Source organism: Aotus nancymaae, unplaced genomic scaffold, assembly GCF_030222135.1.
Source record: "Aotus nancymaae isolate 86718 unplaced genomic scaffold, 86718_ANA_hifiasm-v0.15.2.pri h1tg000029l, whole genome shotgun sequence".
NCBI classification, from domain to species: domain Eukaryota; kingdom Metazoa; phylum Chordata; class Mammalia; order Primates; family Aotidae; genus Aotus; species Aotus nancymaae.
In genome coordinates this window covers 36616604-36757864 of record NW_026988442.1, presented here as the reverse complement: position 1 = coordinate 36757864, position 141261 = coordinate 36616604, and the positions used below count along the sequence as shown (strand labels likewise).

Genomic DNA, 141261 nt, shown 5'->3' with positions numbered 1-141261 from the left:
AAGATTCTGGATCCTTTCCACTTTCTTTCTCCTTATACTTTTCTGTTGTCTCTATTTTTTGCCATGAGCATGTATTGCTTTTATAATTGGGGGCGGGAGGAGATGTCAAAAACAATTTAGCTATTTTCATTTTGAAAAATGTGCAACTTGCTTTCTGTACTTCAAGATAAATCATGGGCACCTCTCTAGATCCACAGATAGAAACCAAACCCTTTTTGATTACTGCTGCACAATATTCTGGAGCTTGGAGATATTGCTATTTATTCGACCAACTCCCTAGTAATGGATCACCAAGTTGGGCAAGGCTGGTTTTGGGGATGGTTTGCCCATTTATTGAGACATGGGGATGCTTCAGAGGTGAGCAGGGAGTGAGCAGGGAGAGAGAAGATGGGTGGACAGTAAACCTGGTCCAGTAGGAAGCTACTTATTCAGTGGCAGTCTTCGCCCCAGGAACCTGTGTTTTAACAAGCCCTCCAGCTGATTCCAAGGCACACTCAGGCTTGAGAACCACTGACTTTGATAACTGCTTGACAACTGTCTGTCTCTTCCATTACAACAGTGCTCTTCCCCAGGTGCACATTCAAATCACTTGGTGTATTCACTATTCCCCAGACTTAGCAGCTTCAACCAATGAGCATTTGTTATCTCACTGTTTCTGTGGGTCAGGAAATTTGGAGCGGCTCAGTTGGGTGGAGCTGGCTCAGAGTCTCCCCTGACATCGCAGTCAAGATGGCAGCCAGGGCTGTGGCCACTGAAGGCCTGACCAGATGGAGGATCTGCTTCCAAGAGGACCCACTTGTGTGGCTGTTGGCTGAAGGCCTCAGCTGCTCACTGGATGTTGGCAGCAGGCTGTAGGTCCCGTCATAGGCATGTTCCTGGCCTTCGTTCCTTGCCTCTCCGTAGGCTACTTGAGTGCTCTTGCAAGATGTCATCTCGTTCCCTCAGAGCAAGTGATCCAAGAGAGAGCAAGATGGAAGTCCCAGTGCCTTTTATGACTTAAGTAAGTCTCAGAAGACATACACCATCACTTCCACCATATTCTACTCTTTAGAAGTGAGCACAAAGTCCAGCTCACACTCAGAGGGGTGGCGGTGGGGGGGATTCAGTTTTACCTCTTAAAGGGAGGAGTATCACAGAACCTATGGATTTATTTCAAGACCATCACTGTTGGGGTAGCCTAATAAATATCAACACCTCCAATTCCACTGTAAGTCCTATGGACCAGTAGCATCAGGGAGTTGCTCAGAAATGCAGAACCTCAGGCCCCGCCCTACACCTGCTGAATCCACACCTGATTTTGAACAAGATGCCCCCGGTGGTTCATGAGCTCACTGAAGTCGGAAAATGGCTACTCCAGATGGATGAAGGGCACCTATGAGGCAGGCCTGGACCTCAGTATCTCGGAGTCCCACAGGCCAGTTCCATTGATCAGCCACCACCAGACTTAGCCCTCGACACCTGGTGTTTACTGCTGTGTCCTTGTGCGGAGGGAGGGCCTGGCACACAGGAAGCGCTTGTACTGCTGTGTCCTTGTGCAGAGGGAGGGCCTGGCACACAGGAAGCGCTTGGCATGTAGTTACTTTTACTGCCCACCTTTACCAACACCAAAAATAACACCAAGTTTGAAATGTGTTTATTTCTGTTGTGAAGAAAACTCACCCAGCACATTGTCCGCCAGTGTTTCTACTTCTCATTGGCTTCGCCTGCTGCTGGGGTCTAATGATAGCCATGAAACTCACCAATGGCGAGACCCTGGGCGGTGCCCAAGAACTTGTGGGGCTCTTGTGCCTTCTGAGTGCTCCCTGTCCCTGAGCTGAGCGTTCTTCCTGAATTGTCATAATTGACAAACCATCTTAGGAGACATGCACCGTTACTCTCTCCAGCTTCCAGATGGGACAACAGAGACACAGAGGCAAACCCTGCCCAAGTGGGGCAGAGAGGTCTGGCTCAGAAGCCCATGCTCTTAAAGAGGCCTTGAAGGATGGAGAGGTAACATTTGGTGTCCACTCAGAAAAGGAAATGATATCCCTGGCATTAGTAACTGCATGGGCGAAAATGCAGTGTTGGGAGATAAAAACTGTGTGTCGGACAGACTTTGAGGTGTCCCTATGATCCCTAGCTCCTGGTGGCCATACTCATATAATCCCTACCCCTGGACTGTGGGTGGGATTTGTGACTTGCTGCAAACCTCCAGAACACAGCAAAGCTGATGGGTGTCATTCTTGTGATGATGTGATGTCATGAGACACCCCTCCCGATCCGCCAGCACTCACTCTGGAATTTTACTCTCCTTATTAGCTCAGAAAAAGCAAACTGCCATGAGTCCTCGAGCCACGAAGGAATAAATTCTGCCATCAGCCTGCAGGAGCTTAGAAGCTGATTCCCTTCCAGTCCCACATCTTGATTTCAGATAAGACCACTGCCCCAGTCAATACCTGGATTTCAGCCTGGGGAGCGCCTGAAGCAGAGAGCTCAGCCACGCCACCCCCAGACTCCCAACCCACAGAAGCTGCAGAATGATCTACGCGTGTTGTTTTAAGCTGCCGAGTTTATGATAATTTGTTACAGGACAATAGATAACTAATTCGAGCTCATTAGTTTATTCCTCCAACTCAGCTCCACTGATAGAAATGCACCAGATTCAGCAAATAAAAATACAGGATGCCCAGTTAAGTTCGTATGTTAGTTAAGCAGTGAACCATTTTTAGTGTAAGTATGTCCCATACGATATTTGGCACATATTTATGGTAATAAATTATTCATTATTTATTAGCAATTCAAATGTAACTCAGTGTCCTGTATTTTATCTGGCCACCCTATGTTGGACCTTATGGAAAAAATGTTCTCAGAGGTCAGAAGGCTGAGCATATCCCAGCTTTCTGCTGAAAAGGTCTTGGGCAGCAAACCCAGGGGGCTCCCAGGAAACAACTTTCCAGGGTCAAGTTGGTAAAGACACAGCCAATTCCCAAGTGGTTCTTTTGTAACCCCAAATGTTCAGCACCATGTTGCTGTCTCTAAATCGAAGCTTTCCAACATCTCAGGTCTCCTGGGCCAGAACATACCCCAAACCCTCCAAGACTTCCAGCAGAGAACAGCGGAGGGCTGGACCCACTTCTCCGTGCTCTCCTGTCTAATGGGAACAAGCCCAGTCCTGTGGGAGAGCTTGGTCGAGGGTCTGTGACTCTGCAGTTCTTGGCACTCCGTTATAAAGATAAGTAAGATACAGTCTTATCCCTCAAGGGGATTGTGGCCCAGCAGGGGACACAGAGGCAGAAGATAGGAAAAAAGGAAGGAATATATGGAAGGAAGAAAGCATGGAGGGAGGAAGGGAAGGAATGAGAGAAGGAAGAGGAGGGATTAGACAGAAATGACACCACCTGCTCAGCACCATGTTAAGATGAAGTACAAGAGTTTGTGGGAGGAGCACAGACACCCAGCCTGGATGATAGGCAGAGGCTTCCTGGAGGAAGGGATGGGTAAACTGAGGCCTTCAGGAAGAGAAGGACTTATCTAGGTTATTTATGAGGCAATATTCCATGCAGCAGGGCAATGTTCAAAAAAGCTTAGAGAAGAGAAAGGGAGAAACAAGAGACAAAGGGACATCTGTGCGGGCACTGTTAAGTGCTGCCCATGTGGGTCAGTGTGGCCAGAGGGCTGAGAGCAAGGGCATTTCAGCAGGATCCGAAATCACCCAGATACCACGGCTCAGAGCCCATAGCCTGTGTGAGGCTTGCTGGAGAGGGGCTTGTTCCAAGAGCAACAGGAAAACACTCTGTTGGATGCTTTTGCTACAGATGGGGCCTGTTCTACAGTTTAAGTAGAACACATGGGAATGGACAACTGGGAGGAGGGGAGAGGGATCAGCGCAGGTGCTTGGGTTTCTGCTGAGAGTGAGTAACACCAGAGAGGGAGCTGCTGTCGGGAGGAAGACACTGTGTTTCAGGTGCCCATAGGATCTTCAAACAAACGTGGCCGAGAGGGAGTTGGAACTGTGGGTCTGGAGTTCCAGGGTCGGTTTGGGCTGGAGAACAGTTTGGAGGAGTCATCAACCCACAGACATGCCAAGGCTACGGGACAGCTTGCCTACCAGCATCCATGTCCCTTCCAGTAAAAGCACCTCGATTTTCTTGGGACCTCACCACACCCCATCAACATGCTCAGTCCATGCGGTCCAGGTGGGTCTGACTGTTTATCCTGCTTCAGGGGCAGGGCGTGACCTAAGCTTGGCCAATCAGGGTGCTCCATCCCCACAGCCACAGTGGTTGGTTCAGGGATGAGCATGTGACACAAGCCAGGCCAATGAACACCAGCCCTGGGATTTTTGCTGTAATTATTACAAAGAAAGAGGCTTTGTCTGTGTGTCCCTAAGGAGATGGTGTGTGGGGGTGTCAGTAAGATGGGCCTGTTTGTTTACTGCAGGAGGACAGAGCCGCACATGGCCATGGCTAACACAGCTCTCCCCTCCTCCTCCCATGGTGTTCTCAGAACGTGACCTGCAGTTCCAAACAGTTTAAGAAGTAGAATGAATGGGAATAGAAAACCAAAAATATTCTCTGGGAGGAGGGGAGAGGGGATTAGTGCTAGTGCTCGGGGTTCACTGTAGAATATGCCACAAATCCAATGTCCTGAAATTAGAAGGAGCTGTCCAGAACCGCCCGGGCTGTATATATACTCATTCCTCCTAGATCAGGATGTCCCATGATGCTGGAACTCAACAATCCTAGTGTCACCCTGGGTGTGAAACCTGAGGGAGAGTGCTTTCCAGGTCTCTCTGCTGTGGTGCAAGGTGGGGCATGGACAGACGTAACGCCTTCCACCCCGGGCAGCTTTCCTGAGCTGTGAGCAGGTGACTTGCCAGGTCCTAGGTTTCTGCCTGTTCTTGCTGCCTGTCTGTGAGTGATGTCTGCTCTGCCTGACTTCTTGTAGAGTGTTCTGTCTCACCAGGCTCAACCCAGTGGTAAAGAACCTTTGCTTTTATCTTCTGCTGCTCAAGAATACCAGCTCTTTGAAGAAAAGGACTTTGGTTGTTTCATTCCCTGCTCGATCTCCAGCTTCCAAAAGACTGCTCAGCACATGGTAGGTGCTCACCATTTGTTGGATAAATAAATAAACAATGAGATCAGGCTGTGAAGTCAGGGGAACCTAGGCTGGGATTCTGCCCCCCACCCTCCTTCCAGCCACGTGAACTTGGGTGACCAAGTGATACGGTTTGACTGTGTCCCCACCCAAATCTCATCTTGAATTGTAGCTCCCATAATTCCCACGTGTTGTGGGAAGGACCCACAAGGAGATAACTGAATCATGGGGATGGTTTTCCCCATACTGCTGTCGTGGTAGTAAATAAGATTTATGAGATCTGATGGTTTTATAAGGGGAGATCCCTTTTGCTTTGTTCATTTTCTCTCTTGACACTGCCATCTAAGGAGTGCCTTTTGCCTTCAGCCATGATTGTGAGGCTTCCCCAGCCACGGGGCCCTGGGAGCCCATAAACCTCTTTTTCCTTATAAATTTCCCAGTCTCAGGAATGTCTTTATCAGCAGCATGAACATGGACTAATATACCAAGTTAATGGCACTTTGACTTTGTTTTTGCTTCTGGCTATGGGGCAATATGGATACCTACCTACAGGCTACTCACTCGGTAACGCAGGAGCCTGAGAGGGAGGAGAGGAAACCTGGTGTTTGGTTGAGTGGGAGGGGGTGGCAGGTGTGTGGGGGGGTTGGCAGGTGTGGGAGGGGGGTTGGCAGGTGTGGGAGGGGGTGGGCAGGTGTGGGAGGGGGGTTGGCAGGTGCGGGAGGGGGTTGGCAGGTGTGGGAGGGGGTTGGCAGGTGTGGGGGGGTTGGCGGGTATGGGAGGGGGTTGGCAGGTGTGGGGGGGTTGGCAGGTGTGGGGGGGTTTGGCAGGTGTGGGGGGGGTTGGCAGGTGTGGGAGGGGGTTGGCAGGTGTGGGAGGGGGTTGGCAGGTGTGGGGGGGTTTGGCAGGTGTGGGGGGGTTTGGCAGGTGTGGGGGGGTTTGGCAGGTGTGGGAGGGGGTTGGCAGGTGTGGGAGGGGGTTGGCAGGTGTGGGGTGGTTGGCAGGTGTGGGAGGGGGTTGGCAGGTGTGGGGGGGTTGGCAGGTGTGGGAGGGGGTTGAGTGGGCTGGGGAGGGGGCCCTCAGCCTCCCTGTCCTTGTCTGACGAAAAGCTCCCTTCCTGCAGGACTGCCAAGGAGAAGGAGAAGCACACGGGGCTTTAGCTGGGACCTTGAAAAGTGCATTTTAGGAGTGTCAGGTGGTTCTTTAAGACGCTGGGCTTGGGCCAGGCGCAGTAGCTCACGCCTGTAATCCCAGCACTTTGGGAGGCCAAGGTGGGCAGATCACAAGGTCAGGAGTTCGAGACCAGCCTGGCCAATATGGTGAAACCCCCTCACTACTAAAATACAAAAATTAGCCGGGCGTGGTGGCACGCACCTCTGGTTCCAGCTACTCAGGAGGCTGAGGCATAAGAATCACTTGAACCCAGGAGGCGGAGGTTGCAGTGAGCTGAGATCATGCCACTGCACTCCAGCCTGGGTGACAGAGCAAGACTCTGCCAAAAAAAAAAAAAAAATGCCTGGGCTTGCCATGGGCAGACCGAGGGTACTTCCCTCAGAGGAGCTTTCCTTATGCGTAAGTCAAGCACAGACCCTGTTCTGGAGTGACATCCCAAAGCGTGTCACTGTCTGGGCTGAAAGGGATGAGGTCACCTTTCCTGTGAACAGAAGCACAGCTACAAGGAGACAAAGCCCTGCTCACAAGGCAGCCCAAGACCCTCAAGCCCTCTGGAACCCCCTGCCTGGGCATGAATCCTGGTTTTGCCACTTAAAAGCTGTGTGACCTCAAACAAGTCACTTCTGTTTATGCTGTGGTTCCTTCACCTGCAGAGTCATGCCTGTTACTAGCACTAACCGCAGAGGGTTGCTATGAGAGTTGGCCCAGGAAGCCTGAGTAGAGTGCCCAGCACTGCAGGAGACCCTAGGAGGGCAATGAATGTGGGCCCAGCACCTTCCATGAGTCAGGCAGCACCTAGGAGCCACAGCCACAGCGGGGGACCAACAGCCAAGGCCCCTACTCCAGGACGGATGGGGGTGGGGAGGGAGTAGGCTGGGGGATGTAGAAACGTTTGAACAGGTAAATGAACAAGGTCATGCTGGACGACGCAGTGGCAGATAAGTGGAATATGTGAACAGAGAGAGACCAGGTACGTGAAAGCCAGGGCCATCTGCCAAAGCTGAAGGGAAAGAAGGCTTGTTCCTTGAGACGGGGAAGCAGGGAGGCCTGCGTATGTCCAGAGAAGGACGAGAGGGTTATGTCCACATCCTAATCTGCAGAACCTGTGAATATGCAACCTTACAAGGCAAACGGACCGGGCAGATGTAATGAAGCTAAGGACCTGTAGGTAGGAGATTATCCTGGACTGTCCAGGGCTCCAGTGCAAGCACAGAGGTCCTTATAAGAGAGCTGAAGGAGAGCCACAGTGAGAGAGGAGATTGGAGGTCGGAAGCCACAGAGGAAGGGGTCTGCAGCCAAGGAATTCAGGTGACCTCTAGAACTTGAAAAAGAGCAAAGACACAGATTTTCCCCTAGGGCCCCTCAAAGGTATGGGTCCTGCTGCCTGTTGTAGACTTCTGAGTTCCTGAACTTAAGATAACAGTTACATGTTGCTTTAAACCATGGAGTTCATGGCAGCCAGAAGAAACTCACCCAGGCAGTCAAGGGTGGAACGAGGAAAGGCCTCCTGGGCTTCAAGCCCACAAGAAGGCAGGGCAACAACATAACCCAAACTGCCGTTTTGAATGCTCACTCTGGCTTCCACGTGGAGGGATTGGGGGTGGTAAACAGGGACCTGTTCAAAGGCTGTTGAAGTCACCAAGGTGCAAATGGCAGTGTCTGGGGTGACGACAGCGGTGGACAGCTAGAGAGCAAATGGTCTTACAAGGAATATAAGAAGAAGAATATCTAGTAAAGCTGACCCTGTGCACACCCGAAGCCCTGGGAACCCCACTCCTGGGCACAGCCCAACAGAAATGAAAGCATGCACACAAACGATGCGGCGGCCACGTCCACAGGAGCATCATGTGAAATGGCTAACTACTGGAGACAGCCCAAATGTCCTCCAATAGGGGACCAGAGAAACAAACTTTGGTGTATTCACACAGTGGAATATTACTCGGCCATAAAAAGGAACACACTACCGGTGCACATAACACCGAGAATGAATCTCACAGTCATAATGCAGAGGGGAGGAAGCCAGGCACAGAAGAAGAACGTATTGCATGATCCACTCAGATGAAGCTCAAGAACCATCAGTTTGATCTGCACGTCAGAACCCAGAGTGGAATGGAAGGCAGGGACAGACAGGGGCTCAGGGGGATTCTGGGGTCTGCCTGTGTTTTGTTTCTTAATCTGGGTGCTATAGTTACATGGATGAGGGTTTGCACTTCATGAAAATTCACTCAACTGGTCACATCCGTTTTTTTCAGTACATATAATTTAATACACTCATGTCATTAGTCAAGATTAAATCAGTGTGCTTGCAATATCTGTCACCTTAAATATTTGTCTTTTCTTTATGCTAGAAACATTTGAATTATTCCCTTCTAGCTGTTTTGAAATATATAATATTGAACTCCAGTCCCCTTCTGATCCATCTAACACTAGATCTTATTTCTTCCATCAAACTGTATCACGAATGTTTTATCCACTTTGCCGTGCACATGTCATACTTCAATTCATAATTGCATTGTAAAACAGAGGTAGATTTATCAACAAATGAACGGATAAACAAACCGGGGTATATCCATGCCACAGAATACTACTCAGAAATAAAAAGCTATGAACTGCTGATACACACAACAACGTGCACACATCTCAAAATAATTATGTGAAGGAAGGAAGCCAGACCCAAAAAAGTACATACTGTATGATTCCATTTATATATAAAACTCGAGGAAATACAAAGTCATTTATAGTGACTGAGAAGATCAGTGTTTGCTTGGGGGAGAGGGGGCGGGAGAGAGAAAGCTCACCAGGAGTGACAGAGATATTCAGCATGTGGACCGTGTTGAGGGGTTCACGGTGCGTACGTCGATCAAAAGTTACCAAATGATACAGTTGATCGTATGCCAACGATGCCTCAATAGAGCTATTTTTAAAACAGAGGTAGAACTCCAAGATTTGCCAATGGATGGGATGGCGGGGTACGGGGAAGGAGGGAGGCATCAGAGGGACCCAGGAACTGGGGAGCTTGGGAAGGCAGGGCCCGGATCTGTGCTTGGGCACCACCGTTCCCAGTCCTTAGCACAGGACTAGGCACACGGAACTCTGTGCTGTGGATGCTGGTTCCCTGACCCAGTTTGACACTGTGTCCTCAGCCACGTCCCATGTTGAATTGTGATCGAGTGTCGGAGGTGGAACCCGGTGGGAGGTAACTGGGTCATGTGGGTGGCTTTCCCCCTTGCTGTTCTCACAAGAGCTGCTTGTTTGAAAGTGTGTAGCACTTCCCCCTTCATACCTGCTCTCCCTCCCGCTGCCACGTGAGGAAGGTGCCTGCTTCCCCTTTGCCATTCCACCATGATTGTAAGTTTCCTGAGGCCTCCCCAACTATGCGTCCTGTACAGTCTGCAAAACGTGAGTCAATTAAACCTCTTTTCTTCATAAATTACCAAGTCTCAGGTAGTTCTTTACAGCAACGTGAAAATGGACTAATATGCCCCGTGAGAAACGGTTTCTTTCTAAACGTGTACTTAGACGGCAGAGCCTCCCCTCTGCTGCCCATTCTTAGGGGGGTGTCTGTGTTTCCTTAGTCACCCATGGGAGATCCAAGTCAAAGAGCGGAAGAAAGTAGGGAGAAGAACAGGGAGGCTGAAAGAGGCTCAGGTGCACCACTGAGGCCCCCACAGCGTGTCCTGGCCTTCACTGAGCACATCACGTGCCTCTCCTCCCGTCTCAGCTGTGTTAGGGCGAGGACACTCTGACAAGGTCAGAACTAATATCATACCCATTGTACAGGTGAGGAAACTGAGGCATTGTAGTGAAAAACCACTGGGTTCTTCACTACAGGGAAGTGGAACCCACTAGCGCAGTGGTTCCCAACTGTGAGCAATGTTGCCCCCTTGTTAGGATTGGCAAATTTAGCAGATAAAATACGGGACATCCAGTTAAACTTGAATTTCAATAAACAATGAATTTTTTTTAGTATAAGCATGTACCAAATATTGCATAGGACATTCTCATGCTATACTTATGTGTGTGTTTGGGACATACTTATACTAAAACATAATTCCCTGTTGATCTGAAATTCAGATTTAACTGGGTGTCCTGTATCTTATCAGTCAACTCAAACCCCAGCAGACACGTGGTGATGCCTGGAGGCAATTTTGGTCATCGTAACAGGGGTTGAGGGGTAAGGGATGCGGGATCGGGGGGACCACCACTAGGACCAAGGAGGTAGCTGCCGGGGACACTACTGCAGGTCTGATTTCAGACAGCCCCCAGGACAGCGTTCCCTGGCTCCAAGTGCCAATAGTGCCAACACTGAGAAGCCATGACCCCGAGCTAGACCTCAGGCTTGACATATGGGATGTGTCACTGAATGGTGAAAAAGACGCAGGAGGGGGAGGCCTGGGCAGATCCTGCCTCACTCGTGAGCCACGGGAGGCTCACCAACGAGAGGAACAGCGAGCGGGTGCACATGAGAACAGGCACATGGTCCAATGCCCTGCACGCGTGTGCCTGACGCTTGCATTTGTCAAGAAAGTGTGTAAAATGATACACAGGCATCTAAAAATAAATAAATAACGAGAGAGGCCCAAATTAGCTGTCTGATGGTTTTAGCATGGAGATTTGGTACAGCTTGCTCCAAGCATCCTGGTTTCCTAGGATACGTTGGCCACGCATTAGCTGTCTCAGGCCAAAAATAAAAGATTTGTGAGAAGGAAGCCACAGGACGGTGCCACCGCCACTGCTGCGGTGCTCGTCACTTAAAAAAACAGATGCCCCAGCCTCCCAGGAGAGAGACAGACTTAACCCCTCTTCCTCCCATTGGCAGCAGAGCGCCAGGACTCAGAGAGTGGACTCTGGAGCCTGATGGGTCTGACTTCAAACCGTGGCCTGGTAGTAACCAGGCAGCTGTGGGCATGTGATTTAACCTCTTCAGCCTCAGAAAAGTTCTTCCGCAAAAGGAAAGACACTCCCCCCCATCATAGGGTGGCACAGAGTTTTTGGGCGCAGAGGGAACGTTCAATACCTGGGAGCTGCCTGTAACACCACCAGAATAGATGGGCATGACGGCCAGTGCCCAGCACATGGTATTGGGTGCCAGGAAACATGCAGAGATGCCGCTGGCCAGCAGAGGAGACGCAGCCCCGAGCCTACACCCTCCTGAGCCCACCTGCCGGGAGCAGAGGGAGACAGAGGACCTGAGACAGGCCGTGCTGGCTTACCTATGTCCCCGTGTCTGTTCCTGCCTGACCCCACGAGCCTGAGAGTCTGCAAGTTCGGGCTCAGGGATCTCTGGAAGGAGCCTGGTGCTGCCTCCTCGTGATGCTCTGACGCCCTATTCATGCTTGGGAGGTCCTGACAACTGAAAAGAGTAGTCCTAATTGACAGCCAGCACTTAGGGAGTGTTCTCAGCCCGGGCTGCCCATTAGAATCTTCTGGGAGCTCTTAACACCCTCCTGTCCCAGCTGCACTCCTGACCAATTAAGTCAGAATCTCTGAGGCAGAGGCCTGTGCATCAGGACTTTTAAAGCTCTCAGGTGATTCCAATGCACAGCCTAAGTTGAGACCAACTGGTCTAGATAAGGGGTTGGCAAACATTTTCTATTTTTTTTTTAGAGACAAGGCCTTGTTCTGTCACCCAGGCTGGAGTGCAGTACTGTAACCACAGCTCATTGTGGCCTCAAACTCCTGAACTTAAGCAGTCCTCCCACCTCAGCCTCCCAAGTAGTTGGGACTACAGGTGTGTACCACCACACCTGGCTATTTTATTTTTTTGTAAAGACGGAGTCTTGCTTTGTTGCCCAGGCTGGTCTTGAACTTCTGGTTTCAAGCGATCCTCCTATCTCGGCTTGCGAAAGCTCTGGGATTACAGGTGTGAGCCACTGTGCCCAGCCACAGACTTTTACTTAAAGGGCCAGAAAGTAAATATCTTAGGCTGTGTGGGCTGAAAGGTCTCTGTCACAACTAGTCACCTTTGGCCTTGTAGCTCAAAAGCCACCATAGACAATACGTGAACAAATGAGCCTGTTTGCATTCCCCAGAAACATTTATTCATGCGCACAGGACTTCAAATTGCATATAGATTTCAGGTACCGCAGAATATTATTCTTTTGTCTTTTTCCATCCATTTAAAAATGTAAAGGCCACTCATAGCTGGTGGGTAGTACATGCAGGCACCAGGCTGCATGTGGCCACCCTTGAGAACCATATTCAATTTTTGACTCAAGTTATGTTAATTAAGCATCTACTATGCACCAGGCACAGTGCACAGCACTGTGTATCCTGGGGATACAGCCAGAAGCGTATCAAAATCTCTTGACTTACAAAGCACGTGCATGCACTGTTGGAACTGTATTATCTCACCTCTTGACACCAGCAATTCTGTCATTTGCCTTTCCCAGAAGTGCCTGGCAGCTGCAACCCAAGAATGAACCCAGAGGAGAACTTGGATTCTGAAATTTGCTGTCTGAAGCTCCCCTCGCCTTCCAGATCGGTCCCTTCTCTCCCCACTGACTGTCTGCCCAACCCTGTGTGCAGGTGCCAGGAAGGGACTCACAGGGCCTGGGGCTTTGTCTCCTTCCTACGGGACGGGATGCAGAGCCCAGTGGCTGCTTGGTTTCTCGCACTGCTCCGAAGGCTTTCCTCCAAGACAGCGTTTTTATGTTTCCACCTATTTTACAGAGGAGCCAAATGAGCCCAGAGAAGTGAAGTGATGTGATTTGCCCAAGGACCTCAGCTAAGTGGGTCCTGGCTTTCAGGAAACCAGTCCCACTGAGGCAGCTGAGATGATCAAGTTTCAGGAATGAAGCTGTGATCAGACCCAGGGATCCTCCAAGCAACCACCCCCCACCCCCGACTTTGGCGGGACTTGCCACTTCAACCTTTGAAAGCCACCAGAGCACTTCACCCAGCCTGGAGGTCTTTTCCTCTGAGCCAGTCCCAGCGTTCCCTTATATCCCTACTTACTTTGAGTCCTGGGACGTTCCACTGACAAACCGTGCGTGCACAGCAACATCTCCTTTGGCTTTTGTTGTTGTTACCAGAAATCAAAGTCCTCTGCTTCTTCATTTATCACTGTAGTCTTCCACCCCGCAGGCTTTTTTTTTTTTTACAGCCAAACACACTTGCCTCTCCCCCTTCATTTCTCTTGTCTGGGTTGATTTTGACATTTCTAAGCCTGCCCTCAGGCACGGGGGACCTGGGGTTGCACTAAGGGCAAAACCTGTGTCTACTGTGTGCCAGGAAATGGGATTGGAATCGTGGCTTCATCCTTCATCTCAGTAATGTGCCAGGGCGGGTTCTTGTAATGCCCTGCTTTCCTGGTAAGTCTGAGAAAGGCGAAATCACCCACCTTTAGTTTGTGGAGCTGATTAGGTGGCAGAGCTTGTGATCACCCAGACCTGGACTCATGTTCTAGGTACCTGGATGCTGTGACCTTAGAAGTGGCTCCCACGTGTCCGGAATTCACCAACTGGACTGACTTTTCAGAAGGGGATGGACAAGAGACCACCACAGGTTAGTAATCATAACATTTTAACATCACTTTCTGCAATCATTATCATTTCAGAGGAGGATCTCTAACATCAACGTAACAGAAATAATACTTCTTTTTGCAAAAAGTTCACAACATCTTCCGATCGGCCTAATTTCACAGCCACCTGATCGAAACATCATCCCAGACCAGAAGTGGTCCTCAGCGCTGAGCCAGGATGTCACCAGGCAAATAGGCTCCTTTGAATCTCAGAGCTCTCCTCTGCAAAATGCGGTAAAATTAATGGCTGCCTAGAATTGTTCAGTGATTGACTCAACAGATATGCAAGTAACACCTCCCAAGCACCCGCGATGCACCGGCTGTGGGAAGTTGCTGGGAGCGTGGAATGAAGTACGTGAAGCTCTTTATCCAGGGCCCGGCTCCAGGCCAGGCTCCTAAGCGGCTGCTCCCACGGCCAGGCTATTAGCGTCCCTGGGATTGCTACTGTGGGCACTGCTGGTGTTGCTCCCATCAATTCTCCTCCCACCCTGGGTGTAGCTTCCAGGAAACTCCCAAATCTGAGTTCTTCCATTAATGGATAGGAGCTTCCGTTTCAAACTCCAACAGCCTGAATTAGAATCCTGACTTCACCAAGTGAGCAAGTGACTGCCCACCACGGTGGCTCACACCTGTAATCCCAGCACTTTTGGAGGCTGAGGCGGGAGGATCACTTGAGGTCAGGAGTTCAAGACCAGCCTGGCCAACATGGCAAAACCCTGTCTCTACTAAAAATATAAAAATTAGCCGGGCGTGGTGGCACGCACCTGTAGTCCCAGTTACTCGGGAGGCTGAGCTTAGAGAATTGCTTGAACCTGGGAGGCACAGGTTGCAGTGAGCAGAGATGATACCACAGCACTCCAGCCTGGGCAATGGAGCCAGACTCTGTCTCAAAAAAAAAAAAAAAAGAAAAGAAACAACAAGTGAGCCAGTGACCCTCTCTGGGCATCCACTTCTGTGACTGTAAAAAGGGACAGTAGTGAGACCTACCTCATAGGGGTCTCATGAGAACTGTGTGACGTAATTCAGGTGAAGACCTGAGGGCAGTTCTCAGCGTGTAGGAGGAACGCAAGATGAAGTCCGTGTTTATTATTATTTTGAGACAGAGTCTCACTTTGTTGCCCAGGCTGGAGTGTGGTAGTAAAAACACAGCTCACTGCAGCCTCCACCTACTGGGCTCAAGCGATCCTCCTGCCTCAGCCTCCCAAGTAACTGGGACTACAGGTACATGCCAACATGGCCAGCTAATTTTTGTATTTTGTGTAGAAACGGGGTTTCACCATGTTGCCCAGGCTGGTCTGGAACTGCTGGGCTCAAGCGATCTGCCCACCTCAGTCTCCCAAAGTGCTAGGATTACAGGCGTGAGCCACCACGCCTGGCCTAATTCCTTATTATTATTATTGTCATTGTGCTGAGATGCATCAGCCTATCAGACTGCAGACCTCATTCTCTTGCCAGCTCCTGTGACAATCTCCACGGATGCTGTCTGCTCTTCTCTCTCCCTCCTTCCCAAGTCCACTTGGCCAAATGACTCCAAGACCCACAGAACAGAGTAACAGCCTGTCCTTGGCCATGAGCACAGGGGCGCTGGCTGGCCACAGAGGCCGACGCAGTGCTGTTTCTCCACTGGCCAACTGAGGCCTTCCCTGAAAGGAACCAGACCCTCCAGAAGCAAAGGCAGCCCTATCCACCCGCCCTTATGGTACCAAAAAGGGTCCCCAAATATAAAACCAAGAAAGCAATTTGGCTGTTGGCTGCATCCCAAAATGCTGAAGCCTGGCTTCTAAGAGGCGAGGCTGTTCCCTGCCGGAGAGGCACACACAGATCCCCAGACCTCGGACAGTGGTGTCCCATCTCCCCACACTGGCTTCCCCGTCACTTTGAACCCTGGGATGCCACCAAAAGGGGCCAAAGCAAAGAGACAGCTGCACAAGCTCAATCCAGGTTCTTATTGGTGACCCGAGGGAAAGAAATAGGGTGATGGGGTAGGACATAATGAGACAAGAGGAAGGCTTCCAGGAGGAGGTGACATTCAGGCTGAACCCTGAATGACGAGACCATGCCAGGCAGGGGACCAGCAAGAGCAAAGGCCCTGGGGTGGGAGGCAGTAGGCCAGGTGTAAGGCTGCAGCTAGGGGCACCGAGCAAGGGAACAGGAAGAAATGATGCTGGCCAGGGAGCGGGGCTGGTCAGCCCTCCTGAGTGCCCTGAGCCAGGGGTGTGGACTCAGTGGGGAGGCCTCCACAGGTTGCAGCTGCCTCTGGTTCCCCCAGAGGCATGATGCTAAACGGAGGCCTTGCCCATCTCCCAGCCTTGGCCTGAGCCAACCCTGATCTGTTTCTCAGTGGACGGAGATCTTGTCCAGTGATCAACAGGTTTGGAATTTCAAATTGCTTTGTTGAGCTTTGGGTGATGAGAAATGAGTTGTACAATTCAGTCCAGAGTGGGCAGTTTTTGTTTCTGTTTGTTTTTCTGATAACTTTTGCTGTCAGAGGGATAAGCAGAGTCAGGGGGACCCCAGAGTCGGTTCTTGCACCAGAACACATGCTCCCTGAGGTCAGTGATGTGTCTGCTTTGGTCATAACCAAATCATCAGGACTGAACATTGAATGAATGAATGAGTGAATGAATGAATAGTAGAATTCTGGAGGACGTTGTGGTCATATTGGCATTGTTTGAAGGAAATTTACGTAGTATTTCATAGATTGTTGAAGCAATCAATGTGCCATTGATTCAACAACACCTTTTCTGAGACAGGGAGCCCCGAATGTGTATTTCCACTGTAACATGTGTCCCCATGTCAGAAACCAAAGAGTGGGACTCCTGCAGAAAGGGATGGTGTCGGGTTGCACAGTGTCCCCCAAATTTCATATCCACCTGGGACTTCAAAATGGGACTATATTTGTAAATAGGGTATTTTCAGATGTCGTGAGTTCAGATGGGTCATATTGGATGGAGTGCACCCTAAATCCAGGGACTGGTATCCCTATGAGAAGGCCATGCACAGACAGAAGCAGAGACCCACCTGCCGCCCTCTATGATGTGCCCACAAGCCACACATCACCAAAGGAGCCAGCAGCCACCAGGCCAGGAGAGAAACACTGGACAGATTCTCCCTGGAGCCCCAAGAGGGGTCGGCCCGCTGGCGTCGTGATTCTGGACTTCTGGCCTCCTGGACTGCAAGAGAATGAGCTGCTGTTGTTTCATGTCCCCCAAAGGGAGGCACCAGGTATTCTCGGCTCACTTTCGCATTTCCCTCACCATTGCCCAAGTCAACGTAGCCCAAATGTGCCACTGAGGGCAGAGAGTGTTGAAATGGGCACTGCATACCCCAGACATCGGAAAGACAGATTTCCAAACCTTCTGCATGCGTTTCCTGGGCTGCTGTGACATATTCCCAGAAACTGGTGGCTTCAAGTAGCGTTGATCCACAGTTCTAAAGGACAAAAGTTCCAAATCAGTTATTGCAGGACCAAAATTAAAGTGTCAGCAGGGCCAGGCTCCCTCCAGAGGCCCTACCAGGGTCCTACCTGCCTCTGCCAGCTCCTGATAGCTGCCCGTGCACCCGTGTCCCTTGGCTCACGGCTGTGCCACTCCAGGCTCTGCCTCCTCCGGGTCTCTGCCTCCAATCTCTGCCTCCCTGCAGGTGTCTGCCTCCTTCCTATCCCCTTCTCCACCCTAGCCTCTGTCTCTGCCTCCAGCTACAAAGTCCCCAGCACAGCGCCTCCCTGCAGCGAGCACGCCTTAGGGCTGGGGTTGTTATTGTTGTGTTTCTGAGATGCATTTTTTTTTCATATTTTATCATTCAGGTAGAAGGCTGCAACCTACAATCGCTGTGTAAATTTAACATGGCCAAACATCTGTTCTGCTCCCTCCTCTCCTCCCAAAAGCCGTTTTTACATAGAGCATGTGGTGCTGTGAAGAGCAGATACCTTCCTGTTCCGTGCTCTTGCTGGGAGAGGACATGAGTGAAAGATGCGGTGACTGGGAGGGGCTTGTCTAGGAGGAGGCCCCGGCTTTCTCTGCATTGGGGTCTGTCCTCTTATGGGTGCTCACCAGTCACTCAGATGAAGTCACAGGACCCATGCCTGTTAGATTTGCAAATGTCTCCAAGGGCAAGGGGCACCCAGGGGCTGAGGGTGAAGGCTGAGGGCTAAAAGCTCTCACCAGTGGTCACTGAGCAGCAGCAAATTCAGGTCTTGGCACTCAGCCCCCTTGGGTCAGCTGCAAAATCCAAGGGTGATGCTGATCAGAATGGCTACATTAATAAGAGCAGCAAATCGAGTGCTGGGGAGGATGTGGAACACAGGAAGCCTCCGTCCACTGTGGATGGCAATGAATGGGCGTTGATGCTATCATCTTGGAAGACCCATCAGGAATATCTGCTAAAGCTAAACACAAGCCCACCCTCTGCCAGCGTTCCCACTCCTGGCAAAGGACCCGAGAGAAAGGAGAACATGTGTGCAGGGAGCAAGCCAAGAGACGGTGTCCACAGCAGCCCTACCTGCAACACCCAGCAGCTAGGAACAACCCAAATGCCCATGACAAGAGAAGGGACAAATCCAGTGTCTGCACACAAAGGAAAGCTGCAGAGCCACGAAAAGGAACAAACCAGCAAGCGTGAACCTAGCACGCCTGAATGAAGAAATCAGATCCTAGCCGGGCGCGGTGGCTCACGCCTGTAATCCCAGCACTTTGGGAGGCCGAGGCGGGTGGATCACGAGGTCAAGAGATCGAGACCATCCTGGTCAACAAGGTGAAACCCCATCTCTACTAAAAATACAAAAATTAGCTGGGCGTGGTGGCATGCACCTGTAGTCCCAGCTACTCAGGAGGCTGAGGCAGGAGAATTGCTTGAACCCAGGAGGCGGAGGTTGCGGTGAGCAGAGATTGCGCCACTGCACTCCAGCCTGGCGCCTGGCAACAGAGCAAGACTCTGTCTCAAAAAAAAAAAAAAAAAGAAAAGAAAGAAATCAGATCCAAAAGAATACATACTGCAGGACTCTGTTTACAGAAAGTCAAGGCCAGGCACCTTGGTTCATGCCTATAATCCCAGCACTTTGGGAGGACGTGGTGGGAGCTTGAACCCAGGAGTTCAAGACCAGCCTGGGTAACACAGCAAGACCCTGTCTCTATAAAACATTAAAAAATTAGTTGGGCATGGTGGCAGGCACCTGTAGTCCCACCTACTTGAGAGGCTGGGGTGGGAGGATCACTTGAGCCCAGGGGAGATGGAGGCTGATGTAAGCCATGATCACACGACGGCACTCCAGCCTGGGTGACAGAGTGAGACCCTGTCTCTAAAAATACAAAAATAAAAATAAATAATAGAAAGTCAAGAATAGACTAAACAGATCTACGGTCAAAGAAGTCAGAATGGTGGTTACCTCTGCGGCGGGGATGAGGTGGGTGGTAATCAGAAACTTTCTGGAGTGATGGGAATGCTCTCGATCTTGATCTGGGCAGTGGTGACCCAGGTGTATTCAATGTGAAAAGTCATCAAACGATCCACTTTGGATTTGTGAGCTTTGCTCTCAATATATGTGCTATCACTGTGAGCTGCAGAGACAGAGGCCACATCTGCAGGTGGCCTTCCCTGGGTCCAGCAAGAAACTGTCCTTGCCCTGCTCAGCTCCAGAAAGACCCTGTCTTGTGGTACTGGAGGATGCTGCCAGACCATGGACCACCAGTGAGAACAGGGCCAGCTTCAAGGGAGGTAACCCGCAGCCATGGGCACTCTGCCCTCAGAAGGGGCTCTGAGCTCTGCTCTCACCCATCCTCAAATTCTTGCTGATTTTCTGAACACAGAGCCTGGGATTTTTAGGTTGCCCTCAGCTCCACAAATGATGTAGCAGATCTTGAATGGGACACCATGATGTTCAGCACCATCCTTAGTTACTGAAGGACTCTTCTATGGAAAGAGAAGCATGTTTACGCTGCTAGCAAGACGAATTACAGATGTTATAAAGCAGGCAGACCTCAGTGTGATGTATGGAAGGACATCCTGCCTGTGATAGTGGCTCTAAATGAGCTGCCTCCAAAGAGAGTGTTACTCTGTGCCAAGCGTTCAGCCTGCATCAATGCACTTACCCTTCACCATAACTTGATGAAGAGGGAGCTCTTATCCCCATTTTGCAGAGGAGAGAAACTGAGGCTCCACAGATTTCATTAGCTTGCCCCGTGTCACTCAGCTAGTTAGCAGTGATGCTGGGACTTGAAACCAAGTTTGAGTCACTCGGAGTTGGCGTCCACCACCAGAGTCCCCAGAGCTTCAAGCTGCAGGCTGCACATGTGCGGCCAGTGGAGGGGCTTTCAGCCCCGGAGCTGCAGGGCTTCAGAGCTCAAGGCGGAGATTTCGGGATTTCCAACACAGACGGGAGGCAAAGCAACGAACTCCAGGGCAATTACTGTGTGCCAGCCACAGAGCACCGCCCCCCCGCCGCCCCGCCACAGGCTGCTGGCATGGGGACCGGGGACAAAGCTGCTCAGGGCATTCAGGAGCTGGCAGGACACGAGCAAAGCTGACATGTGTAACACTAGGGAGGGGAGGGGACCAAGGCAATTCATGTTTAAAAAATGTTCAAATACCATGCCAGCAAAACCAAAACCCCTCCTCCAGGCTGCGCACAGGTCACCATTAGTGGCTGCTGGTTTAGACTGCCAGCCCCATGAGGGCAGGGACATAAACAGGCTATGTTTATGGGGCATGTGGCCCCAACGGCTGTCCGTCTCACTGCCCCTCTTTCTGCCCAATGCCACCCCACAGGGCTGGGCCATGCCACAGGTGGCAGGACCCCAGTTCACCTGGCTCTCCTCACCCACTGGATTCCTATCTCCTCCCTTCTCTCCCAAATCCCAGTAGCACAGGCCTGACTTAGAACATTCTTGGAAAAGACGGTCTGAGTACTAGACAGGTATTAGGACAGCGCCGCGGTTAAGAACAAGGGCCCCGGGAGTCGACAGACCTGGATTTGAATCAAGCCCCACCACCTCTAGCCACGCAACCTTAGAAAAGTTACCTCGCCTCTCTCTGCCTTGGTTTCCACATCTGCAAAGTAGGAATAATAACGGTGCCTAATTTGCTTTTTGTGAGTTATACGAGTTGTAATTCTATTAATATTAAATCGCATGTAATACATGTGAAATGGCCAGAACACCACTTTACACATAATAGGCATTTCATCAGTGCTATCTGTTGTTCTTTGCTGCTACTGCTGTTGGAGACAGGGTCTTGCTCTGTCACCCAGGCTGGAGTACAATGGCACAATCATAGCTCACTGCAGCCTCACACTCCTGGACTGAAGCCATCCTCCCGCCTCAGCCTCCCAATTAACTGGGACTACTGACAAGCACCAAGATACCTGGCTAATATGCTTTTGTCTTTCTTTTTCTTTTCTCTCTCTCTCTCTCTATTTTTTTTAAGAGATGAGGTCCCACCACTGTTGCCCAGGGGTCTCAAACTCCTGGGCTCAAGTAATAATCCTGCCTCAGACTCCCGAAGTGCTAAGAGTACAGGTGTGAGCCGCCGCGCCTGCCCTGCTGCTCTTTACTGCATGAACAGCTGCCATTTATCAAACACCTCCTATGTGTTAAGCTCTGTGCTGAGAATTAGTCTTTACAAAATAATTATTCAGAAAGTACATATTGAATATAACCCAGGGCAGCCCTTCCTCAAGGTACATGGGCACCTCCCCATGGAGCTCACACCCTTTTAGGAGAGACACAAGAGCTAGGACAGGGCAGAGCAGCGGGGAGGAAGGGGAGGTGATGTTGAGCCACTGCCCGTGGTTCCAGAGGCAGCAGACCTGGGACTCCCCACGCTTCCCTCTTGCCCTCTACCTGATCCCAGAAGGCCCTGCCAGGCACATAGTAGATGCTCAGCAAATGTCTGTTGAAGGGCTGGATCCTCACAAAACCTACTGATAGAGGTTCAGCGAGGCTGACTGACTTGCCCAAGATCCTAAGAGGTGGTGAATGAATCTCCTTTCCCAGAAAAGAACCAGCACTTCGGAGCCGCAGCTGCAGCCCCCGCGGACCGCAAGCCTTTAAGCACCTAGGCCCCGCGCCCCGCCCCGCAGCCACCACGTGGATTTAAAACCCACGCAGCCAAGGGGCTCCTGCCCCTCTCCCACCATTGGCCGAGGCCGCCAGCACTTGTATCCAATAGAACTGGCTCCTCTCGGAATCCAAACTTGGGATTGGCCCTTCCCCTGTGTCATTTCGGGCTGCCCATGACGTCAGCCTGTCTGGCACCCCCGCCTCTTCGGTGTCTTGACTGCAGTTAAAGGAGCCGCAGGAGGCAGGACGTGAAAGTTGCTTCAGAGGTACTATTAAGTAACCTTTAAAATTTTTTCTAAATGACTCTTCATTGTAAAAAAATATGGCACAAGATATGAGAAATATATTGCATTTAATCCATCACACAAAGCTGATCACTGTTACTGTTTTGGCATTTATATATCATTTCTATCCTTTTTCTAATAATATTTTTGTACAAAGTTGAGATTAGTTCTGCAGCCAGTTTTTACATGCGGTTTATATGGGACTTTGTATCATCAGATGATTTTTGAAAGCATTATTTTGAACAGTTTTATTACCGCTGACTTTTATTTCCCCATCCCCTATTTGTTTTTCTTAATTTCATTACACTTTTGTTTTTACAAATGAAGATAGGATCAACATTCTCCTTAAAACTCTGTTCACTTCTCTGATTATTTCCTTAAGATATGCGGCAGAATTGGACCTACTGGGTGCAGATGCACATGCTTTGAGGGACTAGTCCACATTGCAAGATTGTTTTGCATTCATTTCTTCAGCAAATACTTACTGGGTGTGACCACATGCCAGTCACTGCTAGGGGCTGTGGACACGGAGAATAAGACATGTAGCCCGTGCCACCTTCAAAGACGCAATGCCAGTTTCATTGCCTTTGAAGCCAGCTCTTGGACACCTATTCTCAAGCCCCAAACTGATGACAGATTCACCCAGCGTGAGGGCTCCCTGTGCAGATGGGACAGGACCGCGTCTCCATCCCTGGCACGGAGATGAAGGTGAAGGGCAGAGTGTTTTCCTGGTGCCACCCCCTTGCGGGGAGTGCTGGGCACCATCGCGCCCTATTCCTCTGGATTCCCACATTGCCCGCCTGGCGTTCTGGACACCTTGCAGACATCTCAGCATTCGTTCCTAGACAAGACGCTGGGGATGCTGAGGGTGCAGTCCAGCTGGGGCAAGACACTGAACAAAGCCACTCACAGATTCACACACAAAATTTGGGGTAAGTTCTCCAAAGGGAAGAGGGTCCATTTGCATTTTGACCAGGATGAGGAGCCCCTGGAGTGCACAGCACGCAGTCCCCTCTCCTACCCGTGGAGGGGTACGTTCCAAGACTCCCGGCGGATGCCTGAAACGTCAGATAGCGCCGAAACCTATACACTATTTTTTCCTACATATGGATACCTACAATAAGGTTTGATTTATAAATTAGGGATAGTAACAGATTAACAACAACGGCTAACAATAAAATAGAACAATTATAACAATATACTGTAATAAAAATTCTGTGGATGTGGTCTCTCCCTCTCCCTCTCCCTCTCAAAATATCTTACTGTACTGTACCCACTATTTTTGGACCTCGGCTGACCATGGGTAACTGAAACCTTGGAAAGGGAAGCCATGCATAATGGGGGAACTACTGTAATTAACTTTTTCAAGAGCTTGCTCCAAGCCAGGCCCAGTGCTGAGTGCCCTGAGTGAGTTCCCCATATAATTCTTCCAGTGGCCCTATGAGTGGATACCTGTCAGATGTCCACTTTTTTTTTTTTTTTTTTTTTTTGAGATGGAATCTCACTCTGTTGCCAGGCTGGAGTGCAGTGGCTCAATCTCAGCTCACTGCAACCTCTGCCTCCTGGGTTCAAGTGATTCTCCTGCCTCAGCCTCCAGTGTAGCTGGGACTGCAGGCGTGTGCCACCATGCCCAGCTAATTTTTGTATTTTCAGTAGAGACAGGGTTTCACCATGTTGGCCAGAACGGTCTCGAGCTCTTGACCTCATGATCCGCCCACCTCCCAAAGTGCTGGGATTACAGGCATAGCTACCACACCCAGCCAGATCTCCACTTAAAAGATGAGGAAACTGAGGCCGGGAATAGTTGGTTACTTTCTCCAGCAAGGTCACACAGAAGTGGTGACATATACTTGCCTGAGCTCACAGTTTTCAGCATGCAGAATTCAGTGTTTGGGGCAATGGGTCGATGAATGAGTAAGCCCATCAGAGGGGAGACCGTGGAGGTGGAGCTGGCCCGCGCTCGTCACTGTGGTGCCCCGCGGCTTGTTGCAATGCCTGGCATGAGGTATGGAATAGTCTCTGTGCCAGGCGAGGTGCCTGGCATTGGCACTGCACAGAGCCAGGCAGACACAGTCATCTCCTAGTCCTCTGTGATCAGCGTGGCCTTTGCTGTCACACCCAGCCCACTCCACCTGCTTCCCCGCAAACCCAGCAGGAGAGCACCAAAGGCCAGCCTTGCCTAAATCTCTTTGGTGTCATTGAGAAGCACAGTTTTATATTATTAATTACCCCTAACCACAGCACAATGTGTCATTCATGACAAGACAGACGCAAAACACTTTTGGCTGGGTATTTCTGGTCCACGAAATCAGCTTGAATGACTAATAGTTCTTTCTGAAAGTGTTTCAGACATGAGTTAAACATCTGGAATCTTCCATTGCCCTGTCAAGCTCAACCTGTGGTAGAAAGGTCTGTGTATGAAGCTATTTAAGGTAACCAAAGAGCCTGTGGGGCCTGGGTCAGTGTCAGGCACTGGATGGATCCTAGCTCAGCTCTGCCTTTCACTGGCACTGGTATTACTGGAGTTAATACTCACGCATTTACTCCACCTTCTCCAAGTCATGACCCTCTCTGGGCTTTAGTGTACTCAACTGTCAGAAGACAAAATTGGTTCTAATATTTCCTCTGTCCCCTCCTTCCGCCCACCCCTTATCTCCCTGCCTGGCCCCCAAAGCCCTATCTTCTCCGGGAGAATTCAGTTCCCTGATGGAAATGAACAATTGGACGGAGAAGAAAATGGGATGGCACCCTGGGGTGGAGGTGGGGGTGCCATCTGTGGTCCATTTAGCAAGCTTCTTTGGCTTGCTGTTGGAGAACTCAACCATCTGACATTTGCCCAGCAGCTAAGTTCCTATATCAGCGCCTAAACACACACAACGCAACTAAGAAAACACACATGCACACACATATGCACGCACAACACACACACCCCATAGCATGAATACTCACATGCATACCCCACACATATATACAACGCAACATGCCCCCTTAAACCCTCAACACAGATGGCACACACCGCACACATACTTACATCCCCACAGCATGAATATGCACACGTATGTCCCACATATACATGCAACAGACACCCAGAAGCTCCCGGTGTAGACCATACATACGCAACACGTCTTTCTGGCCGAGACTTCAGGTTCCGGTCGATACCACGTGAGCACTCCTTGCTCTTCTCAGCAGGTGCTAGCCCAGGTGACTGGCTTCTGGATACTTGGTTGGAAGAGGATACTCGATTGGAGGTGGAGAGGGTGAGTGAGCGGAAAGAACTGTTAGCTAGTCATGAAGGCAGCCAAAAATGGGATTTGGATGTTTTGTGGGTAGGTGCCACTCACGCATTTACTCCATAGAGGTTTGCCAAACATCCACTGCAGGCCAGACCCCAATCGAGGCACCGGATGCCAGACTGGCTTGCCCCCTGGAGCTACCAATCAAGTGGAGGGGATGGTGAACTCACAGATGCCATGTCCGGGGGCCACTGGACCCTGTGCTGAGGGCTCCCCACACTGCCTCTCCCTCACGGTGAAAGCCTACTCCTCCCTGTGCAATGGTGGCAGGGATGCAGGTTCAGTGAGCTGAAGCAGCCCGCCAAGGCCGCCCATGCTGGACACAGAGCAGGTGCTGGAGGGGCCTCTCTCACCAGCCCGGCCGCTCCAGCCTCACTCCTCTGCCGAGTCAGCTGCCTCTCATCGTTGGAGATAAGGATTTATGAATGAACATCACCAGTGGGGCGGCAAATGGTGGATCCCAGGGAGCCTTTACGGAGCCACAGGGGACAGAGCTACTAGAGTCCAGCGGGATGGCCAGGGAGGACCCAGTCAGAGTCGGTGAGGATGGAGAGGGTACAGAAGGCGCCATTTGCTGAGGTCAGCCCATGGGTTTTGGGGTCTGAGTGCCTGATTCACATCCCAGCTCCGCCTCATCCTTGGGTGTCTGAGCCTCAGTGTCCCCATCTATCAAGTGGGAATGTTTGCTTGGACCTCAGAGGGCTGTTGTGGGGATCCAGTGAGCTCATTCCTGGCTCACCGTAGGGTCCCCGTGCATATCTGTTGAATGACTAGATGGAAGAATGTGAAGTGGTTAGAACAGGGCTTGGCACGGCACACGGGCAGTGCCAATAAACATCGGCTCCTACTAGTGTCTAAAAGTAAAACAAGACAAAAACAACAACAACAAAAAACACTGAAGGCCAAAGACGCTAACCTGTGAAACACACACGGTTAACCCCAACCTGAGGAACAAAACGACCCTGCTGGACGGCGTTTCCAAAGGTGCTGAGTTGGGAGGGGAGGTCGTTAAGCTGCTTAAGGCTGCCCAAGACCAATTCTGCAGAGTTAGCTCTGTCCAAGCAGGCCAGGGGGTGGCAGGCAGGCAGGAGCACAGCTGGCCCTGAGCAGGGCTCTGCCGTGTCCCCACAGCCGGCTCCCCAAGCAGGACCTTTGTTGGCTCAGCCAGGCACTCTTCACAGTGGCCAGCCACCCTCGGCCAGCGGGCACAGTCAGGACACTGCCAGCCACCCTCGGCTGTGGCCGAAACCCACACTGACTTCCACGGGGTTCCAACTGGCTGCCAGTGTGGGCCTGGCATCTGAGCAGGACTGGGTACAGATTTGCAGGCCCCCGAGTTCAGAAATTGTTGACTATTAGGAATTTCAAGATGTCAACGGTAGAGAATTAAAGTAAACCCAAAAAGAAAATTAACCCCAACTCTTCAGAGCGTGGGGCCCTGGCGAGTGTAGGGGGTCACACACCCACAAAGCTGGCTCTGCACCCAAGCCTGGCGCAGCACATATGGCGCCACTGGGAGCAAAGCCCCACCTGCTGAAACAGGACCTTTCCTCTGGAGATACCCCCGTGCCACAGATTCAACCCACGGGCAGGGCAGATGGTGGCACATGCTGTGTGGGTCCCTGAAAGGCACCTGTTTCACAATCTATTTGCTTCACACACCCATTTCACAACCTGTGACCACAGCCAGGCTGGGAAATGTGTCCCAAACTCCAGACCTGCTGGGACCATGAGTCTCTTAGTTCCTGTGGCCCCCACTAGCCTGGCACCCCCTCCACTGTCCCCTACATGCCCAGCCCACATCTCCCCAGACAGGGCCCAACCCCTTGGGCTCAAGTCACCTCCAAATCCCCGTCTTCCTTTATATTCTTCCCAGGTCTTGTCCCTCTCTGAAATTATCACCTGGACTCATCTTTTTACATATGTGACATCAGCCTCACCTGTGAGCCACAGTATGGCTGGGGCTGCACCTGTGGGTGCTTGGTAACTCCAGGTGGAATGAGATGCCACCTCCTGAGGGAGGGCTTCCTTGATCTCACCCCAACTCCTGCCTTTGGCCTGTCATCATTGTATCTGAAATGTGCTCCTGACCTCATTAAGCTATGAGTTTGCATGTGCGTCTCTAGTCCCTCTGTCCCCCACAATATCACTCGAGGTCAGGGAGCTTGTTTTCTTCCCAGCCCCGAGCCCAATACCCAGCACAGAGCTTCACACTGAATAGTAGGAGCAGGACATTTGTTGAATGAGTGAACAAAATCATGTTCTGTTTCTGACTTGTGGCCTTCCTCCCAGGGACTCAGGCCTGCCCAATCATGGTGACCTCTCCCCACTTCCACTCTCAGCTGTGAGCCCTAACTCCTCAGCCACGAAGACTATGGCCGTGTTCATTTTCCCCTAAGTAGAATCGGGGAGTTGTAATCTCCTCTGCCTGTGCCTGACAGTGGGCTCTGCCCCTCATGCCCAAATTGCCAGCATCACAATCCCTGGTACAACTAGGTTATCCGATTTCACAAAGAAAAATACAGGATATTCAGTTAAATTTGAATTTCAGATAAGTAATATATAAATTTTTAGTATAAGTATGTCCCAAATATTACATGAGATATACTTACAGTAAACATTATTCATAGTTTATCTGAAATTCAAACTTACCTGGGTGTCCCATGTTTAATCTGGCAGTCCTGGGCACACATGAGGCCTCCTGTGAGTGCTGGCAGTCCAGCCCATGCTCCTTCCAAAGCCATTCTCCTTTCCTACTGCCCTGCCAGAGGTCCTGTCTGTGCTAGAATTATCATTCCCCTCACCTGTAAAATGTAAAATAAAATGATAGTGGTTCCTCCCTCCCAGGGTTGCCAAGAGGATTAAATAACGTAACAACTAAGATGTATCTGGCCCTCTTCTCCCCCACGTGCAAGGCATCGACCCCTTCATTCTTCACAATCACACCATGTGAAGGTGCCATGAAGCCACTCCATTTGCAGAAGAGGAAACTGAGATTGGAGAGGCGAAAGCACTCAGCTGAGGTCGCACAGATCCGTCCCACTCATCTTTCGGTGACCCTCCGTTTCGGACCCTCAGGTCTGAACACTGTAGACAGTCTTCTCTCTCCAGACAGAATCAACTTTGGAACTAGCGCCAGAGACCACTAAGTCAATCCCAGGTGACCCCATCAGCACTCAGTAAATGGTAGCCATTGCTGTTGTCACAGACAGATCAATGGGAGGTCAAGTGCTGTGGGTAAGTTTGCTTTTTTTTAATCCACTGAATTAACTGGTTATTTTTGCCTGCTGGCAGTGCAGCCTCCGTTGTGTAAATGCCGTCTCACTTCCAAGACAATCAACGTGTATTTCTCCCAGTCAGATCTGCCAGGTCTCCGGAGACTTCCCGGAGGGCAGGGGCTGTGTCTGGCATGGCTGAATCCCATGCTCCAGCTCGAGGTTGCAGCCCAGCCAGAGTTTGTTGACTGAATGAATAAAGAAATGGCTGAAAGGAGGGGTGGTAATGATGACTTCCTTCACCCTAGGAAATGAATGGGATCCACGGTCATCTCCAGGCCCAGCCAGCTTTGCAGTGCCCCCCAAGGGATGCTCAGGACCCCTCAGCTTTTCTCTTAAGTTGCAGAGGCCAAAAACAAGATCTTCCCTGATGAAAGACATGCTGGTGATATTGCCCCTTCCTCAAGGCAGGGGCTGAGGGTGCCTGGTTCACAGCAGGGTGCCATCTGGGGTAGACCCTGGGCCTTGCCCCACTCCTGGGCCAGGGCCTGGGTCCTGACCTAGTGTTGGCTGTGGCTCCAAGAGAGCTTCTCCTCCCAAAAGATGATGGTCAGTGCCTCTGAACCTCCTGGGCTGAGCACTCTTGGACTCCTCCAAAGAGCCTGGACCAGCCTGAGCCACATCCCTGGGCTTGAATTCTCCAGGACAAGTCTCCCAGTCTTTCTGGGAGAGCTCTGGAGACTGTGGCTGTGCAAGGAGAGTTGGAACCACTTCCCGCACCGGTTTTCTCTGAGTTCTTCAGGATGAATTCGCTCTGGTCTAGGTGAGTTCTCCCGAGAGGCCTCCTTCACTTCACGAATTCCAGCTTTTCCTTCTCTATCCAATCCATTACAAACACAGTAACAATATTTTTTTAAAGTCTTTTTTTTTTTTTGCTCCGAACACACACCACGAAGTCCCTGCTAATTACGAAAACTCCAGGCATTACAGGAATATGTGGCTATTTAAAGAACCAGGACTATGGGGGAGAGGGAGAGGCAGCAACCTCAGGGTCCTGGGTGGGAACGCAGGCTCCACCACTGTGTGACCTTCAGCAAGCGACTTTCCTGGCCAGCTTCCCACTCTGTAAAATGGGGATAGTAATATTCGGCCACACCGAGTGGGTGTCAGGTTGAGTGAGTATCTGGAAAGTTCCTGGCACAGGTAGGTGCTCCTTAAGTGCTTATTAAACAAGTGAAGCTTTGAGAAAGTGTCTAAGAGGCGACACACCAAATTCTTAAAAGGCTGGAGGTGGGCCAGGGAGGGGAGGTCTCTTATGCAATATTTTAATATCTTTTTAAACCAGAAGAATGTGTTCTTGTAGCACTCCTGTAATTAAAACTTAATGAAATAAAAGTACACTCCTCCCGCTCAGACCCCTTTAGGACTCTGGAGCCTCGCGCCCCAGCCGGTGGCCCCTCGGGCGGCAGACAATGGGTGTGGATTCGCCCCAGGTCCCGCCGGCTGGAGCAGCGACAATACAACAGTCCCCGACAGCTATTTACATGACAAGGGCTTCCGGGCGTGTCTACTCGAGTTCCAGTCTTTCCTGGTCGCCCTCCTTCGGTTCGGGTGAAAGCGCTCGGGGGTTCAGTGGGCCAGGATCCCCGGGCTGCCTTCAGAACTGAAGGCAGACAGTCTCCTGTGAAATCAGGCAATGGGTGATCGATCCTGGGGGATTCCTCCCGCTTTCTCCAATTTCCCTTCCCGGAGCCCCCAGGGACCTTGCGCTCCTCGGAAGATAGGCTAGCCCCAGAAGCCTGGGTCAGGGACCCAGGGACGGGGGCGAGGGGAGGGCGCACCAGACACCAGCCCCGTGCGGCTGGCACGGAGTGCGGCTTCCCGGGCCCGGGCGTGCGCCGGGCAGGCGTCGCAAGCTGACCCCTGTTGGGGAAAAGGCACAGCACCCCTCCTCCGCTGCGCGGGTGCCGGGTCTACGTGGGCCGCCCGTCTCTGGCCCTTTAAGAGCCCGCCCCGTTCCCCGTCACCCCGCCCCGCGGCTCGGGGAGGGGGTGCGGGGGAACCTCGGCGGGGATTGGCGCAGCGCGCGCCCCCTCCCCGGCCCCCGCGCGGTGGGAACCGGCAGCCCCGTCTAGCGCTGACGTCAGACCGTCTGCCTGCCTCCGACCGCGGTCTCGGAGCGAAACCCGATCTCCTTGGACTTGAATGAGGAGGAGGCGGCGGCGGCGGCGGCGGCGGCGGAGGCGCTCGGCTGGGGAAAGCTAGCGGCGGAGGCTCAGCTCCGGCGGCCGCGCGCGCCCCGCTGCCAGCCCATTCTCCGGACGCCACCCGCGGGCACTGCCGACGCCCCCGGGGCTGCCGAGAGGCGGCCGGGGGGGCGCCGAGGAGCGCGGTCCCGCGCACTGAGCCCCGCGGCGCCCCGGGAACTTGGCGGCGACCCGAGCCCGGCGAGCCGGGGCGCGCCTCCCCCGCCGCGCGCCTCCTGCATGCGGGGCCCCAGCTCCGGGCGCCGGCCGGAGCCCCCCCCGGCCGCCCCCGCGCCCCCCGCGCCCCGCGCCGCGCCGCCGCGCCGTCCATGCACCGCTTGATGGGGGTCAACAGCACCGCCGCCGCCGCCGCCGCCGGGCAGCCCAATGTCTCCTGCACGTGCAACTGCAAACGCTCTTTGTTCCAGAGCATGGAGATCAGTGAGTGACCCCACGCCCCCCTCCCCGGAGACTCCGTGGGGCTCGGACCCTGTGTCCGGGCGCAGCTGCGGGCGGGGGTCCGGGCCGAGCGCGCTCCCTCGGACCGAACGCCCTGCGCCCCGGCAGCGCCCGCCGCGCCCCGGGCGCGCCCTCCCGGCTCGCGGCAGCTGGCGGCCGGCCCGGCTTTGTCCCGCGGCGCTGCGAGCCTGGCACGGCCCCCGCTGTCCGCGCCCCGCCCGCCCGGACTCGGACCCGGGGCCCAGCGGCGGCGCTCGGCGCGGGAGGGCCGGGGCGGGCGGATCCGTGAAGTTTCCATTTTATTTCCCTAAGGGGCAGTCGCGATGGAGCAATTAGGCCGGCTCTTTATCAACTTTGGGCGGGGGTGGAGGGGCGTGTGAGACACTGTCTGGTCTGCGAGGTGTCTGGGGCTCCGGGCGTGTGTCGGGAGTGTTCGCGGCGCTGTGTCTCGGGCTCTGAGTGGATGTCCGTGCGTCTGTGGAGTGTGCGTGGCTGCGTGACTCTGTCTGGGTCTTCGGCGTCTCTCGGGGTGTTTGGGGGTCTGAGTCGAGGTCTTGCCCGAGAGTGCGTGTCTCGGAGTCTTCCTGCCTCTCTGTGTCTTTCCGGAGTCTGGGCCGGGGTGCCTTTCTTGAGCGTGTGCGTCTTTCCGGGGGTCTGGACTGGTTGGGCCGGATCTGAGGACCGTATGTGTCCAGGTGTCTGAATCCAGGGCTTGGCGCTGGTGCGTCTGGCCCAGCGTGGATCTTGAATGTGTGTGTGTCATTGTGCCAGTGTCTGTGTCCCCGACGCACCTATAAATAGCCTCTGTCTGGACAGCTTGGTTCAGTCTGGCTGGGACCGTGGTTACAAAGGAGTCAAAGTTTGAGGCTGTTTGTATTTGGGACTGCCTGGCCCTAAAAGGGGTCAGTGAATCAACAGTGGGGAGTGGGGTTTTGAACTTTGTGGCTAATGCAGCAGCCTGGACACCCAAAAGTTGAAACAAGTAAGTCTCCACCTCCTGCACACACAGCCCACCAAGGTGGACATTTGGTTGAATGGGGAATTGAAGCACTACCTCCCAGATTCTAGCTTCTAGCCTACACCCTGTCCCACAGCCCACCTTTTTGGGGACCTTTTGCTTCCTTGAGTTTTAGTTTCCCCATCCCCACCCTGAAGAAGCACCCGGTGAAGCGCACAGCCCTTCCCTGCTCAGGCCAGCCTGCCTGTATCTGGGGCCAGGAGCTGAGAAGCAGTCACCGTGGAATGAAGGCAGTGTCTGGGGGGCTCATAAGCGAGTGTCTGCAGGCGGCTGCCAGTTTGTGGCCACTGAGTCTATACGGTGAGCTTTGAGTGGTAAAAATAATCAGGCTGGCCAGGCTTTGGTGGTGGGTCCTTCTGTCCATCCACTTCTCGACACTCTCTCCCAGCCTGGAATGGAAAGCTCCCCCCTCCCCGACCCAACCCTAGCTGCGCTGCGCCAGGCCAGCTAGGTGCCAGGAGGACCTGCCCAGAGCCAGCGTTTGCGGAACCGACTTGCCTTCCCAGAGGCCCTTTGTGAACTCAGGAGGCTAATGAAATGCACGAGGATGCTATTAAAATCCGTTCGCACATGTTTGGAGAGTCTTGCCTTAGATGGGTTGCTGCTTCGGGGCCCTCGCTGCCTCACTTTTCCCCCTTCACTCTAGAAAGCTGCCTTGGGGACCTCCTGCTCAAGGGACACACATCCTTATGCCACCCTTATTCCAAAGGCTGGACACAGTGCAGCATTTTGCTCTTGTTCTATTTATGGTTCAGGACTTGGAAAAAAAAAGCTTTGTTCTTATTTCTGTCCTTTCTTCGGCTCATCAGTCCTTCCTGATGTTTTTGCTTGACATCAAGGCCTCTTGTTAAATGCCTTGCACGTCACCCACTGCACTTTGCCCCGTTGCCCCCGGCAGCCTTTGAGTGGGACCTTTGGGGTTAATGCCTGGAACCCTAGCCTGTTCCAGCTGGCCCCTGAGTGCCCGGGTTAGTCCTGTGCTCTGTGTATACACAGCCCTGTACTTACTGGAAGAAAGCTGCAAGGCGGGAGGGAACCAGCCAATCTTTAAAATGCAGGTATACTGTAACAGTTTGTTGTAAGTGTGTATCAGATTTCCCCTAAAGACTAGTGTGAGGAAGTGGTAAGGCCTGGTGTCTACTGGAGTTTCTTTACACTGAAAGATAGGAAGGAAGGAGGAAAGGGAAAAAGAAAGAAAAGAAGCTAGTACTTGGTTTTTCTTTTAACTAGTAGTGGCTGCTGTGTTTTTCACCCAGGACATGCTGGGAGTTGTTTGCAACTAGAACTTGATGGATGGTTTGGAGTTGGGCTTTGAGGCGTTGTCCATATGGCTCCTATTCTGTAAGATACCTTGTTTTTTTTATGAGACAGAGTTTTGCTCTTGTTGCCCAGGCTGAGGTGCAGTGGCGCAATCTCGGCTCACCACAACCTCTGCCTCCCGGGTTCAAGCGATTCTCCTACCTCAACCTCCCACGTAGTTGGGATTACAGGCACGCACCACCATACCCAGCTAATTTTGTATTTTAAGTAGCGACGTGGTTTCTCCATGTTGGTCAGGCTGGTCTTGAACTCCCAATCTCAGGTGACTCAGGATTACAGCCACGAGCCACCGCGCACAGCCTGTAAGATACCTTCTTTTGGCCTTGCTAGGTCCTTAAGCCACGATGGGCCTCACTTTCCTCATCTGAAGAATGAGACCATGGTGGATGAAATCTAAAATTCTACAGTCTTTCAAGATAGGGTCTCTGCCCCGCTGAGCCTGGCTGGAGGTCTTCGGGCTGGACCAGGCTTCCCTCCCACTGCCGGTTCCCCTGTGTGGTCTGCAGCTACCCCAAATTTCTGACCTGAGAAGAGCCTAGGCAAGCTCGGGTTTCACTTCTCTGGCTTAGAGATGAGCAAAGTCCACTGTGGAAAGTTTTGCCCGAGGTCCAAAACCCACACCAGCTCCAGGCCAGGGTGGTTTCTCGTGGACTGCACACACTTTTGAATTTGGAACTTGGGCCCCAGAGCAGGTCCCTCTTGAAATTGCAGGCTGGAGGAAATTGTCAGAGCCCCTTTGTACCCTGGGAACCGTGTCTCCTCTCAGGATGCTGAATGGAGTGGGCTCATCTGGAACAGGACACTCCTGGGGCCCCATTTTTTCTGAGAGTCAAGGGATGAGGTTGCTATCTGGTGGGAATTCAGTGTTCCCAAAACATGCCCGTGGGAAAAGTCTTTCTTTTAAAAAGCCAGGGGTCTTGGGATTAAAGCAGGCAGCATGAGTGACAGCCCAGCAGATGACAGCCGGGAGCTTGCCACGGCTACTTTTGAGGAAAGGACTCCTGGCACCCGCTTTTCCCGGCATCCTCGTCTACCTCATTTCAGCGCTGCCGCGTCTCAGAGATTACCCCCGACCTTTCTCCTCTGGCTGTTGCCCCAAACTTTTCGGAGCCAGAGGGATGCTAAGTTAGCTCTCGGGACAGACTGAACCTGGGGCCATGGGGTGTCTGCTCACGTGGCAGGCATTTCCTGAGGGTCCTGGGAGGTGCCCCTGCCCTGGGCCCATCTCTGGTGGCATCTACAGTGACAGCTGTCTTTTTAACACCACCCACGGCCAGAGTCACCCAGCCTCTGATTCCTCTTCTCCAGCCTGTTCCAAACAAATATGAGAAAGCATCAGAAACTCACAGGACACCCAGGTTTCCATGGGTTTGCCTGGCACATGCTGTTTGACGCTTGAATCACGTGAGGGTGTAGAGGCAGTGCCTTGGCACTGTGACATTCTGAGCTGCGTAATTCTTTGTTGGGAAGGGGGAAAGGCCGTGCTGGGCTCTGTAAGGTGTTAGCAGCACCCCTGGCCTCCACCCACTAGATACCAGCACCCCTCTCCCAGTTGTGACAGCCAGAAATGTGTCCAGACATCATCAGATGCCCCTTGCTGGGAACCACTGTTTAATCAATTAGCGGTTTCTCCTAATGGGCTTGGGGGCCAGAGGGCAGCATCTGGGTTGCTAGGAGATGACCCTCAATTCCCTTCGGACATCGTCCCTGCACGGGCCTGTGGTCACTCTGCAGCCACTCACCCACTCAACTTTTAATGAGTGCCTGTTTTGTGCCATGAAGGAAAGATAGGGGCTCCCTCTTGATGAAGTTTTCCCGTTTTCATCTTGGATTTGCGTTTGTAAGGAGAGACCCTGGCGTCTGTGAAAGCTGATGTTTCAGGATTGGGGTTAAAATATAGATGTCTAGCACCAGCTATTTTCCCCTGTGGGCCTCTAAACCCTGAGACTTTTCACCCGCAGGTTTTCTGACTGTCTGGGTTTTAGGTTGTGGTGCAATAAGGGAGTTATTAAGGGAGTTGATTTCTGTGGTCTGAATCTTAGGTCAGACAGTTGGCCGCAGCTTCCCAGGAGGTCTGGGTTAAGACAGCTACCCTGCCCAGTGTGACCCAGGGTCAGGGTGAGCTTAGCGTTTGTCAAGACACAAAATAACTCATCGTTCCTGTACAAATGCACACATGCCTGAGTGGGTGCTTGCATGCGCACATGTGCAGACACACACACGTGCACACACACGTTCATACAGATGTACACACAGCTTCTAACCCTCTGTCTTTCCGGTCCTCTTCTCTTTGGGTGGGGAATGGTTAAAACTTCTGGGCATGTAAGAAGAAAAGGGGAAAGAGTGCACGCTTTCCCCTGTGAGAGGTGCAAATGTATGCTCTGTCTTTGAAAATGAAGGAAGGGGAGGCTGTGTGTGCAGCTGCCCAGGAGAAGGGAGGCTGTCACGTCAGTGGAGGCTGGACGTGCCTACAGCAGAGCTGCCTCCCTCAGGAGCCCCGAGGCAGCCTCCATGCTGCAAGATGCACCCACCACCAAATGGCCCCAGAGCCATGGGCTCAGGTGTGCCCCCATGCCTGCCCCCACCATTTCCACTCCCACCTTGGCCCAAGGCCAGGGGGTTTAAATGTTTATGATCTGGTTAATAATTTAAAAGCCAGAAAATGTTCAGAGGAGGGTGCTTGGTGGCAGGGTCCAAACCTGAGGATTGGGGTGGCCTTCTCTCTTGGTCTTAGCATCCAGAGACCAAGTTTGCAGGCACCCGGGTGTCTGGGATCCTACCCAAGGAGAAGGAACTCTTACACAGTGAATTTCGGAGGTTCTGCTGCTGCCAGCATTGGGTTCTATACGGTGCACATGCTGAGAGAGGGAGATTGAAGCTGAGGGCCCATTTTTTGCTTTTTACAAGGTGTTGCGTAACACGCGCGTGGTTGGGGCACGTGCGGGAGCTGTGCGGGAGGCAGGCCTGCTCTTCATGCACCCTCTGGAGCAACGAGGATGGTGCCATGCTGTGCCAGGGGCTCCCGGAGGCTGGGGGAGCATGGTTCGGGGAAGCAAACTCAGTTGTCTTTGGGGTGGGCTTCCGGGAACCAGGGGCAAGAGTCCAGTTTAAAGGCACTGTGGCCACTGCTTAGCCCACCATTGCCACGTGGGCCCTGTGTGGCCAGATCTTTCCATTCCAGGACAGCCGAACAGTGAGATTTTGACATGAAACTCCTGGGTTTTAAGTGCTGGCAGTTCCTTTTGTCCCCCCATCACCAAGAGGCCCCACAGAACCTGCTGGCAGACCCCATCTGTCTCATCAAGTGACCTGCCCTGCCGTGGGTGAGTTAGGAGTGTGACCGAGGGCCAGAGGGATGGAGGCATCAAAACTTGCTGACTGCACCCCTTTGTGTCGCCCTTCACTGTCACCTCATGGGTTGCCCTTCACTGTCACCTCATGGGTCTATAAAGTGGGGCAACAATAGCCCCTGTGCTGAGGGGGCCAAGAATATTGAGAGAGATTCTGGCCGTGTGTGGCCTGGTGTCTGGTGCAGCTGCGTGTTTGTGGAGGTGGGCGCTGATGGTGGGGGCGGGCGCTGATGGTGGGGGCGCTTGGACTCGATGGTCTGTTCTGCCTGGTTCCCTAGCAGTCACTCTCTAACGGAGTGCCTAATGATGAGAAGGCCTTCACTAGAAAAAGGTTGCCCATCCTCGGACTGGCTGGGAAGGTTGGAATCAACAGGCCCGTCTGGGGCCCATGGCCTTGAACGTGGAGGTAATTGACTGTGTGATACTCCTTGTCCTTGCCAGGGCCACCGCAGACCTGGCTGGCAGTGACCCCAGCATGCCCGCTGCCGGCCCAGGAGGCCCCAGACGGTCTCTTCAGGCCTGCCAGCAGGGTTCCCTTAATCCACTGCCAGGCTTGGTGGACAGAGGCTGGAAAAGAGGGTACAAGGCAAGGCACAAAACTGGGGGTGTGGGGTCAACACCGCCCTGCTGTCCAGAAGCCCCGCTGGGTCCAAGTCCTAAGACAGCCTAACCTGGGAGCAGAAAGCCTGGAAGCTTCTGATAGTTTGTGGCTCTCTTTTTTGAGGATCAACTGAAAATTTTAACAGGTGAGTGTATGTGGGGGCAAACCATTACAATAAAGGCCTTGATCTCATCCACCCCCACCAACAGGTGCAGCAGGGTGGGAGGGCCGGGGAGGGACCAGTCTTCAGTTTCACTTCTGCTCCGAGCACTCCTTCCTGCCTTCTCCCCAGGGTGGGCTGCTGGGCTGCACCCCTTTGTGAAGCCATGACAAAGCCGAGTACTGACAGTCAACCTCATTTTCCCGTTGGCTGACACTACAGAGCCAAACCTTGACACCTCAGGGGTCTCATCAGGGTCTTGTCAGGCACTGGCAGAACTGTTTGTCACCAAATGGGGAAAAATCCCAGAATGACTTGCCAGCTGGGGCAGGGGCTTCAGCACCCTGGGGTGGGCCTGGAAGAGCTTGGGGGCATCCCCAGGCTATCCGAGAGCCACAGGATGGCTTCTCGTTTCTGTTTTCCGGGTGACTGATGGATTTCTTTTGCTTCTGCTCTTTTTCCTAGTTGGATGTGAAGAGATTATTATGTGCCAGGTATTAGTGATGCATTTTTCTCAGTGTTCAAAACAACCCTGAGAGAGCTATTGCACCAATTTGCAGATGCAAAAATAGGATCAGAGAGGGTAAGATACTCGCTCGGGGTCACACAGCCAGAAACTGATGCTCCATTGGGATTCAAACCCAGCTTCTCTGACCTTTGCAACCCACCCTCCCAGGCTTTCTCTTCCACCACACCGACCTCCTGAGCTCCAGGGCTTTCTTTGCAAGACTGGCCATTGCAGTGGTATTTTAGGATTCTAAGACTGCAAGCCCCTATTGGACCACTTGTTAGGGAAGAACACATACGAATTGGCCACCCCCAGAGCAATTGGGTCTGTTCTACTCTGGCAAGACACTGGCTGATGTTCATTGGAAGTGTCTCCTCGAAACACACGTGCCTTGTCAGGCTGCAAGAGGGGCCGGTGTCTCTGTCTCCAGCTCCTCTATGCTTCTCTACATGCCAGCACCAACGGATGTCATGGCAGGAGCTTAGGAAGCAGCTGGGGAATGTTCCCCAGAGAATCAGATGCAGACTGGATAGGGGGCATCACTAGACAGCGTTCAGCACCGTTTGCCATGCACCTCTGGCCTCCTGCGCTGTTCCTGGGGCTGCAGAACATCAGGGAACAACACAGACAATTCCCTGCCCTCTGTGAGCTGCTGCTCTTATAGGGAGACAGGTGAAAGAAGGGAGGCTGAGAGGCCATACTCAGGGTCACCCCCAGGGCCTCGCCTAGTGAGCCCCCCAGCCTGGTGTCCTGTTTGGGGCCCAGGAGCACCCTGGCCTTCCTCCTGTTGCGCCTTTCATGGCAGTAGTTGAATCTTTGTGTCATTAGCTATGCCTCGTCTGCTTTCCCTGCAGGCACCGAGCGCGGCTGGGTTGTTTTCTTGGTTGTGTCAAGGGACAGAGTGGGCAGGCGAACTTCTAAGAGATTCCAGATTCTTGGGGTCAAGATACAGGCTTTGAAGACCTTCATTTTGGGGATGAGGGCGGTATCCTCCCAAGCCTCCCGTTGACCCTCTGTAAAGTGGAAGGAAGAAAGACATCTGTTTTATGGGGTTGTCAAGACCGTTACCTGAAAAGCACCTCTTGGCATACAGTGTGATTTTTAATGCTCCAAAGTTTCTGCTGTTTGGGGCAGGGAGCTGTGCCTGAGTTTCCTTCCTGCCCTCTCTTCCGGATCCAAAGGGCAGGTACAGAAATCAATGTGGACCCACCTCCCCTGTGCCCGCTCCAGTTGTCCTGGGTGGCCGGGGTTTCACAGTGATGGCTTGAGTCCTACTGAGGGCATCTAATGGAAAAATGAATTGCCAGGGCTTGCCTCAGGCCCCCAGAAGAATTCCTAGGGTGGTTCTTGGCACACGCTGCAGACTGGGAGTGCTTCGGGGTTATTCTCCTCACGGAGGAAGATGGAGTTCACTTGGAGGTGATGCTGAGTTGCCGCAGGTTGAACCGAGCTACGCAGCTATTGTGGCTCAGCTTTGCCGAATCAGGTGGTGATTGGCTACTCCTGATGCTCCAGCACATTCTAATATGAATTTGTTGTTCCTGGGGATGGGGGTAGGAAGAAAGGTGGCTTGGAATCGGTACCTGCCAAACATCCTAAACTAATAAGAATGTCAGAAAGATTGGGAAGTTTAGTCTGATTTTCTTTCTTTCTTTTTTTTGATGTCTTCCTTTTTTTTTTTAATATTGCTTTATTTTTTGAGATGGAGTCTCACTCCGACACCCAAGCTGGAGTGCAGTGGTGCGATTTCAGCTCACCGCAACCTCTGCCTCCCGGGTTCAAGCCATTCTCATACCTCAGCCTCCCAAGCAGCTGGGACTATAGGCCTGAGCCATCACACCCAGATAATTTTTTTGTATTTTTAGTAGAGAGAGGGTTTTGCCATTTTGGCCAGGCTGGTCTTGAACTCTTGACTTCAGGTGATCCGCCCACCTCGGCCTACCGAAGTGCTGGGATTACAGGTATGAGTCACCATGCCCGGCCTCTTTTTAAATGTCTTTTAACTAAAATCATTCGCTATTGTTTCAGTGGGCTTGGGAACTGGCTCTACAGGCAGAAACGAGAATTTTAATTATTGGTAACAAGTTGAAAATACCCAGTGGCTCCAGGATCTGGATGCTGGATAAAGGTTGCTGCGACCTCCACAAACCAAGTCTTCACCATTACCAAGAAGCACTTCGCAATCCTCCTTGGCACCAGCGCTAGGCCCCCAGGCTGGACGGCTACAGCCGGAACCAGCTAGCAGTCATGCAGGTTTGAGGTGCCGCTTTGCCTTTTAAGTCTTAAGAAACTGTCCTATATCCTTCGTCCCCAGTGTAGGCTTTCTGGGGTTTCAGGGGAGGTGGCCGTGCAAGTGCTTATTTGTATTGAGAAAAGTTGCACGATCTTGGCACCGAATAGATCAATACACATTTTGACAGTTGGTGAAAGTGGAGTTGTTGTGTGCCTCAGTTTCCCTGTTCCCCTGAACATACTCTGTAAAGTGTGGGCCTGTAATGGGGTCTGTCAGTGGCAGCTGTCAGCCTCTGTTGTCATTGACGGGTTGTCCTGGATTCCCAGTGTGCAGGTGGCATCAGTATCAGGAGTGGGAGAATCTCTGTTGGTCCCTAAGGTCTCCAGGAGGGGCCAGTTCCATCGATGGCTTGGGGAGCACGAAAGTGACAAACCCAGCCATGAATCTGTCTGAGTGTCAGTGGTTAAGACCAGAAAAAGATTTTTTTAAATTTAAAGCCACGGATCTTTACATATATACAATATACATCTGTATTTTGTGTATGATATATGTAAAATATGGACTGTCTAAACATGTGAGTTCCAACCACCCAGGAGGCCTCTCTGAGGTGCCACGATGGAGCTCCCACCTCCCACAGGTGTGCCGCAGGGTGAGCTCAGGTGAGCCTGACCTTCTCCTGGCTTTGCCCTGGGTTCCCCCAGGGCAGGTGAAATCAGATTTTCCAGGCTCTGTCCTCAGCAGCAAATGGGAAGCTGAATCCGTTTGTCAGAAATGTTGAGCAATGCAAACTGCTCTTTCCCCCAGGGGGTTTCCAGCACCAGCGGTCTCAGTTGCCTAGTTATCCTCTGCTCATCTAGACCGGATCCCAAAAGACTGCCCTGCACCCCACTCACCTTGCTCAGCCCGTGGGGCAGTTCTGGCAGCTGGCAGTTGGGCAGGAAGAGAGACTGTGGCGAGTCCAGGGGCTTTTTAACATAGCCCAGCCTCTTTGTATGTGTGGGGTCTTTGGTCAGCCCCTTACTCTCCCTGATCTTGGCTGCCTCATTTATAAACTGGGACTTATAATTACGGTGTAGAGGTGATTAAATAAATAGCCTTTTAAGCACCGAACACAGGGCTTAGTACCTAGTAGATGCTCCATAAATGGCCACGAGGGTGATGGTGCTGACGGTGAGTAGGGTTGGTGGTAAGCGGAACGGCTGCTGAGAGTGTGAGCTGGGCGGAGCTCAGGTTGACTCCCTCTTGAATCAAGCTGCCCACTAGTCTGGCACATCCGTGATGTGGGTGACACCACAGATTGCACAGCTGTCCCATAAGGTTCAGATGCCCAGACAACAACATTCAGTTTGAATCTTGTGGGGTGATTCATCCCAGAGGTCACACATCCTTTAGAGAGACTCAGAATTTGCATGGGGCCACTGCAAATGCCTTTTCTTCATCACCCTGAGTTATACAGCAGGCAACAGAGCTTTGATCTGAAACACCTCGTGGAAGGAAGTCAACTGAGAGATGGCGTGAGAGTTTGGTTGTGATCAGTGATGGCTTCAAACTCCCAGAGAAGGGAGAATCTCAGTGTACTCTTATGACTGCTACATTTAAAGAATAAAAAGTAAAAGTAAATACATACAGGGACTTCAGTGAAGCCTGTGTGTGTTTCTATATGCACGTGCTCACTTCTCAGGATTTCTACAGGGTCTGAAACAGCTTTCCAGAAGAAGGTGGAAAGCGAAGCCAGGGAGCTTCGTGCAGGTCTGGGAACCCTGCAGGAACTTGGTGCCTGCCCCTCCCATTCTGCAGATTCCCCTCACCGGGCTGAGCTGATGTCTGTAGCTGGCCGGAGCTCTAATTGCCTTCCTAAAAACAATTTAGTCGGTAATAATTCTATAAACCTCTGAATCAACTTTGCGCAAACACCCTGAGTAATTTCTTTGTTCTTTTCTTTCTACTTTGTAATTGGTGTCTGTAAAAGCCAAAGGTTTGGTCTTGCGGAAGGCATGATTCATTTATTGGTGTCTGTGCCTCCTCGTTGTTGAGTCATTTCAGATGCCATCGTGGTGAGCCAGGGCTGATGCATATGGGGCTGAGCTTAGAAGCCAGTGGGGTCATGGCCATAGGAGGAAACTGTTTCTCTAATCTATTTATGATATGGGAGAAAGAGGCGGGTGTATTGAGATGATGGAGAGGGTGTCAATTACATGGGTGAATATAACCGATGAAACACCACCAACCAGCCTTTAAACACCACTCCATTTGCTGCTGTTAATCGTTAGATAGCTCACAGCTCAATGCACTCGTATCTCGGGTGTATCTCTCCCTGCGTTTATGGACCTTGAGGTCTGAGCAGGCTGACGTGGAAGGGGTACCCTCAGCAAACCCAGAGGGATGGTTCAAGTCCTAAGCCACAGATGCAGAGAATGCTAAGCCACAGATGCAGAGAATGTTGCTTCTTTAACAAGTTTATCAGCTGGACCTACCATGAAACAAATGTTTAAATGTTTAGGCTTATGTGTAAGGAAGTCACTGCCTCATTCCCCACTCATTTCTCTAACAGCGACGATCATTAGAGGTTTGCAGTTGGTAAGTCTTAGCATTATTCTCCAAACTGTGTGAACTTACACATGGTGCTACTTGCTTTGCCTAATTTTATTAGTTGCTTTGGCCCTAAAGTGTCCCTGTCCTCCCGTCTAGAGGGTAATCAGTGTTGCTTACCACGTGGCCCAGAGGTGTGATTATGAGTCCAAATTCCGATCGTCTGTATAAATCTAGGCTCTGCCCGCAAGAGGAGTATTTCTTCCTGTGCGGTATTTCCTCCCTGCAGTGCTTTCTCTGGTTGGTTCCCCATCTCCATAGCGCCACTGCATCCTCCACTCTGCATCGGGAAACAAGGGCCTGGCTCAGGTCATTTTGAACCTCCAGCTCCTAGCTCAAGGCCAAGTACAAAGCATGTCGTTGGTGTCTGTCTAGCTGCTGGCTGGATGACTATGAGAAAGTTAACTGGAGGAGACTCCAGCCAGTATTTATTGAGCTGCCTGGTGACTTTCAAAGTATAGATCAGGGGAGTTGAGTGCATGGCATTCGATCCAGCGTCCCCCACTTGCTGCCCGTCATAGACATTGCTAATCAATTGCACCCTCCATCCTTGCGAGCTCGGGTCCTCACCGAGGTGGCACTCCAGGTGTCTGCTCTCAGTCGGGGTTCAGACAGGGCTTGAGTGATGACATCTCTTGGCCTTCAGGATGTGGATGATCCTTTTGGGGAAAACCGGAAGTTGTTTAGAGAAATGGCTGACTGAAAGACTAGTGGGGCTGCAGAAATCCTGGTGCATGCAGCCACCAGGACCATCTCCCGTCTGCTCCTCCTCGTTACTGTGTGTGAGTCCCAAGGCGGTTCCTTCCACGAGTTCTAAGGACGTTCCCCACCTGTGGATGGCCCAGCCCCACGCTTCAGCTGCCTGTAGCAGGAACCTCCCAGCACTGTAGTGAAGCAGCATCCAGGTGTGACTCCAAGAGCAAGGCTCCCCCAAGAGCACGCTCTGCCCAAGTAAGCATTACTCCTTGGTTCCTTGATGGTATGTCAGTTTTCTTTAAAATCAGGGTGCAAACGGGAATGTGCACAGAGGCCTCCGTTTTCTCTTGCCAGCCTCTCTCCGCTGAAGTCTTGAGCTCTGCTCTGAGCACTTAGCTGCATTCCCTTTCACTTTAGTGAGAATGACCTCTGGATCCTCTTCCCAAAATAAACAGAGGGGAGGGTTCAGGAGCAAGGACGAGAAAGGGGAGAATCTGGGAGGCAGTCAGTGTTTAGGGAATGAACCTGACACCCAACAACTTTGTCTTCTTGATTGTTTTTCTGGTTTCTTGCCTGTGAGATCGTGGCTTTTTGAACCCGAGCGATTCCTGCTGACAGCGGCAGGTGCTCACAGAGCACTTTGCACACCCTGTCTCATTAATCCTCATGGCAACCCCGTCGCATGGAGGAGGCGGAGCTAAGTCACTTGCCGTGGATCACCCAGCACGCCGCAGAGCAGGATTTGAACTTGGGCTGCGGTATCTTGGCACGACAGGGAGGGAGAGTCACAGAGAAGCAGGACCGCTGGCCAGCCTGTGGTCCAAGGGGAAAGTTTTGGACACGAGGTTTTCCTGGTGTTCCTGTAGCCCCAGGGGCGCCCAGGCTCATACCTCGTTCTTCCTGAAGCCTGTGCTTCGCTCCTAGGCAGGGACGAGCCTACCTTCCCGTGAGCCTCAGAACTACCTGTCATTCGATTTAAGGGATGAGGCTGGTTGGGGGCCTCTGCTCCTTCCTCCTCTCCTCATCCTCCGCACACTTCCCTCCTTGGTAGGGGGCTGGGCAGCCATCCCTGTGGCTCAGAGTGGTGGTGAGCAGAAATTGTCTGGTAACAGGTTGCTGCTGAAGGGAGAAAGTGGTCCCTGTGACCAGTGGGGTGCTTGGGCAGGGTCCGAGCTCCGCAGAAGGGGAGAGGAGAGAGTCCAGAGAACATCTGGACTGGAGGAACACTCTCTAGCCTTAAAATGCAGCAGTTCTCAGTCCTGGCTGCACATTTACACCACCTTAGGGGCTGTGGCTGCACCCAGACCCACTACATCAGAGCCTCTGGGATGGGGTCAGGCCATCCAGATTTCCTAAAACTGCCCAGGTAATTCCTGGTGTGGCAGAGTTAAGCCCGCTCGGCTGCCCCCAGCCCCAAGCTTGCAGATAGCTAAGTTGAGGTCTGGTGAGGGGGAAAAGGAAACTCAGGCCTCTTTTCAGCCACAAAGTCCTTCTGGCGCTAATCAGAGGAGTACTGCCAGGTGGCTTACGCCCATAATCCGAGCACTTCGAGAGGCCGAGGCAGCTGGATCACCTGAGGTCAGGAGTTTAAGACCAGCCTGCCCAACATGGTGAAACTCCATCTCCATTAGAAATGCAAAAATTAGCTGTGCATGGTGGTGAGTGCCTGTAATCCCAGCTACTCAAGAGACTGAGGCAGGAGAATTGCTTGATCTCAGGAGGCGGAGGTTGCAGTGAGCTGAGATCATGCCACTGCACTCCAGCCTGGGTGACAGAGCGAGACTCTGTCTCAAAACAAAAGAATAAAAAAGAGGAGTGCTGCCGATAGCATTATGACTGTAAGGACCCCATGTCAGTGGGGGCTCTGTGCATGCGCCCTGCACCTCGTGTGCCTGCTCTCGGACAGGCAGGCATCCCACAGGCCTGGGAGTGCGGGCGTCACCTAGTTCAGGTCAAAGACACTGGAGGGGCAAACCAGCCGAGTATATGGTTTCGCCAGCATCAGGCTGGACTCTGAGCATCCTGGCTCTTTTTTGCCCTCTGTGCCTGGCTAGACACAACCTTAAACCTGGGCTTCAAGTTGAAGCCAGCCCAACCATTACCTCCTGGGTTCTCGGTAACCTGTGCATTGCATTCTGCTTCTCCCAGGGGTGGTGGAATCGCACCTTCAAAAGGCACGTTAGCCAGAGTGAAAGGGAGAATCACCGAGAATGAGAACAGGGCACTGGCAAGCCTGAGGTCGAAGGGGACTGTTCTGGACACGAGGTTTTCTTCATGCCCCTGAAGCCCCCGGTGAGCATATATTCATTCCTCTCTCCCTCCTCTCTGCGCTCTCAACTGTCTTCCCTGTAAAATGGGCAGAACCCATGAGGAGGACCCCCAGGTTGCTGGAAGAAGGGAGACACTGCAAAGGCCCCCGCAGGCGGCTCCGGCTCCCTTTCCTCTTCTCTTAGAAACCTGTGTCTCCCTCTGCTGTGATGTCTTTACTGTGGTGGAATTTACAGACAGGAAAATGCACACTGATCGTAGGTGTGCGGTGTGATGGGTTTGGGCCAGCATGTATACGCAGCTGTGGCCAGGTTCAGGTCTGGGGTCTTTCATCTCCCTTCCCAGGCTGGGACTGCACCTGCCCCCAGAGGCAGTGGCGCTATGGATCTGATCATCACAGATGACGTTTTTCTCCTGTAGATGTTGTGTAAATGGAATCATTCTGTATGTTCATGGTTTTTTACTGGCTCCTTGGTGACTGACATGCACCTGTGTTGTCGCAAGTGTTGGTGGTGGCTTCTTTTTATTTTGAGAAGCATTGCATCGTGGGCGTGAACCACAGGCCTGCAGTTTTGTTTGTTTGTTTTTTTTGAGATGGAGTCTCACTCTGTTGCCCAGGCTGGAGTGCAGTGGCACAGTCTCTGCTTGCTGCAACCTCTGCTTCCTGGGTTCAAGCGATTCTTCTGCCTCAGCCTCCTGAGTAGCTGGGATTACAGGCAAACACCACCATGCCCAGCTAATTTTTGCATTTTTAGTGGAGACAGGGTTTCACCATGTTGGCCAGGCTGGTCTCAAACTTCTGACCTCAAGTGAGCTTCCTGCCTTGGCCTCCCAAAGTGCTGGGATTTCAAGCATGAGCCACCGAGCCTGGCCAGGCCTGCAGTTTTAAGCAGGGCTGAAGGATTGTGAAAGGGCCGAGATGGGCCATAGGACTGATTCTCTAGTGGTAAAATGCCAGGTTCCCCTATGGGGAAAACATTTTGTAACCTGAATCTGGGCTCATAACGGGTACCAGAGACCTGGGCGTCTGTCCCAGCCGCGGCCAGGGGGCTCGAGGTGGAGGCAGAGCCTTGGAGACGGGACAGATTCCAGGAACTCTGGGGCCGGGTTTGCCCATCAGCCACTGATGCCAGCCCCGCTGGGCTCCAGCCCAGAGCCACCGCCTGCCTGCCTCACCTGGCCTGCATTCCTTTGCAGGGAACGAGGATGTGGGTGACCCCAGACGGGTATGAATCATGTCTTGGGGAGGTGGTTACTCAGAGGCGGCGAACGCCAAGGCTGCCTTCCTCCCAGACGGTGCGGACCTCAGTGTGGAGCTTCCATCCTGGGCTTGGGCATGGCTGCTGAGGTGGGTGTTTGAAGGGCCTCACTGGAGTGAGTGGGGCTGACAGGCCCCTGTCCCCTCGACTGTAGCATGCTCTGTAGAAGAAAAAGAACACAGCAGTGTGGCTGTCGTGTTGGAGGCCAGGTCACAGTCTTGGCAGCCTCACTTGCCAGCTTTGTGGCTCTCCCGCCTGTTTTTCATCTATGAGATGGGGGTGTTCGGAAGCAGTCCTGACTTCCTGTTGTGAGGGCCACACGGAGCTCCTTACTCTTATTTCCCGAGTGCCTGCCATGTGCCAGGCACGACGCCACATGCAACCCTCCGAGAGCTACTAGACCTGTTTTACAGACAGGGAGGCTGAGGCTCGGAGGGCAGAAGTCAATTGCCTAAGGGTACCTGACTTGTAATTGTCTCGGCTGGATGTGGAGCCTGCTGCACCCACCTGTGGCCCAGCCACCTCCCGTGTCAGTTCCAAGAAATCTACAAACCCAAAGCAAATGGTAGCCCTTGAGAAAATTGGAGATGGCACATAGATGGGCAAATTAAAATTTAATAGTTCCTTACTCACGTGAATGTATGTTAGCGAAAATATAACAAGCACGTTGTTGGTTTCACGAGTGTTATTGCTTAAGATCGGGTTAAGTAATAAGTAAACCAATTGACTATTTTATTTCAGTTGAAAAGAAAAATATTGAAGAATTTTAGTTCTTTAATGGGGTACTTGGGTATGGCAAAAATCAGGAAGGCTGAGGGTGACATTTGGGAGCTGTGTCCCAAGCCCCTCGTGGGTCCTTAATCAGCAGTCACCGATCCACAGCTCCTCTGGCAGGGTGGAAGCACTTTGCTCCTTGGCCTTTTGAGGTCACCCAGCTATTCAAAGGTCAGGGTCAACTTGATTCTAATGAGATCAAGGTCACAGGGTCATGTTGCCCTCAGGAAAGTGGGGGATGGAGCTTTGCGGCCCAGGCTGTGGCCCTGCTACAAGGCTGGGAGGTGGGGAGGTGTGAACAGAGAAGGGCCTCCTGTCCTCACCTGCAGAGAAAGCTCAGAGGTGCTCCCGGCTGGTGATGGGGGTTCGGCCTGAATCTCAGCATGCTGCTGATAATGGAGAAGCCAGCACCTCACCGAGTGCTTCCTTGGTGCCCTGTCACCACTCAGCTGGGCTCTTCTGACACCTGACAAGGCTTGCAGAAGAACCTGCAGAGACTCAAGAGTGTCTGTAACCACACAGGTCACAGCTGTGTGGCATCCTGATCTCTGCGTTTCAGCAAGATCTCTGTATTCTCTTTTTATAATGGAAAAAAAGAATTACTGGTCTACAATGTCTGACATGGCTGGATATTCTGCAGAATAGGTCTGTGACTTCTTATCTAGCCCCTAATGTACCTTTTCAGCTCTGGGGAGAGGGAAAGGCAATTGGAAGCAAGGGAAGAAAAGGGCTCAGGTGTGTCCCGGCCCCAGGCCTTGCAGTTACACCTGCCATCTGCTGGCTCCCACCTTTGCCCAGTTACTGCTAGGAAAAGTCCCGGGGCGGGGAGGTGTCGGGGAAGTTCTGCCGCCTGTCTGGCTTGCGGTTTGGCAGACTTTCCTGGACCCAGGTCTCAGATCCTGGACTTGGGTCTCATCCTACAAGAACTGGGGGGAAAGGTTGAGGAGACAACTCCCCAGCCCCCTGGCTCTGACTTGTGTGGGGCAGGGAGGGCACCTAGCCTCTCTGCTCTTCCTGTGGGTCTGCCTACCTGACTACCTGTCTAGGAATTTTTATTGCAGCCCACGGAGGCACTGCAGGTCGGCTGGAATGTGAGATCCTGGCCCTGGGAGGCATGGGGTGGGCGGGCTTCAGACACAGCGCCTGGCTGCTGGGCAGGAACGCCAGCGAGGTGGCAGCCCCCTGGTCTGCTCACAACATGAGCGTGGACGTCGTGGTCTTGCCGCTTCGGGATTTGTCTGGGTTTTGCACTGTTTCTTTATGCACAGATTCTGCCAGGTTAATTCTGATTAGGTTTTGGTTTGACTACTGCCTGGGACACCTTGACCCACAGCAGGGATTGGGATGAACAGTTGATTATGACAGGTTGTGAAGCCAGGAGACTAGTCCTGAGAGCAGCGGCACCGCGCCAGTTCCCCGTGCCCCTGAGACATTGCTGAGCGCTGTCCTGTAGTACAGAATCCTCCCAGCGCCCGGGGGCACGGAGCACCATCCGTCCCATTGTACAGACGTGAACGGTGAGATGCCTTAGGTCTTAGGGCTGCTGTCAGTGGCAGACCCCGGCAGTCTGGCTCCAGCACCCCCTAATTGATCTGAGCGTGGATTAGGTGCTGGCCGAGGGGCTGTTATGGCCCCTTGCTGATGTGGTTGGCCTTGCCAGTCCCCGCCAGTTGCAGGGATGCTTTTGGCCCAGAGCCTCACTGTGGAGGGGAGACAGCACCCAGACTGGACTAAGGCCTGCCAGGCCCTGGCCTGGATCTCTGCCTTTTCTCTCCACCAGGAAGGGTATTCAGGCAAGAGGAGGTGGATGGAGGTTCCTCAGGCTCTAGGTGACCACGTCTTCCACAGGCTGCCCTGCCAGTGGCACCCACTGGCATGGGGTGGGACAGCCTCTCGGCCTCATCTGCATCTGGCAGTCCTGGCCCTCGAGGAATTAAATCTTCTTGGAGCTAAAAGTGGCCATGCTCATGCCCCTCCCCGCCGCCCAGCCACAGCCAGGTATAGACCTGGGCTCTTGGAAGGAGCAGTGGCCTGGCAGGGAGGGGCTTTGGGGGACCAGGCTCAGGGGTACTGGGCACCCTGGTCATGAGATGGGACCTCCCCTCCCCTGTCTGGGCCGCCCTGTGGGTTCCTGCCACCAGCCCTGACCGCCAGTGCCCACCTGCCCCCATGACTCTTCCACACCTGGTGGGCTGCACCTTGGTGTCTGCAGCTGGCCCAAGTCCAGGTGAGGCCACACACCATCCAGGGAGTGATTGACCACCACATGAGAGTGTCCTCGGGGTTTCGTCTCCTCTCTGAGCCTCTGTTTCTTCATCTGTAAAATGGGGATAATAATAAGCACCCGCTACACAGGGGCAATTGTAAGAATTAAACGAGACTGTTTGTGGCAAGGGCTCAGCTCAGTGCCAGGTGATTTGTAAATGCTCGAGAAACGCAGCCTGTCCCGCAAGGAAGACGTGGCCAGTACTGGGGGAGCAGTGGCTCCGTAAGCCCCGGGACCTACCTATGAAAAGGGAGGAGAGGATGGTGGGATGTGCAAAGTTGGGGGGCTCGTTGGGGAAGGAGATGTCAGAAGGAGCTCTGCGGCATGAGTAGGAGTTCTCCCCGGAGGTGGTGGGGGGGCAGTGGGCGTTCAGGAACCTGCCCCTCCCAGGCACACCCAGGGTTCTATTCTCTCTGCTTTGCAGATTGCGGCAGTTGTTCAAGGCCACACATGGGTGGGGGGGCTCTGGAACGGGGGCTGCAGGCACTATCGAGGTGGGTCTGAGCGCCTCTGTGAGCATGAAATGGACACGGTCTGGACTGGGAGATGGTGCACCTGGCCCTAGCTGGCAGCTGACTGTGGGCAGCTTCTTCCTCACTCTGCACTGGGAGGGGCGAGAGTGACAGGGAGGGTCCTGCCTCCCCCGTCCTGTTCCCACCTCTGCTGTGACCTGGGTAACACTCAACAGTCATGACTTTTTGGGGGGAAACGTTGTTTCCCACCCCATCCCTGAGGAAGCAGGAAAGGAGTTTTCGGGCGTAGGAGCTGGCATCAGCTCAGGGGAGAGGAGTGGTACCAACAGCTCTGCAGGCCCTGTCCCTGGGTCCCTGGGGCTGCTGTAGCCTGGGTGCCTCCTTCCACCTCCTAGACCGGCCCAGGGACCCTTTGTGATTTGACTCTCAGGCTGGGGCCTTGACCGGTCCTTGGTCTGCTCCCCATCTTCAGCGCCTGCACAAGAAACTCCAGCCCCGCCCCTCCGCTGGAGGGACCTTCGGAAGAGTTGGGGGGAAGGAGGCTCCCCTCATGCCATGTTAATGGGAGGGGACACCAGAAGGCTGGGTGGCATTTGCTGCACAATTAGGAGCCTTACTAATGGGTAATTTTACTCAATATTTCACTCCATTCGTGAGTTCATCTGAAACATTTATTGAGCACCTACTATGTGATGGGCACACAACCACTAAAAGACAGGTCAGCTGTAGCGTGGCAGACCAGAAATCGGCCAGAAAACCAGTGACTGTAGAACAGCTTTTCAAAAGTCCTGTAGGAAAAGACTGAGGGGCCGGTAGGGACAAGGAGGGGCTTGCTTTCTCTAATCGCACTTCTCGGGTAGCTGTGTAAGCGGGATCCCTGGATCTCGGGGTATAGAGGTGTCAGTATTTATCAGGCGCAGCAGTTCTTCCCTCGGATGTGAGCTGAGGTGGGGTGAGTGCAGGAACCAGCGCGGTCACACATTTTCCCCCAGGGGTGCAGGTTCCAGAACCCCCGGACCCTGGATGAGGCCAGGGTGAGCAAGTACATGACCAGGTTCCACCCAGAGCTCCAGCAGGTGGGGGTCTGCTGGGCGTGTCACTCACAAAACTCAGAAGAAGCCGGATCTTCCTCCCCACTGCATGTTTTGCGGACAGAGCCCGGGCTGGGGTGTGTACCTGCTCTCCAGGCCCTGCAACCTGTTTTCAAATGACCCTCCAGACCCCACGCAGCAATGTGGACCCTGCTCCTGCTACAATTAGTTAATCATTCTTTTTGCTTCACAGTAAAAATAGCATTGATCTTCTGATTATAAAAAGTGATATACACTCTTTCTTGAACCAGAAATTCAAAGAATTTGATAAATGACAGGCAAAAAGTCAAAATGCCTGCAATTCAAGCACGTGGTGGTGAGTTTGTTCTGTGGGTCATATTCTCAGGTGCATTTGCATGTGTAGGACTGATGCAGGGCAGTGACACTGGTGGGGGGGTTGCAGGCGCTGAGCCCGGCCCCGCCGGATGGTCTGTGCCCCGCACCACTGCCCAGCGTCTCTTCCCTAGGAGGTGAGGTCAGAGGCTCCCTTGGGGACTTCTCTGGATTCCGGAGCAGCCCCGCTGGCAAAGGCAGGGAGGGTTCCACATGGAGGTCCCTGGGCTGGAAGCCCGGCAGGTGAGGGGTTAGATCCAGCAGGCTGTGCCTTCACCTAAGAGCCTCGCCCTCCTTATCCGTAAAATGGGGTGACACCAACAGTTCCTACCTCGTGGAGCCGGGGTGAGGAGTGCATCGGGTGTTAGGAGGAGCTCAGCAAACGCCCAGCGCACAGTAAGCACCCATGGACCTCGACTGCCACCAGGCCATGAAGCCACTGGCCCCTGGGACCCACGTCAGCCCGAGCAGTGCTACGTGTGCATCCCCCCGATATATGAAGCTGCTGAATCAGACTTTGATTCACGATGAAAGGCTTCTGTGGTCAAACACGTCTGAAAAGCCGCAGCCTCTCTTTTTACAGACAGGTCCCTGAGACCCAGAGAGGGTGAATAGGAGGCCGGTCCTGGCCTCCGGGAGTACCTCCCCCACTCCCTATGGTCTTGAGAGGCAGATGCAGGGCTGCCCCTGGGTCCCCTTGTCCCCGAAGCTGGAAATGCACCTGAAGATTCTACGTGGATCTTCATGAGAAATAGCTATTTATGTGGGCACAGTTCTGAGGACTCTCCTTGAACTAGACCCTCTAGTGACCAGCAGAGAGAGGGGATTCCCCAGGGTTTTTCTGGAGACTGTCCCGTCTTGGCACTGACCTAGGTCCGATTGCCGGTGCCGGGTTCAATGCTGGACTCCCCAGAGGGATCGGGGTGGTGTCTGGTGCCACAGAGGTGGACCAGGCCAGAGCCGCCCCTCACCCTGCCCCACTCCTCGACCGACCTTTCCGCCTGGGAAGGCCAGGCCTCTGTCCTGGTCACACAATACCCCCTTCTCACGTTCAGACTGGCGGTCTAGACGCTCATGCTCCCTTTGTTCCGAAGGGTCAGGGGTTGGGGGAGGGCCCCAGAAAGTGGGATCTGGGCCGAGACAGAAGAGAGGGGGTGGGTGGTGGGTGGTGGGTGAGGGGAGACTGGCTTCAAAGAAGGCAGCCGGTTCTCCCTCCGCCTGCCCGGCGAGTGACCAGCCTCACCAACAAAACGTGCACCAATTTCTAATGATAGAGGCAGTTCCCAACAGAAACGCGTTTTGAAATCCAATCAAGATGACGCCCACTCGGGCCTATGCGCCCAGAGCTGTTTAGCTGACACCGTCTAAATAAAACCCCACAGCCTGTGCCAGTAAGTCTGGGGCGGGCTGCCAGCAGGGATCGAAGGCCTGGAGGCAGCGCTCAGCCAGGTCTGAGCCAAAGAAACCCCTGGGGAAAGACGCAGAATTCCTGTCCCCACCCACTCCAGGATGCTCGCTGTGCCTGGATGCTCCGTAAAGGAGAGGGCAGGTGGAGACGCCCCTGAAGCCACCTTGTCCTCATGGTTGTTGGTGACAAGAAACTCCAAGTGCTAACCCAGGAGAGATGCAGAGTCTCCAGTTTGATTCCCAGGTTCTAGGCTTAGTTCTTGCCTAGCGAGCCCTGTATACCTCTTGTAGCCTCAGTCGCCTCCTCTGTAAAATGGGGATGTGAGTGTTCGCCATGACTCCTTAGGGAGAATGAATGTGAGGCCCTGCCTGGCACAGAGTTCCCTGCCTCGCAGAGTGAGTTCGACCACTGGGTGCTGAGGATGACCGTGTGTGCTTGTCATTCAGCCCTTGCTGCTGGCCGTTGTTCGTAGCTTCTTGATACTCTGACTCTGGGGTTCTCAACTGCCCCCTGGGACATTGGCAGTGTCTGGAGACTTTGGTTGTCACAACCTGGGGCATGGAGGAAGTGCCTGCCCAGCAGGCATCTAGTGGGTAGAGGCCAGGGATGCAGCTAAAAAGCCTGTAATGCCCAGAACAGCCCACCCCACTCTACCCAACAAAGAAGTGTCTCCTTCCTAAGGTCAGGCAGGAGGTTGAGGAACCCTGATTGAAGTCAATTCAGGCCCCAGACACCCGCTCTCCAACTTGCTCCCTGTATAAGGAGGAGCTAACCTGAGGCTAAATAGAAAACAGTTGTACTGACCTGAGCAGGAAAGCGGAAGAATCTTGGAATGGGGAGAAACACCCGGCTGTCTCCTTCCCTGGGGAATTCAAAGTCAGTGGAGGCTGTGCTGAGGCCGTCCCGAGGTGAGGGCAGAGGTGGCAGAGAGACCTGAACCACCTGGGCTGACCTCATGGTGCTCACAGTGAGAGGGAAGAGGGAGAGACTCTGAACCTAGAGTGGGTGCAAGGTCACGGCCTGATCTAGACACAGGGTCAGACTGACATCCCTGGACAGGGAACCCACAGACTGAGAGAGCTTCTGGCTCAGGAGCCCTGCAGGAGGGCCTTGTGAGCTGGAAATGAGCTTGGGCAAGCTTGGATCAGCTTGGGGTTGAGAAGGGCAGGCCGAGCAGGGCCCTGGGTGGCACAGGTGCAGAGGCCGACCTTGCTGTGGGTATTTCTGGTGACTCCTGAAGCCCAGCTGTGTCACTTGCTCCTCAAATGCCCCTGATCTTGTCCTGCTGGATTTCTCATCTTTCCTCTAAATATTTTATCCTTTCTTTTCAGGTCAACCACCCCATGACTGTGTTTAGGGGAGAGTTGGCAAAAAAAGTTGTATTTGCCTGATGGACAGAGCCTTCCTGGCACACTGGGGAGAGGAAGCTCCTGGAGGCAGGGCTGGGCTCTTTGAGAAGGAGTGTGGCAATTGATTAGTAATGTCTGCCGTGTTGCCAGACCAGGGAGTGGCCATAGGTGTGTGTAGGGGAAATCACACATGCAAAGCACCTGGGTTCTTGCCTGATCTGGTTGGGACACTCTGGGCAAGTCACTCTGGCCTTGGGGTCCCTCTGTTAAACAGCCGGGCTGAGTCAGTGGCTTCTGGGTCACTGATGTGCTATCATGCGGAGCGTTGGACCAGCCTCAGGCACAGGAGATCACCCGGAGAAGAAGAAAGTCGCTCAGTCGAACCCCTTAACAGAAAAAGAACATTGCTCCACATCTTGATCTCGTTCCTCTGCATGACATATCCCTTCTAGAACCTACACATCCGTGTCTGGGGCAGACCCAGAGACTGTGCCTCATACGGCAGTGCCCGTGGGCTGCTGCTACATGAGGAGTGCAGGTCAGAAACAGTCGTTTAAACCAATTATTCAAAGTGAGAGTGTGGAAACCAAAATCAGAAATAGGGGGAAAACCCTTCAGTCCTCTGACAGCCCGTCGCCCTTTTGGGGGCTGCTGTAAGGGCCAGCTGGAGCAGTCCTCTCGGGGTGCGTCTCCCTGCCACACTGTCCTCCCCAGGGGATTGATGTGGATGTTATTTTGGTGGGGGCCCAAGCCTGACCACGGTTTTGTTTGTGGGGTGCTCACCGTGGGTCCAGTGCCGAGCTCCACTCTTGTGTGCACTGTCATCTCCACCTCATTGCATGGGATTGAGGTAGGTACTTCCGGTCACCCCGCCTCACAGGTGAGGGCCCCAGAGATGGAGGAGGGGCCTGCCCAGGGCCTCACTGTTGAAAGAGGCCAGCGGAAGCCGTGCTAGTGCCCTGGTGCATTTAACCCTCACAGCAGCCCTTCAGAACAGGTGGTTGAGACCCCATTTCACAACTGGGTAAACTGAGGCTCAGGGAGGTGACTTCTCTTGGACCACACAGCCTGAAAGTGGTGGAGATGGGCTTTGTCTGGATCCAGCGTCCGGGCTTTACAACATTTGAGAGAGAAGAAGGAAGGGAGGGAGGGAAGGAAGGAGAGCAGACCAGTCTCAAATAGAAGCTGCCATGAGCAGGGCAGGCACTGGAAGGAAGTGACCGTTTGGCCGGCACCCCACCAGAGAAAGCCTTCGATTGTGGAGTGAATGCACCTTCACTGGGCATCTGGCAGGCAGCAGGTCTTGCTCCAGTTTAGAAGCTGGCAGTCCCAGGGGAAGAAATCAGTGCCCCCATTTAGGAGAGCCGCCCCCGTCCAGCTGCCCCGGAGTGTAACCTGCAGGAGAGGTCGGCGCACAGCCCATGTTGAGCTCCTGGAGGCGGTTCCCCTGTTCTTGGAACCCACTCACGGCGCCTTGGCTGCATGGAGGCCCACTCCTAGTTTTGAGGGTGTTTGGGTGTCACCTTGAGCATGCCCTGGGGCCACACCCTTGCAGCCAGCCCACCTCCAACCCTGGCTTTCTTTCCTGGGAAGAAAGGGTGACTCATTTTACAGCGACCCTTTGTATAACAAGGGCTAAAATGCCAAGTTGGGGGTGAGACCAGATTCCTCTCCTCCGGTTCTGGTCCACCCAGAGCAGGTGGAGACAAGCTCCCACCGCTCCCCCACGATTTTCGTGTAACCTTTTTTTAAGTGAACAGTGCTGCAACAAAATTGCTGCTACGAGGTGTTAGAAACATCTTAGCAGGCGCCTTCCTAGAACTAGAAGAGCCAGAATTATTTGCTGGGCGGCCACGTACAGTCCTATTTTAAGAGCGACCTGGAGGGCAGCCCAATCACAGATGATGGTTTCTAGTTCTCTGGAGCAGCCAGCCCCCTCCCCCCAGCCAGTCCACCAGCAGACCCCAAACCAGACCGATAACTTAGCATTTTCATTTAAGTCCATCTGACAAATCGTTTTAGGCCGAGAAAGCAATACTGCATCTTTAAATGGCTACTTTGTCAGCGCGTCTCTGCGCGCTGTAAAAAGTCCTTTGTTATCTGTGTCTAGACAGCACGCCAGCGGAATATTTGGTCTGTGTGAGGGGAGAGAGATCTGACAAGGTTGAATTCATTTACCGGCTTATTTAAAGCGGGATTTCAAAACACTTGCTCATAAACTGTTTTCGACCCACACTCCCCGGCCTCTTCCTAGCCCACACTGGCTTTTCTTGCTTTTATAATTTTTTCACCTGCTTGGGCAGTTAGCTGGAGGTTGCAGCCGGGTGGGTACCCTGGCGAGGAGAGTGACTGCGGCTTGCAGCTTTTTCTTTTTTTAATTGTCCTCTTTATGACTGTCTAGACGTTCTGCAGATGTACGTTCTCGGGGGAAATGGCTTTTCCCTCTGGTTACAGTACTCGGGAGGGCTGCAGATGGCACGCCGTCCAACCATTTGACCACCCAGCCCCTTCCCCAAATTCCCCTTCAGCCGTTCTTCCTCTCCTGAATTTAAGGCACTTTGCCTCCTGGCAGCGTCTTTGTGTTTATAACACATTTACTTGACTGTGCTAATTTTATCCCATCATCAAAAAAGGAAAAGCGACATTCAGGTTCTCTCCTCTCTGAGGGGTGGGCAGAGACCCCCCAGCTCCTCCCCACAGCTTCCCCCATTTCTTCGTATGGCTCCTCCTTTTGTGGTGGTGGTTTTGTTTTGCGGCATGCCTACATGCCTAGACAACTAAAACACCAGAGGTTGGCTTTTTTAAGGATGAAAATATCAGGGCTACTTGAATGCGTCCGAGGTTTTAGGTCTGCCAAATAGATGCATTAATTAACCTCATTGCCATAGCGACTAGCTCGTTACCGGCGTGAAAAGGGGGCAAGCTGTGGGGTGGAGGGTCCCCCGGGCCCCTCAGGCACCCACCACCCGCCCCACAAGAACTGGTGCTGAGGTCGAATAGGCATTGTTCTGTCAGCGACCAGAAAGTGGGCCCACTTTGCCTCCCTCAGACTTTGCAGTGGGTGGGGGGGGGTGGCTTTCAGAGCCCCCGCTCCTTCTTAGGCGGCCACAAGGCCCAGTGGACTTGGGAAATTCATTTGACCTCCAAGCCAGCTACACGTTCAGGCCAGGAGGGAAGCTGGCTTCAGAGTCCCCTCCAGAGCAAGGGCCGCAGGTCTGAGAGAAGACGCCACCCTGCCCCCTCCCAGCTAGACCCCTAACTCCCCCACCCCCACCCCCACCCCTGAAAACTATTGTCATTACCAGGACCTGCTGCAAAGCCATAAATTTCCACCCACCTCCCCTCCCGCAGCCATCAGTCTGCCCTCTGGTTTTTACTTGGTAGGGGGCACAAAAGGTGGCGAGGGGGTGTCAGGGGTGGGCAGCTGACCAGATGTCTCCTGGGATCCCTAAACTGCATCTAATTTCTGCCAGATGAAGCAAGTCCAACCTATCAGCCTACTTTCCTGGGGTGTTGCAGCGGGGTAGGGCGGCGGGACTTTTCATCCGCAGGAGATAGAGAAGGACATCCCGTGACACTCGGGTTTCTTGGCCAGATCTTTTTATTTCTACTCCCAAAACAGACAGCCCGCAGGCAAGAGTGGTGTGTGGAGCAGCTACTCCCATTGTGCTCTGTCTGCATGGGTTTATGACGGGCTTTGTGCAGGCGGCCGGACAATGTGCTTCGGAGGCCGAGAACCCCGAGAGCTGCTGGGCTCTAGCTCTTTCCTCTTCATGGCAGCCTGGAAGCCTGTAAATTTCCCCGTGGAGGGGGGATGTTGGATGACCGAGCTTGTAATGTTTGAAGTTACACAGTCATTCAGGGGTTTCTTTCTGCTCTCTCATAATTACAGCGTCTTTAAGAAGAAAAATCAAAATGAAGTATTTTCAGGGGAAGGGACTTTTAAAAGAAACACACGCACACACACGCACACACATGCACACACACAGTCCAGAACACCACCACCGAGTTAGTATAGTAATGCAAGTTCACAATGCATACAGAGCCGCTCGCTCCAGGAAGTTCTCAAGCAGGAATGTTCCTGAAGGATGGGCTATTAAATATTGGATCCTGAGGCTGGCAGATGCGTCTGCGCTGTAATTGGGTCTGTCCTGGAGTAATTAAAAGAAAATGATGATATTAACCCAGTCACCAGGCCAGCATGGCGTGGAGAAGAGAATGGCAGCCGTATTGACGTTTCCCTCCGAAACTTGGCCTTTCTCAGCACATCAAAAACGAACCCTTGGCTTGAGTTTAGGGAGCTTTTTTTCTCCTTTGCACTTTTTATAATTGATCAAGTGTCTCCTGGCCTTCTTTTTCTTTTTCTTTTTAAAAAGCAGTGGGTGGGGGCGGTGTCCGTGCCCTCTAACGCAAGCAGCCTCTACCTGCTCAGGGAGATCTGAGCTTGAGGACGTGTGTGGCGCAAATGCCCCAGGAGACTGCGGCGTGAGAGACGACATTGAAAAAGGTCTGGCTTTTAAAGCTCAAAACTAGGAGGCCTGGACTCTCTTTTTTTCTTCTTTTCTGAAGAGTTGGAGAAGCCGGAGTTTCAAGACCATCTTGGTGTGCTGCCTTATTTAGGAGGCGAGTTGCTGCTCATTTGTCAGGCAAAACAGATGTGGTGGGGAGACAACATCTATTTTCATAATTCGAAACAAATCTGGCGAGCCGCCTTCCTTTTCAGCGGGGCCTGCTCATGCAGAAAGCCCAGCTCCCAGGCAGCATCTAGCGGAAATATTTATAGCTCATCCATTGAACTTTCCTTCCTCCAGGAGAAGTTGGTTTCTGCTGGTGATGGGGACACAGACTTGGTAGGGAGTGGGTGCTGTTTCAGGGATTTTTTTTTTTAATCAAAAACTGGAGGAGTGTGGGTCACAGCCAGCAACGCAGCTGTGCCTCTCCCTCTCATGTCCTTTCGTCTTGCAGGTGTCGGGCATTGGCCACGGGAGCCAGCTCTGTTCCGGAGCCTCTTTACTGAGAGGGCAGTTGGCGGCTGACTTTGAAACTCCTCGGGGTGGGCGCTGGGAGCCCAACACTTCAGGGAGACCCAAAATGCTGGCCCTTAGTTGCCAGTGACTCTATGCTTAGCTGTGCAAGGGTAGCAGGCTGTCATTTCACCATTTTATGGATGAAACCACCGAGGCTTAGAGAACAGCTTGCCCAAGGTCACGCAAGGGACGGTTGGTGGAGCTGGTTCCCTGCTCTGAGCACCATTCACACTCAGCTCAAGCCTTCAGTCCTACCAGGAGCCTTTGCCATGCCGTCACCTCCCATCAAAGGTAGCCGTGTCTGTCTGTGTATAATAGTGACGTAAGGAAGGAAGACAGACCAGGGGTTTGGGCGTGTCAGCCATCGCCTGTGCATTTACCCTGTAGCTGAGCTCCTTCCCTGTGCCACTGGAGATGGGAGGACCTGGTGAATGGAACAGGCCTGAGCCTGCCCTCAGGGAGCTCCTGTCTGGTGCAGGCGGGAAAGAGAGTCAGATACTGAACAGAGGAGGAGATTTGACAGGTTACATGACTGTGCTTGGGGGCTGCTTTACTGGAGGTCTGAGGGTCTCTCAGCAGGGCTGACCTTTTGCTGAGAATTGAGGGATGAGAAGGGTCAGCAGTGGGAAGATCTTGCTGGGAGGGTACCTCAGGCAGAGAGGAGAAGCTGGGAGGGTGGGGTCTGCTAAGATAGGTGTGGTGGCCATGCCCAGTTCCCAGCTGGCTGTGTTGCCTTGAGGGGAAACTGACCAGGTTTCAGTTCCCTTTTCTGTAAAATGAGGGGTGACTAAAAAGTACACCAGCTTCTGATTCTGGGAAAACCACAGAGCATGGAGTTTTGTAAGGTGTTGCTAGTAGGGGAAGCGGTGGAGGGATATGGAGAGCTCCATTATTTCTTACAAAATTGAATGTGAAACTACAATGGTCACTAAATTAAAAAGTTGGTTATTTTAAGCAGTGAAAGGTCTGGGAGGGCCCTTCCCTCTCGATGCTGGGACCACCCTAGTCCGAGGCAGCGCTGCACCATCCTCATGGGCGTCTCGGGAGGGAACACCCTAGAGAAGTCCCTCGCTGTCACCTGCAGATGGTAGAAGTGGGACTGGCTTCGGAGCAGCCCCCGGTTGCCTAGCACAGGGCTCCCTCCCTGGCAGGAAGGAGGCCCATGCAGGGTGAAGGTGCCCTCAGGAGCTCAGGCAGGCAGCAGGTTTGGAGGCGCAGGGGTTCCCAGTGGCAGCGATGGAGGTGGGGGTTTCTCACTCCCCCCTCCCGTGATTCCACACAAGTGGATGACGCGTGCCTCACACCTGCCCCACCGGCACTCAGGCAGGCGGTCAGGAATAACACTGGGCTCTGTCCCTGGTAGCACCCGGGGTAGATGAATGGGGACTCCCTTGTCACCTGAACAAGCAGCAATAGAGATCGCCCTTTGGAGCTCACAGCCAGTCAGAGCACAACTCCGAAATTCAGAGGCCGCCCAGAGCCATTCCAGGCCTTTATAAAGACTGAATGAAGGCCCGTGATCCCTTAGAGGCCCTTTTAGGGTGTCCTGTGCATTTGGGTAAAAAGACGCTTCAGTGACTGCCCTTTGTGCAAAAGGTGGAAGCTAGAGTTGTGCTAGACTCCAGTTTTCCTGCAGATGGACATTCTTAGAACTCCTTCCCTCCCTTTCTCACTGACCTGGCCCCAACCAGTACGATCATTTTCATTCTCCTGCCTCCAGAGAGGGACCTGTGAAGCTATGCTTACGTCCTCACGCGGACTGCTCTCCACCACTTTCCCTCACTCGTGTATTCATTTCACAAGCATTTACAAAACGCCTCCTGTGTGTCTGGCACGGTGGTCTGTGCCAGAGTGCCTTGATCGGTGATCAAGGTAGTCGCGGCTCCAACCTTCAGAAATGTACGATCCAAGTGTGAAATGAGCAAGTGCCCTTTCCTAAGCGTTTGCTTTCAAAGCAGATTTTTTTTAGAGTAACTTGTTGTTATTCTTTAAACTGATTGTGTGTGATTTAAGTCCCTGCTGCTGTCTTCATATTGAGGCCTAATTAGGAATCAGCTGTTGCCTGGTTAATGTTTATTGAGCAGGCACTATGCACTCGGCACTGGGCCTCAGATACCCACTATTGTCTAATTTAATCCAGAGTTTCTTGACCTTGGCACTGACATTTGGGCTGGATAATTCTTTTCTGTGGGGGGCTTTCCTGTGTGTGGCAGTGTGGATGTTTAGCCACTTCCCCTCACCCACTGGATGCCAGTAACACCCCCTCCCAGTTGTGGCAACCACAAATGTTTCCAGACATGGCCAGATGTCCCCTGGGGGCAGAAGCATCTCCGGTATAAGAACCACACCTTACCCCAGCAGCTGCCCTTGAGTCCCAGTCCCTTCATCTGCGGAATGCGGGCGATGACGGGCGTCCCCAAAGCGGCTCCTTGGGAGCCTTGAATGAAATAATGCACTTAAAGCGCTTAGCATGACCCGACTGAAGATGGAGTGGCCGCAGCTCTCCCCGAAGGCGTGTCTGAGTGTCTGACTGGCAGCGGTCATTTTTATCATCCTCTCATCCCCCCACAGTTCACTGGGGCTTGCAGTCCTAGCCAGTCTCCATGCCACAAGCCAGGCTCACCTTGCAAAGATGGGCAAGGGCACAGCCATTATGCCCCTCACTCCCACCGGGGATGCCAGCGTGGACAGCCTGTACCCAAGGAACTGGAAGTCATAGGCTCCAGCCCTAGCCAGCTTTTGCTTGGTTGCTGTGTCTCTGGGCAACTCCCTTCCCCGCCCCGGCCCCATCCTTTTCTCATCTGACCCATTTCAGGGGCTTCTAAGCCACTCTCCCTGCTAGAGACTCAGTATCTAAGAGGGTGGCTTTTTTCCTAAGGTTTTCCCCTGGGTCACTCACAATTCTGATCACTTAGGGATCTCTGAGCTGCTCACAGTGCCAGGCGACCTCCCCCTTCCACTGTAAGCAATTCACCTGTTTGGCTCTAGCAGTTGCTTTTACATTTTGGGCTTCATAATTGAACTAGTGGTCCCTCCACTGAGGGAGCGAACGGTTGGTTGGGATCTGTTCATCCATAGTGGGGCGCTTGTAAGTCCATTCGCCGCAGGTCCCAAACTCACCACTGAACGATGTGGATTTCGACCTGTGTGCTTCCCGCGTTGTCTGAAAGGAGCTTCCCCAGCAGTTCTGATGTGTGCCATGTTTGGAAAATCACGCTGGAAAATGATACCTGAATCGTTTCAGGTTCACATTGTCTGTGCTGTCTTTGCCCCAGTACACACACAGCCACCCACAGGAAATCTCCATGCAGCTTTGCCAAGCCCCAAAGCAGCTACCTCCTCATGGCATCTTCACACTTGCCCCGGAAGGTAGGCTTTCTTGCCCTTGAATGAGACCAAGGTTCCTACCTCAGGGCATTTGCGCTTGCCGTCGTTCAGCCAGGAGTGTTCTTTCGCCAGCTCCCCTCATCTTTCAGGTCTCAGCTGAAAAGCCACCTCCTCCAAAAGGCTGTCCCTAACCAGATCGGCTAAGGAGGTCCCCCCTCCCAGGTGCTCATTATCACAGACCCGCTCTAGTTCTGTTTCACGTTCTGGAGAATACAGGAGGACTCCTCTTCAAAGACACTCGTGTCATTCAGGGACCCCTGCAGTTCCCGGCTCTTCTGTACCTGAAGTGTTCGCTGGAAGAGAAGTTTGCCGTTTTTCCTGAGCATACATTGATACTTTACAGTGACACTTTCTCTTGGGGATATAGTGGTACTTTGGGACATCCTATTGGGAGTATTTGACTTTACTGGGCAGGCAGTGACACTTTACACCGGGGAAATCCAAGCTGCCCTCCCTCCCCTGGCTCCTGTCACCTTTAAGAAAGAGGTTGGAGGTTCCGTGCTTATTACTTGTGGGCAGACAAGAGGAGCCAGTGCTTCCAGGTTAGTTAAAATCTCCTTTCCTCGTTTCTAAATTTTAAATGACGTGTTTAGAATTTAATCTTCGAACCTGGGAGCCAGACCTGCAAGCTGAGAGATGACAGCCGAGAGATAGTTTCATGTGGCTGCAGCAGCCAGATGGCAGGTGCTGTGAGCGGGAGGCGAGGGAGGCTGGAGAGAGGGAAGCGGCTTCTGTTTCGACTCTTACCTCCTGCTGCAGGAAACCACCCTCCCACTGCCAGGCCTGGGCCCGGCCCTAAGGACCGCTTATGGCTGCTGGCCCCAGCCTGTGCCAGTGTGATCCTAGTGACGCTGAGGGACAGGGCACTCCCAGACCGTTCACTTGTTTTCAGAAAACTTTTTATTTTGAGTTAATTGTTTGTTAGCATGTGGTTGTAAAAAACAATGTGGAGAGGTGCTATGTAGACATCCTCCAGCTTCCCCCCAATGGTGCCGTCTTACATAACTGTGTAAGTGCCAGCACCAGCGTTGACGTTTGTCACAAACCATCAACTTAATTCACATTTCTCCAGTTTTGCACGCACTCCTTCGAGTGTGTGTGTGTTTCATTCAATGCAGTTTCAACGCATGCATAGATTTGTGTAACCGCCAGTCAAGACACAACAGTCCCATCACAAAAAACTCTCATTCTACCCTTTTATAACTATATCCATTCTCTTACCCATGAAACCACTCATCTCTTCTCCATTTTTATAATACTGTCATTTCAAGTGTGTCATAGAAATGGAGTCATACACTGTGTAGCCTTTTGAGATTGGCTTTTTTTACTTAACATAATTCCCTGAAGACGTCTCGAGGTCGCCATAGGTATCAGTATTTCTCCTTGTTGCTGTGTAGTATTCCAAGGTAGGAATGCACCGTGGTTAGCTTAACTATTCCCCCGTTGAGGGACATCTGGATTGCTTCCAGTTTTTCTGTTTTTGCTATGAAAAGTAAAGCTGCTGTGAACACTCCTGCACAGGTTTTTGTGTGAACATTAAGTCATCATTTCTCTGGAATAAATGCCCGGGAGTGCAGTTGCTGAGTCGGAGAGTAGCTGCAGTTTGGTTTTTGAAAGATCCTTCGGTTTCGGTCCACCCCCATGCCCTCCGCTGGTCTCTGGCTTTGGTGGGGAGATGTGAGTGCTGGGGAATGGAGGCTGTGCGTGGATTTCTTCCTCCTTCACGTATTAATCGAGGGCCACTTACTGTGTTGGGTTTGATGTTAGCCCTCATGGGTACAGTGCAAGGATGAATAAGGGTCATCGAGGCGCTTTCTTGCTGGTGAGGTGCACTTGATAACGAAGAAGCAAGCACTTCTAAAGAAGCTGTTTCTCATAGCAGCCAACATGCACTCTGCTTCCTACACCCCAGGTGCTTCCTGGGTTCTTTACGATCCTCGAACACCCAATGAGATAGGGCCATCGTTCATTCCATGGTACAGACAAGGAAGCAGAGACACACAGCTGCTCCCACAGCCAGGATAACCCATGCTCCTGATCACACCCTGCACTGCCCCTCGTGACCAAGATAGGCACCAGGCGATGCTGAGTGAGAGAAGAGGTGAGAGTGCATTTGGGATGACAGACCCAGGGAAAGTCTTCCCGCAGACAAAACTGTATGTGCAAAGGCCCTGGGGTGGGAGCAGGCAAAAGGCCAGGCTAGCTGGCGCGTGGTGATCGAGGAAGGAGATGGGAGGTGCAGTGGTGAGGCTGAGTGAGCCTCACAGGGTTTTAACCTGAGCATGGTGCGGGAAATCAGAGACTGGATTTTGTTTTTGAGACGAAGTCCTGCTCTGTTGCCCAGGCTGGAGTGCAGTGGCACGATCTTAGCTCACTGCAACCTCCACCTCCTTCAAGAACCTTCAGGGTTCAAGATATTATCCTGCCTCAGCCTCCCAAGTAGCTGGGATACAGGCACCCACCATGTAGCCCAGCAATATTTTTTTTTTTAGTAGAGACAGGGTTTTGCCACGTTGGCCAGGCTGGTCTCAAACTCCTGACCTCAAGTCATCCGCCTGCCTTGGCCTCCCAAAGTGCTGGGATTGCAGGCGTGAGCCACCACACCCGACCGAGACTGGATTTTTTTTTAAAGATTGCTCTGGCTGCAGGTTGCAGAATAGACTGGGGGTGTGTTTGCAAAGGAGGAAGTAGGGAGACAAGGAGGCCATGTGGACAAACCTTCTGCTCTTGACGGATGAGCCCCAGGTTCCCTCTCCTCCCCCTGTGGGTGCTCAGCAATGCAGGGAGGCATCTCCTCGTGGAGGGACCCAGCTCAGAGTGGCTCTCCCGGAGCTCCACCCCTCACAGGCAGGAGAGCTGATCCTCAGCCAGTCCTCCCCTTGAGCCTCTACAGCTGGACCACGAGCTCCCATCTAGGTCTTCCGATGAATTTTTCTTGTTTCTGGAGTTTCCTCAGGGTTTCTCTTTCTTCCTCTCTCCGTGCCAGTGCTGATTCTATAAATTGAATTTACCTGCTCAATATGAGTCACTCCAGGTCATGAATTAACATGCACCTGACATGCTTGATGCATTCACCATGCTCTTCTGGTCAGGCGAGGACACCTGCATTGCCGTGTAATGATGGTCGCCATTTATTACGCACTTGCTGTGTACCAGCTAGTGTTCAGAGAGCTGGTGCCTATGTCACTGTTCGCTTCGCCCTTAAGCAGTCCTGTGAGGCTGGTACTGTTGTTAATTAGTGCCTTACTATAAAGAAGCGAGGCAAAGGGCCTGGTCACTGCAGACACCACACGGATAGGAGGTGGCTGCATCTGGATTTGAATCCAGAGCCGGGCCGCCTGCCTTCCACAGTTTTGCTGTGCCCCCATCTCAATGCTTAGAGAAAAGATGCCTCCAGAAGCTTCCCCTGCTCCCTTCGCAGAACAGTTGGTCAGAACCTCGTCTTTCCAGAATTCGGGATTTTCTGCTTCTGGAAGATGCTGCTTTGAAAGGAAGTGATAGCAGGGGCTGGAATAGCCTCGCCCGTGGGGCGGGGACAGGGAGAGGCGGCTGGTGGCTGGGAGGCTTAGAACTTCCTTCTTGTAATCTGTTTTTCATGTTGCCTGAAAAAGAAAGAGGAAGAGACTCATACAGATGGAGACTCAGGGAAAGATTCAACAGATTTAGACCCCAAACACACCGGAGACAGACAGACAGGCAGACAGATGCCTCAGAGGGAAGGGCACACCTCAAACAATCAAAGGTGGGAGGTGGACACACTGACACTCTCCGACACACGTTTGCTGCCCCAGAGTCCCCTCTCTAGCGAGATCTCCCTTCCCACCTGAGCCCCTCCTCTCCTCGGGCTGCGGCCAGGCTCAGTGGTCCCTTCAGCAGCCGACCGTCAGTGTAACCAGCAGCATTTCCTAGACTCTCCCTCCCAAAATTGGAAAACACTTGTAGCAAGGAATGCCTCACCTGTGGCCCAGGGGCCTTCCAGGACCTCTGATCCAGCCGCCATGCATCATGACACAGCTCTTGATGGCAGTGACCGTCCAGCTCGGTCAGGATCCTGACGCACTCAGGTCTTTGCCTTTTGCTGCTTCCGAGGGGTCGGAGGAGGTGAGGATATCGCTGTCGGTGGAGGGACTGGGGCTGCTGGAGGCTGCTTTTCAGGGTGGGTGCTTTGTTTTGAGTTTGTATTCCACTCTTGTGACTAGGGAGAATGGCGGTCACAGCACCAGGCTCTGTGTCCCAGACACAGGGAAAGTCTGACCCTGTCACCCGAACTTTTGTGACTTTTCTGGGGGGCACACTGTTGCACCTCCCTGAGCCTCAGATTCCTCATCCTGAAAATGGGATGATAATAAGACAAGCGTACTTCGTGGGAAGCTGCTGAGAAAATTAACGAGATGACGGAAAGCCCTTCATACGGGGCATGAAGCACAGCAGGAGTTCAGGGCGCCGAACTGCAGGTTCACTGTGGTCAGAACGGCTTTAGAAGATTCCAAGCCATTCCTCATATGTCCACATTCGTCTGTCTAGATATAAGTCCAGTCTGACTTCTGGGGTACAGGTTCAAATTGCTTTGCCCCAAAGAGGGCAGATCATAGTAGGATTTGCGTGCCCCAGCTCCCGGGGCCTGGCCTCAGTCGTCATGAATTCTCAGCACTTGTGCAGGGCCTGGCATATAGCAGAGGCACGATAAATCTATGCACTGCCTCAGTGAGTGAATAGGAAGGGAAAAGCCCTGAGGATAGATTTAGATGACAGAAGAAAATGTCTTTCATGGAAAATAAAATCAGACACCCCCGGGCATCCCTGCATGGAGACAGAGGGCAGGTTGCTGATATTCTGTCCCAAAGGGGTGCAGCTGGGATTCTGTAGGTCCATCGTCCAGGGCAGGGGTCCTGCCTCCACACCTTGCAATTCATTTCCCTCCATTCAGCCCCCTCTGTCTGTCTACACAAGGTATACTATTCTGCTCAGGCCACTGTAATAAAATAACCCCGGACTGTATGGCTTAGACAATAGACACTTGTTTTCCTGCAGCTCTGGAGGCTGGGAAGTCCCAGATCAAGGGACCAGCAAGTGTAGGTTCTGGTGAGGGCTGCTTTGTGACTTTAGATGGCCACCTCCTGGCTGCGTCCTCACCTGGCCTTTCCTTGGGGCCAGCACATGGAGGGAGTGGGGAGAGAACGAGCTCTCTCCTGTTTCTTTTTATCAGGTCACTAATCCTGTTGGATCAGGGCCCCACCCTTATGACCTCTTTTAACCTTAATTACTTCCTTAGAGACAGTAATTCAAATGCAGCCACACCAGGGGTCGGAGCTTCAACATATGATGTTGGAGGGCACAGAGGTCTGTAGCACAAGCTCCTTTGCTTTCTGCTCCAAACAGAGGGTTCATGAAGGAAGGTGGAAATGGCCATCTCTATAATGTTACTGTTAGCAACAACCCAAGAGTGGCTACCACTTGCTGGGCTTTGGGAGAGGCATTTACCATGGAACTGTCATGTTGATTGCATGAGTGAGGCCCCATTTGCTCATGAGGGCTGAAGGTGGGAAAACAAGCCCAGAGAGAGGAGGGTAGCACTCAGGTAGCAGGTAGCAGGGTCCAACGGGGGTGCAGGTGTGTGCCACAGCCAGCCCACACCTTGAGCCCTTGCACTGCTCTGGACGTCGCTTGGCTGATCGTGTTGACCGGCTGTGGGTCTCTTTGCTGCCTGTGGACCAGGTGTCAGGGACACTGGTGAAGGGACACTCATGATGGGACACTCTCTTCCTTGTAGCTGGGAGTCCCACATGGTGGTGGCCTATGCTTGACACCACAGTAGTTACTATTACTATGCAGGATGTGGCAATTCTCGGGCAACCAGGCCTGGGCTTTGAGGGTTAAAGAGGAGTCTACCAGTTAGAGGCCAGACCGAAGTGCTCCTGCGTGCCAGGCTCGTGCCAGCTTTGAGGAGGCTGCAGGATGAGGCGGTTGCATCTGACAGAGTGGCCAGACCAATGATGGCAGCAAGACATAGACCGAGGAAAGGCTAAGTCATGACTTAGACATTTTCTTAGAAGTCATAGCAGATGTCTTGGGTGGTATTTACAAAATTAACCACCACATGGGAGAGTTTAAAACTGCCAGAGACAGCCAGAGAAGGAAGTGACTGCAGGGGCTGGGCCGTTGGAAATGGGGTAGGTGCAGGCCACTGAGAATGGGCAGCACGAGGGGGGCAGGCACCCCAGGCAGGTGTGCCAGGCTGGGCAAAGATGTGGTGCCAGGAAAGCACCCTGGCTTCTGCTCCCAGGGTGGCCAGGGTGCTGGCGGCTGAGAGGCATGGCCCACAATCAGGGGCGATTGGTGATAAAGTCGGGGTGAGGGGCCCAGGAGAGCTGGCATGTTGGACCCAGCAAGCAGCCCTCTTACTGGCAGCTGATACTTACTGCCCACCTAAGTATGCACCAGGTGCTGTTCATTGCACTTAGTGGCTGTTCACTCCGCTGCATCCACACGGCAGCTCATGCAGTGGGTGCTAGTGGTGTTCCGCTTTTCCAGATGTGGAAACTGAGGCACGGAGAATGAATGAATGACTTCCTGATGTCCCATGTTTGGCCTTGGGGAGAGCTGGGGGTTGGATGCAGGCAGGCCAGCGCCAGGGCTCCTGCTAACCACTAAGCTGCTCCCCTCCGAGTATTTACTGAATTGGATTCAACTCAGAACCCGATGGTGCAAGGGGCCTGTTGAGACCCTCACAGCTTCCTGCAGCCTCTCTGACGTCCGACCTTGGCCATCCGCCCACCTCCCTGCCTCTCCCCCAGGGGAGAACAAGAATAGCTGGGCCCCTCTTGCTCCTGAAAGGCAGAGCCACCCCTGGATAGCGCTGAGACCCCTCCAGAGGGTGCTCGTTGCCGGCTGACCCTTAGAGGCTCTCCAGCACGCGGCGGGCATCAATGAGGCCCCGGGGATTGAATGAGGCACTATTGAGAAGTGGCTAAATACCGGCCGCATTGTGCCACCCGATTCACGGCCTCGCTTTTTGTCCAAGAGGCTTGGAAACGGAGCCCCGGTTCACTTCTCCTCCCCCGGGCGCCGCCCGCCGTCCTGGTTCATGTCAGGAAACACCAGGCTCTTGAAAATCAGTAATTGAGAGAAACATCTGCTGGTTACCAAGGAGCATGAGGTGCTTGCCGAGTGGCGAGGGCATGCGTGCGTCACTGTCGGCCGGCACTTGGAAACACACATGTGAGCGCATGCAGGCACACACGTGCACGGGCGAGAGTCTTTTGGGTATGTTATTAAGATTTTAAAAATTAAAATTGTCATATCTGTGCTAAAACTGCAAACAATTTATGAACACAAAAAAAGTAAAAGGAATAGCTCCCCTCATCTAGAAGTAGCCATCTTGAACAATTTAATTTTTAATCCTCGCATTTGTTATAAAAACGGATCCATGTTTTATTTACCGTTCCAGTTTCATTATTTCTGCCCCACAATAATTGCTAACATCCATCCATCGTGAGACTGAATTGGTTTCAATTCCCAGGAGCTGGATGGTGGACTGGGCAATGTCTGCAGACACGTTTGAGTGTCGCATGGGGAGGTGATGGTGCTTCTGGCCTCTAGTGGGCAGAGTCCAGGGTTGCCGCTGAACACCCTGCTACGTGGGGTGGCCCCACAATAGAGATGACCCAGCTCTGGACTCAGTGTCCCCTGCTCAGAGCTGAGCGTAGATTTATGTCATCTGTTTTAATGGCCTCATTATCCCGGTATGTTTGGTGGCATTTAGATGGTCTCTAGTTGTTCATTAAAAAAACATGCCAGTCGGGCCCGGTGGCTCATGCCTGTAATCCCAGCACTTTGGGAGGCCAAGACGGGAGGATCACGAGGTCAAGAGATCGAGACCATCCGGTCAACATGGTGAAAACCCCGTCTCTACTAAAAATACAAAAATTAGCTGGGTGTGGTGGTGCGCACCTGTAGTCCCAGCTACTCGGAGGCTGAGGCAGGAGAATCACTTGGACCTGGGAGGCAGGGGTTGCAGTGAGCCGAGATCACGCCACTGCAGTCCAGCCTGACAACAGAGAGAGACTCCGTCTAAAAAAAAAAACAACCCATGCAGTGATATTCTCATTTATATATATATATGAGCGAGGATGTGTGTGTGTATGTGTGTGTGTTTTGTGTATATCTGTATGTATGTTTTGGGCTGTGAATTTTTCCATTAGATGTGATTCTGGAGGTTGAACTTGCTGGGTTGAAAGGTCAAGTCATGTGTAATGTTGACAGGCACTGCTCAATGCCCTCCGAGAAGACTGTGGCCGTCAGCACCACAGACTCCCTCACCCACACCCACCCACTCCCCATTTGTCCTCCGCTCTCCTCAATTAACAAATGCATTTGGTTTATTTTAAATAACTTTCACGTGCTATGCACTTCCAAAGTGTCCGTTAACAGAGGCTGCTCGCTCTCCGTGAATTTGCTCCCTTCTGCCAATGACTCGAACGTTGATTGATACTTTGCTGACAGTGGATGCTTAAAGGTGCTCGATGTCAGTGACAATAGAAACAAAAATTCCACCAGTTCTTTCCATTTGATCATAGCAAGAAAGATAAAAAGCACAGCTTTGTCTTTTCTTATTGGAGGAGAATTCTGAAATCATCAGGTTCTAAAATGATTCTAGAGGTTATTCACTTTCCTGTTCCCTGAACGCACTTTCAGACCCAGGGCTCACCCACGGCCACAGGTGCAGCCACCTCCGGGTCCACCTCCTGCAAGATGACTGGGGACACTGGTTGGGGGTTGCAGGGTGGCAGGGGAAGGACATGTGTCTCTGTGTTGCTTGGGAACTCCCGAAGCCTCAGAAATGAAGGGGGTTCTGCCCAGTTCTCCCTGGGTGGTATAAAAAGCAGCTCGGCCAGGCACGGTGGCTCACGCCTATAATCCCAGGCCTTTGGGAGGCCAAGGCAGGTGGATCTCTTGAGGTCGGGAGTTCGAGACCAGCCTGACCAACATGGAGAAACCCTGACTCTACCAAAAATACAAAATTAGCTGGGTGTGGTGGCACATGCCTGTAATCCCAGCTACTCGGGAGGCTGAGGCAGGAGAATTGCATGAACCTGGGAGGTGGAGGTTGCAGTGAGCTGATATTGTGTCATTGCAGTCCAGCCTGGGCAAAACTCCATCTCAAAAAAAAAAAAAAAAAGCAGCTCACCCCTAACCTGAGTGGCAAACTAGCACAAGGTACCATTAACAGAGAAGCACACACAGGCCAGGCATGTGCCATTCGTTGCTCTCTAAGTCTCTCTTGGGTCTGTGCTGGCTGGGGACGGAGTACAACGCTGAGTCAGGCGCACCTGTCCTGAGAGGCTCAGGCCAGAGGGCGGGGTGCCGAGTGGGAGTTAGTGTGGGAACCTGGAGGGGGAGGACCAAGCCCAAGGGAAGTGCAGGTGCACATGTGACCTGAGATTGGAGGCAGGCCAGGCATGTTAGTCTCAATCCTGGCACCCAGGAGGGAGGGAGAGTGGAGGGGTGGAGGAAAGGCTGTGGTGAGTCGGCCAGGTGAGGGAGGGAAAGGTGGAAGTGGCCTCTAGACAGTGGGCATGAGTGTGGATCGTGGGGCTCGAGGCAGGGTAGTGAGACAGCGCCCTCAGAACCACCGTCTGCCATCGCATTTGCTGGCTGCATTACGGAGGCCCAGAGGGGACACCTTTCTCTCTGGAGTGGCCCAGGTAAGGAGAGGCAGTAGACCATTGGGTGTCACAGGGCAGTCTGTATGCCTGGATCCATGTACTGCCACCCCACACCACCCCTACCTCCAGGCCGGGAGAGGGAAGGCCCGGGGAGCCTGGATGTCACCTTGGGGCCTTAGCCGGGGGCATGGGGAGGGCTGGTCAGGTGCCCTCCCAGCCCCACCCATTCCCAGTTCAGTATCTGCTCCTAGGGCCAGGCAGAGGGGGTCCGGCTTCCCACCCTGATTCCGAGCCCCTCCCGCAGCGGCCCTCATCAGCCCAGGTGACAGCACCTGGCAGAGACCACCTGGGAAACCTCATTACGGGAGCAGCTGTCTGTTTTGGATACTGACAGATGCTTCTTAACATCTTTTTTTCCCTCTTTTACTATAAATCTAATTGTATGCACCCCAGAGTGCTGAGATTGCAGAAGTGTGTTACGTGGAAGGGGACATCCCTGCCGTCTCTGGTCCCTTCTCGAGGGACCCACAGCTGGCAGTTTCATGTGTGCCCTGCTGGTCCCTGGTTAAGCAGACGCAGAGAGACACTCATAAATATAGGTGTGCATCAGAAGATTTCACCTGTGTTTTAAAAAATATATTTGTTGTTCTTTTTTAACCCAGTTTGGGCTCATCCTGTGAGGACGCAGATCGACCGGTGGCTGTGCCTCGGGGTGGTGTCAGCCCTGCCGGGGACATTTCAGTGGTTCTCAGTTGATTGTGACCTTTTGTGCAGACCTGCAGGGGGCCTTCTTGCACCCTCACCTGTGTACACCGGAATAAATGTGCTTTGGCTGGGTGTGGTGGCTCATGCCTGTAATCTCAGCATTTTTGGAGGCTGAGGCAGGTGGATCACTTGAGGTCAGGAGTTTGAGACCAGCCTGGCCAAGAAGGTGAAACCCCGCCTTTACTAAAAATACAAACATTAACTGGGCATGGTGGCGGGCACCTGTCGTCCCAGGGAGGTTGCGGCACAAGAATTGCTTGACTGGGAGATGGAGGTTGCAGTGAGTCGAGATCACGCCACTGCACTCCAGCCTGGGTGACACAGCAAGACTCCACCTCAAAAAAATAAATAAAGAATAACCGTGCTTCTTTATTCAATGTAGTCATTGCATGGTTGCCTTTGGGGAAGGCACCATTCTAGGTGCTGAGGACACCTGAATCCACTCTGGGGCACTGATATTCCAGAGGGGAGACGCAGGGGGTGCAGCATTGGGTGGGTCAAATACAGCTTCCAGATCAGGGCTGCAGAGATTAGTAAAGCAGGTACAGGGATGGGGGTCCTGGAGGCTGGAGGGCGGAGGGCTGTTTTAGTCCGAGGCGGGGACGTGGGGGCCGGGATCAAAGCAATGAAGGGAGCAAGCCATGTGGATATTGAGGAAAGATCATTCCAGGCAGGAGAAACAGCACATGCCAGGGTCCTGAGGTGGGTCGTGCTTGGTGCTTTTACAGAACAAAAAACAGGTGGCTAGAACAGAGCACATGGGGGAGGAGCCTGGGGAACTGGAAACAGGTGATCAACGCCCAGCCATCAATATGCTGGAGCAAAAGTTCACACCTGCAAACGTCCCGAGGCTGCTGTTTCACTCTGCAGAGGTGCTCCAGCTTACACTGTCCATAAGCGATGGTGCTGGACTGGGGCTGCTTAAGGGACCCTTCACCACTCACTGTGGGTTTGGATGTCTGCAGCTCCTGTCCTGTGGAGAGAGGGGACAGGTGTAGGAGGAGCCCTGCCCAGAGCTTGGAGTTCTTGACTGAAGAGGTTCCGAGAAGTTGACTCAAGTAGTTCTTGCTACAACCTTGTGAACAGGGGACTTTGTTATCTCTCCATTTTCTTCCCAGCTGAGGGTACTGGGAGATTTACTTAAGGTCACAGCAAATGGCAAGGCAAGGACTCGAACCCAGGGCCACTGGGTGCAGGCTGCATGCTCTTAACCTCTACCCTAAGACTCTACCCAGAACAGCAGGGCAGGAAGTCAGCTCAGGCCCTGATGTGGGCCCCAGTCCCCACCCTCGCTGACCACGTGACTTGTCCCCTCTGTGTACCTCCCCAACGTGGGACAGTGTCCCAGGGTCACCTGTCCAAGTGCCAGGCGCTCAGCCATGTGCTTGCCACAAAGCAAGCACTCTGAAAGCAGTACAGTCTGGTTTTAAAAACGAGAAAACCGGCCTAGATTTGCCACCCACCCCCTAAACCTCAAGAGAAAGACAGCACATTTTTTTTACCCATAAAAGGTCTTACCCTAAGAAATAGACGTGCCGTCGGGGGTGTTTGAAATGGCACCAAGAGCGATCAGAAAGTTATTCCTTTGACGGCTGGTTTGATTGTACTTAAAATTTGGGGGACTGGAATGGGAGGGCGGGGAGCTGGGTTCCTATTCAAATGTAGTGGGGGTGGGCAGGGAGGTGGGGGCAGTACATGAAGTGGCTGGAACCCCAGGCTTGCTGGGGCTCTGCGGAATGACAATGAGGCCCCGCCAGGCGGGTCTCATCCAGGCAGACCTAACAAGATTAGATTTTCATAAATTTCAGACAGTGCCAATTCCTAATTCCTCGGTGTGCGGCCAGGAGGCCAGACAGGGCCGCGTGCACGGGCTGCTTGTTAACCAGGAAGGACGCCAGCTGTCCCTCCCCTGGGACAGACTCTTGGGGGCGGTGGAGGGGGGTCGTCTGGTCTGGAAACCTCCGTGGGGCAGGCAGGAGCCAGGTGGACTCTGCACCCAGCTCCCCCGCTGAGGAGAGAGAAATGAGCCCCGGCACCCTGTTATCATCCCCGCTATTTCTGAGAAACTCCATCACTGGAGCACCCCCTCCAGTGCTCCCATGGGCTGTTCTTCCTGCACATTAACAAATTCTCCAGCGACCCTCTCCTCATTTACAGCCGAGAAGCATCCACACGGGGATCCAAACCCTGAGGCCCCTGCTCTGCCCTCAGTTCAGGTCCAGGCTCTGCCCCAAGAACAGAGGTCCAGAAACTTGGACCGGAAAGAATTGTGCCTTTGCCTTACCTGAGCTCTAGCTGAAAAGGGGGGTTCCCTCGGATCCCAAATGCAGGCACTTGACCATGGTCACCTGACTGCACTGAAGACACTGCGGGAGGTGGGAACCACTCCCTTCATTCCACAGCCCCGGGTCCCTTACAGGCCTCCCAGCTCTGGACTCTGTGGTGTCCACTGCAAGGCCATTTAATGCGATATATATTTCTGTGGCACACGTGTCACCCTGTGTATCATTCCTGTGTCACAAATCTGCTTCAGAGTTTGACAACTGTTTCTATATGATTGGCGTCCTTTTTTAACCAATGTCTCTTCGACTGTTTTGTCAGAGAGGGTCCACAGGCTGTCCCTCCACCAAGGGCTCCCAGAGAGAGAAGGCAAAGGACTCGGAAGCCGGGACGTGGGGGTTTTTGGGCCTAGCCTGTCCCCTGGCCTGTGATTGGAGCCAATGCCGCCCCTCGGGGCTTGTCATGAAAAATTCAGAGACAGAGTGAAGTCTTTCGTGGAGGTGGGTTTGGCACACTGGAAGTGGCCAAGGAGAGGGCAGCTGTCAGTGTCCACATAATGCCATGGGAGGTGCCCGGACCTCCTGGCACCCAGTTCCTTCCTCACCGTCCGGATTTTGCTCTGCGCTGGTGGAGAGGTGGTCACCACAGGCCATAAATACCAGCTTCATGGGCCGTACTGGGGGCAACACTCCAGGCAGTTTTTATTGACCCTGAAGATCAGTCACATTCAACACGAGCCCCAGCACCCAGCTTGATCTCCCGCTGTTTCTGGCATTCTGCGATAATCGCACTCAGGACTGCTGGGGCTGGGACAGTGGGTCCTAAAACCCACGAACACTCTGGCTTTAGGGTCAGAGGAACTTGGGTCTGAGCCCTGGACTGTGTGGTCTTTGGCAGCCGCCTTGCTTCTCCCAGCCTCAGTCTCCTCCTCTGCAAAGTAGGAGTCCTGTGAGTGCTGACCTTGCAGAATGCTGTGTGTAAACGGTTTGGCCTCCCTGCCTGGCATCTAGGGAGCTGCCAGCTCATGGTTCCTCTCTTGCCAGGGTAGGGCGAGCCAGGAAAGGCTGCCCCCGCGCCCCTAGGGGGACTGTACCTGTCTCTGGAGGAGACTGCTAAAGGAAGGAGGATGGGGCCTCTCCAGCAAGGCGCACGAACCTGTGAATGTGAAATTATTCACAAAAAAAGAGGACACTAAATTGAATTAGAGTGACCTTATTTTGTGTGTGGAAGATGGGCTTGGTCGCCCCCAAGAACCTACCGTATTCATCACCCTCCCCAAGGGGAAAATTACAAAGAAAAACGGCAGGAGCCCCCCGGCCCTCCACGTCACCAGCACAGGCTTGATACCCAGAGCAGGAGAGCGAGGCGATGTTTCCTTCCCAGTGGCTTCTGTGGGCACTGCGGGCCCTTGTAGTGGGGTCCAGTGCCTGTTAGCTCCCTGGGGGCCTTGGGTCCAGCCACCATCCTGGGTAATCTTTTGGGACTGACTTGAGCTCCAGCCTTCCACCTTGGGGACAGAAGCCCGTCAGGAAATGCCGGGCTGAGCAGGCTTGTACTCTGCAGCTCGGCAAACCTCAGCATTTCCAGGGAGCATTGTGGGATGAGGGCTGCTTTTGTCCCCAGCGGAGTGTCAGTAGTTGTGACAGTGGTGGCAGCTGAGTGTGCTGTGTTCTGCCGGGTTCTGAGCGCTCGCATCCAGTATTCCACCCCTGCCCCCTGGTCGGTTCTCTTCTTACAGATGAGGTAACTTCGGCTCGCAGGGGTAGAGGCGCCCAGTGAGCGTCACACAGACGACGGATGCATGAGGACGGGACCAGGACATGAGAACCACAACCTGGGATTCCCGGGGCAGGGGGCCGGCGGACTCACGCCGTGGGAGAGCTAGGAAAACTCAGCAGGGGACTGAAGCCCTTCCCCCTTTAGAGTTCCTAGATGGCGGCTCTGGGTTCAAGACTGAACCCTGCTCCTAGTTGCATCATCTGGTGCTACTTCTCCCTCAGCCTCAGTTTCTCCATCTGCAAAATGGGCATGGCAGTAGCACCTAAGTTGGGGAGGCTCAGCTCAGTGGGCCTGGGGCATGTGTTAGAGTCATGACAGTACTTACAGTGAGTACCGTACAGTGAGTGTGGGTGTGGACCCGACCACCTGCCCTCTCCTGCTCCGGGCTCTGTGATCTGTGACTGCTTGGCAGTGAGTCCTGTGGTGACGACAGAGTGGAGCCTAGGTCAGAGACAGGGGTAGGACCCACCCCTGCAGCTGTCATACTGGGTATTTGACCTGGGATGTCTTTGCCCCATGCCTTGGTAAAGGGGCAGTCTGTCAGATTAGGGAAACTGAGGCAGGATTGATGTGGCTCCATATCTGCCGGTAGTCGCTGAATGACCTGGGGCCCAACTCTTGGCCAGAAGTCCTGAAGCTGCCCGCCCCACAGATGCCTTGCGTGTGGCCTGCTTGGCCCTTTTAAAACTTTTGCATGAGGTTCCAGCCGTAAAGGACCACGGCTTCACAGCTGGCTCCGAGGTCCTCTGGAGAGAGGGAGGGATATGGGCGCACCGGCTGCCTCTCCTTCCGCCTCTCGTTCGCTGTCCTGCTGGGGTTCCTTTCCTTGCCCACGAGGCATCTGATCCTGAGAGTCCAGCTCTCGAGCTGCGACTGGGACTGGGCCCTACCAGCCTCCCTGCACTCCTCAGAACAAATACAGGTGCACAAGAAGATTCTCTGAGCCGCCATGGGTGGAGAGCCATGTCTGTATCCGTGCCGCTTCATGCACACATCATGTTTTGAACTTGACTCCGAGGCCCTTTTGGGGAGGCACCTTTCTCTCCCCCAAGGGGTCTTTGCTGGTGGATTCACAGTGCCTGCCCAGAGGGATGTGTGGACTTAGTTGGGGAGGGAGCCCAAGCTTGATGAAGGGCTGCAGTGGGCCCCGGAGTGAGCCGTACAGGCCTGCATGCTGAGGCCCAGGCATCCCGGGGAGGTGTGGCGGGGGAAGCAGGCTGTCAGGGCGTGGCTGCCCCAGGACAGGTGGGTCCTGGGACCAGGACTATGGAGAAGGTGGCTGCCCACAGCCCTGCTCCTGTGGTGCCAGGTGGGAACACGATGGGGGGCCAGGGATCGTGAGTGCACGTGCCTTTGGGTCTCCAGTTTGCAGCTGACCTCACCAGCAGGCGCTCGCAGGGTCCACTTCCCAGAGAAATGCGTTCCTGTCCCCTAAAGCTGAGTGTCTCCTGGAAGCAGCAGCATGGGTGTGAAGGTGCATGGGAGGGTGCCGCCTCACCCCATGGCCAAGGGTAGTCTTCACTGGGCCTGTTTATGGGCCCCGATGCTGCTGTGCCTGACCAGCCTTCCTCAAGCACAGCATCCGGGCTGGTGGGGCTTGGATAGAGATCTCGGGGCCTCCTTGGCCAGAATACTCAGCCCAGGGTGTTCCTTTCCTAATGGGTGGCGGTGACCCAGCTGCTGGCTGGGGTGCCTCTCCTGCCCCCCTCAACACTTCCATGTATGGGCGTGTCCAGGGGCATCCAGGAGGGTCCGGCTTCCAGCCTCTGCTCAGCTGGCCCTCTGCCTCTCCCTCTGTGCTCTGCACCAAAAGCCCCAGTGCCCACCTTACAGGGAGCCCTCCAGGTCTTCCGTTATATGCTCCCTCTGCGATTCCAGAGCAGGTCCGTGTCTCTTTGAGGGTGAATGGGTTTGGGCCACCCTTGTTCTGGTGGAGCCGGGACGGAAGGGAGCGTCCGGGTCCACCTCCAGGGAGCACTGCGCACTGAGCACATGCCCCCCACACATCCTGCTGCACAGTGTCCCCCCCGCTGACACAGGGAGACTGCCATGGACTGAGAGAGGGTCCCCCAGAGCCAGGCCAGGACCTGGACCCACTGAGCCAGCCACTGAGCCTCCCTGCCACCGCCCCGGCCCTCTCCAGGGTTCCCCTGAGCTGTAGTCTCGAGAACCCTTGCTAATCTCCCTCTTCCTAAGCCTGGACCTAGGCCCTTGGATCACCAAATCTAGCCAGCAGTCAGTTGTAGTTTCTCTTTTCTGGAGAGTTTTTCCCTCCCCTTCCCCGTGTGAATTTTCCTGGGCCTGTGACTCAGTGGAGGTTGGTGGCCTGGGGACCAAGGTGACGCTTTTACGTCCTGCTGAGCCTGGTGTTCATTTCTGGGAGCGATTTTCTCACTCTGTGGACACAGGCATCCAGAAGTCAGATCCTCCTGCCCCTGGGGCCGAGCCTGGTGGGGCCGGGAGAGCCATGAGAGTTTGTCCACACCCCTTCAGTCTGCAGGGGCCTCCTCCTTTGCCCTGCGTCCCGCCAGCCCTGCAGCCCCAGCTACTGTCTCGCCACTGCTGTCTGTGTCCTGCGGGTTACCGGGGCTGGGACAGGGACAAAGAGAGCCACACACCTCCCTCCCTCCAGGGCTGGTGTGGGCAGGGCCCCTGGAGACAGCTGGGGAGTGGGGGGACTGGGGTGAAGAGTGCACAGGGTTGGGGGGCAGGGAACTTCAGTCCCCGGGGGTGGGGGGGCGTGGGCGTTGCACAAAGCCGGCCCTGTGTGTCCCCTGAATGCGGCTTTATCCTGAGCGCTAACAGACGGACCTGGGCCCTACAGAATCAGGCCAGGCTGCACAGGCCCTGGACCTGCCTCATCTGGGGAGACAGGAGGTGTGGCCACAGCGACCTGGGTCTGAAACCTGGTCTGTCCTGGCCAGGAACATTCGGGTGTCCCACAGGCAGCCAGGGCTTGGGGCCTGAGTTCCCAGCAGGCAGGGGCCCAGCCTTCTCAGGGCTTGGGACAGTCTCACCAAAGCCCTTGGGTAGTTCCTTCTTTCCCTCCTGGCCCTACCAGGGTGAGATGGGGATGCATCTCGCCCAGAAACCCCGGCCCAGGCCTAGGCTCAGATAGAATTTCCTGGTGCAGAGGCCGGCCGCCTGGTGGGAGGACCCTGCCAGCTTGATGGTCTTGGACTTGGTGAGGGAGTCACTTTCCTTCTGAGGAATTCCTCCTTCACCTGTGGAATGGGGATGATAAGCCTGTTTTAGGCCGGGTACGGCAGGTCACACCTGTAATCCCAGCACTTTGGGAGGCTGAGGCAGGTAGATCACCTGAGGTTGGGAGTTCGAGACCAGCCTGACCAACATGGAGAAACCCCATCTCTACTAAAAATACAAAATTAGCTGGGTGCAGTGGCACATGCCTATAATTCCAGCTACTCAGGAGGCTGAGGCAGGAGAATCGTTTGAACCTCGGAGGTGGAGGTTGCAGTCAGCCGAGATCGTGCCACTGCACTCCAGCCTGGGCGACAAGAGCGAAACTCCAACTCAAAAAAAAAAAATGCCTGTTCTGAGCTGTGCCCGGCCCACCACACAACCCACTGGATCGAATATTCTTTGTCCCGGAGGACGGTCCTTTCAGTGCAGGACGGTTACCACGGCCCCTGGCCTCCACCCACTCAATGCCAGGAGCACCCCGCAGTTGTGACAACCAAAAGTGTTTCCAGACATTGCCACGTGTCCCCTGGGGGCAAGACGCAGCCCCAGCTGAGAAGCACTGGCTCAATAACATCCTCTAGACAGCGGCGCTGAGCGGTTGAGTAGATGCATAAAGTGCCTCGCCGCTGGGAAGTTCTGGAAAACCTGGGGGGGAAGAAGGGGCAGCCGTGGGCACGGACGTGGGAGTGCTTCTGTGTGGAGAGGCACCTGCCGCTTCACAGACAGTGACATTCCCACCTAGGATGCCTTGCTTTCCTGCCTTGGGGAAATCGAGGCTGGTGGCAGGAGGCGGTTGGCCTTGCCAGGCTTGGAGTGCGCTGGCCTGGGCTGTCGGAGGGCCTGAGCGCCTGGCGTTGGCTCCGCACTGCAGGTTGCTTCTGCAGTTCCCACCTGACACCTGCCCACCACCCATCCCATCCTCCAGCTTTGGTTCCTCCATCCTGGGAGGAGGAGGAGCCAAATTAGTGGCACTGAGCTTGAACCCAGGCCCCCAGGGAGCCTGGGTAATTGGTTGTGAGTGCCAGGGAGCCCTGGGGAGTCCTCCCCGCCCCCATGCCAGTCGGGGTCTGGGGAGTCACATTCCTGCACACCTTGGCCAGGCTGTCCTGGGCCGGGCAAGTCTGGAGGAGCTTTGGCCCCAGACGCCACGGCTGGTGCCCACTCTGCCGTGTCACCTCCAGGGGACCCGGCGCCTTGCCCATTGCTGGGGGCTCTGCTGGCACCGAGCTCGGCCAGCTGCTGAGGCCGCTTCAGCACAGACCCGCTGGAGTCAGCAGAAACTGCCCGACTCAGGCAGGATCAAAATAACCTTCTTCCTATTCCAGCACTTGAGGGCTTTTCCGCCTTCTAGGGGAAAAACGAACTAAAAATGAAAAAAAAAAAAAAAAAAACAATCTTAAAAGATGCGAATTGCAGCATCTGCAGCCATCTGGAACTTGGTTTTTCTGAGGCCTTTTCACCAAGAGGGGGGTCCTGACACCCCCGTCCTGTTGAGCGTGGCGTTGTTTGTGAGTCGTGGGATAGCCGTGTATGTGAGTGGGTGTGTGTGGTGCGCTGTGTCTATGTTTGTGTGTTATTTATGTGTATTTGTGTCTGTTGGGAACTGTGTGTAGCAGTGTGGTTGGGTGTGAGTTAGTGTTGACGTGTGTACAGGAGTGTTGTGTGTGTTGGTGTTGATGTGTGTGTAGGAGTGTTGGGGGTATGTGTTGGGGTGTTATTTGTGTAGGAGTGTTGGGTGTGTGTTGGTGTTGACATATGTAGGAGTGTTGGGGGTATTTGTTGGGGTGTTATTTGTTTGGGAGTGTTGGGTGTGTGTTGGTGTTGATGTGTGTGTAGGAGTGTGTGTGTAGGAGTGTTGGGGCATTTGTGTTGGTGTGTGTGTAGGAGTGTTGGGGCATGTGTGTTGGGGTGTTGACGTATATGTAGGAGTGTCAGGTGTGCATAGGTTTGGGTACACATGTTCACATGTAGCTCTTCCTTGTTTAATTCCACAGAGCTCCAACCCCAAATTTGGTGCCAACTTCCTCTCTCTGCACTCAGGGGTCCCTTTCTCCTCCCAACTGCCTCCTCCCTGGGCCCCCAAAACAGGTGAAGGGTCTGTGACCATCTGCCTGAGCCTTTGCCCAGCGACAGGAGCTGCTGTGCAGGGCTTCCTTTCTGCTGGTCACGTCATGCTGTGCTTTCGTAGAGCAGCTCCAGGAAGTTCTGAGGCAGAGAGCAGGGCCCCTCCTGCCTGTTCCATTACCTCTTTCGGGTCAGTCCCTACAGAGGGAGTATTGGGGTCCCAGGACACCTTTGAGGCGCTCTCCCAACCAGCACTTCCCCCTCCCCCACCAGGAGAGCTGCTTCCCAGGCATCGCCTGTGACCTTGCTGGGAGAGTGGCGGGGGCTTTCCTGAGTCTGGGTTGCACTCTCGTTCCCCTAGGTGGGTGCAAAAGCTCAGAAGGGCTGAGCCTTGAGCACGGCAGCCTGCGGGTGTCCAGGGTCTCACGTGTCCTTCTTTGTCTCCACAGCGGAGCTGGAGTTCGTTCAGATCATCATCATCGTGGTGGTGATGATGGTGATGGTGGTGGTGATCACGTGCCTGCTGAGCCACTACAAGCTGTCTGCACGGTCCTTCATCAGCCGGCACAGCCAGGGGCGGAGGAGAGAAGACGCCCTGTCCTCAGTAAGTGCCACACCCTCCCATCTGTGGCCCAGGGCCTCAGCAGCAGCGGGGCACCCCTTGTAAAAACATGGATGGGGTCCAGTGGTGGCCTTTGCAAGAAACGGATTCAGGGCAGGAAGACACGGGCTGAGCAGCCCACCTGATAGCAATTTCCTCCCCTGAAATGGGAGGAAAGCACCCACCAGGTGGGCCTCTGAGATGCTGGAGGAAGGCGGGGAGTGAGGAGCTGGGCTGGGAAGAGGCTTCGTGATCCACTCACGCACTCAGCTGGCTCCTGAGCAGTCTTGGGTGCCAGGCTCTGTGCGGGGTCCCGGGGCGTGGGCAGCACACACGTGCTTGCTGTCATGGAGCTGACGTTCCAGGAGGGAGATGAGGAGCTGCCTGGTGGTGACAATGCCATGCAGGAGATGTGACCATGGGGGCCTGGGGGAGCCCCTCTGAGTACCCCTCAGCTGGGGAGGCAGGGCTGGGCCACAAGCAGCTTAGGCTGATCCCCATCCTGACCCATATCCCTCGGGGCTGAGTGGAGACAGTCCTGGCAGGATGAGGCTGAAAGCAGGGAGGCACCTGGGCGGGCGGTGCAGGAGGGCGTTCCAGGTCCACGCAGAGGCCTGATGCAACAGGATGGTGGAGACGAGGGGCTGGCTTTGGGCTCTGCGCCTGCCGGGGTCGTGGAGGGAAAGGTGCCTGCAGCCCAGACCCAGACGGAAGGGAAGTAGCGGCTCTGCCCTCGCACCCGTGCTCCACCAGCAGCCGGTCATGTGGTCACAGTGCCGTGGAGAGCCATAGAGACAACAGGACACCGGGTCCCGGGGTCTGAGTTTAATCCCAGCTCCACCAGTACTGGCCACGTGCCGTCAGACCTGTCCCTGTTCCCCAGAATGGGGCTTCAGGTCCCCCATATGTGAAATGGGCTGACGGTCGCATCCACCCCCTGGGGATTTAGGGCTTTAACCCAGAGCATAGATCCAGCCACTGCTGGCTGTGAACGCACGTCCATCCGTCCATCCGTCCGTCCACCCGACAGATCTCTACCCAGCACACACACAGGGTGTGCGGAACTCCCCTTGCGTTTGGGAAGTGGCTGTGCGCCAGTCCCGGGGGTGATGCTGCTGAGTTGGATGGGCTCAGACAGGAGCAGGTGCACGCATGAAGGACGCTGAGGGCCGTGGCCGGGAAGCCGGGGTGAGCTGCTCTTGAGGCCGAGCTGGGAAGGACCCAGTGAAGTGGGCGCGGGAGTGTGAGGAGGACAGAGCCCTGCAGGAGGGACCCCACTCCCCGCTCCAGTCCTGCGTGTTGATTAGCTATCAGAGTTGTGAGCATTGGTGGGCATTCTGGAAACCCCAAGAATTTCCCCTTCGAGCCTCCACAAGTCAGGGGCAGGAAGGGCAGGGCCAGTGGGGACTTGCCCCCCGCCGACAGTGGACTCCCAGCTCCACGTCAGCCGCCCAGAGCCCTGCCGTTGGGATATCTGTCAGCAGGTGGACCAGAGGGCAGAGCAGAGTTAATCTCTTAATGGCTTCCATCTCTGCACCCAGGATGTATGACTCCACAATGTGAGGCAGGAATCGGCTGTTTAAAGAGCAGGCTGGGAACCGCAGGGAGGAGGTGGCACGTGGGCAGCCCTGGGGCTGCGGCGCATCTCTGAGCCTGGGCTCGCCAGGTGTGGGGAGGACTCATGGAACAGGCAGCACAGGGTGTGGCCTCCCCACTTCTGGGGATGCCCGGGGTTGGTGGTGGAGCCCAGAGTCCCTGGGCTGAGCCAAGTCGGCTGAGGAGCCCGTTGGCCACAGTCCCGAGACGGCAGGCCTGCCACTGGCAGGTCTGGGCACCTCTGCTTGCGTCAGGCCCCAGTCTCAGTGCGTCACCAGGTTACCAGGGCAAGGAGCATAACCCTGGGACCTGCCGCCTCCCCAGACCCGGGGCCCCCTGTGCGCCCAGCACGTGACTGTGGGCGCGCTGCGGACGAGCTGCTCTCCAGGCACTGCGTGTTTATGTGCTGTTGCCACCACTCCAGCGACGAGTGCTGCTGTCTGCCCAGGGATGCGGTCAGGGACATCAAGGGTTCACCCCACTTTCCAGCGGGGAAACTGGGGATTAGAGAGGTGGAACATTCGCCTGGCGCCACGCTGCTTGTCACTGCCGGTTTGAAGAGCCCACAGCCTACTCTGTCCTCCCTCAAATGCTGGGGAGAGGGACGGCGCCCTGGACGTTGCAGAGGACGGCAGCCTTGCAGGGGCATGCACCCCAGCTGGGCTCACCTTGCCCGTTGAGCCTGTGCGTGCATCTCTGCAGTGGGTTGAAGCTAGGCCTGTGCGTCCGCGGCCATGGGGAGGCTGGAGTTAGTGGAGAGTGTACAGTGCCCGGGGCTGCCGGAGGGACTTGGCTGTTGGGGAGTGGGAGACAGCCCCTGGGGCGGCCTGGAGGGACTTAGCTGTTAGGGAGTGGGAGACAGCCCCCGGGGCGGCCTGGAGGGACTTAGCTGTTGGGGAGTGGGAGACAGCCCCCGGGGTGGCCTGGAGGGACTTGGCTGTTGGGGAGTGGGAGACAGCCCCCGGGGCCCTGCTGCCTGGAAGGAGGTAGGATCCCGTCCTGCCTCCCAGACACCTGCGGCCAACAGAAAGTCTCCTCCCACTGTTCACCCAGCCGCCTGCACAGCCCCCCGGAACGCCTGGCTGGGTAAACATGGAGGCTTGCTAGGCCTGAAGCAGAATGTGGCAACTCCCCTGGGGTCCCTGGGCACCGTGGCCTTCCACAGAGACCCAAACACAGCTCCTGTCTGCCTGGAACCCAGTCTGCGTCCCACCAGTCCATCCATGCCCCACCTCTGGTGTGGCTATCCAGCCATGGCCCCTTTTCAGGGTGACCCTGGGGGGTCCCCTCTTGCCTGTATGGAGCCAAGAGCTCATGCCCCACCCACCTGCCTCACCCTCTTGGGTAAGACCCCGAGCTCTGAGCTCCGGTCCCAGCCTGGTCACCTCCTCATGGTGTGACGCTGGGCAAGGATCTGCCCCCTGAGGGTGACACTGCAGTGCAGGCGAGCCCCCCGGCCAGGGATGGCACTTCCTCCCTGACACTGCTCCAAGGGCATTCGGGACACGATGCATAACGTCACTGCAGTGACCACCCAGCCACCGACCTCGGTTTACCCAGAAAGGCAGTTCCAGTTTTTGTGTCCAAGGCCTGCTCAGACCGGGAACTCAGGCCTTGAATGGGGCAAACCTTTGTCCTCTTTGTCCCCAAATCAGTCCTCAGTGTGAGTCTTCCCGAGAGAACTCAGCCCACCAAGGGTCCATTTCCCAGGGGCAGGGGCAAGACTGTCGGCAGGCCAGTGTGTGACAATCAGTCAGTAGCGGAAGCCAAAGACCTTGCATCCGCTCCCGTGGCCTCAGGAGACACTGAATTCCCCCAGGCCCCTTGTGCTGGGCCGGGTCCTGGCCGGAGTCATCTTTTATTCTTTAGAAACATCTCTGAGTCCTTGCAGTTGAGTGGAAGGCCATCCGGTCCCCTGGGGTGGGAAGATTGTGCCTGGGGAGTCCAGGGGAAGAATCGAGTGCTTCGTCCGGCCTCATGGTGTGAAGACTCTGGAGGGGTCTGGCAGGAAGAGCATCAGCTCACTGCAGCTGCCTGGTTTTGTCAATGAGGCTTCTCTGAGCACAAATGAAGTCTCTTTCAGTACATTTTGCCCACAGCTGCACTTGGCTGACAGAGACCTGGAGACCCGCCGGCCCACAAAGCAGACAGTATTTTACTCTCTGGCCCTTTATGGAAACAGTTTTCAGGCCCTTGGTGTAGAAGCATCTAGATGGGGAAGGCACAGGCGGGCCGGGTGTGTTCAAAGAAGAGCAGTCCCCGCCGAGCCCTGGGAGCCTGGGAGTGCTTGGAGGCTGCTGGGAGCCGGGGCTGGTCAGTAGTGGCTGTAGGATTGAAACCTGTCCTCGTCTTCCACCTGGATGTGACTGCCAGATGCAGCCAGAGGCTGGAGAAGGTTCCAGACAATTCTGAAGCTGCCCCACCCCCACTTTTTAGGTCACTTTGGGACCTAATTCCACAAAGATGACTTGCACAGATCAGCCAGCAACGTTCTCACATGAGTAGCAACCTGAGCCCTGACTGATTGCGTGCCACGCCGGTGCCTGGCATTGGGGAAATGGTCGCAGCTCCTGCAGGCTAGTGAGACGCATGAATAGGCCACTACAGGCAGAGGGACAAAGGCCCTGGTGCAGGGAGGGGACTGGAGGAGACAGGAAGAGGTGTCTGACCCGCCTGCGGGGCTAACGGAGAGCTCTGGGGTTAGCACACCTTCACAGAGCCTTGGGGACAGGTCAAAGTTCTTCGGGAAAGAGGGGCGATTGGTCCAGGCCCAGGGTGGGCTCAGATCCAGAGGCAAGACTCGAGAGCTTGCGTGCATTGTGCACCTGGCAGAGTCAGCCCACTATACAGATAGGAAAACTCGTTAAAGGAAACAGCTGTACCGCAGCTGTGGACGTCTACAGGGGCATGGGTCTCGGTCGGGAGTTGGAACTTTCTCCTGGAGGCAGCGGGGGCCCCAGAGGGTAGAGGAGTGACTGGGTGAGAAGTAGGGGGTGTGAGGGAGATGTTCCCACTTCTGTGAGGAGGAAGGGCCATGGGGAAGGACAAGAGTGGAGGAGGAGACCCTAGGAGACCCCCCTCACGCACCTTGAAGGCCAGCGGTACTCGCAGCCTCTGTGAGATTGTGAGACGCGCAGCATTGCCGGCCCTCCTGCCACAGAATCTGCATTTTTGCAGTCTGCTGGTGGACTGTCCACATGGAGGCTGGTTCCAGAGGACTTTGCTGTCCACCAGGCCCAGATGCTGGGGAGGGAGGTGGATGGAACTGCCTAATGGAGGGAGAGGTGAGCAGGGACAGGGGTGGGTGGAACCAGGGTGGTGGGGAGAAGAGCCGTCTATACGGAATGATTCCGTGAGTCTGGCTTTGCACCCTGAAGGATGTCAGAGCCATTCGCTACATCAGGAGATGAGGCAGGATAGTACCTCCCTGAGGGGTGGGAGCCTTCCTGATGGGACAGTTTTGAGGGCCACAGAGCCCTCTAGTGGTCATATGGGAAATTACCGCCCTCTCCCGTTCCTGCCCAGGCTGCAGGTGAGCGGGATCCTACCTGGGACCCCTCAAAAAACCTGCCCAAGGGAACTTTCGAGGTGATGGACATGCTCATTATCCTGAATGTGGTAAGAGGTTCTTGGTATAAATATATGCCTGAGCTTACAAAATTGTATGCTTTGAATATGTACATTTATTTGCCTATCAGTTATATTTCAATGAACCTAGAAAAGTAATAGACATCCCTTTCCCCAGGCCCAGACCTCACCATCATGGCGTCTGGGGCATCTCACAGAAGCCAGTCCAGCGTGGGGTCTCATTTTCCTGGGACGAGGTCCAGGACCCTGCTGTCATCTGGGAGCAGATGGCATAAGCTTCATGAAGTGGCAGCTGTGCCCCTGCACCTAGACCAGAGCTTGGCACTGCTGTGGCACCACATGCCCCCTTTGCCAGAGACTGAATCACTGTTTTATGGCAGAGCAGCTGCCTTGGGCACTTTCATCAACTCTCCTGTTTTTCACCTGTGAACTGGGACATCTGTAATGATGGGCCCACTAGATGGAGGGAGAGAGACTGTAGAGAAATGAATGTGTAGCAGCAACGATTAAGGTGGGACGGTGCAGTGAAGGGAATCAGCAGATGACGGGGGCTCACCGGAGAAGCCCTTTCGATGCTGGTCTCTGAGGGTCTGCAGGGTACAGTGGAACTGAATGTGGACAGGAGCCGGCTCTGCAGCCTGGCTGCCGTGCAAAGGCCCTGCGGCTGGGGCTGAGCTTGTGGAGCCGCACGGCGCCAGTCAGGGTGGCTGGTGGGAGTGTGGAGGCGACACCCAACACCTTCACGTGCTCCCTGAGTGCCCCACGGGCTCCGGGTGGGTTTTACGTTCAACTTCAGCATGTGCTCAAGCAACTCGTGAGGCAAGTGCTATAATTGCCCATGTTTCCACGTACGGAAACCACAGCATTGAAGTTAAGTAACTTGCTGAGGGTCACACAGCCAGCAGGGGGCCCAGGCTGGGGGGAGTAGGGCCAGGGGCGAGGGGCTGAGGCCACGCTCATCCTCGTGAGAAGCCATGAAGGCCCACGGGAAGCTGCGGTAGGCTTTGAGAAGGGGACCCCAGGAGTTGGCGTATGTTTTGGAAAGTGTCAGGCTGGATTTTCTGGAGACAGCAGTGGGCGCCTTAGGGATCAGTGAGGAGGCGGTTGTGGTCATGTCCTCAAAAAGCCTCCAGGGCCAGGCTAGGGAAGCTGGTGCAGACGCAGAGAGGTGCGTGGGTTCAAGAGCTAATTCCAGGGTAAAGGCCTGAGCGTCGAAGTTGGGTTGAGCCTTTGCTGTCCCTCCTGCCCACCCCACTGACCCTGCTTGTATGTTTCTTCCTGTGCAGGAAGGATGCCTGTGGCCCTCGGAGAGCACAGTGTCAGGCAACGGAATCACAGAGGTGAGACCTCCCTCCACCTCCCCTCCAACACCCCCACCCGGGCTGCTCCTGCTGCGGATGGAGGAGTGCTGGCTGCCAGAAGCTCACCCCTCTGCCCTTCTCTGAGTGTCCTTGCTGCTGGGATCCTCCTGGCCTGAGATCATCTGCTCTCTGCCCCTGAGGGAGCAGCCCACACTCCCTGCAGCACGGGAGCATGGACGCTGCCCCTATTTCGAGGAGGGTGATGCAGCTCTGCAGTGCTGCCCACATGCCAGGACTCCTGCGGGATCAGGCTCCTGGCTTCTGCCCCTGCCACCCCTGCCGCCCTCTCCCTCTCCCCAGAGAGCCACGTCCTATGCAGCAGAACTCCAGTCTCAGGATCTGCCTCTCGGGCCGACCTGAGACAGCCACCCTCCCTCACTCCTGCTCTGCCTCCTTCAGCCGCAGGTGTATGCCCCGCCTCGGCCCACCGACCGCCTGGCCGTGCCGCCCTTCACCCAGCGGGACCGCTTCCACCGCTTCCAGCCCACCTACCCTTACCTGCAGCACGAGATCGACCTGCCCCCCACCATCTCGCTGTCAGATGGGGAGGAGCCCCCGCCCTACCAGGGCCCCTGCACCCTCCAGCTCCGGGACCCCGAGCAGCAGCTGGAACTGAACCGCGAGTCGGTGCGTGCACCCCCAAACAGAACCATCTTCGACAGTGACCTGATGGATAGTGCCAGGCTAGGCGGCCCCTGCCCCCCCAGCAGTAACTCGGGCATCAGCGCCACGTGCTACAGCAGTGGCGGGCGCATGGAGGGGCCACCGCCCACCTACAGCGAGGTCATCGGCCACTACCCAGGCTCCTCCTTCCAGCACCAGCAGAGCAGTGGGCCGCCCTCCTTGCTGGAGGGGACCCGGCTCCACCACACACACATCGCACCTCTAGAGAGCGCAGCCATCTGGAGCAAAGAGAAGGATAAACAGAAAGGACACCCGCTCTAGGGTCCCCAGGGGGGCCGGGCTGGGGCTGCGCAGGTGGGAAGTCAGAACACGCCGCACTTCTTAGAAGAGGAGTGAGAGGAAGGCGGGGCGCAGAAAAGCATCGTGTGGCCTCCCCGCCCACCTCCCTGTGTATAAATATTTACATGTGATGTCTGGTCTGAATGCACAAGCTAGGAGAGCTTGCAAAAACACAAAAAACAAAAAAACCACAAAAAAAAAAACCACGTTTCTTTGTTGAGCTGTGTCTTGAAGGCAGAAGAGAAAAAACATTTCTACAGTAGTCTTTCTTGTTCCTAGTTGAGCTGCGTGCGTGAATGCTTATTTTCTTTTGTTTATGATAATTTCACTTAACTTTAAAGACATATTTGCACAAAACCTTTGTTTAAAGATCTGCAATATTATATATATAAATATATATAAGATAAGAGAAACTGTATGTGCGAGGGCAGGAGTATTTTTGTATTAGAAGAGGCCTATTAAAAAAAAGTTGTTTTCTGAACTAGAAGAGGAAAAAAATGGCAATTTTTGAGTGCCAAGTCAGAAAGTGTGTATTACCTTGTAAAGAAAAAAAATTACAAAGCAGGGGTTTAGAGTTATTTATATAAATGTTGAGATTTTGCACTATTTTTTAATATAAATATGTCAGTGCTTGCTTGATGGAAACTTCTCTTGTGTCTGTTGAGACTTTAAGGGAGAAATGTCAGAATTTCAGAGTTGCCTGACGGCAGTGCGTGAGCCCCACGGAATCTGCAGAGAGGCCTCGGCCGGAAGCGGCCGGCTTTCCCGAGGGGCCGCCGTCCCTGGAGAGTGGCTGCTTCTGCCTAGTGACAGGTTATCACCACGTTATACATTCCCACTGAAGGAGACACATTGCCCCACCTCTGGGCCAGAACAGCCTGTAAATCACAAACAAAATAGGAAGGTTAACCACGGAGACACCAAGTTCCAGGTGGCGGTTTTGCCTTTCCCAAAAATGAAAATAAACTGCTACCGAAGGAATCAGGTTTTCCTCTTCTTTTTTTCAACCGTGAAGGTCCCCATGGGGGAGGAGCAAGGTGCCCCTCCTCGCAAGCCACAGCGGCTGGCGCACGCGCTGCCGGGGACGCGCCAGAGGGCCCGATGGCTTACCTGCGCAGGGCGCTTTGGTGGTGGCTCAGCTGGCTCAGGGTTCTCCGGTGAAGGCAGGTGCGCTCTCTGCCGCACCGGCACCTAGGAAGGCCCAGGGTATTCGCAGTCTGACCTCATCCTGTCTGTTCCCCTTCACGGATCAATTCTTACTTGAGAGGCCAAAAAGCAGACAACCCAACATGAAAAGATGACAAGCCCAGGTTTCTGCCAGGACAGGCGAAAGGGTTATAACTAGTGAAGCGGTCGGGCCAACACCAACCCGAGCTTCGGGTGCGGTATTCTCCGCCTTCTCTGTTCCCACCTTTCCCTCCCCTTCCCCGTGGAAACAGTGCTTCTCTCCTGGTGTGTCTGTTGATCTGTGTTTTCATTTACATCTCTATTGGACTCCGTTCTTTTTCTCCAGGTTTTCACCAAATAGATGTGGGGTTGGCGGGACCTGCTGGTGATGTGCAGGTGAAGAGCAGGAAGGGACACGCGAGTGTAAATAGAGGTGACCGGGGAAGGGCATGAGGGGTGGGCCCTTGGGACCCACTGTGGCCAGTGGCTGGAGCTCGCCACGTTTCCTCCTGGAGGGGGTGGGAATGGGAGGGCACCCAGCTGGAAGAGCAGACTCCCAGCTGCCACCCCCTCGCCATGGGAGCGACGTTCCATTTTGGGCAGAATGCTGACTAGTAGACTAACATAAAAGAAAGATATAAGAGGCGATATTGTTTGTGAGCAACTTTTTTATAACTTCCAGAACAGACATCTGAGCACGGTTTGGAAGTTCTGGCCACTTGAGCTCCATGCATGTGCACGCGTGTGCTTTAAGAGCTGGCAGCGGACAGACGTGGGCTCTGTGTGCCACCAGCCTAATAGAAAGTTCTCGTTCGTTGGCAACGGCAGAACCTGCCTCTCAGTGGAGTCATCAGCCTAAAATTTGTTTCGCTCTTGAAGAGGATTCTTTGAAAAGGTCCTTAGAGAAATCAATAGAGGTTGTCCTGAGAGGTACAAGGACACGCTTGTGAAGATGGTTGAAACGTATCTTTCCTTTATGTGACGCGTCTCTAGTGCCTTACTGAGGAAGCAGTGACACTCCTGTCACTGGGTGGGGATGTTCCTGGACAGTGCCTCACTCACCTGGGACTGGCCTCTTCTCCCAGGGTCCACTAAGGGCTCCTGCTGCTTTTCAGACACCCCATCATCCTCTCGTGTCCTCACCCTCTCTCCACTGGGGAGGTGCCCAGCTTGGTGAGGTGACCCCTCCTGCTCCTCCAACCTTTTTTGCCAGGGTCTGTGCACAACTCCCGCCTAGGCTGAAAACCTAGAAGTGGACCGTGTTTGTGTGCATGGCGTCAGCCCAAAGCCAGGCTGAGGCAGTCCCCATGTCCTCTTGAGCCAAACTGTTTGGGTCTTGTTGCTTGATGGTACGGTCTGGATTTGTGGGATTGGCTTTGCATGAGAAAAGGGAGGAGAGCGGTTGCTGACCTCAGCTGGCTTGAGGACAGAGCGTGTCTCTCATGACAACCCAGTGCTGAAGTCCAGCGTCCCCAGCTCCATGCTCAGTGAATGGCAGAAGTGCATGGGGCAGTTGCCTCAAAGGCAGGGCATATCCCAAGACAGCCAGCAGGTTTTCTCTGGAAATGACCAGAGCTAAGCTCTCAGCTTCTCTGCTGGGGGTGCCCCCTTTCCTCTAGATGTTACTTGACACGTTATCTTTGAAAACTCTTGGACTGCCCCTGAGGAGGCCCTCTTTTCCAGTGGGAAGTTAGATGGGGTTCTCGGAAGTGGCTGGTTGGAGAGGGACTGGCTTGGTTTCAGGGGTCTGCCGCTCCATCCCGGGTTCAGAGAAGCCTGAGCGTGGCTTTCTCCAGCCTTGTCACTCTCCCTGCTTGTCAATCACCACCTTTCCTCCAGAGGAGGAAAATGATCTCCCCTGCAAAGCCCGAGTCTACACAGACAGATTTCATGAATTGTGCTAAGAACCATCCGTGTTCTCAAAAAGCCCAGTGTTTTTGCAAAGAATGAAAAGGGACCCCACATGTAGCAAAAATCAGGGCTGGAGGAGAGCCAATTCATTCCCTGTCCTCATCGGTCATCCCTGTGAATTGTACGTTTCAGAGAAATTGTTTTTCTATGTGCAACACGAAGCTTCCAGAACCATAAAACAGCCCCGTGACAAGGCAAGAAAATGTTGTTGTTGTTGTTTCTGGAAAGTGCTTGAAATCTTGCTGTACTATAGAGCGCAGAGGACACAGCCCGTCCTCCCCTGCCTGCCTGATGCCGTGACTGTTGTGCTGATTCCGATGCTTTCACGTTGCGTTCTTGGCGTGGGAACTGCTCTCCTTCGCAGCCCCATTTCCCAAGCTCTGTTCAAGTTAAACTTATGTAAGCTCTCCGTGGCGCTCGGGGAGCGCACCCACGTCCCTGCTGCGTAAGACTCTGTATCTGGATGCCAATCCGCAGGCCTGAAGAAACTGCTTGTTGTGTATCAGTAATCATTAGTGGCAATGATGACATTCTGAAAAGCTGCAATACTTATACAATAAATTTTACAATTCTTTGGAACGAGGCTTTTTCCCTTCTTTGGCCAAATGGAGCTCTTTTCACTTCCCACCCCTCTCTACAACCCCGGATGCATTCAGCGGCGGGGAAGCGATCCCTTGGAGCTGCTGGGTAACCTTAAACAACTCGTTCAACTTTCTGTTTCATTAGTTCAGGCAGCATTCAGGGAGCCCCCTGAAAACCCCAGCCCAGGAAGGTTCTAATAAAAGGATGGTCATTGTGGTTAAATGATTTTGCAAAACACTGCATACCTTTCCTCCTCTCAGGAAATCATTATTCACCATAGCATGGTGAAAGCTCTGATAAGGTCTGCAAGGGAAAGCTGTCTTTGGTAGGGTTCTTCCAGAAGCACACCCTGAGACGTGGCCTTGTGTGCAAGGGATTAAGGACGTATTAAGGATGAGCTCCCAGGGAGACAGCTAAGGGATCAGGGGAGAGGACCCAGGAGGGGGAGAAGCTGAGCAAGGGAGACCCTGTGGACAAAGTTCAGCCTCAACTTGATCCCAAGGGGAACTGGGGGATCCCTGGACCCTGGAAAGGTGGAGTCCCAGAGCCCTCTGGCTCTTGGTGCACAAGAGTGGAGGGGTGAGTCTCAGATGCTGCAGGATGGTCCTCCAGAAGCCAGTCAGTATCGATGCTCATGGAGGTAGGGGAGGGCTGCACAGACCCCCTAAAGGGTTCCACCGGGGCCTGGGGCACCTGCAGCACCCACGACAGAAATGGTCTCATTTATTTCTCTGCAGTTGACCCTGAACAACAAAGGGTTCAAGGCACAGTAAACTCCCTTGCTGTCAAAAATCCATGCGTTGCTTTAAAAAATTTTTTTTGTTTTAGAGATGGGGATCTCACCTTGTCACCTAGGCTGGAGTGCAGTGGTATTGACCATAGCTCACTGCAGGCTCAACCTCCCAGGATCATCAGTATCCCCAAAGAGCAGGGATTACAAGCAGGAGCCACTGTGCCAGCCTTATGCGTTATTTTTGCCTCCTCCAAAACTTAACTACTAATAGCACTACTGTTAACTGGGAGCCTTACCAGCTAATAAACAGTCGATCATGACACGAATAGACTAGTGTCTGTATGCACTTCATGCCTTCATCACACACCTTTTTAACATTTAAAAGTATTTCTAGGCTGCCTGTTCACCTGTGAGTTTTTTCCAGTTGTGGCAAATCTCCAAAAAAAAAAAAATTCCAATCTATTTATTGAAAAAATCTACGCATAAGTGGATTTGCACATAAGTGGACCTGCACAGTTCAAACCCATATTGTTCAGGGTCAACTGAGCCATTTTTAACATCTGATTAATATTATTTTTAATCAGCCAATATAAAGATGCAAAGACCCCACCACCACCACCAGGAATGGGGGCTGTTTGATCTCAGCCCCAGGGCTTCCCGAGTGTCTGGACTTCAGGGCCCTAGAAACATCTCACTACTTTGAGAAATGCTGCCCAAGACTGCAGCCCACGTGATGAGGACAGAACTCAGCACCTGCTGCCTTCCCGGGGCCCTTTCTAGTGGAGAAAAACTTCAGAGATTATGAAGAATTGGGGAGAAACCAAAAGAGCTTGTTATTCCTCAGTGGTGAGAGCAGGGGACCAAACATGGTGACCCAGCTGCTCCTGCTAGGGGCTGTTCCCCCACAGACCCTCAGCCACTGGGTCCTTAGCATGGGCTTGATGTGGGCACCATGAGATGCTGGTACTTGGTGTCTCTGATGAGATAATGCCTGTAACGTCATCCCAGCAGGGTGCCTGGCACCGGCAAGGATTAGCCACTCTTAATACTAACATGGACATCTAATTGGGGCTTTCATATTACAATTAATCCCTTGAAACTTCGGCTGAGTTTGTGGGTCCTGGGCAGGGCCTGGAGACAGAACTCTCTCCCCCAGCTCATCAGGACAGAATAGAGGGCCTTTCCCAGCCAGAGAGAGGAGCCTTGGGTTCTATTCAAGAAGGAGACCTCCTAACCCAGTCCTTGGGCACAGCTCAAACCAACTCCAGAATAATCGTCGAAAGCAGAGCAGCCCACACTTACTAAGCAGCTATGAAGTGTCAAGCTCGATGCTAAGTACTTCCCTGAAGGCAGCAGTTTGTCACCTGGAAGGTCTCATCTTTCATTCCGTCCACTGTGTGTTTTTATCACAACTGGGTGCCAGACTGAGACAGCTGCTGGGAGATGCCAGCGTTCAGATGCAATCGCTGACCTTCGAGGTCTCGCCTTCTGGTTTTAGAGACAGACTCACGAACGAGAACCACAGCACAGTAAGGTGAGGGGCAGGAGAGTGGGATTTTTGGAGGAAGCGGGTAGTTTATAAAAGGCTGGGCCTTGAGCTTAGAGATCAAGAGATCACCTTCCATACCGGAAAAGGAGGAAAGAGGGTGAACCAGGCAGCTGCATGAGCCAAGGCTGGGAGGGGACTTAGCACAGCTGCTGCTCAATGTGACAAATATGACAAAGTGCCCCTGCAAGGCGGGGTGGGCCCCACTCTCCAGCACACCAGCCCGGAAGGGCGATGAGTGTGTCTGACAAGTGGCCCCAGCAGGATCACAGACATCACTTCCTGTGGCTGCAGAGCACTATGCAGGTACCGCAGAGTGTAACAAGAAGGGACCTGGGCCTGGGCACCTTTAGGTCCATCTGACTGATGAGTGAGCACTGTGCACCCAGTGTGGAAGGCGCCACTGACAGGCACACAGGGTTGACCAGACAGACGCTTCCTCGCCTCGGTGCCTGTGGGCTGGCACTGGCTGCAGGTGGCAGGCAGAGCCCCCCACTTCCCCTTCACAGGTCTGATGTCAACAAGGCAGCCCTGGGGATGGCCGCGGGGCCTCTTCGTGGGTATGCGAGCCTCCCTGCATGTCCAACCTTTGCTCCTTTGCTCGTCCTGACCGGAAGTTACCTGAAAACCAGCAAGTCGCCTGGTCTGGCCACTTGTGTGTCTGTCATAGAACACCAGGCCTAGCAGTGGGCACCTCCTAAGAAACGTCTGGAATCCATCGGAAGCAACAGGAAATTTCCTGAGCTTGCTCTCAGTGGCAGCCATTGTCTGCCTGACCAGAACCTCCTGTCACCTACCCACTGCTCCTCCTGGATTCTTCTCCCTCCCCTCCATGGCACCCACCTGCTGCAGGGCAGAGAGCACCCCTAGCTAGTTCACACCCGTCCCTCCTCACGTCCCCACTGTGTGGTCTGGACCAGGCTCTCATGCCACCGAGATGCCCACCACTGCCTCCTGTCTTCCTTCCTCCCTCCTGGGGGAGCCACAAATCTGGAGAGGCTTAGAATCCTCTGTGGCCCCTTTGGCCTCCCGAGGAAGCCCAGATGCCCTCGAGGCCTACAAGGCCCTGTAGAGCCTACCCATTCTCTCTGGCATCTCCCAGATGCTCCAGCAACATGCACCCTGTTTTCTCTCCCACGCACACCCCATTTTCTCCCCGCAGCTGTGATCACTGCTGCCCTTTCTGCCTGGGATTCCTGCTCTCAAACCGTGCATTGCCCTGACATCATTCAGACCCAGATCCAGTTCAGATGGCACCTTCTCCAGGAAGCCTTCCAGGATGCCCCCAGCTTCTCTGTGCCAGCTCTGCTGATGCAGTCACTACACTGCCTGTGGTGTTCACGACTCCTCCCCCAAGACATTGCGATGCCAGACTCACATCCGTTGTCCATGGTGGATAAACAGGTGCTCCCAGGAAGAACCAGGCCTGTACCCCTCAACTGTTTCCATTCTCACAACACCCCATTCTTCAGACATGGAAACCAAAGCAGAGAGTCAGCCGGCCTGTGTTGCCAGCTTGGAAGAGCTGGGATTACAGTATCATTGATGTAGGGCAGGCAAACCCCAAAGCGGGGCTTAGCCTGTGAGGGTTCTTGGCTTCACCCAGGAAAGAATTCAAAGGTGAGCAGATGGTAAGGTAGATGAAAACAGCTTTGTTGACGCAGCAGTGTCAAAACTCTAAAAGCATTACAGCCTCATGACTGCTCCTGCAGAGCAGGGCCACCCTGTAGGCAGTGTTCTGAGAGCAGCAGCTGAGGGCAGTTCTGCAATCAAACTTATACCTACTTTTAGTTACATGTACACTAAGGGGTGCTTTACACAGAAATCTCTAGGAAAAGGGTGGTAACTTTTGGGTTGTTAGGTCATTGCCATGGTAAGGGGCAGTGACGCCCAGGTGTTGCCATGGTGATGGTAAACTGACATGGCACACTGGTGGGTGTGTCTCATGGAAAGCTGCTTCCACCCCGTCCCTGTTTTAGTTAGTCCTCAGTTTGGTCCAGTGTCTGAGCCCCACCTCTGGAATCAAGTCCTGCCTCCTACTCCTACCTCATTATTACAGAATAGTTTCACTGGCCTAAAAATCTCCCATCCTTCACCTAATTAATCTCCTCTCCCCTTTACCACCCCCCCCAGTCCCCTGGCAACCCTTGATCTTTGTACTATCACTACGATGTTGCCTCTTACGGAATGTCATGTAATTGAATCACACAATAGGCAACATTTTCAGACTAGCTTTTTTCACTTAGCAATATTCATTTATGATTCATGCATGTCTTTTTGTGCCTTGATAGCTCACTGCCTTTCATTGCTGGTATTATTCTATTGTATGAATATACCATGTTCTGTTTATCCATTCACCTGTTGAAGAGCATTTCTGTTGTTTCATAAACACTCGTTTGCAATTACGAACAGAGCTGCTAAAATGTTCACATGCAGGCTTTTTGGGGTCAAAAGTTTCAAATCCTCTGGGTAAATACCTAGTACCACAATTGCTGGATTACAAAGTAAGACTATGTTTAGCCTTGTAAGAAGCTACCAAACTGTCTTCCAAAGTAGCTGTACCATTTTGCATTCTCACCAGCAAGAGTGAGAGTGCCTGTTGCTCCAAATTTTTGCCAGCATTGGTATTGTCAGGTTTTCTTTTTATTTTACGTATTTTAATAGATGTGTGATGATAACCCTGTTTTAATTTGAAATTCCTTAGTGGCAAATGATTTTGAGCATCTTTTCATATGCTTATTTGCCATCTGTATATCTTCTGTGTTGAGATGTCTGTTCAGATCTTTTGCTCATTTTTAAACTGGGTTGTTTGTTTCCTTACTGTTGAGTTTCACAAGTTCTTTGTACATTTTTGATACAAGTCCTTTATCTGATGTGTGTTTTGCAAATATTTTCTTCCAGTCTGTGGCTTGTCCTTTTATTCTCTTAACACTGTCTTTCACAGATCAGAAGTTTTACATTCTAATAAAGTCCAATTTATCAATAATTATCCATTTTCCTTTCATGGATCATGCTTTTGGTATTATATCTGATAGATCGTCACCAAGCCAAAGGTCACCTAGATTTTCTTCCGTGTTTCTGTCTCAAAATCTTATGAGTCTTGTGTTTTAGGTCTAGGATCCATTTTGAGTGAATTTTGGGAAAACCTAAGCTTGGTGTCTAGGTTGATTGCACATGATATCCAATTGTACCAATTGTTAAAATTGTTAAAAGTACCAACTGTTAAAAGGACTTTCCTCTCTACATTGAATTGCCTTTTCTCCTTCCTCAAAGATCAGTTGACTGTATTTGTGTAGGTGTCTTTCTGGGCCTCTATTCTGTTCCACTAAACAGTTTGTCTACTTTTTTGCCAGTACCATGCTATCTTGACTAATATAGCTTTATAGTAAGTCTTCAGATAAGTTAGTGTGAGCCCTCCAACTGTTTTCTTTTTCTTCATTATTGTCTTGACTATTCTAGATATGTTGCCTTTCAATATAAAATTCTGAATCAGATTGTCTATATATACAAAATAGTTTGCTGGGATTTTATTGGGATTGTATTGAATCTATAAATTGGGTTGGGAAAAATTGACATATTAATAATATTGAATGTTCCAATTCGTGAGCACAGACTATCCATTTATTTAGGTCTTTTATTTCTTTTATTATGGTTTTGTAGTTTTAGACATATAGATCTTATATAGATTTACACCTAAGTGTTTCATATTTGGTTGGTGCTGTTTTGAGTGATTTTTTTTTTAACTTCATATTTTAATTGTTCGTTGCTGGTATATAGGAAAGTAATTGAGTTTTGTATTAATCTTATGCCCTAAGACATTGTTATGATTACTTATTAGTTGCACATGGTTTTTGTTGCTGTTGTTGTTGATTCTTTACGATTTTTTATATAGATAATAATATCATCTATGAACAAAAGCAGTTTTATGTATTTCTTCTGCATCTTTATACATTTTATTTCCTTTTATTGTTTCATTGTCCTAGGTGGTTACCTAGGCCTTTCAGTACAATGTTGAACAGTGTTGAGTAGAACCAGTGAGGCGGCTATCCCTGCCTTGTTCCTAATTTTAGCAGGGAAGTTATCCAGTTTCTCACCATTAAGTATAATGTTAAGTTCTTTGTATAGCTGCTCTCTTTGTTAAGCTGAAGCAGTTCTCCTCTTGTCTCTGTTGACTTGGGCTGCTATGACATTAATACCATAGACTGTATGGCTTTTAAACAACAGAAATGTTATTTCTCACAGTTCTGGAGGCTGGAAAGCCCAAGTTCAAAGCCACAGTAGATTCAGTGTCTGGTGAGGGCTTCCTGGTGCATAGACAGCTGTCATTTTGCTGAGAACTCATATGGTGGAAAGAGTGAGATCTGTCTGAAGTCTTTTTTTATAAGGGCACTAATCCCAATCACAAAAGTCCTTTCCTCCTGCGCCCATCTTCCCCCACCCATCACCTTAGGAGTTAGGATGTCTACACACACATCTGGGGACACACAGTCCTTCTAGTATAACTTCAGTCCTACTATCTTTTATCAAGAATGGATCATGGATTTTGTCGAACGCTTTTTCTGCATGACTGATATGATTGTATGATTTTTCCTCTTTAGCCTGTTGGTGTGGATGATGTTAGGTTTTCTGAGTGTTACACCAGTCTTGCATACCACTGGGTCATGGTGTATAATAATTCTTTTTGTACATGGTTGGATTCAATTTGCCATTATTTAGGTAAGGATTTTTTGCCCTATGCTCAAAAAAGATGTTGTTCCATAGTTTTTATTTCTTGTGAAGTTTTTACACACTTTTGGTAACAGCGTAATGCTACCCTCGTAGAATAATTTACATAATGTTTCCTCTGTTTCTATTTTTCTAGAAGAGATTGTAGAAAATTCGTATCATTTCTTCCTTAAATGTTTGGTAAAGTTCACCAAAGAAAACCATCTGAGCCTGATGCTTTCTTTACTGGAAGGTTATTAATATAAATTAATTTGTTGATATAGATATTCAGATTATTTATTCTTGTGTGAATTTTTTTGCAGTTTGTATCTTTCAAAGAATTGGTCTGTTTCACCTAAGTCACCAAGTTCTTAGATTTAGAATTTGTTTTGGGGTTTGTTTGTTCATTCGTTTATGACAGAGTCTTGTTCTGACTCCCAGGCTGGAGTAAAGTGGCACAATCTCAGCTCACTGCAACCTCTGCTTCCCGGGTTCAAGCAATTCTTGTACCTCAGCCTCCCTCATAGCTGGGACTACAGGCGTGCACCACCACAGCTGGCAAATTTTTGTGTTTTTAGTAGAGAAGGGGTTTCATTATATTGACCAGGCTGGTCTCAAACTCCTGGTTTCAAGTGATCTCAAAGTCCTGAAATTACAGGTGCGAGCCACTTTGCCTGGCAATTTTTGGTATTTTTTATTATCCTTTCAAAGTCCATGGAATAAGTAATGATGACTCCTTTTTTATTTTGGAGATTGCTAGTTTATATCTTCTCTCGTTTTCCTTGGTTAGCCTAGCTAGCAGTTTATTAGCTTTGTTGATATTTTTTGGTTTTGTTGATTTTTTTTGAGATGGAGTCTTGTTCTAGTTGCCCAGGCTGGAGTGCAATGGTGCAATTCTGACTCACTGCAACCTCCACCTCCTGAGTTCAAGCAATTCTCCTGCCTCAACCTCCCAAGTAGCTGGGATTACAGGTGCCCACCACCACACCTGGCTAATTTTTGTGCTTTTAGTAGACACAGGGTTTTACCATGTTGGCCAGGCTGGTCTCAAACTCCTGACCTCAGGTGATCCGCCCGCCTTGGCCTCCCAAAGTGCTGGGATTACGGGTGTGAGCCACCACGCCCGACCTGTTTTAAAAGTTGTTTTACAGTTTTTATTTTCGCTGATTTCTGCTGTAACTTCTACTATTTTATTTCACCTATTTGCTTTAGGCTTAAATCGCTCTCCCTTTTCTAGTTTCTTCAGGTGTTGCCTTGCGTTGTCATTTGAGATCTTTCTTCTTTGCCATCTGTACATTTTAGTGCTAAAAGTTTCCTCTAAGTGCTGCTTTAGCTGCATCCCATAAGTTTTGGTATGTTTCATGTTTTCATTTATCTCAAAGTATTTTCTAACTTTCCTTGTCATTTCTTCTTTGACTCACTGGTTACTTAGGAATGTATTGTTTGAGAGTCAATCATAATCCCAAAAGACACAGTCCTGAATGTTGAAATCCTGAAAGATAAAAATCCCTAAAGTCTAAAATCCCAAAATTTATGATTCCAAAAGATCAAAATTTTAAAAATAAAACTCTAAAAAAGAATTTAAAATTTCTTTAAAAGACAATGCAAAGAAGAAATTTTCAAAGAGGAAATTATTTAAGAAACATAAAAGTAGAACACTTCAGAGGCCACTTTACACAATAAAATAGGCAATACTAACACTCATATTTTTGCAGGCAGGTATACTAAAGACAGTCACATGTGTGCACCAGCCATGAGCAGACAAACTGGGGAATGTATAAATGTGTGTCACCATGGTTGGTAACTCCCGATTATATTTTCCTGTCTTCTGTGCCACGGTTCTGTGTTGTTTTGCGCATGCAAAAGCCCATTTCATAGGCACTTATATACAGACCCCTCATTTGGCAGAAACAATGATGGCAATCAAACAGCAACACCCAAAATCACGCTTTACTTGGTTTCTAGTAAATCTACTATTTCAAATCGACACCCAAAACTAAATCCCAACGTTCACCCCTTGTCAATTTGGCTCCCATACACACATCTCCTTAAACCCTACTTAAATTTTTAAATAAAGACAATAATAAGGTAATAATTCTCCCTGACATGATGCAACTATACTGTGATTGTGATTTTCAGGATTTGAGATGTTAGAGATTCAGACTTCAGAGATTTTTATCTTTGGGGATTTTGACATCTGGGATTATGACATTCAGGATTGTGTCTTTTGGAATTATGATCCGAATCTACGTTGTTTACATCCAGACACTTGGGGATTTTCCAACTGTCTTTCTGTTATCGATGTTTAGTTTAAATCCATTGTGGTCTGAGAACATACTATGTATGATTCCTATATTATTTTAAATGTGTTAAAATGTGTTTTATGGCCCAGAAGTTGGTCCATTTTGGTGAATGTTTTATGTAAGCTTGAGAAGAATGTTGTAATTTGCTGTCAGATGGAGTATTCTATAAATGTCCATTTTCATGTTGATTAACACTGCTCTTCAGATCAATTCTATTCCTACCGATTTTCTGCCTTCTTGAGCTATCAATTACTAAAGAGAGATGTTGAAGATTCCAACTGTAAGAGTAGGTTTTTCTATTTCTTATTTCATTTCTATCAGTTTTTGTCCTGAATATTTTTATGTTCTGTGTTGGGTTCATACATGTTTAGGATTGTTGTGTCTTCTTGGAAAACTACCCCTTTTATTATTTTTATGTAACATCCCTCTTTATTCTTGATAACTTTCCGTGTTTTGAAGTCTGCCTTTGTGAAATTAGCATAGCTACTCCAGCTTTCTTTTGATTTGTTTTAGTTTAGTACATCTCTGTCTATTCATTTACTCTTAACCTGTTCGAGTATTTTATTTAGAGTGGGTTTCTGTAGACAATATAGAAAAGGATATTGTTTTAAAAAATGTGTTCTGTGCAATACCACTAATTTGATAATGGACATGACGAAAAAAGAAAAAAATCTATTCTGGCACTCGTTTAACTGGTATATTTAGCCCGTTCGCATTTAAAGTGATTATTGATCTATTTGGACTAATATCTGCCATGTTTGTAGCTGTTTCTCCTGGTTGTACTTATTCCTTATTTCATTTTTTATCTTCCCCTTTTTCTGATGTCTCTGGCTTTAGTGGAGCATTATATATGATTCCACTTTTCCCTCCTCTCTTAACAAATCAATATTTCATTTTAAAAAAATGTAGTGGATGCTCTAGAGTTTTCAGTATACATTTATAATTATTCTCAGTCCAATTTCTAAAAATGGACTGCTCCATGGAGAGTGCATGTATTTTGTAGCAATGTGTCTTAGATTGCTCAGACTGCCATAACAAAATACCATAGACTCGCTGGCTTAAGCAACAGAAGTTTATTTTTTATTTTCTCACAGCTCTGGAAGTTAGGAAGTTTAAGATTAAAATGCCAGCTGATTGGGTTTCTGGTGAGGGCTTTCTCTTGGGGTTGCAAATACTTGCCTTCTTGCTGTGGCCTCACATGGATTTTTCTCAGTGCATGTGTGTGGGGAGGTAGGGAGTGATGGAGGGATGAAGGGAGAGAGAGAGAGAGAGGAGTGAGAAAGAGAGAAAAAGAGATCTTCCTCTTTTTATAAGGCCATTAATCCCATTATGAGAGTCCCACCCTCGTGACCTAGTCTAACTCTTAATTACCTCCCAAAGGTCTCATCTTTAAATATTATCACATTATGAATTAGCAATTCAACATAAGAATTTTAGGAAAACATAAACATTCAGTCCATAACACACAGTTTCAATTCCTCCCTCCTGTTTGTTACAACAGTTCTGTAATTCCTTTTACTTTTCCATAAGTTACTATCAATGAATATATTGTTTCTATTGTCATTTTGAGCAATTACCTATTAAATCATCAGAATAAGAAACATAAAATATTTAATTTTATCTCCACTTATACTTTATTGGTTGCCTTTCCATTTTTTATGTAAATCTGAGTTTCTGACCTACATCATTTTTCTTTTCTCTGAAGAACTTTTTATATTTCTTGCAAAGCAGGTCTATTGGCAATAATTCTTCCAGTTTTTGTTTACATAGAAATGTATTTATTTTTCTTCTAATTTTGATTTTAACTGAACATAGATTCTAGGTTGATTCTAGGTTGGCCGTTGTTTTCTTTTAACACTTTAACTATTTTGGCCCATTCGTTTTTTTGTTTTTGTTTTTTTGTTTTTTGTTTTTTTTTTTTTTGCTTGAATGGGTTCTGAAAAGAAGTCTGATATAATTATTTTTCTTGTTCTTTTATAGGTAAGACTGGACTTTTTTCCTTTCTGGCTTCTTTCATTATTTCATGTTTATCTTTGTTTTTTGTCACTTTGAATATGCTATGTCGAGGTAGATGTTTTGGTGATTATCCTGCTTGATGTTCTGTGAACTTCCAAGATGTTTTCCATAGCTGTATTGCCAGAGACTTCAAATTCCTCTAGTGTCCTTGTTTTCATTATCCCTGTTCACATAGGGCTTTCCCAAGTGTTCTTCCTCAAAGACAGCCTGTGTCTTCCAGGTGAAATCCCCCATTTCCCTGAAGCCCTATTGGTATGGTGGTATAGTATGGGGAAGATAAATATTTTATAACCTTATGATCAAATCTGCGTTACTTAGTGTGCTGCTGTCCCTGGGCCATGCCTTCACAAATGCTTAACTTTTTCTCTCCTCCACTTATGTAAGACAGGAAGGCTGAGGGCTCCGGTGGAGTCTTTTTCCCTAAAGAGCAGGACGTTTTTCTGGAGGACACTCTGGGTGAATTGCAATGGCTACTCTTTCCCTCCCATTGCCAGCCCAGGTGGGGCTCTTTCTCACTTCTTTAAGAACTTGGAGGGATTCCTAAAGGTAAAACCCATGAAAATGTGGGGGTTCCCTAAGACTGTAGCTGCCAGGAGTAACTTTTATGCTAGTACAAACTAATCCTCCAACAATTCACCAAAATTACCAGTCAAGTCTTTCTACCAATATATTCCAAAGGATTCTTCCCTAGGTAAACAGATATCAGCTGTGACTCACTGGATTCAGTCATCTCTGCATATTTTAGGATGGCTGCTTGCCCTCTGACCTCAGTTCTCTAAGGGGTCAAAGAAAAGTTGTTGATTTTCAGTGTGTTCAGATTTTTCTTGTTGTAAGGGGTAAGAGTGATGACTGCTAAGTTGTTCGCATGTCAGAGCTGAAAATAGATGTTCTCCTGTAACATTTCTTTTTTGAGACAGGGTCTGCATAGGCCGTGGTAATCCACTGTGGTTTTTCAACAATCTCATCAAAGACTTAGGTTGTTTGTCACAGTATTTCAGATGACCACAGTTATGAAGCTGGGTGCAGACAATTACCAGGTTTCCCAGGCTGGAGTGCAGTGATGCAGTCATAGCTCACTGCAGCCTCAACTCCTGGGCACAAGCGATCTTCCCACCTCCACCTCCCAAGTAGCTGGGACTACAGGCATGCACCACCACACCTGGCTATTTTTTATTTTAGTAGAGACAGGGTCTCACTATGTTGTCCAGGATAGTCGAACTCCTGACCTCAAGTGGTCCTCCTTCCTTGGCCTCCTAAAGTGCTGGAATTACAAGCATGAGCCACAGTGACTGGACATCTTTCCTTTTTATTTTAATTTAAAAAATTGAGACACAATTCACGTACCATAAAATTTACCCTTGTGAAATGTAAAACTGAGAGTTCTTTTAGCATATTCACAAAATTGTGCAACCATTATCATTATCTAATTCCGGAACATTTCATCCCTCTAAAGTGAAATCCTATTCTCGTTAGTAGTTGTTCCCTCATTTCCCTCTTTGCCATCCCCTGGAAACCCCTGATCTATTTTCTGTCTCCAAAGCTTTGCCTGTCTGGACAGTTCATCTAAGTGATGCCACACGATACGTGGTCTTTTGTGTTCGGCTTCACTCACTCGGCATATTTTCAAGACTCATCCATGTTGTAGCGTGAATCGGTCCTTCATTCCTTTGTGTCGTTATTGAATAATATTTCATTGTATGGATATACCATATTTTGTTTATCCATCAGTTAACTGACATTTGGGTAGTTTCTACTTTTTGGCTGCTACAAATTATACCTCTGTGAACATTCATGTGCAAGTTTTTGTGTGGACATACGTTTTCATTCCTCTTGGATATGGAGCTGGGAGTGGAATTAATTGCTGGGTCATGTAGTAGTTTTATGTTTAACTCCTGGAGAAAGAGACAAACTGTCTTCCTCAGTGGCTGCACCATTTTATATCCCACTGGCAATGTATAAAGGTTGCAGTTTCTCCACGTCCTCACCAGCACTTGGTATTGTCCTTTTCCTTTTTTAGTGGCCACTTTAGTGGGTACAGAGTGTCTCACTGAGGTTTTGATTTGCATTTCCCTAATGATGAATGTTGTTCTGAATCCTTTTGTGTGTTTATTTATCATTTGTACATCTTCTTTGGAGAAACGTCTATTCAAGGCTTTCCCATGTTGTACGTGGGCAATTTGTCTTTTCAGTGTTAAGTTGTAATACTTATTTACACACTCTAGGTAGTGTATCTTTATCCGATGTGTGGTTTGCAGAATTTTTCTCCCATTCTTTACGTTGCTTTTTCACCTTTTTGATAATGTTCTTTAAAAGTACAAATGTTTTTCATTTTCATGAAGTCCAATTTATCTGTTTTTTTTTTTTCCTTTACTTCCTTTTAAAATTGCAGTGTCATGTTAAAGAAACCATTGCCATGTCTGGTCTCTTAATTTTTCATTTGCCCTCGAGAAGGGTGTGTGTTCTTTGTTGCTAGATTGGGTTTCCTATACATGCCTCTTATTAAAAGAAACCAAAAATATTTCACCCCAAAAATATATTTCTTTCACATATTTCTAGATGGCTAATCAGGGGGCCTGCAAGCCTAAGACTAGCCCTGCAAAGATGTCTTTTGTAGGGGAGAACTGCACCTGCAGAGGAAATAAAGGGAAGTAAACAGCAGGTGTGAACAGGCTCTCTCTGTGGCCCACTTTGTCCAGATCTAGGAAAGGTTAACTGAGAGTTTGACACCTTTAAGCTTATGACAGATAAACATTCCCACCGGCAACCATCTATTCTTTCTGAGGTGAGGTTTCATCTGCAAAACAAGACTGCCTTGTTGGAAATCTCATGCATATGTCTTTGAACAATGTAATATTATCTCTAGGATAAAAGAAAGAAACTCTTATTATTAGCACTGGTACACACACATAGTGAGTGGCCCACCACTGAGAGTAAACAAGCAGAGACCACATGGCAAGTTTGGGACAGAGGGATTCTCTGGACTGACTGCACTCTCTCAAAAATGTTTTCCATCCTTAGGCCTTCACCCAATGATCTTGAACCAGCTGATTCAACATTTTGGTTTTCTCTCTGTTAAAACAAAATTAAAGTAAGTTTATGTATCAGTTAAATCTTTCTATAGTAAGTGACCCAAACCTAAGTGGGACCTTCTAACAGAAAAGGACATTGTTAGCGCATATAATTGAAAAGCCACAGTCTAGAGCTGGGTTAGATCACACGTTACCGGATCTAGACATGCTCACAGTGGTGTCAAGGAGGAGTTTGTCTCCACCATCAAACTGCTGTTATCGCTACTGATTTCTGCTTCAATTCTCCCTGCCTGGCGTTGTTTTCTCCAGGCTCATTTCCTTACACTTCTAAATCAACTCAGAAGAAATTAGTCCCTAGTCCTTCCGGCAAAAGTCTCAGAACTGAAGCTCATTGGCTTGGCTTAGGTCACATGCCCAGGCCTAGACCAGTCACTGCAGCCACAAGAATGGAATGCTCTGATTGGCCAGGCTTGAGTCCCATGCCCTGCCCTGAACCTTGGAGGCGGAGTCAGCTTCACATGGATTGAGAAAGGGAGGTTTTCAAAGGAAAATGGAGGTGATTTTTACCAGAAGAAGGGGTTGGGTGCTGGGCAGCTAGAAAGACCAGATTTCACCACACTGGACAAGTAAATAGATTAATCATGAAGGAAAATTTTTCTAGCTATGGCAACACTCTTGCATTGTGTAGACAATGCGGCTTCCTTTGCACGAAGCTGGGGAAGGGCAACTGTGCCTGAACCAGCTCGTCCATTTCAGACCACGTCTAGCTGGTTTTAAGTTGATATTTGTTGAAATTAGTTCAGCATGTGTGTCTGGCTTCCTGTCACAGTCGCAGGCCTAGACGGAACGTTCAGTGTGAGGAAGAATGTGCGAGCCAGCGAGGAGGCAGAGCACACGGCAAACCCGTGCCAAGTCAGCAAAGCATTTTCTTTAGCACTTTGTACAGTTGTTCTGAAGTAAAAGAACTGTTTCTAAAAATAAAACAAAATATTATAAAAGCTTCACAATCAAACAATTTGAAACAAATCGATTTAAATGTGCAAATAAATTTTAACAAGAAACATACGTCTGTGTGTGCCTGTGTGTTTCAGCACACTTCCCCCAACTTCCCTTCTCACCCTCACCCGCTACTTCCCCTCCTGCCCCTCCCCTCCCCCTCACCATCTTGCCTAATAACTCTGTGAGCAGAAGGCTGAGATCATGACGCTTAACTTATTAAAAGGCTTTTATTGAGTTCAAACTTAGTAAATTTGTCTTTAAAAGCTTCTAACTTTATTGAGTGAATGAGTTTAAAAATGAATTTTTAAAATTCATGGAGTTAGAGTCCTGCCTGCCCTTCACAGGAATCAGCAAAGGCAGAGGAAGCTGCGAATCCTGCGGTCAGGGACTCCAGCTCTGTGGTCATTCTATCTGAATTCAAATCCTCTCCACTGCCCCTTCCCAGCTGTTCAACCCAGCATGCTACTTAACCACTCCAGGTCTCAGAGGCCAAGAGGAACAACTTCTGCAGAAATCTGTCCCATGTGTGGTTGGCACCCCATCCACATCCACTTGGCCCTTTGCATTTCTGTCCATGTAGGTCCAGCTTCCAACTGAAGGCACCAGTGCCTTGCTGCCTGGAGTTCCTCTGGCCCCCGTGCAGCAGGCCAGGAGTGCCAGAGAATTAACGCCCCCTAGGAGCAACCTCACTAAGTGATGATGGGAGTGGGTGGATCAATACCCCAGCTCCCTCGCCCCACAAGTAGATCCCCCAGAGGCACGTGCTCTCCCAGCATTGTCCAGCAGAATTGAGCTCCAGCTGCCCACAGAAGTCATCAGCAGATGGCATATCCTTGACTGCTCTCTGTTCTTCCTGGGTTCACCTCCACACTGGCCTCCCAGAATTTCCTGGTACCACCTCTCAGATGACAATCTTGTACTCAAAGCTCTCCTTCAGAGTGTGCTTCTGGGAGTGCTCAGCCTCAGACAAACTAGAAAGCAGTGATCAGTAAAGTGAGAAAGTCATAGAACCTTGGAGGAGAAGGGGTCAGGGAGGAGAAAGCACAGATAGGCTATGTGTGTGTCTGGGGCTGTGTATTTGAGATCAGTGGGCACAAATCATCACTTTGTTCTATTTTTTTATTTTAATGATATTTTTATTTAACCCAATATATCAAATATTATTTCAACAAGTAGTCAATATTTTAAAAATCATAACGAGGAAAAAATCTTAAATATTAGACTCTTTTCTTCTAACTGGTCAGCTTTCTATGCCCCTGAGTACTTAGCACAGTGTCCTGTTCCCATGGGCACTTTCAGTCTCAAACAAACCGTAGGAAACAATGACATTGAGACTTATTTTTTCTGGCAGGCCTCAAAAGCCGTGCTACAAGGCAGAGTTGTCTGGCATAGAAAGCGTCGCTTCTTATCTTTTTAAAATTATAACAACAGATTTGTTCCTAGCAATATTAGTAACTGCTAAGAGCTTGGGTTCTAGAGTCTGACAGCAATCCCTTCTCCAGTGCTCACCAGCTCTGTGATCTTGGCCAGCTGACCCAGTAATTTCTCCATGCGTCAGTTTCCTTGTCTGTAAAACGCAGATTTAATCTGAGTTACCTACCATATAGCATTGCTATAAGAAGTCAATGAAATAATGTAAGGCACTGGAAATTGAGTACATGGTAAGCTCCAAATAAAGGTAAGTTGCTGTTTGGTTACCAAGTCTTTTACGGGAGGTCTTTGGGTCAAATCTCAAAGGAGGACACCCATTTTAAATGAAGAGAAGTTACACATACATGTAAAAGCATCTCCCCTTGCCCTGTCTTCTGTCTCACACTCGGCAACACCCAACACCACCCTCAATTCATGCCCGGTCCACTATTCTGGGAGGCCAGGGACCCTGTCCTTTGGATATGTGTCCCTCCATTTTCCCATCTTACCTTCTAGGTGTGAAAGTCTTAGAACATCAGGCCGACAGACACTTCAAGAGCCTCTGAAAATGTTTGTGCCAAAAAATATGGAAGAAAAAAAAAAACACTGTAAAATTAAAATCAATAAATGTTTAATTAAACATCTAGAAAACCTACATTATGGCAAGCTCATTAATTGTTCCATTTAGTTCTCATAAAAATTTCATGACACTGCATTATAGTTGAAAAGAATTTATAGGTGGTGAAATCTTCCTCATTTTGCAAGAATTCCCAAGAATAATGCTTGGTAAATTGTCGCCAATTGTAATTGAGTGAATTTTTTGTAGGCAAATAATTTTGGAAGCCAAATAATTTTTTAAAATCCTTTGATTATAATAAAAGTTAAATATGAAGTGGCTGCCTTCCGTCTCCCCTTGCCCACCTCCCATCACCTGTTCTCCCAGCAACAAGGGCCACCTCTCCAAATTTGCCACTTGCCTTAGGTCAAAATCTTCCCCTGGCCCTTCCCTTACCTCCTGGGTAAAAATCTCAGTTTTCTACCATGACCCTCCATGGCCTGGCCCTGCCCACTTCCCTGACCTTATCTGTACTTGAGAGCAGGCACTGTTGCCCACCCCACCCCCCAACCAGCTCTCCTTTACCAGACAGTGCTGCTGGGAGTAGCAGGGTCCCTGGGATTTGGTCTGAGCTACACTGTACATCCCAGGACTGGGCAATATGGCCTCTTCTGCAGCCAGAGTGGGAAATAGAGGCAGAAATCAGCAAGGGGAACTGCTCTTGTTAGAATGTCCCCTGCAAAACTCATGTAGAAATTTAATTGCCATTGTGATGGTATTATAAAGGTGGGACTTTTAAGAAGCAATTAGGTCAAGAGGGCTCTGCCATCATGAATGGACAGATGCTATTTTTGCTGGTGTGGTTTAATTAACTTGGGAGTTCAGCTCCTTTCCTCTCTGTCTCATATGCTTGCACGCCCTTCTGCCTTTCTCCATGGGATAACACAGAAGAAAGGCCCTTGCCAGAGGCTGCTGCCATGCTCTTGGACTTCTCAGTTTCCAGAACCATGAGCCACATAACATCCTGTTGTTTATAAATTCCCTAGGCTGTGATGTTCTGTTGTAGCAGCAGAAGCAGACAAAGACAAAGACCTTTCTCCCATGCCCTGCAGGGCCCAGCTTGTGGCCTGATAAAAGGGAGGCATGAGAAAGTATTTGGCAAATGATCAGATGAGTGACTAGGATTGCTTTATTACCAAAGAGAGGGACAGCTGAGCATCACATGGTGATAACATGACTAGCTCCTGTTTATTGAGCACATACTATGTGCCCAGTGCTCTACTAGGACTTAGAGGTACATGATCACATTTAACCTGTGCAAAAACCCCACGAAGTAAGTATTACCATGATCTCCTTTACAAAGACAGAAACTGAGGCTCAGATAGAGCAGTGACTCGCTCAAGGCACAGAGCTAAAAAGGGGGGTGCCAGGACCAGAGCCCCAGGTCTCTTAAACTCCAATGGACACAGACAAACTGGAGGCCCCATCAACAGCTCTGCCTTGAAGAGCAGAGAACAGGGCCAGGGCAGACTCCTCCAGGGACTGCAATGAGAGCCTGCTTTCCTGGACACGCCAGCTTTACTCAGTCTTCATTCCGCCCCTGGAGGATGACTCTGTGACCTTGGGCAATCTCCATTCCCCTCTTCGGCCACCCCTGGTTCTCTGACCCTTGTCCCTACCAAAGACATGTTATTATTCACATTCTATACCTCTCCACCTCCTCCTCCCCTTCATGAATTCCCAGAAGAAATCTGAAAATAAAAGCCAGGCTGCCTGGTAGAAAGGAGACTTGGGTTTTGTCAACACAATGTGCAGTAAAAATATCTCTCTTTTAAAAGAGAGAGAAAAAATTTTAAAGACTCAAGATCAGTAACATGTAATTATCATCTGGTTTGGGCGGAGAGCTCTAATAGTTTCCAGAAAAACACAAGCCATGAACAGGGAGTGCGCTTTCAAAGGCAAAAGGAGACGTGGACTCCAGCAGGCAGTGGTGCCATCTTGGAGGACTGGCAGCCTTTGAGGCCCTTTCCAAGCAGAATAAAGAGGCACAGAACTGCTGAATAAATAAACCCCTGTGAGTGGACACACCTGAAGGCAGAGGAGGTATCTTTGCTCCTTCCTTGAGGACACAATGGAACCTTGAAATGGCAGAGATACCTAGGTCTCTGCCAGTATCTGCTGTCCCCCATTTTAAAGTAATAGAGACCCAATTTTAGCTGAGCACATGGTGACCCACAATACAGACCATCTTTCCAGGGCTCCCTTGCAGGTATGAGCCACAAGATTGACCAATGGGGTATTAGTGAAATGTGTGTGCAACTTGCAAGATGTATGCTTAAAGGGAGATATCTGCCCTTCTTCCCTTTCCTACTTCCTGCTGGAAGGAATGCAGATGTGATGGCTGGAACTTGAGCAGCCAATTTAAAATGTAAGGCAAACCTGGGAATGAAGGCCACAGATGGCAGGCTAACAAGGTGGAAGGACCCCGGGTCACCACACTAACCCTGGAATGCCTGCAACTGTCACAAGAGAAAGACACAACTCTGTTGTTTAAACCAGTGGTATTGAGGCTTAAAGATAATCCTTCGGTTCAAACTCAACTTAAAAATCTCTTAAGTTGAGAAGAAAAATAAAGATAATCCAAGTCTTTAAAAGTAAGACTCCCACTCAGTCGGGTGACAAGCACACAGCAGATTCCTGGCTTCATCTCCAGGTGTGCCACGGAATGCAGAGAAAGGCAGACCCCCCACACACACACACACACAACGTGAAACGTGTTTTTCTTTCTTTGTCTAGTCTCCCATTTGTTTGTCTGTTTTTCTGGTGCCTACACTGATACTGCGGAGATGCATCACACTTTCTAACTTATGCAAATTTTGTGAGCACACACTAAGAGTCAAAAATGCTTTTTCTTACTATCTCTGTTTTATAGTTAAAGAAACCGAGGCTCAGAGAGGTAGTGCCACACAGCTGGGAAGGAGAACCTGCCCTGGAGAAGAGACGAGACAGAATCCTTGCCCAGGGAACTTCTCCAGGCGCTTGGTCTCTGCTGGCACGTCGGTCCCCGCTACAGACTCCTAAGAATGGCTCAGGCCCAGCGGGGCTCCATGTGACTTCAGGATGGGGCCACGGGCGCAGGAAGGGGTCACCCAAGCACAGTGCGGATGGAGAGCAGCCATGAGAGGCACCAGCCTCCACCCCTGCAGCAGGAGCCATCTTCCTAGAAGCAAGGCTGACACCCAGGACCAAGCTAGCGCCCCTCAACCTGACCTGCAAGCCCACCAGCGAGCCGGGGTCAAGCATGGGCCCTGGAGGTGGAGGGAGAGAGGGGCTGCGGCAAGACCAACATTGGGAGGCCAGGCCGGGGGAGGGGCACAAAGGACTGCCCGGAGGCTTCTCAGAGAAACAGCCGGGATCCGACTCCTTCCAGGAAAGATGAGCAAAGGAACCACGGTGAGTGACTGAAGAGACAGGAAGAGTGGAGGATGAGGCAGGAGAAGGCAGTGGGGGGGTGGGCGTGTCTTGGAGCCGCGACCCGTTAAGTCTGGAGTCCACCCATGGGTGGGGGTGGGAGCTCCTCCTGCAGATCAGAGGGGACCCGAAACAAGGTGGGCCCAAGCCCAGGCTGGTGAGTGGCGTCACCTGGTGGCCAGTCCTTGTATGGCACCCCAGACACCGGAGGGGCTCAGCCTCGCAGGGCTCACCCGGAGCCCCTCCCGGAAGGCACCTTCGTCATCTCCCTCAGCACCCCACCTGCCCCCATTTAAAGAGCACTATTGTTATTTCATACGTGATACACACAGTTTTCGCTTTTACATAAAAGGAGAAGGAAAGCATCCCTGCAGTTTGTCACTGACTTGCCCCAACACTCACTGGTTTTCCACCTGGAAGCCAAAAAAGTCACCTGGGAGTATAAAAATCGTGTCCTTGGACCCAGCCCCAGAGATTGGAGTTGATTAGTCTGGGACGGTCTGGCCGTTGAGATTCTTTTTTTCTTCAAACCCATAACATGCAGGTGGGGCTGAGGACCTGGGCTCCAGTTGCTCGCTCTGCAAAGACAGATAGCGTCAAGACAGATCTCCAGGCCCCCTTTCCATTTGTATTTGCTGCTAAGCCACTCCTTATGCATAAATGGGGTCTGCAAGGAGCTCAGACTCTTCAGCCCTCCCAGCGCTCTGCAGAGGAGACACAGATCCCAAGTCCAGGGATTTTCAGGGCAGAGCCCTCAACCCCCGTGGCTGCTGTGAGCTGGGAAGCCTTGTACACAGCATTCACCTCTGTGGGTCTCAGTTTCCCCTTCTGTGATCTGGAAGAGAACAGTGCTCTGAATTTTTCCGGGGTCACTGGCCCTTTTGAGAATGTATGGGAGCAATGGATGCTCTCCCAGACACATTCCTGTGGGGTGACCACAGTACCCATGACCACGGATGGCGCTGGGGCTCCGGCCCGACGGTTGGGCTGGGTTAGCCCCTTAAGTCCTCACCTCAACCCCATGAGCTAGCTCCTTTGATTAAGCTCTTTTACACATGAGGAAACTGAGGCACCGAGAGGTTAAATAACTTGTCCAAGGTCACACAGCCAGTAAATGGTGCAGCTGGGTTTGGACCCAAGCATGCTGGCCCCAGGCTTGCATGCCGAACCACCCAGCTGCCGGTTTTCAGATGCTGACCTCAGGCATCTGACTCTGGAATTAATAAGCAAGTTCTATGGCAAAGCTGGGAACTCCATGCCATCTGTGTGCTAAGGGTGATTCACCTGTGACTTTTGACATTACAGATCAGGAAACACAATTGGGGAACGGACAGGACATGCTCTGCCACGGACTCTGTGTGGCCTTGGACAAGTGATCTTGCCTTTCTGGCCTCAGTTTCCCCTCTGAGAATAAGAAATAACTGGCCCCTACCCTGTAGATGGGTTGGAGGAGCACTTGAGATTGGAAAGCACATAGTAGGTGTTCATTAAAGAGGCTCAGTTGGATACGCACAGGGACAATCTCAGGACACTCACCCACCTAAATATTCTGCCCCTCACGTGGGCCAGGGAAATAAACTAGGGAGGAGACAAGAAAACCCATTGAGAGCTGGGGACAGCGCCTCTGTCAGCACCTGTGAGTCCCCGAGAAGGAAACACCACCGGACCCAGGCGGGGCGGGCATGGGGGCTCATGCCTGGAATCCCAGCACTGCGTGAGGCCAAGGCAGCCGGCTCACTTGAGCCCAGGAGTTTGAGATCAGCCTGGGCAACATGATGAAACCCCATCTCTACAGAAAATACAAAAATTAGCTGGGATGGTGGTGTAGACCTGTGGTCCCAGCTACTAGGGAGGCTGAGAGATGGGAGGATCACTGAAGCCCAGGAGGTCAAGGCTGCAGTGAGCCATGATGGCGCCACTGCACATCAGCCTGGGTGACAGAAACCCTGTTTCCAAAACAAAACACAGAAACCGGGTGTCCAGCCCCAGCTCCTGACATCATCAGAGCAATGCCACACCCTGACGTCACCCCTGCAGGTGGTACATGCTCTTTTTTTTTTTAATCCTCTGATGCTAATTCAGAAAATAAAAATGCAGGAGTCCAGGTGGGCTGCGCCTGGAGCTGGGAAGGTGAGGGAAGTCCTCTGCCCAAAAGGCCTCTTCAGAGGATGCTCTGGTCTTGCCGAACTTACAGCTCCTCCCTGTCAACATCAAGTCAGGGCCCCAACTCGGGCTTGCTCATCCATTCTGCTTTCAATGTGGTTTCTTTGAAAAGCCACACAAAAGTTTCATTTTCTTTTTCTTCAGACACTTTATCTGGCCTGTCTGGCTAGGCGTCTATTTCCGGGGTGTAAACAGCTGATACCCGCCAGGTCGAAGCAGTCGTCCCTTCCCTTACGAGTTCAGAGCTACACGAAGCACCAGGCTCCGCCCTGTGAGAACACCAGCCTCGACCCAGCCCATTCTCTCCAGGCCAGAGCGCAGGAGCCTGCACCGCCTGGCAAGTCTCTCCGGCTCCCTGCAGCTGTCGTCAGCATGGCCCAGGCTTCCGCTGATCCAGGCAAAGAAGGTAGGGTACTTCTTCCTTCCACGGACCAGCGGTAGCTCCCGGGGTGAAATTTCCACTTCTCTTTCTTCCTCCTTTGCTTGGTTCAGATCACGATGACAATAGCAGTATCCTAAAGAATAGCAGACCAGAACGGGTGCGGCAGCTCACGCCTATAATATTTTGGGAGGCTCACTGCAACTGGCTTTTATTGCACAATTACAGGAGTAAAATACAGGACAACTTTATTCTTTGGGAGGTCAAGGCAGGCGGATCACCTCAGGTCATGAGTTCAAGACCAGCCTGGCCAATATGATGCAACCCCATCTCTACTAAAAATACAGAAATTAGCCGGGAATGGTGACATGTGCCTATAGTCCCAGCTACTTGGGAGGCTGAGGCAGGAGAATAGCTTGAACTTGGGAAGTGGAGGTTGCAGTGAGCCGAGATCACACCACTGCATTCCAGCCTGGGTGACAAAGTGAGACTTCATCTCAAAAAAAAAAAAAAGAATAGTAGACCAGCCAGATGTGGTGGCTCCTGCCTGTCATCTCAGCACTTTGGGAGGCCAAGGCAGGTGGATCTCTTGAGCTCAGGTGTTTGAGATCAGCCTGGCCAACATGGTAAAACCCCTTCTCTACTAAAAATACAAAACTTAGCTGGGTGTGGTGGCGCGTGCCTGTGATCCCAGCCACTTGGGAGGCTGAGGCAGGAGAATTGCTTGAACCCAGGAGGCAGAAGTTGCAGTGAGCAGAGATGGTGCCAGTGCACTCCAGCCTGGGCGACAGAGCGAGACTCCATCTCAAAAGAAAAAAAAAAATAGAAAGACAAGGACCACGTAGCCATCCTCCTTCGACAGCTGACTATGCCCCAGGCACCTTGAAACATGCCTTGCAAGCATTTCTCTATGGCCCGCAGGGACAAGTGCAATGTCATCCCCATTTCATAGATAACTGAGGCACTGAGAGGTGAAATGACACTCTCGGGGTATCACAGCTGGCAGGCGCCAATGCCAGCGTCAGAACGCCCATCCCGGTCGAGAACAAGGCAGTTTGCTCTGATGAGATACACGTGTGCCTTTGTTCCCCCTCGCTGCGTCCTTTCCTCAGCTAACATTTCGCTCATTTTATTCCTGGAAGAGTTGCAGTGAAAGCCAATAGCGTACCCAGACATCGCTGTTCTCCCGGGTGTTCTCTAAGCGCTGTGGACAGTAGATGAAGTGTGGTTTTGCGGCTTTGGGGGCGGGTTTGTTTTCTTTTTAATCCTCACCATAATCTTTGAAGTAGTTACTGTCGTCTCCATTTCACAGAAGGGGGAATCTGGAGTCGGGAGAGGTCACATAGCTGGTAGTTGGCAGAGCCAGGAGCTCAAACTCAGGAAATCAGCCATCAGAATTTTTTTAAAAAACCAACCCGGAGTGCGCCCCGGAGGGCTGCTGCCAGAGCGTGGCCCAGGAGCCGGGCTGGCTACCGAGTTCCGGTGGCGCTTCCTCTGTGGGACTCACGTGCAGGCAGACGTTCCGGACTCAGCCCTCGCTGGCATTTCCTGTTTCCTCCCCAGTTGACTTTCCTGTTATGACCGAATTGTCACCTACACCGGCTCCATTTGACAGTGCCCCATTTTCAGACAGAGTAGCCTGGGGCTCTGCGGCCGAGACCCTCACAGCACCCAGGCTTGTCCTGGATCCACAGCTCTGACCCCCATCCCCTCTGGGGTCCCTGGAGCAGAGGCGGTGGTTCCCTGGGTTGAGCCTTCCAGAATCAAAACTCCGCGAGCCCAGGCGAAGCCAGGTGTGAAGTCAGGCGCATGGGTGGTGGGGGCGCTGCTGGCTGCTTCTGGGGAGTCTGGTGGGCGCAGGAGTGGGAGCTCCCAGGTCTCCTCATTGCTCTTCACCTGCACGCAGCCAGCCTGTCAGCATTGTAATCATCAGGGTGAGACACAAACCGATTCTTCCCTCCCCTGCCAGTGCCGTGACCAAGGAGCCCAGCCCCGGGCACACCTTGAGCAGGAAAACCCTCTGAACAGGAAAGAAAGCCCAGATGGCAAAGGACTGAGTCACTGTCCGGGAAGGGGACCCAGGTCTTTCCAAGAAGGGCTCTCCCACGCACTGCCTTTGGGTTCCTTGAAGCAGAAGCTTCCTGGTAACAGGTGGGGCCCCGCCCACAGTGGCCCTCATAGGCTGCTGGCTGCCAGGTGCTGCCCGTACCCTGTGTCTGCCCCAGCCTCATCTCCTGGCAGAGCAGCTGGCTTTGATTGTTTAATTACTGTGTGAGCTAATGGTTTCGATTGTTGAGAGCTGCCCCAGGAGGAGCAGGGGCCATTTGGAGAATTCCTTCTTGAATTTTTTGGGGTCCTGCTTCGGGCTCATTAAACTCAGGCCAGGAAACAGGAGCACATGCCAACTGGCCAGGGAGGAGCCTCCTGGGCCCTGCCCAGGGTGTGTTGGGTAAGTGTCTGTCCCTGGAGACAGACACTCACTCACTCAATCCTTTTTCTTTCCAGAGGTGGGGTCTTGCTCTGTTGTCCAGGCTGGAGTGCAGGGTGCATTCGTAGCTCACTGCAGCCACAAACTCCTAGGCTCAAGCGATCCTCCCACTTCTGCCTCTTGAGCATCTGGGACTACAGGTGGGTGCCATCATACCTACCTGAATTTTTTCTTTTTTTTTTTTGTAGAGGTGGCGGTCTCACTCTGTTACCCAGGCTGGTCTAGAACTCCTGGCCTCAAGGGATCCTTCCATCTCAGCCTCCTAACATGCTAGGATTACAAGCGTGAGCCACCACTCCTGGCCCCTCATTTGTTCATTCACTCATTCATTCACCCAATCACTCATGCATTCAACCACCACTTCCTGAGCATCTACTATGTTCCCAGCCCTGTACTAGATGCTGAAGGTACAACAGTGAGCCATGCAAGCACAGCAGGGGACACTAGGGGACGTTCTGCAGGGGACCCACACACAAGCAGCATTCCAGCCACTCTAGGGCACGGGGACTGGCTTCCCCAAAGGAGTGGCATCTGAGGAGACCTGGAGGTTGTGTAGACATCAGACAGGTTGGGGCGTGAGGGAAGGGTGTTCCTGACAGCATGAACAGTGTGTGCAAAGGCCCTGGGGTGAGTGGGGCCGAAGGAAGCACAGACAGGCCAGTACTTGGAGGGAAGTTGGGGGTGGGTGCAGGCCAAGCTGGGTGGATGGCAGTGCCAGACCTGGAGGGCACCCAAATGGAGCTGGTGGGCCAACAGGGAGCCTATCACTGCACCTAGGAGTTGGTGGCCAGGAAGAGGGTGGAGGTGGCAGAAAAGAAAGGAGTGGGGAGATTCCAGAGAATCCTGGAATGGCATTTCCAGAACTCCATGACTGGGCATTGGGGGAAAGGTCTGTTTCTGACGTCTGGTCGGTTTCTGGCTTGGATGAATAGTAATACAGTGGATGGGGAGCAGAGAGGAGGGGATTCCCAGGGAGGGTGGTGATGGGCATCCTGTACATCCGGGCAGGCATCCCAGGGAGGGTGGTGATGGGCATCCTGTACATCCGGGCAGGCATCCCAGGGAGGGTGGTGATGGGCATCCTGTACACCCAGGAAGGTGTCCCAGGCAGGACTTGCCTTTGTGCTCCGGAGTCCCCCTGCCTCCCTCTGGCTCCATCCTTCTGCCCTCTACTCCCCTCTGCCCTGAGAACACCTGAGAGCTGAGGGACCCCACCATTCTCTGGAGCCCCCACCCGGGGAGGGGACAGGCAAGGTGGCACCTCCTCTGGCTGCTAGGCTGCCCGGCTGCCCAGCCAAGGCCATTTTGATCAGCCTGCGTGTCTCTCTCTTGGCGGGGGGGTCAGCTGCTCTGCAGCTCTTAGGGGGAATCTGCTGGGGTCTTTGCCTTTTTCCTCTGCCCTGGACCCCTCTCAAGAAGGGGCCTCACGTGCCTCCTGGAGCCTCCAGCCTGGCCTCAACTGTGGGGACCTGGGAGACTCAGTTCCTCTCTCTGTCCCCCACTTGCTCCCCCAGGCCACCTTGAACAGAGGATCCTGCACGTGCTGACGGAGGCTGGCTCTCCAGTGAAGCTTGCCCAGCTGGTGAAAGAATGCCAAGTGCCCAAGAAGGAGCTCAACCAAGTCCTCTACCGAATGAAAACAAGGAGGAAAGTCTCCCTCACAGCCCCCGCCACCTGGTGCTTGGGTGGGGCTAGTCCTGGTGGCAAGGGTCCTGCAGAGCTGGCCGTCCCCAGTCCTGGTAACTGCCACCCCGGGGGTGGGTCTGATACAGCAGGGACCATCCTGGCAATGGATAAGAGCAGCTTTGGGCCTGGGTTTGAATCTGAGCTCTGCCACGTTGGAGATCACAGGTTCCCTCTCTGTGCCTTGGTTTCTTTTTCTGATTGGGGGAGCTCACAGAGAGACTGCGTGGTAGGGGTTGCTGAGAGGAGTCACTGCATCAGGCTCAGCCCAGCCCTGCACACAGGAAGTGCTGGGGAGAGCACTAACAATTATCACAGAAAATCATCACAATGCAAACAGCAAGGACACAATGGTTCTAATCACAGAACACACGCGGTCCCACCAGCCCCTTTTTCTAGCTTTAAGCCCACAGCCAGAACGAGCTGCCATTTATGATGCACTTAACATCAGCAGGGCCCTGTCTTGGGGTTCACCCAGCCCTCACACAACCCCAGGAGGCAAAGGAGGCTGAGCCCCAGGGAAGTTTATCAGCAGGAAGCCGCACAGCTGCCAGGGCACAGGCAGGATTTGAAGTCTTGTGTGTTTAACTCTGGAGTTTGAGTTTGTAATTCCCAGGGTTGCAGCTCGCCCCTGGGGAGCTGCCCACCTTTGTGGGGTGGAGGCCTGGTTCTGTCTACTGTCCCCCACCCCTCTGACCTATCTTTCTTTCTCCAGCCAAGAGGCCCCTACAAGACGCAGCTACAATTCCAGAGAGCCCTGGGCCTCAGTTCAGCCAACGAGGTAAGCCTCTGCATGTCCCTTCAGCTCCTGGGACATGGGAGCCCACTCCCCAGGACTCCCAAGCCCTCCTTGAGGGTACAAGATCTCACTAGGGTTCAGGGGCCCGGTCCCACCCACCAGGTGGCTCCCACACAGTGTTCAGAGCCAAGGTCCAGCCTTCACAGGAGAATCTTCAGGGGAGAATCTGAATGGCTGAGTAGTGATTTCTCCAGTCAGTAAATAGCTGGTCCTCACTGTGCACCTGCCACATGCCAGGCACAGCGCAGCACACTGCACATTCCTCACCCTCAGGGCACCTCTGTGGTGTGTCATCATTACCCCATTATCACGATGCCCATTTTACAGATGAGGAAACCAGGCCTGGAGGGGCTGGGTTCGGGTCACACAGCTTGGAAGTGGTGAGGCAGATGCAAACCCTAGGACTCCTCCCTAACCACCTGGCCATCCTGCCTCCCAGAGAAAGAAATCTACAGGTTTCTCAAAGACAACGGTCCCCAAAGGGCTCTGTACATCGCCCAGGGGCTGAAAATGAGGACAGCAAAAGATGTGAACCGAGACTTGTACAGGATGAAGAGCAGGCACCTTTTGGACCTGGATGAGCAATCCAAAACATGGAGGATTTACCGCCCAGGTAGGCCCCGCCCCCCGGAGCTTCTGGAGATCCTACTGGCGGTTCACGGCAGGGGCTTCTAGGAGGAAGTGGTGCTGCCCACTGGTATTGGCAACCCTTGACCCATAGAGAGGAGCGAAGGTTTAGAGTTGAATATTGTTTTACAGAAGATTCTGGAGGAACAGCAGAGTCTACCTCAGTTATTTACCAGCACAATCCCATCAATGTGATCTGCCAGAATGGACCGAACAGCCAGATTTCCATCGCACACTCAGAAGCCATCCAGATTGGACACGGGAACACCATGACATGGCAGGCAGTCTCCAGGGAGGACGGTGAGTCACCCGAGAGAACCCGGGGAGGGAGCCTCAGCTTCAAGGCGAGCCGCCTGGTCCACTGGGTGGGGGCAAGGGTGGGTATTCAGCCCTCCAGGGGCAAAGGGGAGCTTCCACATTGTGGCCATCCTGAGAATGAGGGTGCCTGGATCAAAGTTCTCCTGATTTCCCTGAACTCTGATACCTTCGACCTCAGTTTCTTATTTTTATTTTTTAATAAAATCTTAAAATTAAGATGGGGTCTCTGTGTTGCACTTGACCTTATGCCTTCAGTGGGGTCCTATGTTTCTCCATGAGAAACAACTCAGTTACCTCTCCCTTCCAAGAATGCCACGGGGAGGTTATTGTAGAATGGTATTTGTTCTGAGACACGCTACTTTCCCCCACATTTTAGCAGGCTGGAAACTGGGGTGGATCTCACCACCCATGGCATCCTACTTTGGATGAAATGCGATGTTGCACTCTGCACACTTACCCCATGCTGGACACTGTGGCAAGAGGGGACAGAGCCACCTATCAGCCCAGCCTTGTCACCTGTGAGTGAAAGCATCAGCTCCAAAGTCAGGACACTCCCTGTAACTTTGGGAGAACCTTTCCTCACTGTGAGCCTCAGTTTCCTCAATTGTGAAATGAGGAACTTTGTTCTAGAATCTAGATCATAGTTTCACCAGCTTTAATCCTCTGAGCCCCACCTTCCCACTTCTGGCCATACCAATGTCTGATTATTTAATTAATGTTGTTGAGTAGTGCGCCTTTTAAAAAATTTAATTAAAACAATTTTATAGTATTATTTTAGGTTAAAACCATGAAAATCACCATAAAAATAAATGTGATTCCTGGCAGTTAAAATGCTGCGGGAGGCTCTGAGCCTTTGGTGTCAGCATCAGAGGAGACTTTGTCTCCATAAGGCCGGAAGGCTGGAGAATGACGGAACCAGCGAGGAGTTCACTGTCTGGGTTTGTGAGTCCTTGCAACACCCAGGCACCAGCGCCAGTCCTGAGAACCCAGGGAGCCCCAAAATGAGCTGTTCTGCCAGGTCCTCCTGCTCTCTAAGTCAGAGCCTGAAGTCTTTGCCCCCAGTTTGATGGTGTCCAGGAAGAATTCAGAAGCCAGGACCATGTGTGGTGGTGAGGGGAGGTGAGAAGCCTGCAGTAATCTCCAGTGAGGTGGTTCCGCTGTCCCCTGCCAGGTTCCACGGGTCCCTGCCACCTCCCTCCAATGGCACCAGGTGATTCCTCAATTCAGGGGACCCTGGTTGATGTCTGGGGGCCCCAGGACATCCACATGGAGCGGTCCATGCTCAGACGAGTGCAGCTGGGACACAGCAATGAGATGAGGCTTCGTGGCGTTTCGTCCGAGGGCCCTGCCCACAGCCCCAGTGGCAGCCCCCCAGGTAACTGGGGATCTAGAGGCCAGACACCCCTTGGTTCCCACTGGAAGGAACTGGAGCCAGAGTCTTTGTGGGGAGAGAGGCATGATGGGAAATTCCTTGTCACCTGGCGGCTGAACCAGAGTAGAGCAGGTGGGGTTTTAAAGCTAGCACTCTAGGCCAGGCATGGTGACTCGCGCCTGTAATCCTAGCACTTTGGGAGGCCGAGGCGGGTGGATCACCTGAGGTCAGGAGTTTGAGACAAGCCTGACTAATATGGTGAAACCCTATCTCTACTAAAAAAAAAAAAAAAAATTAACTGGGTGTGGTGGCGTACACCTGTAGTCCCAGCTACTCAGGAGGTTGAGGCAGGAGAATCGCTTGAACCCAGGAGACAACGGTTGCAGTAAACCGAGTCTACACCACTGCACTCCAGCCTGGGTGACAGAGTGAGACTCTGTCTCAAAAAATAAAAAGAAATAAAATAAAGCTAGCATTCTGGGTCCCCATCCCCTACAATCCACTGCAGGAAGGAAACCTCAGTTTCCTTATCTGTAAAATAGGCATGACCTCCCCAGAGAAGCAGAGGCTGGGCCAGCTGGAGCAGGGGCAGAAGTGATGGGTTGAGACTGGAATGGCATCTAGGAAGGATGAAAGACAGGAGTCCTACTAGGTGCTGTGGCTGTAGTGACCAGAGGGCCCCGGGCAGAGGCTTCCCCCACACTAGGAATGCAGAGATGGGCTGGGGGAGAAGAACCAGCAGAGAAGCCAGAGAGGGAGGAGGAAAACAGAGGCCCCGGGATAGGAGTCTCCAGAGAGCGGCCAGGCCAGAGAGGCCAGGGAAGCGTCGTCGTAACGATGAGAGGGGTCGTGGTAACCTTGTGGGGGTGGTTTCTGGGAGTGAGGGAGCAGAAGGGGTCTGGGAAGTGGGAGGAGGTGAGACGCAGTGTAGATGTTTCTTCTGGGTGGGAAAGAGCAGAGCCAGATGGCAGGGGCTGAGGCCAAGCTGGGAGCCCCTGTAAGATTTCAACCAAAAGTGGGGGCCAGTGTTCCAGTGCAGTGGGAAGCAGGCAGCAGAGGAGGGAGGAGCTGAACCCCAGAAGACACTGATGGCCAGATCAGCCGGGAGGGATCAGTGGGGGAGACTCACCAGCTGGCAGAGAGACACGTCCAGGCATCCCGACAGCGGTGCGGAGGTGTGGCAATGGGGCGGCCAGGTGCAGGCTGTGCACCTGGGGTGGTGTGGGCCGCTGGTGGGAGGTCTGGGGAGGAGAATGAGCCAGGCTTGGGTCAGGGCTCTGGGGCCAATGTCCAGCTGCTCCAGGCTCCCGACCTCTCTCCCTTTCACCCACAGTCTCTGCCACTGCTGCTGGCCCAGAAGCTTCGTTTGAAGAAAAAATACCCAATCCAGGAACTCACCCCAAGGAGGACGCCGCCCAGAGAATCCACATAAAATCGTGCTTTCTCGAGGACGCCATCATCGGCAACAGCAACAAAATGTCTATCAGCCCAGGGGCAGCTGACCCAGGAGGAGTTGCAGGGTCTGGAGACGGGGAGCCGGAGCCAGGGGAGGATGCAGGTGAGCTGGGGGGCGGAGTGGACCCCGGCATGTCCTCTCTCTTTCCCCACATGCCGTTCATCCATTCATTTATTCTCATCAATCATTCACTGATCTCTCGTTTCCTGGAGTCAGGAGGCAGTACCCGCCCATAGCGAAGAGCAGCGGCTCTGGAGTCAGAGCTTCCAGGCTCCATCCCTTTGGTGGAGGGACCCACCCAAGTCACTTCACCCGAGATTCTCTGTCTCCTTAGCTGTAAAGTGGGGTGGAAAGAATAGCCTGAAGCGACTCCTAAGTGACTGTGAGGAAGGCAGAGCTCAGCCCGGCCCGCATTCTGGAGGTGGGAGTGTTACTGTCTCATCATTGCCATTGTGATTGTTTGGGGCCCCAGAGAGGTGCTGGGTTGCCACGCAAATGAGGCTGTGCATCAGGGCACAGGCCGACCTGCGCAGTGGAGATGCCTCACATGGAGATGCCCCACCTGCTCGAAGCCCAGGCCTCATGTCCGGGTGAGGGGAGCAGAGCAGGGTTTCTTTTACCTCAGTGCTGAGTCATCCCTGGGGCTCCGTCCGCATCTGTGGGGTTGAACTTGGCACCGGCAAGGAGAGGGCCGAGACGGTGGAGAGCCGGCTGCTGTCTGTGACCAAGCCCGCCTATGCATCTGTGCTGTTCCAAGGGCCTGCACTTAGCCACGGGGGGCTGGGAAGTGCTACCCGTGTCAAGGCAGCCTCAGCCCAGCAGAGACTCAGGGGAGGGGGCTCCGCTGCTCACAGGAAAAGGGGAGAGGGGGACATCAGCACAGTTCACAGCCCAGCCACAGTTCTGTCCTTGGGGGCTGCACAGGCTGGTGGCAGAGCCTGGGGATCCCAACTCAGGGCCTGGGGTGGGGGCAGCTAGAAAGTCGGACAGGGCCGGTGCAAGGTGGGGACGGCCAGGACGGGGGTACCTGGTGGGCGGAACAGTGTGGACAATGGCCTGCAGGTGAGGACATGATGGTGTGGGGACTTGCATGGGTTTGAGGGTGACCTGAGCCTGGGGAGCTGAGCCAGGGCCTAGCTCCAGACTGCAGTCGATACTAAGGCAATTGGGAGCCGCGGAGGGCCTTGAGCAGGAGAGGCGCAGGATGAGATTTTTGCCTCCCATGTAAAGAAAGAATTAGGAGGATTTCAGCTCCTACCCTTTTGGGATTTGAATAAGGGATCACACCCAACAGTGGCTGGAAAACACGGATTAGCTGAATCTGGAGGACTGGCCGGCATCCACCCACAGTGCCTGAAGGTCCAGGGCACACATGTCCTGGAAGTCCAGAGGGTGTCCTCATCCCAAGGCATGCCCATGCTGTCCCAGCACACGGAGGAGACCCTGGCCCACGCATCTTCAGACTCTCCCTCCAGGACCCCTGGCAGTCCCATGTGCATGTGACACCTGCGGAGCGGGGGCCGGGAGCACATTCATCAGGACCAAGGCAATGAGCACCTGGGAGCATGGACTCTCCTCCAGCAGCAAAGGGAGTCTCAGAAACCTGCAGGGCCACTGGGGACCCCCAGGAGGGCGTGTGCCACCATCCTGCCATCCCCCAACCAGCCTGCCATCTCCCGTCGGCTTAGGACCCCACAGCACAGGAGGTCCATAGAGCCCTATGGGTCTCAAGCCAGACCAGTGAAGACTCCTCTTTCTGGAAAGAACACTGTGTTTTTAAAAAATGGCCACGCTCCCACATTTGTCCTGCAACATCCTGAAGTTCTTCCCTGAGGTTCCAGCAGAGGAGCTGATGGCATCTCTGTCCCGTGCCCTGATCCGCCCACCTCTCTTTAACCCCAAGAAACAGCTACAGGCATAGCTCAGAGGTATTATGGGTGAATCCCAGAGCACCCCAATAAAGCAAGTCATGCAAATTTTTTATTTACTAGTGCATATATAAGTTACATTCACATGATGCTGTAGTCTATTAGGTGTGCAATCAATCACATTATAGCTAAAAAATGATGTACATACCTTAATTGTAAAATGCTTTATTGCTAAAAATGCTAACCATCATCTGAGCCTTCTGCAAGTCTAATCTCTTCCCTGGTGGAGGGTCTTGCCTCGATGTTGATGGCTGCTGACGGATCAGGGGGGCGTTTGCTGAAGTTTGAGGCAGCTGTGGCAATTTCTCAGAATAAGGCAACAGTGAAGTTTCCTGCTGCAACTGACTGTTCCTTTCATGAAAGCTTGCTCTGTAGCACGGCATTTTACTCACACTGGAACTTCTTTCAAAATTGGAACCCAGCCTCTCCAGCCCTGCTGCTGCTGTATCAACTAGGTTTATATAAGTCTAAATCCTTTGTTGCCATTTCAACAATGTTCGCAGTATCTTCACCAGGAATAGATTCCACCTCAAGAAGCCACTTTCTTTGCTCATCCATAAGGAGCAACTCATCTGTTCAAGTTCTATCATGAGATAGCAGCAATTCAGTCCTGTCTTCCTATTCCACTCCTAATTCCAGTTTTCCTGCTATTTCCACCACATCTGCGGTTTTATCTTCACTGAAGCCTTGAACCCCTCAAAGCCATTCATGAAAGTTGGAATCAACTTCTTCCAGACTCCTGTTAATGTTGATATTTTGACCTCCTCCCATGAATCACAAATGTTCTTAAGGGCATTTAGACTGGTGATTTTTTCCAGAAGATTTTCAACTTACTCTGCGCAGATCCATCTGAGGAATCACTCTGTATGGCATTTATACCCTTATAAAATGCATTTATTGAAGAAGAAGAAGTGAAGGTTGAAGTTACTCCTTAATCCATGGGCTGCAGAATGGATGCTGTGCTAACAGGCATGAAAACGGCATTAGTTCTTTTGTATGTCTCCATCAGAGCCCTTGGATGAACAGGTGCATTGTCAATGAGAAGTAAAAAACAAAAATTTTTTTTTGAACCTCAGCCCAGGATCCTGAACACCCAGCTCCGGTGGTATGGACAATGAGCAGTAAAATGTTAAAAGGAATATTTTGTTCTGAGCAGTAAGTCTCAATGCTAGGCTTAAAATATTCAGTAAACCATGCTATAAACAGACGTGCTATCATCTAGCTTTGCTGTTTCATTCACAGAACACAGACAAAGTAGATTTAGCATCAATCTTAAGAGCTCTAGAATTTCCAAAATGGTAAATGAGGATAGGCTGCAGCTTCAAGTCACCAGCTACATTATCCCCAACAAGAAAGCCTGTCCCCTTGGAAGCTTTGAAGTCAGGCATTGACATCGCCTCTCTCTCGTGCTATGGAAAGTTCTAGATGGCATCTTTTTTCAATAGAAGCCTGCTTCACCCACATTGAGAACCTGCTGTGTCGTGTAGTCATCCTCATCAATGATCTTAGCTAGAGCTTCTGGATAACTCGCTGCAGCTTCTCCATCACGCTTGCTGCCTCACCGTGCACTTTAATGTTATGGGAACACCTTCTTTCCTTAAACCTCATGAACCAACCTCTGATCACTTCCAACTTTTCTTCTGCAGCTTCCTCACCTCTCTCAGCCTTTAGAATTGAATAGAGCAAGGGCCTTGCCCTAGGCTGGGCTTAGACTTAAGAGACTGTTATGGCTGGCTCAAGCCTCTATCCACACCACTAAAACTTTCTGCACACCAGTAATAAGGCTGGTTCACGTTCTCATCACGCATGTGTTTTCTGAAGTAGCACTTTTCATGTCCTTCAAGAACTTTTCCTTTGCATTCACAATTCGGCTAACTTTTGACCTAGCTTTCGACTTGTCTTAGCTTTTGACATGCCTTCCTCACTAAGCTTAATCATTTCTAGCTTTTGATTTAAAATGAGAGACATGCAACTCTTCCTTTCACTTGTTATTGATTGATTGGTTGGTTGGTTGTTTTTTGAGAATGGAGTTTCACTCTTGTTGTTCAGGCTGGAGTATGATGGTGTGATCTCGGTTTACTGCAACCTCTCTTCCCAGGTTTAAGTGATGCTCTTGCCTCAGCCTCCTGAGTAACTCGGATTTACAGGCATATGCCACCATGCCTGGTTAATTTCATATTTTTAGTAGAGACGGGGTTTCTCCATGTTGGTCAGGCTGGTCTCGAACTCCTGACCTCAGGTGATCCATCTGCCTCAGCCTCCCAAAGTACTGTGATTACAGGCGTGAGCCACCACACGTGGCCCATTGTAGGGTTATGAATTTTCCTAATTTCAATATTGTTGTGTTTCAAGGAATAGGGAGGCCTGAGGAGGGAGGGAGAGAGAGAGAGACAGAGAGAGAAAGAGAGAGGAGAAGACAGATGATCAGTGATAGGTCAGAACAACACACACATTTATTGATTAAGTTATCCATCTTACCGGTGATATTTGTGGCACCCCAAAGCAAAGCAATTACAGTAGCAACATCAGAGATCACTGATCACAGATCACCATAACACATATAATAAAATGAAAACGTGTGAAATATTATGAGGAATACCAAAATGTGATTCAGAGACAAGAAGTGAGCGCGTGCTGCTGGAGAAAACGGTACTGATAGACTTGCTTCACGCAGGATGCCACGAACCTTCAACTCGTAAAAAAAGGCGGTATCTATGAAGTGTAATAAAGCAAAGTACAGCAAGGTACAGTGCAATCCAATGAGGTCTGCCTGTCACTTCCTCCTCCAGTGGTGGGCAGGACCTATCCTGAGATGTGTAAGGCCTGGAATGTTTTCTTTTTTTCTTGTTTTGTTTGAGGAAATTGCTAATCAGAAGCTGTCAGTGTTAGGGCATGTAGAGCTGTCTTTTGGGGTCCCTGGGAAGACTGGGAGAGCCTGGGATAGGGGCTTTCCGGTGTTATTTCTGCTCCTTCATCTCACTGCTGTGAAACTAGGACAGGACTGGCTATGTGATCTGGGGACCCAGTGCAAAGTGAAAAGGTGGGGCTCCCTGTTCAAGACTCAGTACAAATCTAAAGACAGTAACAACGAAGCCTCAAGCTGAGCTCGGGATCCTTCCAAGAGCGGGTCCCCGTGCAAACGCCCAGGCCACGTGTCTGTGAAGCTGACCCTCCATCTTTTCTTCCCCAGGTCCTCAGCCCACAGACACGCAATCCAGAAGTCACTTTCCTCGAGACATTGGTCAGCCCATCACTCACAACCACACGAACCTCAGCCCCAAGCTGGAAGCTATGACTCTTGGAAACAGGCGTCGCAAAGCTGCAGACGGCAGCCACTGCGTAGATAAAGCCTCACACTCGGGGAGCTGATGGGGAGATGGAATTTAGAACACAGCCTCACATGGGGCTTGGACACAGGCTGGGGGTGGGTGCAGGCTAGCAAACCTAGCCTGCTACTTGCTGCTTTCCATAAGTATCTTGTTTGACCTGTTTGCTTCCAGGTACATAACCTGCATGAGTCAGTTTGTGGGGATGGACCTGGCGTGGGGATGGGTTCAGGCCAGAAGCAAATGACAGGGAGTTGCCTTGGGGAACCCTTGGTGTGCCGAGAGGAGATCGGTAGATGGGAGTGGGGCTCAGACCCTCAACCTGGCCCAGGCCACTCTCTCCACTCATTCCTGGGCCCAGGGCACCTGCCTTGAGTTACCTTCCATCCTGCTGTAGTTTGAATGTTTGAGCCCCAACAAAACTCATATCAAAACATAATTCCAACCAGGTGCAGTGGCTCACACCTGTAATCCCGGCACTTCGGGAGGTCGAGGTGGGCAGATCACTTGAGCTCAGGCATTCAAGACCAGCCTGGGCAACATGATGAAACCCCATCTCTCCCAAAAATGCAAAAACTTAGCTGGGCGTGGGGGTGCACATCTGTGGTCCCAGCTACTCGGGAGGCTGAGGAGGGAGGATCATTTGAGTTTGGAGCAGAGGTTGCAGAGTGAGACTCCATCTCAAAAACAAAAACAAAAACAACCACCACCAACCACAATCCCAGTGTAGTGGCATGAAGCAGGGCCTTGGTAAAAACAGTTATTGAAAGGGGATGGAGTTGGGAGGATGAATGGAATTTGCATTCTCACAAAAGGGCTCGAGAGAGTCTGTTAGTCCTGCTTGCCTGTCCTCCATGTAAAGATGCAGCAACAAAGCGCCATCATTAAAGCCAAGACCAAGCCCTTACCAGATGCTGACTCTGCTGGCACCTTGATCTTGGCCTTCCTAGACCCCAAAACTGTAAGCAATAAATTCTTGTTGTTTATAAATTACTCAGTGCGAAGCATTTTATTACAGCAGCCTGAGCCAACTGAGACACTGCCCCAACTCTCTTCTCACTCAAGGTCTGACTTCCTCAAGGCCCATCATGGCCACCTGACCTCCTTCTCACTGGACCTTTCTAGAATCTTCTCTCCTCACTTTTGAGCTCTCAGGATTTTTTAGCTGAACTCCCAAAGAGCAATTTCTTTCCCAACCCCACCCTGGGGTCCCTGATGGAAGTCATTGGCCAAGCCACGGGTCATATGACCTCTTCTGGCCAATCAGTAGAGAGTGCCTGTTTATTAGTCCATTTTCACGCTGCTGATAAAGACCTACCAGAGACTGGGTAATTTACAAGGAAAAAGAAATTTAATGGACTCACAGCTACACGTGGCTGGGGAAGCCTCACAGTCATGGTGGAAGGTGAAAGGCACATCTTGCATGGCAGCAGGCAAGAGAGAGAATGAGAGCCAAGCAAAAAAGGTTTCCCCTTATAAAACCATCACATCTCATGAGACTTATTCACTACCATGAGAACAGTATGCGGGAAACCGCCCTCATGATTCAATCATCTCCTACTTGGTCCCTCCCACAATACATGGGAAACATGGGAGCTACAATTCAAGATGAGATTTGGGTGGGGACACATCCAAACTATGTCAGCTTATTATTTACCAGACCTGACCACCCCCTAGGGGCTAAGTTCCCATAGAAGGGGTATGGGCTCTGCAACATTTCCTGAACCACAGGGCGGGGTGGGTACCAGAGGGATTTGTTGGGGCATGGTGGGAGGAAGATGGAGATGGATAGAGGAAGGTGGTGATCAGCCAGGCAGGGTGATTGTGGAGCAAAGACTGTGTCCTTCCTTCAATGTGCACATATAAACACACACAGGTGCACACACACAGGTGCACACACACAGGCACTCTGCTGCCCTCCTCCCCAGCTCCAACACCACACCCAGTCCTCAGGTGGGCATTTCTCACACTCTGCCGTGTCTCCTTCACTGGCCTTTGGATCCGACACCCAAAAGCTGATGCCCCCTGGGGTTAATGTCACCTTAATGGGAAGGAGCTGGCTTGTCACAAGGCCTTGGTAAAAACAGTTATTGAACAAATTCATATCTCCTTGCCCAACTCAACTGGGAGGAACTTTAGGTGGATGCCTTGACATATTGGTCAGAACCTAGACTGACACATAGAACTTACACTTCATCCCTTAAAGTGGAGTTGAAAGACATTGTTTGAGCTCCTGGATCCAGTCATTCCTGAAGCAGGACCTATCCTGCACTTACCCATTAGAAGAACTGAGACATCCCCTTAGTGCTGAAGCTGGCTTCACTGGGATTTCCATTTCTAAAACACAGCTGCCCCCTCACCTCCCCTACCTGCTTCCCTTAGCCCACTGCTACTCAGCCTGAAGCGTGAACTTACAGGGAAATTTCAAAGGTCACAGCCTAGCTGGATGCCTCCTATCCACTCCTGAGCCCTTCTCTGCTCCCCACATCAAACCCACGCCTCACTGCCCCAGCATTGCCTTGTTGTTCGTCTACCTCTATGTCCATCAAGACTCATTTAGTTGTAAATGACAGAAAGTTGGGACCTGCTTCCACACAACAGAGGATGCACTGGCTCTTCTAACAGACAAGTCCAGGCATAGAGCCTGCTTCAGGAATATCTGGATCCAGGAGCTCAGGTGATGTCTTAGAACTCAGCCTCACTCCATCTCCCTGCTCCTCTGTTTTCAAAGACAGCCCCTGTCAGCTCCAGGCCCCCACAGCACTAGCTTAGCTACCCAGTGGAGAGGGATGACTTTCCTGACAGCAAAAGCCACAACAGATGACTTTGATTGTATGCCCATTCCCCAACTAGTCATTGGCCAGAGCAATGGAAGGCAGTGATTGGCCAACTGGTATCACATGGCTTATCTCTGGAACCAGGATGAGAAGCAGCTGCCCCCAGTCGTATGGTCTAAGGGTGATGGATGAGCAGTTTTCTAAAGCTACCGGAAAAGGGATGCTGGACAGGCTAGAACCTCAGAAATTTGGTGCATTCCCCGGCTTCACATGGGGAATTTAATGGGCTCAGGGCCCCAGGCTTTCAACTTTTATACCTCCAGGGTCCAACGTGTGCTGGAGAAGGCCCTTCACTGACCACATCCTGCAGGCTAATCCCTGTGCTGGGCCCTTGGGCTACTGAGGGTGGGAGACAAAGTCCTGTCTTCGATAGAGGCTCACAGTGAGCCGGGTGGGAGGACACACATGGGCAGGGAGTTGAGAGCAGGAACAGTCATAGGGAATCATGGGAATGTGCAACAGGGGCCCAGACACAGGCTGGAGGTGTTCAGGGGGCTTCCTGGAGGAGGAGGAAACTCTTGAGAGCCCATTTTTCAAGACCAGGCAGAGGGAGGAGGCTAGGTAGGATGGGAATGGTGCTTTAGGCAGGGGCACAGCTGGGTAAAGCCATGAAGATCAGAAACAGCTGAGTTATTCAGAGAACCACCACGGTTTGGGTATTGCCAGAGAGCCTAGCACAAAGAAGGGTGGAGGGAGGCTGGCAGGGGAGGGAGGTGGGGACCAGACCACAGCTGCTTGGGGTTTGGACCAGACACTGCTGTACAAGCCAGCCCATAGGGAGAACTGGGCAGATCTATGCAGCAAGGTCGGTATAGCCATTGGATTCATGATGGGGGATGGGGGTTTTGTCCCATGGATGGGAATGCTCAGTTAGCTCAACCACCATGCTGATCTGGAATCCACGAAGTATTTTCTCATGGAGTATCCAGTTTGCAAACATGAGTCACTAGGCAGGAGGGGATGAGAATTGGGTTTGGCTCACTCTTTCTGGGGGTATCTTCCTTCTGCATGGAGCTGCAAATCAGTTGCACACCTCAACGTTTGCCCAAACTGTGGATAACCAGGCCCCCTGTCAATGGGTAATCAAAATGCAGCTCCCGCCCCCAGCCTGAACCGGAATACTCATTTTCCCAGCAAGATCTTCCCTGTGTAATTAATTTGTCATAAATACGCTGACAAAGCATTGCTAGCAGTTAATGGGGGCCAGAGGTGAAGGTCAATGCTGGTCTCCTCGGGAAGGAAATTAACTAACTACCATTAAAAGCAGAGAATGATTAAGTCCATCCACCCCTCAGTCCGTGCTTTGGCTAGCCCGCCCACCCACCTCTCCCTTCAGCGATGGTGTGTGCAAATGGAGCTTGCAGTCCCGGAGCTGGATGTGGGGAGGAGGAACTTGCTCCAGGAGTTGGAAATGATTTTCTGAAACCATCAAGCTGCTCACAAATGGAATTCTATGTTTTCCTTCCAGCTGCTTTCCTCCTCTGGGGGCGACCCCAGACAGGACTCCTCACTTGTGGGGTTTTACCAGGCAACCAAAATTGGACGCTTAGAGCAGGAAGAAGAGTCTACAGAGGGACTCAGGGGCATTTTGGCTTTGAATGGCTGAAGCCTAGCTCCCACAGGCTCAGACACAATGGTGAATGTATTTGCTCATGCAACTGGGGAATGAAGGGACACTTATGTTCAGGAATGGCTGGATCCAGGGGCTTGAGCCTTCCTTTCAGGCTTCTTTCTCTCCGTCTCTCTGAAGAGCCTCTCTCCAGAGGGCCCCAGCCATCCAAGGCTCACGGTCTGCCAGTGTGGAAGCCCTGAGAGAAGAGTCTTCCTCAAACCAAATGCTGCTGGGAGTATGTTGCAGGGAGGATTCAGATTGGCTGTGCATGGGTCATATGCTGATCCTTGAACCAATCAGGGAGAATGCAGTTCCCTGATTGATTACTGTGGGGTCCAATGTGTTCCCCCATGGTAGGGGAGGGTGAAGTCCTCCATGTGGGATGTGTTCCCCAACAAAGGGTGGCTCTGGAGTCAGAAAAGAGAAGCAGTGCTGCACCCGCAAAAAACAAGTTTCAACTTCAGGAAATGAGGTATGGGTGTTTCTTTTCCGAATTCTTCAAATACAGAAAGCCTTTATTTAGAGGAAGACAGACAAAGCATCCCTTCATGTGAAGGACAAGTGTGAGGTTGAGGAACTTCACAGATTAAAGGCTCTTCCGAGGTTCCTACAGGGCGTGGGTGCCAGGCTCTTACCATCTTCCTTGGCTGCAGGCTGGATGCATGGGACGGACAGTGACCTTACATGGAGATGGCAGATGCCAGGGACAGGTGCAGCCCAGAGGATGGGTTCTGGTCCAGGTGCCACCCAGCCCTCCCGTGTCGGGGCCCATCATATGACCCTCTCTGTGCCTCTGTCTCTACTTTGTACAACACCAAGAATTTCTTCTCTGCCTCTCACAAAACGTTTGTGGGGGCAAGATGCAATTAATGGCCATGGGGGCTTTCACTTCGGGCGTGTGCATGGTGGGGTGGGCTGAGGGGTCACTAGTAGCCTGTAAGTTACAGAAAACTCTACTCAAATGAGCTTCTTTACTTAAAAAGGTGTTTTCACAAGAAATTTGAAGAAAGCTTTCAATATGAAGGTCAGACAAAAGCAAGCAAACATACAAGAAGAATTAGGAGGAAGTAGAGAAAATGCAGTAAACAGAAGAAAACATCAAAGCTCAGTCACTAACATCATCCGAGGGAGGCAAGGCCACAACAAGCAGGAAGCAAGAGAGATTTGCTCAATAAAGGACGTTTAGAAGAACCAAGACGCGCTCCTTGACATTGGAAGTGTGAAAGCTAAGAAAAGTTAAAAAGGTATGGTGGTGGGAAAAAAAAAAGTTGAAAGAAAGCTTCCCAGATAGTACAGATTCTTTTGTAAGACGGAAAATAACAGGAAAAAGAGAAATTACTGGGTAAGTGAAGTAAGCCCTATATCTCATAAGTAGAGAGTGTGAGGAAAGTGGGAGGTATAGATTATCTTAAAAATACAAAAGTCCCAAAATGGAAGACCATGACTTTCTAGATGGAAAGTCCCTCCTAATAGTTGACACAATAAATACAAAAGCCCCAACCGACGCATCTGTTATGATACAATTTTAGAAAACTAGATGTAAAGAAAAGATTCTAAAAGCCTTTGGAGACAAAATAAAAATGGTCACAAACCAGAAGAAAGTATTGGAACTCAGATGGCATAAGATGGCTCAATGGCAACATGGAGGGTGGAGGAAAATGGCTTCAGAGTCCTTAGGGAGACGCCTCCGCCCTGGCGTAGCTGCACCCTGCAAAGTACTCACCAGGAGAATGGGTTGACAAGGATATTATCCAGTAAAACAGCTCGAAAACTTTCTGATACGGTTAGGCTATGTCCCCACCCAAATCTCATTTTGAATTGTAGTTCCCGTCATCCCTATGTGTCACGGGAAAGACCTGGTGGGAGGTAACTGAATCATGGGGGTGGTCACCTCCCCATGCTGCTGTTCTCACGATACTAAGTGAGTTCTCACAGATCTGATGGTTTTAAGGGGCTTTTCCCCCTTTTGCTCGGCACTTCTCCTTGCTGCTGCCATGTGAAGAAGAACGTGTTTGCTTCCCCTTCTGCCATGATTGTAAGTTTCCTGTGGCCTCCCGAGCCGTGCTGAACTGTGAGTGAATTAAACCTCTTTCCTTTATAAATTACTGAGTCTTGGGTATGTCTTTACTGGCAGTGTGAGAATAGACTAATACACTTACCTTCCATGCCCCCTTTCTCAGGAAGAGGCTGGTGGATGCTCTCTCCTAAAAAAAGGAGGCATGCCAAGAAAGACCACCCAGAAAAAAAAAAAGCAAAAATCTGCATGGGGAGTGGTGAGAATCTGAAGCCTGATACTGCACAGAAAACCTATGAAGCCACTGGGTCTGGCCTGGAATGGAAGACTGGGTGAATGTGGGAATAAAGTTTCAAGCGGGAAAAATGAAACCAATCAGATTTTTAAAAATACAGTCAGTTATGTATGTGTGGGTTCTGAGGATCAAAAACATCTGAAAAACAAGATGATTGCCTCTGTACTAAACATGGATGGACTTTTTTTGGTCATCATTCCCTAAATGATACAGTGTAACAACTATTAACATAGCATTTCCATTGTCTTCGGTATTGTAAGTAATCTAGATATGATTTCAAGTATACAGGAGGATGTGCACAGGTTATATACAAATACTTATCATCTTACATCGGGGAATTGAGCATCCTTGGATTCTGTGTCCACAGGGAGTCCTGGAACCAATCCCCTGGGGATACTGGGGAATGACTGTATGTTTGGGTATCTGTTAAATTTTGTAGGTTGGATATTGCAGATTTATTGATACTTTTGAATCAAAGCCAGAAGCAGTACTTTTTTTTAGAGTGATTGTTGACTCCTACAAACTAGCCGAGTTCAAGTAAGGTTCATCCAGCAGCTCACACAATGTGGTTCAGGACCCAGTGTTCCTTCATCTCTCTGCTTAGCTTCCCGCAGACTCAGCTTTTTCAGGCTCCACACGGAGACTTTCCAGCCACTGTGAGTTCTGCCCTGCTGGCGACAAAGTGGCTGCAGTGGTTCCAGACCTCACATTCCCACAGGGGACAAAAGCAGTTTCTAAACCACCCCAGGATTTACCACCTTCAATTGGGCCCGGGGATGAGAGTCATTAGCTGTACCCAATCCAGGCCCACCCCTGAATTTGGGGGCGCTTAGGATGGCGGGGTCCTCCTGTGACAGGGCATTTTCTAAGCATTCTTTAATCTTCCCCTTAAGTACATGGGGAGACTGGGGCCAAGGGAGGGTAAGTGGCTTGCCCAAAGCCACATGGCTAATAAGTGAGGCCCATATTCAAAATTCCAGATTGAAAACCAGATTTTTCCAGTCCTGGTGGTCAATGCATCGAGGAGAACTTAACACTCTCATCTGCCAGGCTGCTGGCTTCTGTGGATGAAAGCAGAATGGCACCCACCCACGGGCAGCCACGCCACCTCCTGTGGGGAGGGCCAGCAGGACCAGGATTTGCATTCCATGAAAATGCTCCTTCTGTACGAGCCCCTGTGAAACAAGGGTTCCTTGGACAGCTGTGGATGCTCCGCAGGACGCAGCCACCCCGTATGATCCTCAGGCAGCCCACTCAGGGAGGAGAAACTACTGTCCGAGGACAGAGATAGGACCCAAACCCGGCCACAGGCTTGCAAGCCAGTGCTCTTAAACACGCGACTGAAGAAGCTGCCTGGGACATGTCACTGCAGCCTGGCTCTCACCGCCCAGCCCCTGGCTGCTCAGCTCCCCCACTGTGTCTCATTCACCTGCCCCCCATGCCCAACCCCGGGGCACAGTGGCCTTTGCCACAATCAGCTGAGTGCCCCCAGCTGTTGCAGAAGCAGCCCTGAAGGGCCAGTGCCGACCAAGCCCTGAAGGCAGGAGTGTCAGTAGGGGGGTTGGGGGGAAGCCTGGAACCCCTGGCTGCAGAGCTCTGGACAGGTCTGGTCCTCCTAACTCCACCCGCAGCACGGGGGGTGAACTGCGTGGCTGGGAGATACTGGAGGTGAATCTTGGACCCACCCTATTTGTGTGACTCCTCTCCGGCCCCAGCATCCGGCTTAGCTGCTCTGAGCCTCTGCCTTTCCCTCTCACCTCCTCCTTCCTCTTAGACGGGCCCCTGTGATGACATCAAGGCCACCCTGATAATGCAGGATGACCCCCTACCTCATGATCTTGACTCAATCACCCCTGCAGTCTGTTTCTCCATATAAGGTGACATGTTCCAGGTTCAGGGATTAGAACGCGGGCATCAACCCGGGGATCCTCATGCACCCGCACCGCTGAGCATTCTTCAATGCGCAGGGCCCTCAAACAAAGACATCCAGCCTAGAGTGCTGCTGCTGTTAATACCACAAATATGAAAGAATAAATGGAAAAAGAAATAACGGGGCATGGCATCGCAGCCCTTAGTGTGCGTAACCTGACTGTAATCTCAGGCAAGTCCCGCCACCTCTGAGCCTCAGTTTTCTACTCTGTAAAACGGGCAGAAATAGCGACAGCCCTGCCTGGTGGGAGCTCATGCTAAGGATGAAGGGAGCCCTTGCGCAGGGGTTCCCAGCCCTGGGGGCTGAAGCCTA

General features: G+C 51.9%; 2 protein-coding genes and 1 long non-coding RNA gene across 5 annotated transcripts; 2 read left to right on the top strand and 1 right to left on the bottom strand.

Moving 5' to 3' along the window:
* The first annotated feature begins 31189 nt into the window (after positions 1-31189).
* Positions 31190-94952, top strand: PMEPA1 (prostate transmembrane protein, androgen induced 1). 2 transcript variants are annotated; one of them, XM_021669104.2, is made up of 4 exons: positions 31190-31301; positions 83636-83790; positions 90258-90311; positions 90732-94952. In XM_021669104.2, exons 1-4 carry the CDS (start codon positions 31190-31192, stop codon positions 91275-91277), a joined length of 867 nt encoding a protein of 288 aa, XP_021524779.2. In that variant the 3' UTR covers positions 91278-94952. The 2 variants fall into 2 exon arrangements, with proteins under 2 accessions (XP_021524779.2, XP_064238615.1); XM_064382545.1 differs by lacking the exon at positions 31190-31301 and adding an exon at positions 72974-73133.
* Positions 94953-110493: 15541 nt separating this feature from the next.
* Positions 110494-112615, bottom strand: LOC105727554 (uncharacterized). The gene is made up of 2 exons (XR_001109803.2): positions 111795-112615; positions 110494-111256 (listed from the first exon to the last, which is right to left on the bottom strand). It is a non-coding gene; the product is annotated as an uncharacterized LOC105727554 (long non-coding RNA).
* A 5466-nt stretch (positions 112616-118081) lies between these two features.
* Positions 118082-133254, top strand: ZBP1 (Z-DNA binding protein 1). 2 transcript variants are annotated; one of them, XM_012467514.2, is made up of 8 exons: positions 118082-118291; positions 122267-122491; positions 123151-123216; positions 123674-123847; positions 123997-124161; positions 125351-125554; positions 126885-127109; positions 132126-133254. In XM_012467514.2, the coding sequence occupies exons 1-8, from the start codon at positions 118258-118260 to the stop codon at positions 132302-132304; spliced, it is 1272 nt and encodes a 423-aa protein (XP_012322937.2). In that variant the 5' UTR covers positions 118082-118257; the 3' UTR covers positions 132305-133254. The 2 variants fall into 2 exon arrangements, with proteins under 2 accessions (XP_012322937.2, XP_012322936.2); XM_012467513.3 differs by having other exon boundaries at positions 123994-124161.
* Positions 133255-141261: the final 8007 nt, after the last annotated feature.

Bases quoted from the DNA above. Each gene is read 5' to 3' on its own strand.
- PMEPA1 (XM_021669104.2), top strand. From the start codon at position 31,190: ATGCACCGCTTGATGGGGGTCAACAGCACCGCCGCCGCCGCCGCCGCC. The intron at 83,791-90,257 runs GTAAGTGCCACA...CTTCCTGTGCAG, and splicing joins GAGAAGACGCCCTGTCCTCA to GAAGGATGCCTGTGGCCCTC. The intron at 90,312-90,731 runs GTGAGACCTCCC...TGCCTCCTTCAG, and splicing joins CAGGCAACGGAATCACAGAG to CCGCAGGTGTATGCCCCGCC.
- ZBP1 (XM_012467513.3), top strand. From the start codon at position 118,258: ATGGCCCAGGCTTCCGCTGATCCAGGCAAAGAAG. The intron at 124,162-125,350 runs GTGAGTCACCCG...GTCCCCTGCCAG, and splicing joins GGCAGTCTCCAGGGAGGACG to GTTCCACGGGTCCCTGCCAC. The intron at 127,110-132,125 runs GTGAGCTGGGGG...TTTCTTCCCCAG, and splicing joins GGAGCCAGGGGAGGATGCAG to GTCCTCAGCCCACAGACACG.